This window comes from Martes martes, assembly GCF_963455335.1.
Source record: "Martes martes genome assembly, chromosome: 18".
NCBI classification, from domain to species: Eukaryota; Metazoa; Chordata; class Mammalia; order Carnivora; family Mustelidae; genus Martes; species Martes martes.
In genome coordinates, this window is record NC_137906.1 from 10,442,705 (window position 1) to 10,586,118 (window position 143,414).

Here is a 143,414-nt window from a genome sequence, read left to right on the forward strand (position 1 = left end):
TTTTCAGTGCATGGCTTACTCAGTATCTGGGGGCCTGCAGGAGGGATATTCATTCCTTTAATAAAAATCAAATACCTATTATGTGTTAGGCAATCACTAAGCCTCGGAAATTCAATAGGAGTAAGAAAGTCACTCCCTGGGGCACCTGGATGGCTCAGCTGGTTAAGCGTCTGCCTCTGGCTCAGGTCATGATCCTGGGGTCCTGGAACTGAGCCCAGGGCTCCCTGCTCAGCAGGAAGTCTGCTTCTCCCTCTGCCTCTCTCCCTGGCTTGTGCTCTCTCATTCTCTTTCTTTCAAATAAATAAATAAAATCTTTTAAAAAATCATGAAGTCACTCCCTCGAATATACTGCAGTGTGGCCAGGGATACAGATAGAAAAACAACTGTAAGACAGTATGTGGGGCGGGGGGCTAGAATCAAGAACATATAAAACATGAGGACAAAATATCCCACATCTGCTTTCCTTTGGGTTTAGTAAGAGCTGACCTTTGATCTGAGACTTAAGGCTGAATGAGAACGGATAGTGGAAGGAGGATGGTAGGGCATGTGGGACAGGAGGTGCTGTGTAGAAGAAGTTTAGAGGTCTGATAGGGCCGGGAGCACAGCAGCAAGTTCTGCCAAGGCTGGAGCTTAAAGGTTCACAGAAGCGGCCACAGAATTGAGGCTAACGTGGAAGGTAGACCTGGTGAGGAAGAGCCAGCCAGTTGGAAAGCCTGAGCTCTCTCCTGTAGCTGACGGGCAAGTGTTGGGGAAATCCGGACCGCTCAGCCTGTCATCTATCCAACTATTCCTCCCTGACCCAAATATGAGAGATGGATACAGTAATGTCCATCATCCTGAAAGCAGACCTCTATCAACCACTTGGAATGCTGCCGAACCCACTACTGCTTCTAAAACTCTTAAGACTTGATGCAAATGGCCAAGTGCCTTGTATCCAAATATGCAGAGACTATAGTAACAATACTAGTAATGTGTGAGTGCTTGTAAGAGCTTTATGTATGCTTTCTCACTTCGTCCTCCCTCCAATCCAAAGACAAAGGCGGTGGTGGTCCCATTTTACTGAAGAGGACACAGGCTCAGAGGTGAGTGACTTGTATAGTAAGCAATGGAGCTGGGATATGAACCTACTGTGTCTGGCCCAGAAGAGAAGTGGCAAGGAGGATAGACGAGAAACAAGCAATGAAGGTTAAAACAAAAGTGCAGAAATGGGAACAAGCTATGGTGAGGGCAGAAAAATGCAGGCCTCCTGACAACTGAAGGGAGTCATCAGCTCTGCAAAGACTGAAAGGACTGGGGGTGGCAGTGGTGGCAGGTGGAGGACTGTGGGTCCCCAGAAGTTCCACTGCGTCAAGGCTCTGAGTCTGACAGGGAAACTGATATTAAATTCCATCACAGCACAGGAGCTCTGCAAGGACCACGGAGCACCCCTAACTCAACACTTCTGTTAACGTGGACACTGAGGCCAGATAGGAGAAATGGCTACAAACTGTCACCGACAGAACAGTGTACAGGTCCCTCTACCTCCAGACTAATGCTTCTGCTGTCTGGCAGCCACTTGTCCTCCTGCTAATAAATATACCCTAATTTTCCTTCGGGGAACCAGCCCCCTTGTCTCACTGAACCCTCCTGCTGTAGGTCTTAAGTCAGCTGCGGCTGCTATAACAAAAACCCCACAGACTTGGGGGCTGAGACCACAAACACGGATCCCTCGAAGTTCTGGAAGCTGGAAGCCCAAGATCCAGGCACCAGCAGGTCTGGCGTCTGGTGACAGCCTGCTCCTGGTTGGTGGACAGTCACCCTCTCACTGTATCCTCACAAGGGGAGGGGGCGTGGGCCTTTCTATGTCTCTTCTCATAAGGGTGCTACCTTCTTAGGAGGCTCCCCCCCATGACCCAGTGACCACCCCCCTCCCAAGGCCTCTTCCCCAAACAGCATCCCACTGAGGATGAAGGTTTCCATGCATGAATTTCAGGGGGACACACACAGCGCATTGACAACCCACATCCCCAGACTAAGCCAGTCCACAAAAGTTACACTGAAGGCTACACACAAGACCACAAAACCATCCCGATGACTCAGAGGCTTTTCTGCCTCCCACCCCCGCCCCGCCCCGCCCCCGCCCGGTGGAGCTGGCCCATGGGGGGCTTCCGCGGCTGGTCTGCATCCTCAGAAAGGAGCGAGGGCGAGAACCAGAGCGGGAGGAAGGGGAACTAGGTCCAAGCCACACCGTTTCGGCCTCTAAGTCCGGCTGCACCGGGCCTGCCATCAGCCTCGCGTCCTGTTTGGTTTTTCCTCTCCTTCCTAACTGCGGGGGGAGTGGGAGGGGGTGAGAGGGGTGGGGTGGCCCCCTGGGGAGCAGGGCCTGAGGGACGGAATGAGCGCCGGCAGGCAGCAGAGCACTCACATCTGGGCTCGCACTGGGTCCGAGGCCGGCCACCTCCCGTCAGGGGTCCTGTCACTGGCACCAGCGGCGTCTGTGAGCGCCACACCGTGCCGTCCTCGCAGAAGCACAAGTTTGGAGGAATTCTCCCAAGAAGATTAAAGCTTTCGGTCTGTGCGCTCGAGGGCGACACGTCAGTTAGAAGGGGAACCACCTAGACATCTGTCCACCTGCGCCCGCCGGCTCGCCTCCTCCCGCCTCCGGTCACCACAGTGCCGCCCCCCGGGGCCCCTCCCGGCCGACTTCTCCTCGCCTTACGTCCTGAGAACCCAAGGCTTGCGGGCGGGTCCTGAAGGGACGACGGGCCGGGTTCTGAGGTACAACCGCCGGGTCCTGAAGGGACGACCGGCCGGGTTCTGAGGTACGACGGCCGGTCCTGAAGGGACGACTGGCCGGGTTCTGGGGGGCGGCAGGGGGTCTCTAGGATGTTCTGGAGGCGTCGGTGGAGTGCGAGCCCGCTGGGCTCCCGGCAGCGTGCGCAAACCATACCGCACCAGCCCGCCGCAGCGCCTACTCCACGGCGCCCCCGGAAGTGGGTGGGCGCGCGACCCCCGGGCGGGCCCGTGATGCGGTGCGCCGCAGCCAATCGCGTGCGCCCGGCCTTGCGTCACGGCGAGGCCGGCCAATGGGCGCGGGCCTCACGGCCGCTTCCTGCCCGCCCCCTAGCCCCGGCAGCCGGGGGAGGGCCGACCCGCTAGCCCGGCCGCGGAAGAGCGATCGCCGTGACCCCGCCCGCCGGGCGCCCTCCCAGGTGAGTGCGGTGGGATGGGCGCCCCGGCCTCTCGGGACAGGTTGGGGCGGCGGAGGGCAGGGGATGCTCCTCTCCCCGCCGCTGCGTTGGTGGGAAGAGGCTGTGCTCGTGCGATTTCCTGCACACCCTGCGGGGCGCTGTCGCGGTCCCTCAGAACGCCCGGTGACGCCCGCGCTCCAGCCTTGGCGCTGGAGTGACTTGGGGAGCGGGTTTTTGGAGCCTGCGGGTTTAGAGGATCGGGCAGCGAGGAGCCCGTTTGTCCCTCCCGTAGGCAGCGGTAGGAGCAAATCTGCTTGTGGGATTAGCACGGGCAGATGGTGAGGGCCGGGCGCTCCGACTATGCCACTGGTGGCCGGGCAGGGGCCCCACCTGTCGCCCAAGTGCACGGAACCGGAATGAAACCAGCCTGACCCGCCCGCGATGGTGCGGGGTGGGATGGGGTGGGGTTCATCCCCAGATTGCCGGCTCGGGGCATCTCCTGCCCAGTGCGGCCGGTGGACCCTGCTTCGGGAAGGACTCGACTACCCGGCATGTCCTGCCATTTTCTCCCGCGTCTTTGGACCCTGATGTCGCTTTCCAACAGCCCCCGCAGGTGGCAGACAGTAAGCGACCGTCAGAAGTCAGGGCTCTCTGTTTGCTCAAGGGGTGGGAGTGACAGGGTGTGATAGAAAAACTAACAGGAAACCTTTCAGGAAGGAGCCCTAAGGCAGACTCGGGGGATTAGATGCTTCGGGAGCGCCCTTGTGTCCCTCCCTCTGCCATACCCTGGTCCTACTCCCCCTACCGTCACCTTCTCTTGAGTACTTTTTGGTCTCTGAAGGGATCTGTTAGTAAACCCCTGCAGAAAGGCAGATGGCTCTGACAGTGGTGAACAGGTGACTTCTTCGTGGATCAACTGAAGCTCCAGCTGGAATTCATTGTACAGAAGTTCTCTGTGAACCCAAGATTGCTTCCTTGGGAAGTGTTCACTCCAGCTCTACAAAAAAAGGAAATCCCAGGATCCCGGAATCATGGGACTTAATGCTCAAACCTCCCTTTCAAGAGTCCTCTGACCTAGTGACCCCAGTGTCCCTGGACTGGTCACCTCACAGCCAGGAAGTGGCATATGGGGAGCTGGGGTGGCATCCTGGCAAGAAGAGGGGTGAGGCTGGCCTAGAATGTTCACCCCTGTCATTTTTAGCTGGGAAGCGATGGTGCGTTTCTGTCCACTCTAAAGTGAGTTTGCAGACATAACCCCCATCCTGTCCTTTCTCTGCAATTAGCTGCCTGAAAGATTCAATTATGTCTATATGGAAATTAGTGCTTAGTCATTTCTCTGAAGGGAAGTGTACCAAGTAAGCGAAAGTCGCTGTTCATTGAACTCAACCTAGAGATAGCCTGACTTCATTGGTTTCTTGTACGGTGAACTCTGACCTGAGAGATGGCTTTGAAGAGTAGATTTATAGTCACATGACATCACAGGAGCCAATTCCCTTCACCCCCAAATTCTTCCTTTTCCCCCCAACAGCTTATGATGAGGATATTCAAACACATGGCCAAGTTTAAAGAATTATAAGCCTACCATGTCGCCCAAGTGCACTTACGCCCACCACTTAAATTCTGCTGTGGATCTTTGTACTTGTTTTATCCCATACCTATCCACCTATCATGACCTGACTTTAAACCTAAAGTCATTGATGTCATTCAGCTTCCCTGGGGCAGTATTTCCATCTGAGCCCAAGGAGTTGGCTGTGCAGTGGATGGAGGCAGTAGTGATTATCCATCCACTCTGGGTGACCACCCACTACATGCAGAGTACTGTTAGGTGCTTTGGAAATGAAGAGGGTGAAGACTCGGGCTGAAGAGAAGGATTTGATTTTTTTTCTGTTTTCTAAGGGATAGGAGATCAGTGGTAGTCTGTTAAGAGCAGGTGCCAAGTAATAAAACAACCCCAATAACGCTCAGAGTTCTTGCTGCGTATTCAGGATTATCCTAGGCTCTATACCTGCATTACCTCACTTCATTCTTTTTTTTTTAAGATTTTATTTATTTATCAGAGAGAGAGATCATAAGTAGGCAGAGAGGCAGGCAGAGAGAGGGGGGGAAGCAGGCTCCCTGCTGAGCAGAGAGCCCGATGCGTGGCTCGATCCCAGGACCCTGGGATCATGACCGAAGGCAGAGGCTTTAACCCCCTGAGCCACCCAGGTGCCCCTACCTCACTTCATTCTTACAACTTCGTAAGTAGGTCCATATTCTTTTCCGCCTTTAACAAATTAAGAAATCGAGGTGTAGAGACGTTAGTTGGCGCCAGAAAGGGATGGAGGCCAGACCTAGATGCCAGCGGTCCACTGTGTAGATGCCACATGGGGAGAGCGGACCCCCCCCAGGCTTGGCCAGGCAGGAGCGGACTGGTGTCTTGGGGTCACCACACCAGCTCTTCCACCTGACTGCTGGTACCAGTTTTCAAATGGCTCCAGAAGGCCGGTGTTGTGACTTCCCGTGTGTTTGACCAGGCCTAGATGCCAGGCCGAGAGGTCAGGGTTCTGGGATGTCTCCCAAAGCCTGGCTCCTATTCCTTCTGCTTCCCTTCTTCCTCGTCTCTTTGGTCCTTCCTCCCCAGCCAGCACTCTTCTTGGTGTTTGGAAGACACGCTTTGTTCCAGAAGAGCCCATGTGCTTGTAGCAGTCCCTCTTGTTCTCCGCCACGTTGCCTCCATCCTGCTGTCCCAAGCGCCCACAGCCGTGCGTGGGCCGCAGGAGTTGAACAGCCTGGCCCAACAGCCTCGAGGCACCTGTTCTGCCACTGTCTCTCTCCTAGTAGCTCTTCCCTCCTTCCTGGCCCTGGGGCAGTGTCAGGCAGCGCTTCTCACTGCTCCCCACCCCCGGGCCGCTGTCATTCAGCTGTTCTGTTTTGCTGCTGACATTCTGAACATGTGGCCCTGCCTTGGTAGGAGGCTTGACCCTACCAGAAGCCAGGCTCCAGGAATCAGGCCCCGGGGAGCACCAAGCACAGTCAGCACTGGAGGTGTGGGTGTGGCCAGTAATAGAACAGAGCAGAAAGGAAGAGGACAGAAAAAGAAGCAGGAGTGGTGGATGGCAGGTGGGGAGGGGTAGCGAGGGAGGTGGTCACCCAAGGAGGTCGAAGACAGGAACCCCACACCCCTGCCATGCAGCTACAGGGCTCCCACAGGACCAGGCCGGGGTGCCAGACCCATATAGGATTGTCACCATGGGACCAGCGTAAATGAGGGGACTGCTCACGATGGGGCAGAGGCCTCCCAGGAAGGCAGCAATGGGCATAGGACTGAAATAAATCCAAGATGTTTCCTTTATTCTTTTGACAAAAAAGATAGGGAGGAAATGTTACCAAATAGTGATACCCATTAAATTTGGGGAGGTAGGTGCTTGGAACATTACAGTTTTTTTTTTTTCTCTGTACATTTTTGTGCATTTGAAAACAATGCCCATGATTAGAGGGAAGGCGAGAACAAAGAAGGAAACGTGCCCCAGACTCTGGACTCCAGGAGCTGGCCGCGGACACTGCCCCCCGGCCTCCTGCCTCTGGCTCTCTCTCGGCTGCCGCGGCCATGCCCAGCTCGGTGCTGTGGGCTGTGGATCTCTTCGGGAAGGTGTACACGCTTTCCACGGCTGGGCAGTACTGGGAGCTGTGCAAGGACAGCCAGCTGGAGTTCAAGCGTGTCAGCGCCACCACGCAGTGCTGCTGGGGCATCGCCTGCGACAACCAGGTCTACGTTTACGTGTGCGCCAGCGACGTTCCCATCCGCCGCCGGGAGGAGGCCTATGAGAATCAGGTGGGGTTGCGTGTGTTTGGGGGTGCTGCGTTGGGTCAGTTCTCTGGGAAGGAAATTGCCCCACCCCAGACGCTCATGTCCTTCATTCCGCTTGAGGTCCGGGTTGTATAGTGTTCAGGGTCTTTGGGGTCTTTATAAAGGCAGGCTGGCCGGGTCCGCACAAGGGTGGGCTGCCAGTGGTTTCCAGGAGCCTAGGGCAGGACCTTGACCTCTACTGCCTGCCCCTCAGGGCTCTGTGTCCTGCAGCAGGTTTTCTGCCCTTGGCAGCTGTGCCCAAGTCCTGGCTCTTGGTGACGAGCCTGTGGAGGCTCTGATCCCTGAGCTCTGGGCAGACCCTCTGCCCACTCTCCATCCTGGAGCCCAGCAGGAAGGCCCCCTAGTGGTGGGGTCCCACTCACCCCAGAGAGGTCCCCGGCACCCTGGGCTGGCCGCAGGCCTCAGGCCCATCTCGGCTTCCCGGTCCTCAGCGCTGGAACCCCGTGGGCGGCTTCTGTGAGAAGTTCCTGCCAAGCGACCGCTGGCAGTGGAGTGACGTGAGTGGGCTCCAGCACCGGCCGCTGGACGGGGTGGCGCTGCCCTCACGGCACTGGGAGTGGGAGTCGGACTGGTATGTGGATGAGAACTTCGGAGGGGAACCCACCGAGAAAGGGGTAGGTGAATCCGGTTCCCACTGGGGCTCCCTTGTGGGGAAGGAGTGCTCTGGGCTGGACCCGTCCCCCCCGTGCCGTCCCTAGCGCCCCAGCTCCGCCGGCACCCTGCATGCCCCCGCTTGCTGCTCGGGGCAGGTGACTCTGGGCGCTTCGGGCGGTACCACTGTCTCCCTGCCTGTCTTGCACCCTGCTCCCCGCCTGCCTCGGCTCTATCCTTCCCCAGGAGCCTTACAGAGCCCCCCTCCACCCCACCACCCACCCTCGCATGGTATTTCAGGGGTGGACGTATGCCATCGACTTCCCCGCCACCTACACAAGAGACAAGAAGTGGAATTCTTGCGTGCGGCGGCGCCGGTGGATTCGGTATAGGAGATACAGGTCCCGGGACGCCTGGGCCAAGGTCTGCGCCAGGGTGGGGCCCCCGGGTGGGGTAGCCATCCCGCTGCTGGGAGGGTCGCTTGGGACCCTGTCCCAAGAACACTGTGCAACTGTGTGTTACTTTACCTGGGAGCTGGTCACACAGGACCCAGACTAGGCTGTGGCCCAGGACAGCTTAGAACATGACCTGACTGGTCTCCAGGCTGTTCTGTCCCTGACAGAGCCACAGTCTGTGCACTTCCTCCTCCAACTCCCACAGGAGCCACTCTGACTCTCGTGTTGTTCTTGTGTTGTTCCTGTGACCCCTGCCCCCACCAAAAACATCCCAGCTTAGGGATAGGAGGCCTAGACTGGGGTCCTGTGTGGCCTTGCATGAGAGGCAGGCCTTGGACCCTCACCAGACCCCTCTGGAGGGTCCAAGTTGGTGAGGTGACTGCTAGGCCAGCCCGCCAGCCCCTTGCCCTGAGAGTAGCCCAGAAAGCACGGGTACAGCCAACATCATGGAGGCCCTACACGACAAGACCGGGTTCTGGGATCAGCCCCCTTCTAGAGGGGTCACAGCAGTCAGGCCACCGCAAGGCACAGAGCTGAGACCTGTGTACATCTGTCTTCCAGGCTGGAGCAACCGTGACCCCTCGGGGATAGCAGCCCAGGCCTGGTGGCCGACAGAGGGAGGACAGGACAAAGGGGACCCAGGGCTAGGAGCTCTTTGTCCTAATGTTGCCTGCTCTTTGTAGTCAGGCAGCTGTGGGCCCAGCTGGAGAACTGAAGGCAGTGTGCTGGGAGGTGGGAGGGAGGGGTAGCCTCTCAGGTGTCCACTGGGAGGGGAACAGTGCCATCTACTGGCCAGGTGCCCATAGGCACTGACGGCCTCTGCCACACACCTCATTTCAGATCCCTTCGAAGGATGACCCCGAGCAACTGCCTGACCCCTTCAATGACCTCTCTGTGGGGGGGTGGGAAATCACAGACGAGCCTGTGGGCCGCCTGTCCGTGTGGGCTGTGTCTCTTCAGGGAAAGGTAAGGCCCGTGTCCCCCTGTGCCTAGGATGGGAGGTGGCTGAGGGAGGCTGGCCACAGGCAGGCCAGGAGAGACTGGTCTTCAGGTGTCCTGCTGGAGGGGGAAGAGGGGTGGAGGGCTGCCCTCCTCACCTCCTGTCCTTACAACGGGTACTACCCTGGGCAGGCGAGGCGGCATGTTAGTGGGGTCCCCACAATAACCCCTCCTGTGAATTCTGCTGTCCTGTGGTCCTTCTCCTCCCAGAAGCCTCTGATATCCCACCCCATGCCTTGTCCTGGCCTGTCCCTTCTCTGAGCTCCCAGAGCATTGATCAGTGCCCACCCTGAGCTCAGATGCCATCAACAGTGTCTCCTCAGATTCTGAGATCCCTGCCTATTCCCTTCTCGTGGCTTCCACACAGCAGTTTCCAATGGTATTGTGGATGGGGGGAGGGATGTACATATGGCTAGGTGAATGGACAGGTGAACAGATGGGTGTTGGATGAGTAAGTGGTTGGGTGGGTAGATGGCTGGCTGGATGGGTGAGTAGGTAGATGGCTGGGCGATGGGTAGGTGGGTGGGTGATGGGTAGGTGGGTGGATGGATGGATGGGTGATGGGTAGATGGCTGGGTGATAGGTGGGTGGGTGATGGGTAGGTGGGTGGATGGATGGATGGGTGATGGGTAGATGGCTGGGTGATAGGTGGGTGGGTGATGGGTAGGTGGGTGGATGGATGGTTGGGTGATGGGTAGATGGCTGGGTGATAGGTGGGTGGGTGATGGGTAGGTGGGTGGGTAGATGGATGGGTGATGGGTAGATGGCTGGGTGATAGGTGGGTGGGTGATGGGTAGGTGGGTGGATGGATGGATGGGTGAGTGGGTAGATGGCTGGGTGATGGGTGGGGGGGAGGTCAGTGGGTGGGGGGGAGTGGATGGGCATGTGTGTGGCTGGATGGATATTTAGAGAGGGGAGGAGATTTTTCCATCAGGGAGTTCATGAACTAAGGAGTAAAGCCAGTCCCTGTTGGCAGGAACAACATAGGTGGTCCTGCCTGCTGGTGACTGAACGCTTTAGCTGTGGTTTTAGAGCAGATTTCATCTGTCCAATACATTTCAAATTCATCCAAATTCTCTGGTTGGCTTCAGAATAGACACAGTAGGTTTTGATCAGGCTTACCTCTGGGTCCTGTTTGGCGTGGGCTTAGGTCAAGCCATAGTTGTGGGTTTTCTCTGAGCCGTGTTGAAGGATGGTGGGGAGCTGGCCTGGAACAGAGCCTCCATGGAGGGGCTGGGACTACCCTGGATGCAGAAAGGGAAGAACAGGGCCGTGAGGCCGTGTGCGCGGTCATTGCATGCTGGCCGTTAGCCAGTGCCGTCCCCATGCCACTCCTGGGGACCTTGAGAGGTATGACTAGGACCCTGGGCTCCAGAAGGAGCGAGGGGGCCCCCAAACCACCAGAGGGAGGCTGCCCAGGTTCTGCAGTGTGGGCTGTAAGGGTGAGGTGAAGGAAGCCGTGATGCCCTGTGTGAAGACAGGCTGGGAGGGGGTCCCCCACCCTCCTGCACCAAGGTATAGCCCCCTCCAGATGACACAAGACAGTTTGGACAACATGTTCAGGTGGCTCAGTCTTAATATTTATTATATTCATTGCTTTCAGGTTAAGGGGGAACAGAAGTGGACGTTTTAAACATTTGTATGAAAGGGGTGTGGGGATTTCCCATCTAACCCCCAAGGACCCCACTTTCCCTGGAGACGGTGTACTGAGAGTATATCGCCACTAGGGGGCACAGGACACCAAGCTGGGGCCAGAGGTCTCATTGAGGCCGTCGGTGAACGAGAAAGGGGTTCTTGCAAGCGGTTGATCCAAAGGGGTTTGTCTCCCAGGATGGCTGAAATCCAGGGTTGTGTATTTTCAGCAGGGGCTGGGGGGCATCTAATCTGGCATGAGGCTCCTGATGGCAGTGAGGACAGGAAGAAGAAGTCTGGACAGTCTGGGCCCCCTGGCCCCTAAGACTCCACGCCTGGCTCAGGTGTCCACTAGCAAACATAGCCAGCCTCGGGCAGCTCTCCTGACCCGGAGCCCTGGCCGGACCCTGTCTGACCCTGCCGTGGGTTTCTTCACCACCCAGGTGTGGTACAGAGAGGACGTCAGCCACCCCAATCCTGAAGGCTCATCGTGGTCCCTCGTGGACACCCCAGGGGAGGCGGTGCAGATCAGCTGTGGGCCCCACGACCTCCTGTGGGTCACGCTCTGGGAGGGGCAGGCCTTGGTCCGGGAAGGAATCAACAGGAACAATCCCAAAGGTAGTCAGCCCTACGCCCCGTACAGGGAGAGGCAGGGGACGCCCAGCTTCTCCCCAGCGCTCCTGCTGATGGGGGCTGCCCGCTCTTTCTTCTGGGGCCGGGTAGGAAGTTCCTGGTCCATAGTGGAGCCTCCAGCCTCTGAAAACGGGATCGTACACGTCTCCGTGGGAGTCAGCGTGGTCTGGGCTATCACCAAGGACCGGAAAGTAAGATGGGGTCCCTGGGGGCTTGGGCCAAGGGCTTTGTTTAATTTCTTTACTTCCTTTGTTTCTTATTCTTTCTTTCTTTCTTTTTTTTTTTTTAAGATTTTATTTATTTATTTGACAGACAGAGATCACAAGTAGGCAGAGAGGCAGGCAGAGAGAGAGAGAGAGGAGGAAGCAGGCTCCCTGTTGAGCAGAGAGTCCGATGCAGGACTCGATCCCAGGACACCGGGATCATGACCTGAGCTGAAAGCAGTGGCTTTAACCCACTGAGCCACCCAGGTTCCCACCTTTGTTTCTTATTCTTGAAAGGAATCACTGGCCCTTATAAGAATCAGGCTCAGGGCTCAACGTTGGGGGCTGTGTGGTTTTTTTGTTCTTGCAAGTGTGGTTTCAACCCCGTAGGACAAATCCAGGCAAACACTGTCCATTTTCTGGGCTTGAAGGCCTTGGTGATCACCACATGCCCGCACCCCGTACCAAGTGCGAAACAACTCTATTTATCACTCAGTAGGCAGTGACATTTCAGAGTCAGATGCCAACTTTCTGAAACGCTCCCCTAACTGTATATGTCCATTTGCTGCTATCCAGTGCTTGTCATTTTTACATCAACAAAGAAAGTCCAATAAAATAAGCACATTTCAGGTTGTTTCCATGGTCTCTTTAACCTCACCTCTCGGGCATCCCATAGTATGCCCAGGGGATGGATTCCCCCACACATCTGAGTCTCTGTCCATGCAGAAGGTCCCTGAGCCCACAGTTCAGGTCACCTGAAGCCATCCACCTCCCACAAGTCCGTAGCCTCTCTCAGAGCAACACGTTCAGTGAGCAGAACGTCGTATTTACCTGAGCCGTTTGCTCAGTCTTCAGACAAATGTTTGTACAAACATTCTTTGGGTCAAGGAGACATTTTAGGCAGTCTAGAAATTGTTATAAAAGGGATTTGAGGGTTTCTCATTTAACTGGTCACCTCCTGCATCCCGCCTCAGGAACTGTGGTTAAACACGAGTGCTAAAAACGTGTGATCCTCTCAGTCTCAGAACTGCTGGGGTCTTGCTCACGTAGCCATCCAGAGTGGGTAAGGACAGTTGTGGGGAGCACAGCAGGGGCCGGGGTGGGGGAGTCAGCCACAGGGGCCACATGTGGGCTTGAGGGAAATTTGGTTGGATTGTGTGTATTTTTCTAAGTTAACATGAAAAATGTCAGGCCTTTTATCTTTTTTTTTTTTTTAAGTTATCTCTATACACAACACGGGGCTCAAACTCATGACCCCAAGATCAAGAATTGCATGCTCCAGTGCCCAGCCAGATGCCCCCAAAAGAAGGCTTGAAGAGACTATTTCATAAAGCTGTTTTCATATATAAAATATATCCCAAATAGGTTATTTATGTCATAAGTTTAGAAAAAATGGTTTTTCTAAATAATGTTAAGGCCATTATCTTTTTTTTTTTTTTTAAGATTTTATTTATTTATTTGACACAGAGAGAGATCACAAGTAGGCAGAGAGGCCGGCCGGGTTGGGGGGAAGCAGGCTCCCTGCTAAGCAGAGAGCCCCATGTGGGACTCGATCCCAGGACCCTGAGATCACGAGCTGAGCAGAAGGCAGGCTTAACCCACTGAGCCACCGAGGCGCCCCAAGGCCATATCTTACATAGAGACAAGCTTGAGTGAACCAAATGGCGTTTTCCAAGCATCAGGCTAGGATGGGGTCTGCATAGAGGACCGTGGGGGAGAGATGTCACTCGCCAAGCTCACAGGTCAGTGTCTGCATTGAAGATGCAGACATTGCCCAGGAGGCATTGCCCACCTCCTGGCTGTATGTGCAGTCAGACAGCTGATAACGTGCTGCTCCTGCCTGGTACCAAGAGGTGCTAAATTGGTAGAACATTCTAGAAAGATTCAGGCAACCTTGTCTCCTGGAGGGGCAGTGCCCTCTGCCAGAGAAGAGATAGGAAGCCCCGAGGATAGGTATGGCTGAGGGCAGGTGACCCTCAGCAGTGGAGGACAGTGCCAAGGCCAGAGGGAGGTGCAGCAGGAGTGTGGGGAAGAGGGACCTAGATCACATCTCCTTTCTCAGTGGTGTGCTGTGCTCCTTTGTGGCCTGAACCAAAGGACCAAATTACCCATTTGTTCTTCCAGAGCCTTTGAAAACCATCTTCTGTTTCAGTGACCCTCCACGGGGGCCTGTCGATTTCTGACTTTCCCAGGTGTGGTTCCGAAGAGGTGTCAACTCGCACAATCCCTGTGGCACCAGCTGGATCGAGATGGTCGGAGACATGATGATGGTGAACGTGGGGCTGAACGACCAGGTGTGCACGGGACTCTGAGCCGTGGACCTGACTGCCGGGGTCAGCAGCTCACCCCCAGTAGAGGTCTCAGAGTGGGGCCCTCCGCTGCCCCTGCCAGCCAGGCCCCACTCCAGCATGGGGTTGGGGGGGTGTCCCAGCTGCTCCTTGGGCTTCCAGCTTGCAAGGACTGGCTCGTCCCAGGCCCCTCCCCTCAGGATGCTCAGCACGGTGGTGGGGAGCTCAAACCGGGGTACACACCCGGGAGACCCGAAGGGTTTTGTTTAGCATTATTTGGACCAAATCAGCTCAGGAAGTAAAGAATGAAACTGATCTTCCCAGTATTATAGACACGGCATCTCTTGAACGTCACCCGTATATTTGTGCAGTGTGGCGGCCTCAGAGATGAGGTTTGGCTGCTTTTCAGACTGCCTGTGGGAAGGCGCCTCCTTTCCCAAGGCACTGCCCTAGAAACTCTTTCTGGGGGTGCTGGCCTTTCCTGTGCCCCCACATGGTCCCCCCACTCACCCGAGTTGGCAGGCTACACAGCAGCCAAGGGCAAGATGGGTGCTGGCTGGTGTGCCCCGGCACCGAGGACGGAGGCCAGCCTGCCACGGCCAAATGATGGAGACACCGCAGTCCTTCCTGCAAGGCCACCCGGGACCGCCCTGGGCAGACCGTGGCCCTTTAGGCACCCCCCACAGGCCAGGGCCCGTCAGCTGCGCGGCACACCTTCCTTCCTCAGCGCCCAAAGGCAGAGGGGAGGTGGCCCACCCAGCCACCTTTCTCACAGAAAATGAAGTCAGGATCAAGGATGCTATCTTGCATCTTTAAAAAGGTCCCGACCGTTCTCTGGGTTCCCTTGGGGAGCAGTTTTTTCCCACTGGAGGCTACACAGGAGATGGGGACATAGGCAGACTCTGTCCCAGCACAGTGCCCAATGGCCCTGCCACCTCCTCTGGGCTCTGTCAGCCCAAAAGGGTCTGCCTGAGGCCGGGGAGCCAGGACAGGGTCCCCACTTCTCCTGAGCTTGGTGCTGTGCCATCCCCCAGTCATCTCCAGTCTCTGTTCCCTGCATCTGACCCGTGCACTGCGTCCTGCCGCCCTCAGCCCCCCCAGCTGTAACACTCGTGGGTGCACACACACCCCCACTGCATGTGGTGGGGGGGACACCTGCCTACATCTACATACATGTCCTCCAGCCTAGGGGTACTCTCCCCCACACCCCCAAAGGGATGCCCGGGGATCCTTCAGGTCTGTGCTGGCCTCCGACCCAGCTGCGCCTCTCCGTGTGCTAGGTTTGGGGCATTGGCTGTGAGGACCGGGCCGTGTACTTCCGCCAGGGTGTCACCCAGAGCGAGCTCAGCGGGAAGACGTGGAAGACCATCGTCGCCAGCCGAGAGAGTGACCGATCCCACTCTGGTAGCTCTTCAAGTCTCCTCAGGTGATCCCAGGGGCACTAGGGCACAGAGGACACAGGTCGGGAAGGGCCATCGGTGGCCTCAGTGGGCAGCGTCTGGGGGAGGCTGCGAGTTGGCCTCGCAGTGGGGCACTGGGCCTTGTCCTAGGCTGGGAGAGACCAGGTTCGGCCCACAAGAGCCAGGCCCTATGAGGTCTCTTCTCCCTGTGCATGGTGCCAGGGCTTGGCCTGAGGGTGGCCTCTGGGAGCAGGCTGGGGGCAGGGAGGAGGTGGCAGGTGGGTGAAGGTGGGATGTCTGTCCATGTTGGAACCCGGGGTTGTCCCTGAACCGTGCTGGCGCACTGGTTCTGAGGTCTCAAGGTCTGGGAGAGAAAAGACTTCTCAGTGGGGTGGATACCAAGGCCCGTCTGTCAAACGAAAGCAGAGAAGAAGACAGAGAGTCTCTCTAGTCTAGAATAGGGACCTCAAACTTGGCCGTGCACCAGAAACACATCCACACAGATGTCCAGGCCCCGGCCCCAGAGCTGCTGTTTCTGTAGAATTTTGCATTCAGTAGATCTTGCGTTGTTTGCACGGACCCAGGTGTGCCCGCTGGTACAGCTCTGAGGACCACGCCTTGAGAGCCATGTGTGTCGAGAGTGTGGACGAGTCCCGGCTCTACCCACGGGTGTTAACTGCAGGCAGATGACTTAGCGTCTTGGCCGGGGGTGGGGGGGGAGGTGGTTGGCAAATGCCTGAGCTCTGTACCGCGAAAGCCCGCAGTGCTTACCTGCCCAGTCCAGTGGCTCAAGGGCCCTTGGGACAGCGCTCCACAGCAGCACGGCCCCCCCAGACCCCAGCATGGCAGTTTTCACTCTGTTGCACTGAACGCCCAGGGGGCTGGCCGGGCTGGCCTTTCCTCATTAACCTGAGGGTTTAGGCTCTCAGCTGGTAGTACTCAAATATTGGAATCAGCCGAGAAGCTTCCAAAATTACTGATGCCAAACCTTAGTCTCGGCAATGGCTTCTTAAATATATCAGAAGGACTGGACATGAAGGGAAAAATAGAGACTTTGGAATCTCATCAAAATTAAAACCTTTTTGCATCAAAGGACACCATCGGGAAAAAGACAAGACAATCCACAGAATGGGAGGAAGTATTTGTGAAACCCATATTTGACAAGGGTCCAGTACCTAGACTGTATAAAGAGCTCTTGGAGCTAGCACCAAGAAGACAACTCAGTTTAAAAAGGGCAAAGACTCCGTGACCCAGCACTCACCCCCCTAGATCTATACCCAGAAGAATGGAAAACCGATGTCGGAACAAAAATTCGTATATGAATGTTTGTAAAGACATTATGCGCAGTAGCCAAAAAGTACAAACAACTCAGATGTCCATCTGCAGATGAATAAATAAAACGTGGCATATCCGTACAGCAGAATATTCTTCGGCAACAAAAGGATGTACTGATCCCCGCTACACCGGGGGTGAACCTTGATCTCATCATACAAAGCAACTGAAGCCAGTCACAAGAGACTCGTATTCCGCGATGCCATTTATATGCAATGTCCCAAAGAGGCAAATCCATAGGGACGCAAAGCAGATTAGTAGGTGGGGAAATGGGGGTGGGAGGGTGGGTATGGAGGGCTGCTCCTTAATGGGGACAGGGTTTCCACTTTCCACGTGGGGGTGATGACAAAGTTCTGGAACGAGGTGGCGGTGGTCATTGTGTAACCTCATGGGTGTGTTTAATGCCACATAGTTTGAGATGGTTAAGATATTATATCACATGTATTATGCCACGTTAAGAAAATAATAATACCACCAGGTTTCCAGCCCCAGATAAATGACGTGATCGGCCTGGGCTGCGACCTGGGTGTTCCAGCTTCCTGGGAGGTAGCTGTCCCTGTGTGTGTGACATGACATGGCTGTGGGTTGTCCGGGGGTCACAATGGACGAGGCAGGCCTGCCCGCAGCAGCGCGTGTCCTTCCCTCGAGGGGTTACGGGTCTGCCCCTTTTGTCCCCAGTGCTGGCTGCTTCTTTGGCGACGAGGTAAGGGGCAGTGGTGAGTCCTGTGCACCGAGCGACACGGATGCCTCTTTGGAAGCCGACAGACCGGGGCCTGACCAGCCTGTTCCTGCAGAGTCTGTGGACGGTCCCAGGAACTCCAGGGATAGCTCGGCCTCAGGCCCAGGCACTGGCAGGACCACAGAGCATGCCGTGGAGGTCCCTGGCCCCGCCACTCAGACTTCTGGGCTTGAGCCTTGCCCTGGCCTGGCCTCCAGCCCAGCCGAACTGCCCTGGACCAGTATTGACCTGAAGGAGCCCAAGAGAGCACCCGGCCACTCAGCTGCTGGCTTCCCAGAGACCACCGGCCTCTCCTCACTGGGGCTCCTCCCGCTGGGTTTAGAGGAGCCCTACGGGGCCGATGACCACCCTCTGTGGGCCTGGGTTTCAGGAGGAGGCTGTGCCGTCGAGGCCCACACTGTACTCAAGTGGTTCACCGTCCAGTCGGGTAAGCGCAGGTGTCTGGGGGCCCAGCACCCCAGAGGGTGCTCCTTGTGGCGGGGGGAGCAGAGGAAAGAGCCCTGGCCTGCTGCCCACTTCTGGGTGGGCCGGGCACCTTGCCCTGAGGCTCTGCTGGCCTGCAGGCCTGTCCCCATCGGTGCAGACGCTCTCCTTGTCCATCATGCCGACCCAGACAGCCGCGTGGCGGAAGCAGATCTTCCAGCAGCTCACGGAAAGGACCAAGCGGGAGCTGGAGCACTTCCGGCACTACGAGCAGGCCGTAGAGCAGGTGGGCAGCTCCCGGAGGCAGCCGCCTTCAGTTAGCACCCACTGAGCGCCTATGGTATACTGTCCCAAAGGGGAGGTGGAAGAGACAGAGGTGCGTCCGTTCCTCTGTCCACCCAGCTCGGAGGTGAAGCTGTCCCTTCCAGGCCCTGTAGATTCAGGGATGAAGACATGAGTCTATCCGTCCTGAAGAACTCGGGCCCCATCATGCTCCAGGCACAGCCTCGGCCCTGGGGACCCAGATACCAGCCTCAGTGGGAGGCGTCGGGAGGGGAGTGCAGTCCTCCCCTTCTTGCTAGAAGGGGCCCCGAGAGCCAAGATGGTGTGGCGTTTGATTGAGATGAGTGAGAACAGGGTTGAGGGCTGGCCTGGAGCCCCTCAGGCAGAGCCCAGCCCCTGGATGCCCACAGTCAGGTTGGGAGTCCGAAGTTACACCAGAAACATGGCTCCCTGGGCCTTGGCTGCTGGTGCAGAAGCATCTCGGTGGCCCCAAAGTGTTGGGCCTTCAGACACATGCAGGCCAGGTGTGGCCCCCAGTTTTGGCACCGACTCCTTAGGTGACATTGGGTCAGGCACAGAAACCACCCCCCCCAATCCCCAAGCCTCAGATTCACCATCTAGAGCATGGGGTGGCAGTGCTGAGCCCACAGGTGTTTGAGAATTCGGAGGGTGTACAGAGACAGCGCTGACTCGGGGGCCTGGCACCTGTCGTGTGTGTGTATGTGTGTGTGTGTGCCACCTTGGTCATTAGGGGGAAGTTAGGGAGCTAGGTGCGCATGGGGCCGGAGTCTGGGGCCCCGCGGGCCTACCTGTGACTCTGTCCTGTGCTCTTGGGGCCTGTGCCGCAGTCGGTGTGGGTGAAGACGGGGGCCCTGCAGTGGTGGTGTGACTGGAAGCCCCACAAGTGGGTGGACGTCCGCGTGGCCCTGGAGCAGTTCACGGGGCTCGATGGGGCTCGGGACAGCATCCTCTTCATCTACTATGTGGTCCACGAGGAGAAGAAGGTGCGTGGGGGGCTCCCAGGGGAGGGGGACCCAGCACTAGCCCGTGGGGACAGCAGGTGCGGTTGGTGGCCCGCCGGTGCGTGGAGGCCCCTGCCGCAGCCTCAGCCGGCCCCCTCCTCACAGAGCCGGGGACAGTCGCTGGGCTGTCGGCTCGGGGAGTTAAAGCCCTTCTGCCCTTCCCGCTGGGGTTCAAACCTGGTCAGTTGGGTTCTCGAGTGGTCTTGTCAATGTCAAGAATGTCATTAAGGCACTTGCTCATGAACTAGGCTTCCCTACTGAGCACACTTGGTCCCGGAGCGTCTCAAACCCACAGGCCCTGTGGACCCCTAGGACTGGCTTTCGGGAACCAGGGGGACCCCAGGCCTTCCCTGTCCCTCTACTGCGATAGGGGCTCCACCCAGAGGCCCTCCGTGCCTCCGGCCCCACAGGTCCCCCTCTGGCCTGGTGACAACCTGCCTTCCGTCCTCTGTAAACAGTACCTCCATGTGTTCCTCAACGAGGTGACAGTGTTGGTCCCCGTGCTCAATGAGACTAAGCACTCCTTCGCCCTCTACACGCCTGAGAGGACCCGGCAGAGGTGGCCTGTGCGCCTGGCTGCTGCCACCGAGCAGGACATGAATGACTGGGTGAGCGCACATGACCAAGGGGCCGGGCTCCAAGGGCAGCGGTCCTGGGGCCACCTGGACTCGGCCTGCCACCGGCCCCCTTCCCAGCGCTGACCGGCCCTCTCCCCGAACCAGCTTGCCCTGCTCAACCTGTCCTGCTGTGAGAGCCGGAGGGTCCACGGCCGCCCCTCCCCGCAGGCCATCTGGTCCATCACCTGCAAGGGGGACATCTTTGTGAGCGAGCCTAGCCCAGACCTGGAGGCCTCTGAGCACAGGCTGCCCTGCGACCAGATGTGAGTCAGCTGTGCGCCGGACTAGCTCAGGACCGCCAGAGCTGTGCTTCTAGAAGGGATGTTCTAGAAGGTTCCCACAGGAATGGCCGGCTGGTTCCCAGGGCCTGAGCCTTCCCAGGCCTGGTGGAGGACCCCGGGGGGCCCAGAAGTCTGGCAGGGCTCAGGCCCATAGGTGCCCCTAAGCAGGTGCCGTGAATGGGGGGAGGTGGGAGGTGACTCTGTAGGTAGCAGGGGATAGAACGAGGTCGCGTGTAGCAGATGCTGGTAGTGCTGTTCTGGGGCATCTGGCATTCAGGGTGGGGAGGCAGATAGGGACCCAGGAGGGGACACAATGCTCCCAATTCGACCTAGGGTTTCCCCTATGTTCCTCTGAGCCCCCTGAGGATGAGGGGGGACGTAGGTGAGACTTGAGGCCCTGGGTGCCGAGCACCAGGATGGACAAGTCAGATGACCTCCGTGGACAGTGGGCAGGACCTGGGCACACGGGAAGGTGACCCAGGTGGCACCCTGCACCTGTCCCCCTGGGAGGCCATACTGTCACCCCGCAGGGTGCTGGCCCAAGTTGTGGTTCATCCAGATGGACAGCCCTGCTTTCTGCCTCCACGTGCCAGGCCCAGAATCCCAGAGGCCATGTGGAACGGGCTGCCGGCTCGGCGCCCCCGCCCGCCAACCCTGAGTCTCCTGCACCCACTCTGGGGCCGTATTAGATCCAATCACTGCCAGATGGGAAGCCAGGCAGGTGCCATCATCCTTAATAAAGCCCACCATTCGGAGGCCGAAGAGAAGTCCAAGTTGGATGTCCGAGGGAGGCCACGGAGCCGGAAGCAGGTGGAAGGAAGGCTGGCACAGTGTGCCGCATCTCCGTGACCTCTCTCCGCTCACTCCAGGTTCTGGCGGCAGGTGGGAGGCCACTTGCGGGTGGTGGAGGCCAACAGCCGGGGTGTGGTGTGGGGCATCGGCTACGACCACACGGCCTGGGTCTACACCGGCGGCTACGGCGGAGGCTGCTTCCAAGGTGAGAACGGCCTGGATGCAGAGGCTGGCAGGACCAGCTCCCCGAGCCCTGCCCACAGCCTTCTCAGGCCAGTCCCTTCTCTAATCCTGCCTGGCTTCCCTGCCCCACTCTGGAGCCACTGGCCCAGTGTTGACTCTTGGCTGACAGCAGGCTGACCAGTGACCTTCACCATAGCCAGCCTCTACAGAGGATGGTCCCAGAGCCAACCCTCGAGGTGTGAGAGCCCAGAGACCAGGCGTGGTCTCCAACGCACCTTCCTGGGCCCATACAGCTGAGCTGGGGGCCTTGCAGGTTCTAGAAAGGCAGCTGCCAGAGCCTCCACTGTGTCCAGCCCCTCATTTCACAGATGATGCCTCAGGGCACATTGGGATAGCCCCACGACCTGGTTGTCCTGATTCCCAGGCCTGAATTCTAGCCCCTGGGTCACACCTTCTGGGATGAGACCTTGCTGAAACCCTGTTGGCTCCCTAAGTTCTGGGAAGCAAGGTCCTGTGTCTCCTCCTGGGAAATGCAGGCAGAAACAGACTCTCGAGCGGAATGTTCCAAGCCACAGCCCACATGCCCTACAGTGAGGGACAGCCAGTCCTGGAGAACCAGCTGTGGTCCACTAAGACCACAGGAACTGCACATCTTCCTCATTTCCTCATGAGGCAGGAATTAAGTTTGTCCCCACTTTACAAATGAGAAGACCGGGGCTGGTGGACATTATGTGAGTGTTAATAAGGAAGGAGCTGGTGGGTCTTCAACCCCAGATAATCACACAGGGAGAACCCCAAGCTAGGCCCGTGAACGCATCTCTCCTGGCCCTCCCCACCTACCCTCTGTGGCCTTCAGGGCTTCGGACGGAAGCCTGAATCCCCAGCGGGCAGCCTCTTCTCCCCCCAGGCCTGGCCAGCAGCACCAGTAACATCTACACGCAGTCGGACGTGAAATGTGTCTACATCTACGAGAACCAGCGCTGGAACCCCGTCACGGGCTACTCCAGCAGGTGAGCGGCTCGGGCGCCGGCTGGGGGCCTGTGCAGCCCAGGCCACCAAGGTCTCGACAGGAACACAAAGATGCTCTGTGGTGGCCTCACGGTCGGGTCCTCGAGGGGGATCCAGCTCATCTGAGCTCTGCTCCATCTGGGATGGGGAGATCACTCGTGACCTTTCAGTGTCACCCCCGCGGCTTGAAGGATTTCCTGGTGTGTAAATATTTGTGGGTTTCTCTGTTCACCCCAGTAAGTCAGAGTTTGAGCTTTGCTGAGGCAGTTGGTACACGGTGCCAAAGTACATCCCGGAGACCTCGACGTGGGTTGTGTGTAGCTCCCCGCTTCCTCCTCAGGGAGGGAGAGACAGGGCCGCCACGTGCTCTCTGGTCCCCGCGGAGCGTGCACACCGAGGGCCACGGCTCCTGCCACCCGAGCCCCGTGGCCACCTGCCTGACACCACCGTGGGGGGCCTGTCGCTCTGTGAGTGTCCAGGTCGGCTGGGCTGCTGTGAGCAAGCACCACACACTAGGCAGACTAGACAGTGGATGTTCATTCTCTCCCCGTCCTGGAAGCTGGGGAGCCTGGAATCAAGGTGTGGGCGGGGCCACTTCTGTCCAGGGGCTATGAGGGACAGTCCGCTCCCAGCCTCTCTCCTGAAGACCTCAGCTGTCCCTTGGTTTGGGGCAATGTCTCTCCCATCTTCACATCACTCTTTCTCTCCGGGAAATTTGAACTCAGCAAGGACACTGTCGTATTGGTTTAGGGCACACCCTACGGACCCCGTTCTGACTTGATTACCTGCAAAGACCTTCCCAAGTAAGGTCACACTCACGGGTACCGGGGATAGGGCTTCAACATCTTCTGGGGGCACAGCAACCTGTAAGAGGGAAAGAGGCAGGCTCTCGGCTCTTGGGCGGGTGGCCTGGCCACAGGTGCCACCCGGGCTGCCATGTGACGGGAGGTCAGCAGGTTGCTGTCCCCACCGCGGGGCAGTTCCGGTTTTGCCCCTCACCCCCTTGGGGATGCAGGTGTCCTAGGTGCTCATGTCTTGTCCGTCGCCAGCTGGTGCTGGCCGGTCTCCTCTTCCAAGTCACCCACCACCCTCATTGTCCACCACAGGGGTCTGCCCACCGACCGGTACATGTGGAGTGATGCCTCGGGGCTGCACGAGTGCACCAAGGCCGGCACGAAGCCCCCGTCCCTGCAGTGGACCTGGGTGAGCTCCGGGCTGTGGGGCGGGGGCTGGCATTGGGGGCCACCCCGGCTGACCTTCCTCTCCTCCAGGTTTCTGACTGGTCTGTGGATTTCAGTGTTCCCGGGGGCACGGACCAGGAGGGGTGGCAGTATGCCAGTGACTTCCCTGCGTAAGTGTCTCTCCACGCGAGGAGGGGCCCCCACCTGCCCTGCCGTCCCGGGTCGCTCCGGCCCCTGCCAGTACCCGGGTGCGGCTGAGGAGCAGACCCCTGTACGCCCACCTCGGCTGCCAGCAGGGTTTGGAGCCAGCCCGAGAGATGAGCTCAGGTCAGCACACCTGCTACACCTAGAGCTCAGCGGCAGGCTTAGGGAGGACAGCGGCAGCTCCCTCAGTGACCCGCCGCATCCCTGTTGCCCTGGGGGAGGGCTCTGGGGGGCTCTGGGGAGCTTCAGGCCAGGCCCAGGGTGTTGGGCGTGGGTGGCTGGAGGGAGGTGTCAGGTGAAGAGGCAGCTGGAGTGAGGCCAGCGCCGTCCTGAGAAGCAAAGGGACAAGTGGGTGACAGGTCCACCAAGCCGGGAGGCCCTGGTGGGCAGTAGGCCCTTCACGGTGCACAAGTCATATCCACGTGGAAATCCCGAGCTGTGGGAGCCCGAGCCAGAGTCTCTGAGCAGGCCCAGGCCCGGGGATGAGGCAGGTGTCTGGGACGGGCGAGCCCATAGGCATCCCCTCCAGCCACAGCCAAGCCTCCCGCACTTGACCCTCCCCTTGTCTTGGCCTCAGCTCAGCTGTTCCCCAGAAGGGCTCTAATGGGCCCAGTGGTGGGGAGGGCTCAGAGCCTCCAGCTAGAACCCCTGGTCTGGCAGCCTCCACATCCTGGCCCCTGGAGACACTGACCCCGGAGAGACCTGTGCCTCAGAGACCCCGGCCAGGCAGACCTCGTGGCCTGTGATCCCTGCTGCCTGTGGAGCCCACTCTGGCTCACACGGAGGCTCTGCCCCTAATGAGTGGAAAAAATGTGTGTGCGGACAGGGTCCCTTTCTGGAAACTTCCACAAAGTGGTCTTGATTTCGGCTTCTTTCTCTTGCAGCTCGTATCATGGGTACAAAACCATGAAGGATTTTGTCAGGAGAAGGTGCTGGGCCAGGTAAAGACCGGAGGGACACGGTAACTGGGGCTTGTGGGCCTGCCCTTCCTACCGGGCCCTCCTGGGCCAGTCCCCATGGAAGAAAAGCAGAGAGAAAGAGAATCAAAGTAAATGTCAGCCCAGGAAATGCCCTTGGGCTCCCAACGCTCTCTGGTTTCTGAAGTTTGTTTGCAAGAACAAATAAGAGAAATGTCACTGGCAGGCTCTGCTCTGAGCAGGACAGGCAGGTCAGGATGGGAGGCCTGGCTGGGGGTGGGGCAGGGTGCGGCCTCCTCTCCAGGCCTCTCATTCCTGCCCATCGGAAAGGGGGGCCCACAGAGGCCATGTGGGCCAAAGGGTGGCCTCCTGCCCACCTGCACATCTCTAGCAGTGGCCTTGCTAAAGCAGGAGACCCCAGGGCTCTGCTCTCTTCTACTGTGCAGAAAATGTAAGCTGGTGACCAGTGGTCCCTGGCTGGAGGTGGCCCCTATTGCCCTTGGGGACGTGTCCATCATCCCAGAGAGCCCAGGTGCCGACAGGAGTGGGCACAACATCGCCCTCTGGGCCGTCAGCGACAAGGGGGACGTGCTGTGTCGCCTGGGCGTTACGGAGCTCAACCCCGCGGTGAGCACCCTGCCTCCGGGGGCCACTGGGCCCTCCCGCCTGTCAGGCCCCGGGCCCTCCTGAGGTTCTGGCAGATTCTTCCCGAAAGAAAACTCAGGACTGCGGTGCAGCTGGGCTCAGGCCTCTCGGGGCCTGCCCAGGACAGTCCCTGGGACCGGCGGACACTAGATGAGGCCTGAGGGGGTCACTAGGTTCTGTGGGCAGTTGGAGCTGAGGGTGAGGTTGGTGTGCGGAGCTGCCAGCTCCTGGGACCTTGGGCAGGGGGCGGGGCAGAGGCCGGGCCCCGGCAGCCCTCACTGTCCCCCTTGGCTCCCATCCCCAGGGCTCCTCCTGGCTGCACGTGGGCACCGATCAGCCCTTCACTTCCATCTCCATCGGGGGCTGCCACCAGGTGTGGGCCGTGGCCAGGGATGGCTCCGCCTTCTACCGGGGCTCTGTGTCCCCCACACAACCAGCTGGTGAGTGCCGCCCCTCCAGGAGGATCCCCGCCGGTTGCAAGTAGGGACGGGGGGGCCGGGGCTGGTCAGAGCGAGGTTGCATGGGCTTCTGCTTCCAGCGGGGAAGGAAGACAGGTCTCCTCGTGTTCAGTTCAGCTGGACAAGCTTGGAGTGAGTGCTGCCTGTGGACCAGGCCCTGGGGCCGAGCGAGGACTTCCCAGAGGCCTCACCCCGTCCTGCTGAGACTGACTGGGGGTGGTCATCCCGGCGATGGGGCGGTCCCTTGCAGCTGCCCTGCACCAGCCCCAGCCTCCAGCCCAGGGTATTGCTGCTTATGGGCACATTGCATGTCTTGCCCTTGGGGATGCCCTCTTGGGGTGGCCCCACCTAGCCTACTGCCCACTCAGGGAACCCTCCAGGGCTGCAGGCCATGCTGGCTTGTTCTTGGCACGGTGTCGGATGTTCAGACAGTGTCTGGCACCAGGGTGCTCGGATGGGTGCTGGCTTGCACAGTGCTGCCCTCAGCCTGGGGACAGGGAACTTATGCAGTGGTGGTGCCTGGTAGCCCCAAAATAGGCTGTCTACCCCATGCCAAGCTGAGCACCTTGGTGTTCCTGTTCCGAGATCGTGCTGCTGGACCCTACCGTCTCCCACCATGGCCTCTGAGGGCCCTGGGCGAAGTGGGGTGTTGGGGTTTTGTTGGGCTTGGCCCTCAGCTCACACCGGGCCCTGTCACACGCGTGTGGCCCGGCTGGCCTGGGAATAGAGGCCGGCCAAACCTGCCTTGTGCCTTCGAGCTGCAGGGGAGGCCACGCGGACCACGAGCACAGGGGGTGGCAGGTATGGTGTCGCCCAGCTGCACCCTAAGTCCCGCCTTGTGCCGCAGGGGACTGCTGGTACCACATCCCGTCTCCTCCCAAGCAGAGACTGAAGCAGGTGTCCGTGGGGCAGACGGCGGTGTACGCCTTGGACGAAAATGGCAAGTTGTCTCTGAGCCTCAGTGGCCACCAGGGGAGACGAGGGCTTCCCTGGGCACCCCAGTGGGACAAGACCCTCGCCGGCCCCAGGGCCCCGACACAAAAGCTTTGTAAGCCACTACGAGAGGCCGTCAGCCTCGGAACAAGTCCCTGTCCCGAGCTGTGCCGGGTGGGGGGTGCCAACTCGGCCTGGGGCCTGCAGTGTGGGAGCCCCCCAGGCAGTGTGGGACTGGCAGAAGTCACCTGCCCGTGCCTCAGGGCTGTCGCCAGTTCCCTTTCTTGCTTTGTGGCTGTCATCACCACGAGCAAAGCAAGGAAAAGGGCAGAGTTGGGACTGGAACCAGGGCTTTGAGTCCAGACCCTGTTCTCTGGATCTGTCTAAAGAATTCCTTGTGCTCCGTTTCTCATGCGTAGAGAGAGCCTGATGCCGCCAGCCCAGCACAGCGGGATGATTATGAGGCTCAGGCCGAGTCCAGTGTGGGGAAGGCAGAGTTGGCCCCGGCCCTGGCTTCTCTCTCTTCCTGGGCCGGCAGGAGCCCCAGGAAGTGTGGGGACAGCTTCCATTGTCTCCGTAGCCAGACCCCAAACGGGGTCCCAACACTCTGGGCCCTTCTCTCTGCAGGGAATCTGTGGTATCGCCAGGGGGTGACGCCCAGCTACCCGCAGGGCTCCAGCTGGGAGCATGTGTCTAACAACGTGTGCCGAGTATCCGTGGGGCCCTTGGACCAGGTCTGGGTGCTCAGGGTTGGGGGGCCGGGGGCCGAAGGTGGACGCTTGCTCTGGGGGTTTGGGGTGCTCAGGGTTCCTGCTCTGGTCTCCCCACGCCGTGCCCACAGTCCCACTGGAGATGGGGGGCTGGACCCTCACTGGGTCTGTGTTTCAGGTCTGGATTATCGCCAACAAGGTCCCGGGGAGCCACAGCATGAGCCGCGGGACTGTGTGCCATCGCACAGGCGTGCAGCCTCGAGAGCCCGTGGGGCAGGGCTGGGACTACGGCATTGGGGTGAGCAAGGCCTATGTGGGGTGGCTTACCTGGCCCGGGGTGGCGTGGTCACACTGCATGCTCTGGGACCTGCTGTCAGGGTGGGCGGGAGGCCCCAGACAGAGCCCATCAGGGGTCCTTGATCTCCTGCAGTCTGGAAGCATGGTCTCTCCCCTTAACCCCTGACAGCCATGGGTGACGAGGCTCTCTCCTTCCAGGGGGGCTGGGATCACATCACCATCCGGGCCAATGCCACCAGAGCCCTCAGGAGCAGGTCCCAGGAGACAAGCACTGACTGGAGTGGGGAGCCGGGCCTCCCCAGCACGCCCTCGAGGGTGGCCGGAGCCCCACACGAGGCCCGTGGCCCTGTCTGCTGCTAAGGCCACCTCCCCCCTCACCTGAAGCAGGTTTCACGCAGGTGTTAAGGATCAAGGTGGATACGTGAGCCTTCCCGTCTGAGCCATTCTTGAATGTGCATCCTGGAGGGAACCTGGCCAGAGGTCCCGGCCACCCCAGAGGCACTGGCTGAACCAGCCCAGAAATGTGAAGCTTTGTGGGTGCTCCTGCACGGGTCCCTGTCTGCAAGGAGGGCCCCGGAGTGGGCTGGGGGCCACTTCACTCCAGCCTTTGCCACCTATCCGTCCCCACTCTGCCTCCCGCCTTTCAAGAAAGGGAACCTAGAGCCCCCCAGGAATGCTGCTCCGGGGAAGCCCATGAAACCCCAGGGCACAGACCCCCCCTACCTCCCGACGAAAATGGCTGTGGGGCTCACTCCCGGCTGCTTTGCCCTGTTCTGGGATGCTTTTTCAGAGCCAGATGCGGAAATACGGTTTAATTTCAAAAGTTAAGAGTTGGCAGCTTGGAAGGAAAGGCTGGGGAGGGGTGTCTTTCTCCTGGCTGGGCACAAGCCCTTGGTGGTCCTGGCAGAAGCTGTCCGTGCAGAACTTGCTGACATCTGCCCCCAGCCAGCCGTCCCCACCCCGCCGTGGGATTGGGGGCTGCTCCCTCTGTGATCAGCCAGGAGGGGCTGTGGGGACATGGGGTGTGCCGGCCGCAGCCCCAAGCCCTACACGCCAGGGAGGAGCCCTCCCCACCTGGGACCGGTAGAAAAGCACCTCCCATCCTGCAGCTTCTCTTTTTTTTTTTTAAGATTTTATTTTTAAGTGATCTCTCCATCCAGCATGGGCCTCGAACCCACAACCCCGAGATCAATCAAGAGTCGCAGGCAGTACCAGCTGAGCCAGCCAGGCGCCCCTTCTCTGCTGCTGCTTATGTGATGACGGCCCCATCTGGGGAAGCCTCAAATGTGCCTCCTGCCACCAGACACGTTGCCTGGAGGCCATCAGAGCCCAAGTTGGCCTCTGCTCATTTGGGGACAAAAACGGACGGACTCCAGCCTTCCCGGGAACTCCCATCAGGAGGGGTCAGGTGTGCGTTTGACCCCGTCTTGCAGGGTGGGGCTTGTCAGCAGAGGCTAACTAGAAGGAGGTTTCCTGTGGGGTCCCCTCCTGCACTGGAGGGGGCTGACGGTCTCTGCGTTTGCCGGGAATGGTGGAGGTGCGACCGGGAGGTGTGAGCGCGGGTTGGGGACGCCGTCCTGGGTGTTCACACCTGTCAGGTGGTCTTCGGGTGGGCACTTCGGGTTTCTTCTGTAGCAGCGATCTGTCATCCTGCGGTGACTTGCTGTCCGTAGCTGGGTGACTGTGTCCTCGCTGCTGAGCGCGCACCGTCTACCTGCTCAGCATCACCGAACCGTCTTGATTCCTTGGCTGCTTTATTCAATAAAATCTCACAGTGGACATGCTATTTTTTTATTGCTACCTTGTGAAAACGCACAGTTCCCCACAGTAGCAGTCGTGGTAGAATCTTTTTATTTTTGTTTTATGACACAGCATTGGTTTCATTAGTATTCTGAAGGGACCATTAGGAGAAATCAAAGCAAATTTGGGTCACTTAAGAAACATTTTTACCACAATTACAGCAGGGGCACTGGCCGTTCAGTTCCAGGTAGGTTTTCCCACACAGAAAGGTCACAGTTCTGGTTCCTCAGCTCCAGTCCGTGGGGATCTCGGCCTCCGGAGCTCACACAGGTCTGGTCCACAGGTGGGTGCGGGCCCAGTGGCAGGGCTTGGGGCCAGTGGTTGGCCGGCTTTGGGCTTCCTTGCAGGGCAGAAGTCCCTAAGACAAGGGCCAAGGGAGCAGACCCAGCAGCAGGCCTCACTGGCCCATCACCAGACCCTCCCCCTCCCCTGCCACCCCCCTCGATTTAACACCCCAAAGCTTGACTGGGACCTTTAAGCATCCTCTGTGACATGGCCACAGGGTATGCAGAAGCCCTCTGGCCACGAGGGGAAAGAAGGACCGGACATCTGGGCCCAGGTCACCCTCTGGGAAGCAGAGTGGACGCAGGTGCCGGTTTGGGACAGAAGGAGCTCTGAAAGCTGTCATCTGCAAGGTGGGGACCCACAGACCCTCCCACCACCCCTGGTCGTCAGGCACAGTCTCCCGGACAGAGCCTCTGCTGGGTGCGCCTCCCACTGCTTTCAGCTCAGTCTGTGGGTTCCTTCAGCAAGTTCGGGGGGTACACTGAGCTCTGTGGGCCTTGTGTTGCGTCCCAGCTGGCCGGGCCACCCACAGCGAGCGTGAGCCCCATCAGTCCCGAGCTCCAAGCGGCCCTCAACCTCGGCTCCCATCGGCAGAATGTCCTGAGCATTGACCTTCCCGAGGGGCCACCTCCAAGGGGCAGGCCAGGAGCACCCGGTGGGGGGGCCCACCCGACCGTGCTGAAGGATGGCTAGGGCCAGACCACGCCTCCCGGGGCCGCCTTCCAGAGGGCCCGGCATGGGGCCTGGGGAGGGCCCAGCCAGCATCGGACCCGGAAAGTGAGGACCAACGTGGCTAATGGCTGCTCTGAGGGCTGCCGCCTGCTGTCCTTGATACTGATGCCAAGCCTGGCACTGGATGAAGCAGTTGGGGCCGGGACCCCTGGGGCTGGGAGGGTGGCAGCCCTGCTTCCATGTTGCTTGGCCCCCACCCAGGAGGGGGGCTTGGTCCCCGGGGGCTTCGGGGACATCTCTAACCTCATATGCCAGGCCAACTTGACCCTCGCCACAGCCTCTGTCACTGCCGTTCCTGCCTGAGGCTGCCAAGCTTGTCCTGTCCCCTCCCCATACTGACTGTGGGCACAGGGATGAGGGAGGAGAGATGCCAGGGGGCGTTGAGAGCAAAGTCGCCAAGCCTGTCGCTACAGAAGGAAGCTTGGCCTGAGGCGGCCAGGGACCTGCCAAACTGCCCAGGCCCGCCTTGAAGGAGCAGCCCAGGCTGGGGAGGGGAGCTCCTGCCACCCAGGCTCCTTCCCACAGAGAGCCCTGCAGGGACACCAACTCCAAGCAGGGCCCAAGAACACCCTGAATTTCTGTCAGACAGCCCTCTGCCACTGACATGTCCCCAGCAGTGACCAGTATGACAGCAAGCAGCAAACCTGTGTGACACGGAGGTAGGCTGCTCAGGGGAGGCAGTGGCTCCCAGCCTCCCTCCCAGACCTGTCCCCAGCCCCACAGTGCCAGGCCGCGTGCCCCTCCACAGTCAGGAGCCCCCACCCAGCAGGAGCGAGGACAAGGTCCCAGCCACTCTCCCTGTCAAGGTCCCTTTAGAATTAATTTGAGGTAATCGCATTAGTATTTCTAGGAGTTTTGGGGTTTCTACCTGACACACGCTGAATTACACGAGTCAGTCATCTTGGCTTAGCCACACTGTGTGGCCGAGGGCTTTGCTTGCTTGGTGCCTCAGTTTACCCCAAATGAGGAGGCTATATTGGAGGTGGGAGGAGGACCCTTCCAGGGCCTGGGCCTCTGCAGGAACTGGGGAAACTTACCAAAACTGACCTTTTCCTGGAATCTCCCCATGCTTCAGAAGGGAGTTGGGAGTGAAGAGAATTTAGTAACAAAGGCCTGTCCACTGTGGCCCTAGTCAATTAAAAAGCAGGTCCTGGGATCTCTGCGGAGGTTTGGGCTTTATGCTGCCCGGAGCCATGGCCCAGACCAGGCCACTCACTGGTTTCGTCCCCTGAAGGCCAGGATGTGCTCCAGGCAGGCAGCTGAGCGTTCAGGGAAATAGAGCCACTGGGGCCACATCCACACGGGCTGTCACCACCAATCTGGGGCTCTTGGCATGGAGGCAGCAGGGCTGGGGGGAGTGGGCCTGGCCGCTGCCCCCCAGGCCAGGCGCTAGGAGCCCTCTCGGAAGCTGTGGATCTGCGTGGAGTACCTGTGCAGGTGGCCCTCGGGCTGGGGCTCCGTGGCCCCCAGGGTGCCCCCAGCCGCCTGCTGCTGCTGGTAGTGCTGGTAGAGCTTGGGGCCCGGCCCATCCAGGCCTGGGAGGCGACCACTGGACATAGTCAGGATGGTAGAGGTCAGTGACTTGATGTAGTTCTTGGCCAGAGTGAGCGTCTCGATCTTGGAGAGCTTCTTGTCGGCCCGCACGTGCGGGATGACCTCCCGCAGTGCCTGGAAGGCGTTGTTCAGCTTGTGCATGCGCTGCCGCTCCCGCTCGTTGCTCTCCAGCCGCCGCTGGATGCTGCTCTCTCGCCGGCCACCAGCTCCCGAGGGCCCCGGCCGCCGGCGCCCGGCCTCCGCCCGCGCCCCCTGTGCCCGCGCCGTCCTGCTCCGCAGACCCTTGGCCAGCTCCGGCCCCGACCCCTGCTGGGGCCTGTCCGGGGACCGTTCCCCTGCGGTGGCCTCTGTGTCCTGCGATGGCACCCGGCGCCTGGGGGGCCTGTTCTTGGTCTTCATGGCTCCAGGCCGGTTGTCCCCGCAGGTGGTAGCTCTGAGGGAGGCCCTTGGAACTGAAATCCAGAACACAGGCCACTGTGTGGTCACACGGCAGGCTGGTGGACGCTTAGGACGCCCCGCAGACACTCGGGGCAGTCATGCCCGGCGGCCCCCTCACTGTCCAGTGGCAGCTGACCACGTGGTGCACAGTGGCCCCAGGCCCCTTCCCCCTCACGCATGGAGCCCTCACCCGAACCCCCTCGCCATTCCCGTCTGACCTCACAGCGACCCCCCACACTTCTCTTTGACCCGGTGTCCACTCTCCACTCCACATGCGCTGATTCCAGGCCCATTCTCTGGCCCCTGCCCCTCACTGCCCCCTGGGCTTAGGTGGCCTCCAGCACTTTTCTCAGACCACGCAGAGACGTGGCAGGACTCCAGCTCGGGGAGGAGGTCTGCCAGAGGTTGCAGTGCCTCCCCTCCGCCTAATCGACAGGTGCCCACTCCAGCCACCTCACTGACCGGCTGACGGTTGGATGTCACACATGCAGGGAAGACATTGTGGCCACAACCGCTGTGGACATGGGGCAGCTGTCCGCGGTCAGAGATCCACAGTGGCCAGTGCCTGCCACAGCCCCCAGTCCCACCACGTGGATGGCCCACCCCACTACGTTTCCGCCCCCTCCCCCACGCTGACCCCACCAGGTTCCGCCCCTCGGTCCTCGCCCCTCGGCCCCACCGGGATCCCCCACCCCCAGTTACCTGGAGATCCGCAGCTGCACGCGGCGGGGCTGCCCACGGGGGACAAGGACACGTCGCTTTAGCCGCCCCGGGCGGGGCCGCGGCCGCATGTAAATGAGCCCGCGGGGCGGGGCCGGGGCGGGGCCGGTGTGCGCGCGTCCCTGCCCGGCGGCGGGGGCGCACCTGCGGGCGGTGGGAGGGGGGCCCGGCGGCGCCCCCGCACTCCAGGCAGCCACCGTCTGCCCGCCGCGCGGAGTCCCGGCCTGGAGCCCATTCGGCGGAGTGGGAGACTGAGGCGTCTGCGAGCCCGCGGGCGCGGAGGGAAGCCCCGGGACCGCGTCCGGCCGCGGCACCTGGCCTTGAGGTGAAGGCTGGCATCGCGAGCCGAAGCCCGGAGAGTTGGCGGAAAAGCCATTTGGCAATAACAATGCTTTCTCAAAGGAGCAGCAGCCTTTGAAGCTCCGGGGGCTTCCCGAGCACCCCCCCTCCGCCCCCGACAGGGCTGCCGGCACTCCGCCGGGCGCAGGTCCAGGGGCGAGTGGGCGGAGCCCGGCCCCGCGGAGCGCCTGCTCGGCCGCTGCGTGCGGGTCACGGGGACATACGTGGTGGTCATCGGTCTCACGAGGTCTCCAGCGGGGCGAGAGGTGCGCTCAGCTTGGGCTCAAACCCGGCTTCCATCCACCTGCTTTACTTAATCGCTGGCCTGCCTACCTCGGTGTCCTTACCCCTCAAAGGAGCGTGAAAAGTTGTTTAAAGCAGCCTCTGGCTCAGGGGTTTTTCCAGGCTTGATGGGGCGCACCTGCAGGGCCTTGAGGTCCCGCGTGGGCCTGGCCTCCCGCCCCTCGTGACCAGCAGAATCAGGGCCAGCGCTGATCTGGCACTTCTCAGAGGGGCTCACGGGGGTGCTCCTGGTCTCCGTCTAGCCCTTAAGGGTCTCAGGGGAGTTAGTGTGACGGAAGAAGTCAGGGGCCAGACCTGCTTGGTAGAAGGCTGTTACTGTCCGCTGCTGGCGGCTGGGACAGGGGAGGGAGGGCCACAGGGGCACAGAAAGGCTGGTGCTGAGCTGATTAGCCTCTTGGCTTACAGCTTAGTACAGGTTGTGTATCAGAAATTGAAGTGCCTCTTTCTGAAACTCATCAGTAAAGCCTTCCAATTACAGATGCACTTTGAGGAAGCACAAGCATATTTGCAAGTTCCGTTTTCCAGTGATTATGCAGACTTCTGCCTTCTCGGGAGCATGGGGGGGATGTAGGCCATGGAAAAGGGCACACTTTCTCCAGGGACCGGGGCAGTGAGTGACCCAGGGCCACTGGCTGCTACTGCCCAGGACAGGGCAGTGCCAGGTCACCCGCCCTGGGCCTCACACAGCAGGGGGAAAACCCAGGGAAGAAACGCAGCAACAGAGTTTATAAATATATAACTATATTTATTTTGAATATTAAATAGTTTTTAAATTACAAGCAATTTATTGAATCACACTATGCATCAATATACAGTAAAAATCTTACAATTTAAAAATGTACACAATTTAAACTGAAAGTTCATTAGCGGTGATATTGCCGTGAACCTCTCACAACTGTGTCAAGCACAACAGGGAAGCCGCGTGGGTGTGACTGCCCCCCATGGGTCCTCACTTGGAGAAGGGATTCAACAGTGGAGGCACACACGGCCCATTGGTAAGGTCTGTCTGCACTTGTGTGAGCCCGAACAACCTAGGTCAAGCCATTCAGGTAACAGGTTGTTGGTAATTCAATACTGTATACACATCCTTCAGAATTTATCTGTGTACTGAAGAGGAGTTTCTTTGTTAATAGCCAAAACCGGAGCCAACCCCGCTATTAGGAATATCGTTCATGAGACTGCAGTCTGAGGTCAGTGAGTTCCCCATTCTTATTTTAAGGCTACTTCTCATAAGGCTACTCTTCTGAAGCCCCCATCACCGAAGCCCAATGTTTGGAGACTAACACTGGGTTCACTTCCGGAACTGGTGAACGATGGGCTGAGTAGGGTAAAACCAGAAGCTGCCTCCCTTGTGCCCCAGGCCCTCAGGACAGACATGCAGTGAGTCACTGACCCTACAGGTACCCTATGGAAAACATGAATACCAGGGAGAGGTTTTGAAAGGCGTTTTACGGCAGCAAGACATACAAAGACTTTTCTAAGATAAAACCCATTTCATTAGAAACAATCACCTGTACATTTAAAAATAGAACGAATGCTCTGTTTTCAATTCAGCTTCGTGGAGCTGCTTCACCCTTAAGATGAATGGCTTCTTACCCAGACGCACAGTCCAAGTTCCGGAAGGATTTGGGGAGCACTTTATAATTTTTTTTACATTTCTTTTTCTGGCTTATGACAGGATCATTTGATAACACAAATTAACATCTAGCTAGGAAGGAAATGAAGGTCAGATTATTTTTATTATAGGATTTAAAATATGTAAACTCCACCAGAGTAGCACTAATTAAAACCTGATAGATTCCAAAGGCAGCCAGGAAATACCACTGTGAACCAGGTAGTATCCATCTCACCCATATTATCTGGAGAATGACACTGATTCATTTCATTTTATAACTTTTTAGAACAAGTTCCGTGTGAAAACCCACTGTTGGTAACCAACGTAGTAAAAAACAAAAAACAAAACAAAAAAAAACCCACAAAAAACCTGACTCGAACAACAAAGCACATGCTGACACCTCAAAGATGGGCTGAAAATTCTAATCTACATAATTGGTTTCCCATGTATTGCTTGAGATTTCAAAAGAACATGTTGACTCACGTGTTTATTATAAATATAAAATCTTCCCCACCATGCAACACCACAGTAAGATTTACTACTCCAACCCACCCCCCCCAACTCAATGTATAAAATGCTTTCTTTTGGCAATTATTCATGACAGTAAGATAGACCTAAAATAAATTAAAATGGGAATTAGGTTGTTAAAATCTCCTTAATCATAGTGAAAAAGGTATAGCCCCTGAATAGCAATAAATTTATCCCGGGCTGATTATACAAGAAGACTATATATTCTATGGATCTGCTTGACTTTAGTCATTAAGTCTGAACTTGTTATAGTTTGAAAAAACTTGTATTAATTATCACCTCTCCTGTAGCTCTCAACAAAGACTGACAGTTAGATGTAAAAATTCAGGAAATTCAAGAAGTCTTCATAGCAAGAAATGCAGAGTTATGATAGTTTTGGCAAAATCACCTTCTAATGCCCTATTAACTTTTTCTTGTTCAGTCTGCACTTCCCAAGACCCCACTCTCCTGGCTGTGCTCCCCACTCACACCAAGTGGAGGGTAAGGGAGGCTCTTTCTCCATTCTGAGTTCTTGCTCTGGAAAGTTATTGCTAGTATAAAATGTTAGTGGAGTGAACAATAAAGGTCATAATTCACTTTGTAAACCCTAGCCAATATACACTTGCATCTCACACTAGGACCAGCATCGCTGGGATTTCTATCACGCAGCCCCAGTGGACCTGTGTTACACTGGAGTCGGGGAAGCAAATCAGCACCGGAAAACATTTGGGGTGAAGGCCAGCGTGTGGTGGACACAGATCCGACGCCCGACCCCGATATACACGGCTTCATGGCGGACATGCCAATCCTCCTTCAGCACATGCTGCTCTAGCCCCTGGAAACTTCCTTATGTCAAGGCAGAACTCAGACTGCAGAATGAGGTCAGCTTTTCATCGTGAACACCCCATTATTCCTGGCAACATTAGGAGGCAACGCTGGACACACTCGGTCCCTTTCAAGGCAAGGGGAGAACGTGGTGCTTAATGCGGAAGGGAAGGGTTGGTGCAGGTGAGTCCCAGGGCTGCGTCTGGGTGGGACAGCCACGTGTGGCTGCCCAAGGTCCCAAGCAGGAGGACGTGCTGGCTGCGCAGGCTCTGCCACTGTCCCTCGTCCCTCCTCCCGGCCACGGGATGTAGTGTATCTACTCGGTTATGGAGCCCAGCTGCAGCCGGCCATGACACAGAGTAGTTCTTCCAGGAAAATTCACCTCCGGACGTTATTTGAAAGCTCAACACCTAGTGTGCACAAACAGCATGAACTCAGACTGTCCTCGGCAAGCAGAGCCCCGTGTGGGCAGCTTCCTCTTCAGAGTTCGGCACCGTCTGCAGGAAGGAGCTACGAGGACACCGAAGCCACAGCTGCCTCTGCTTCCAAACACCAAGCAGATGAGCCGGCCTGGGGGGCAAGTGGCACAGGGGCCACAGCAGAGCACGGCGCAGAGGGAGGGCCTGCGGCTCCCCAGGGAGGGGGCAGGACACCGAAGCTGAGTTCCGGGGTGAGCCACCTGTCAAGTTTTACTGAAGGGTTTAAAAAAGTGGGGCAGTGGGGTGGGAGAATCACAAGAAGGGGCTCCAAGACCCCTCAGCTGCTCAGAGAAGCCTCACCTGCTACAAGGAACCTGCGTTATAGAAAGAGACAAATGTGTGTTTCATTCGGTCAAACAGAACGAAGCAGTCTTTTTGGACTCATCAAAAATATTTCCTATAAGAACAAAAAACACTAACATTCGGAATCATGTATCATTTACGAAAAAGTACCATATGTACAATTCCAACAATTCTAGACAGCAGAACACTCAAAATATTTAAACTTTACAAGTACCATGCAGAGCAAACAAACTATAAAACAGAGAAAGAAATCAAACTAGTGGGTAGCACCAGCTTGACCTGCCTTATTTTCCTTGAATAATTTAAGATTCTGTACAATATCAGGTACTCTTAGAACATTTATCCACAGTGCAATTACAGAAAGCAATTAGTGATTCTTTAAAAATAATAAATATGGCTCACTGGTGCCCATTCCCACCGTGCTCCTCCGGGCCTTCGCGCCCAGAAGGGATGCACAGATGTGCAGCGAGAGAACGCCCCACACGGAAACCAGAAACAACCCAGAGCCTACAGTTCCCCACACACCGGAGCAGGGCTGACGCTCCCCAAGGACGACCAGGGCGCGCGCACCTCTGGTGCGTGAGCGTGGCCACCGGGCCTCCCTGGCCGGGCTTCCTGCCGTGGGCACGGAGCCGACGTAGCTCCCTCCCGGCCGCCTGAGTCTCTCTCCCGGGCCGGGCCCGCTGCAGCCGACGTGGAGGGGATGTCACTGCTGGGCTCCGCGCAGGAATGCCGCCCTGGGGGAGCAGCCCGGGACCTGGGAGCGCATCCGCGTCCACCTAATCCTTTTCTCCGTCTTCGCTGCTTCCTATTTCAGGGAATACAAGCAAAGGTGGGTCTGTGAAGTGATCGGCACAGATAAAAATAGTGTGGACGGCCTCTGACCCGCGCTCCAGAAAGAGGAACTGAAGCTGGGAGTGGGGCCGCCCAGCACCTGCGCGAGCCGCGGAGCTTCCCGGGACAGCAGCACCTGCCACACTCCCGCGCACACATCTGCTCAGCTCGCACGCCGCTCGGGGTCCGTGCTTAGGGCACAGGAGAAAGTCAGCCCCGATCTCTGACAGATCCCTAGGTAATGGGCATTATCTAATCGGCACAATTAAACAGAGCACGAACACAAGTGAAAGCTCTTTCTATTTCATAGTTAGTATTTGAACTGCAAACTTCAAATCAAAAAAATGTACTTATTAACATTTATCTTCCAATCTGGTTATGGAGAACAAAGGATCCACATGTTCAGATAATACCACTTCAAATGCGCCCTTGCCCGTGACTTCCCACCCAGACCTCTGCTATCACACGAGACCAGGACTTAATGGCAAAATCAATACTCCCGGGGAAGAGCCAGAGCACATCTGGGCTCAATCCCAGTCTCTCGGGCCAAGTGTTTTTAAGAACGGCTTCTCTCTGGGGGAAAGCAGCAGAGATGGGCGGGGCGGTGGGGGGGGGGGGTTGTGGCAAAAGTGGAAAAAGGAGGAAAGAAGGTGGCAGACACGCTGGAGCCACGCTGCCACCCGGCCGCCTGGCCCGCAGGGGCTGGGAGGGAACAGCTCAAGTAGCAGTGAGCGTGCGGAGGGACAGAGGCCCACACACGGGGGACGTGGCCTCAAGGCTCATGCTCTCAAGGCTGTGAAGGCTTTAATAGAAGAATTTTCTTGCAATCTACTCTGCACTAGGAAGGCACCCAGCTAAAAAGCATGCGAGTCCAGCAGGGAAGGTCTCGCAGGCCGGCCCCCAGCCCTCCTCTCACCTCCCTGTTCGATGTCCGAGTCCGTCAGGTGTGTGAGAGAAAAGCTGGCGATGTTGGCGGGAGAGATGGAGAATCTGGAATACGGCGGTGTGTGAGGCCAGCTCTGCTCTGCGCTCCGGGGCGGCGGAGGCGGCGAGAAGTACTTGGATGTCTGAAGAGAAGGCTTGGAACTAAGAAGATTACTTGTTGTCTTCGACATAAAAGGGTCGGGGGAGAAGTCATCATCCCACTCAAAGCCTCCACCTAAAAGGAAAAAATAAAAACAGTTCTCCTTTTATGATTTCATGATAAAGAACGGAGAGTTGGGGCGGGACGGTGGGAGGGGGGTGGCGGTTGGGGGGGACAAGAACACAGGTGTGCTCTGCAGATCAACCAAAACCGACTTGGGCCTGACAGATTGCACAGCTGCTCCCGGGGGGGGGGGGGGTCGAAACAGAGCCATTTAAAACAATCCATGATGTTCTCCTCCGAAAAGTTGACCTTAATTCACACTGCACTGTTTTTTAGTTTCTTTTTAAGCCCATCAATGGAGTGACGTACCTTCTTCATCAGTTGAGCTTTCCGAATTTATGCACCTGCTCAGGTAGGGGGAGCCTGAAGAAGGTGCCGGGCTGTTCAACTCCGGGCCGTGTGCATCTCCTCCGCAGTGCCCCAGCTCTTTGGTTGGGGTCTCCTGAAACGTCAAAGAGAAACTGCCATCTGCGAAGGCCAGCTCGTGAGAGCGCCCCCCTCCGGAGTGCATGTGACAGGCCGGCACCATGTCTGACCCACAGGGTGGGTTCCGGGCCTGGGGAAGCCGCAATACAGACCCACAGCCCCGTCTCCCCCACCGAAGCGGCTCTGGCAGCCGGGCAGAGCGCACGCAACAGCTGCCGGAGGCCTCCGGAAAGTAAACAGTAGCAGGCCAGCTGGGAAAGCACGCCAGAACTCAAAGTACACCAAAGCAGCCACGGCGTGCCGTCCTCCCACCGCCCCTGCCTCAACGGCTCCGGGCCTGGACTCGGCACAGCTCGAGATCCAAAGTGGCCACTGGGGTGGACAGAGAGAGCTCCAGAAGCCCTTTGGTTCTGGTTCTGAAGCAGGCAGGGGGTCTTCTGACCCTCGGGGGCTGGCGAGGGGGGAATTCCAAATTTTTTCCCCTCCATTCTCTTGCTCCCTAGCCCTGAGCAATCCTGGGGTGACAGGCACCTATATCCTGAGGGAGGTGACCTCCCTCTCCAAAAAGAAGGAACTGGGATCCCAAGAGGGTGAGGAGAAACCCATTGCTTCTCAGCGGCATACACTGTGCAGTAGAGCATGCTAACGAAAGCCCCCGCTCTTTAGCTGGAGCACGGGGCAGTGGGGGGGGGGGTCCAGGGACATCATGGAGAGGGAGGAGCTCAGGAAAGAGACCCCATCAAATTTATGAGCTCCCGCTATAACTACCTCCGAGCTGCGCGTGGTAGAGCTGACTCAACTGCACACCAAAGCTCTAAGAACTGAACCACGGGCCAGACCACTGTCAAGACCCATCCTAGCCAGGGGGGACATGCAGAGGACAGATTCAAACAGTACAGCAAAAGCTCTGGAAGGGTGACCCCAATCCACAGGACAGTTAGAACTTGTGACCTGAATCCCAATGGGTAAATGCCTGCTAGAACAGAAATATCCGCAGTCTCCTTAGAGTCTAAACAAGACAGAGTCATGTAACACACTTAGGATACAATCTAAAATCAGTCAGGATACAAAGAATCAAGAAAACCTCAATTCACAGGGAGGAAGACGATCAACAGATGCCATGCCAAGATGACACAGATGTTGGGATTTTCTGAAAAGGTGTTATTTAACGTTCCTACAGGCAAGGGCAAATGTTCTTGAAGTGAACGTAATTAGATAAGAGTCTTGGCAAAAGAACAGATGATAAAAATCATCAAAAAATGCAAATTCCAAAACAAAAATACAGCAGCCGAAACCTAAAAACCCCACAGATGGACTTAATATCAGAACAGAGATGACAAAGAGTGGATGCGTTCGAAGGAGAGCAACAGAAATGAGCCAATATACACAGTGATGAAAACTGAAGAAAGAGCCAATGGGCCACACACAGCAGCCTGACATTGGCGTACCAGCAGGAGGGGACCCATTTGGGGAAACAATGGCTGAAAAGTTCTTGAATTTGGTGGGATGTAAGACTACAGATTTAAGATGCTCAGCAAATTTGAAATGGGGTAAATTCAAAGAAATCCATGGCCATAATCAAACTGCTAAGAAGAAAAAGAAATTTTCCAAAGAAAAAAGTCCTGACAGCAATCAGACATAATACCGAGAGAAGAGAACAGTCAATTCAGAATTCTATATTCAGAGAAAATATCCTTAAGGAATGAGGGAAACTAAGATAATCTGTTGTCAGTAGGTTTGATTAAAAAAAAAGGGAGGGGGGAAATGGCCAAACAAATTTCTTCAAACAGAAAGGAAAGAATCCTGGAACATCATAAATGAAAAGAGAACGGTAGGGATGGTCTGGTTAAACAGAACCCTATCAGTCTCCCCTTGAGTTTCTTTTTTTTTTTTTTTTTAAAGATTTTATTTATTTATTTGACAGAGCGAGATCACAAGTAGGCAGAGAGGCAGGCAGAGAGAGAGAGAAGGAAGCAGACTCCCCGCTGAGCAGAGAGCCCGGTGTGGGACTCAATCCCAGGACCCTGAGATCATGACCTGAGCCAAAGGCAGAGGCTTAACCCACTGAGCCACCCAGGCGCCCTCCCCTTGAGTTTCTTAAAACATGTTTGATCACTGGGAGTAAAATGTGGAGCACTGTGTGACGGGGCTTGTGAGTGGACTGTACCAGACAATGGTAATAAGGTTTCTGCCTCCCACCTGATATGGTGACTCGAAGTAGACTGTAAAAAGACCAAACCACTACAAAACTATACTGAGAGAAGATACACAGTAAAAAATGCAATAAATTCAAAGATTAATACTAAAAAATGCTTAAATTACCACAACGAAGGCAGCAAGAAGGAAGCAAGAACCAGAGAAACAAAGAGAAACAGTGAACAAAATGCTACACCAAAATTCAAATAAGACCAATTTGATTAAAAGTGGCTTAAAACCATCAATTAAGAGAATGTTTTCAGAGTAGACTTAAGAATCTCTTTGCTATTCACAAGAAACTAATGTCAAACATAATGATATAAGACTGAAAGTACGAGGGCAAAGAAAGATACCTCATGCAAATACCAATGGAGGGAAAACCGGAGAGGCTACCCGCGTATCAGACAAAGGAATACAGAAAGACGTCACAGAACAGCAAACAGGTCAATTCGACCTTTGCAGGATCTAGTGATCTTAAACGTGCATGCAGCTAACAACAGAGCCACAAAACAGAGAAAGCACAAATGAACAGAAATGAAGGACAGAGTCAAATTCACAACTGCAGCTGGAAACTTCAACACTTCTCTCTCTCTGGCCACAGATGGAACTCCGGGCACACAGGAAAATCAGCAGCAGTATAGAAGCAGCAAACACTACCAACCATCTACACCTGACGGGCACATTCTTTCTTTCTTTCTTTTTTTTTAAGATTTTTTTTCTTCTTTTAAGATTTTTTAAAAAATGTATTTATATGAAAGAGAGAGAGAGAGGAGAGAAAGAAAGAGCATGTGCAAATGCGCAAACAGGGGGAGGGTCAGAGGGAGAAGCTGGCTCCCCACTGAGCAGGAAGCCTGATGCCGGACTCCATCCTGGCACTCCAGAATCATGACCTGAGCTGAAGGCAGATGCTTAACCAACTGAGCCCCCCAGGCATCCCTTAGGCACATTCTTTCAAGTACACATGGGAACATTCACCAAGACAGACCCTGGCCTGGCTCTAAAACAAACCTCTCTAAGTTTAGAGGAACCGAAACCGTACCAAACATGCTCTCTGACTGTAACCGAATTCGCCTAGACATCAATTAACAGATACGAGAACATCTTCAGCCCTTCCTTTGCAGAGAGGCTGAAGTCTGAGCTCACAGAGCAGCGCTCAGCAGGCACAGGAGGGTGGGAGGGCCTCAGAATCTGCCGCTGCCTGGTACCGATCCACAGGGGCCGTGGGTGGCCAGCACCTCCGGAGCCACCTGTGAGCCACGTACTGTTCCAGCTTGCACCTGCGTGCTGGCTACTGCTGCCAACTGATGGATTATACAAACTTGGTCTGTAAAGAGTAGCTAATTTCAGTAGAACTCTGCCAACAAACCCAGAAAGGGCATCCAGGTCTCCTTCTCTTCACTTAACAGGAGTTCCTTGTCCAAACTGCATTTCTGCATATTCTCAGAACTGTGACCAACCCCAATTTCCTATTTTATTTATTTGAGAGCAAGGGAGAGAGAGCGCGAGTGCGCATGCACACGAGCAGGGGATGGGGGGAGGGAGGGAGAAGCAGTTCCCTATGAGCAGGGAGCTCAATGTGGGGCTCGATCTCAGAACCCTGAAATCATGACCTTAGCCGAGGACAGAAGCTTAACCCAGGCCCCCCAAATTCCTATTTTTGAGGAATCATAAAACAGTTGGTGGCCTCAAAACAGCAATCAGGAAAACAAAGCACACTCGATTTCCTAACACACCTTGGAATTTTTCTAATATAACAGTTTGGAGATTAACAGGTACCTGGTCAAACAGATAGACTGTGACATCGTCGAAAAATGTCACCGCCTTCTTTTCTTTTTTCCAGTCATCTGGGAGCTGATCAACCGCACCAGCGGCCGAGGGTTTCAACAGGCTCCGTAAGTGCCTCCCATCCTCGTTGCTGAGGATCACGGGCACGGGGTGCTCGGTCTCGTCCTCCGACTCGGAGCTGAGGCTGTGCAGGTTGAAGGCCCGCAGGTCCTCGTCAGAGTCGTCACTGTTTTCATCTTCCTCGTCTGCGTCAATGCCGTCCTCGGAGAGGTCGAGCATGCCTGACACACCGAGTTTCCCCAGGTATTTCCCTTCGATATCTGGCTCCTTCAGCTTGGGGCCCTCGGCATGGCCACACAAGGACTTCTCCACCGTCAGGTCTGATGTGCTGCCGTGGCAAAGAGTGGAATTTGCGAAGGCGAGGAGCTCGTTGGTGTTGGTTCCAGTGGAGGCGAGCGTGCAGGGGCGCTCCTCTTGTGCCTCAAAGTCCTCACCGCTGCTCAGCTCGGAGTTCAACAAACTCAAGGGACTGCCAGCCTCGTCTTCAGGAGGAGGAGGCGTCTGCTTGGAAACATCATTTGGTGCCGGTTCCGACGTTTCTCTCGACTCCAGGTGACTGGAATCCTGCGAGGCAGGTAGACAACTGGAGTCTGGCTGGCACTGTCCGGTTTCCAGGCAACCGTCCTTGGCGCCAGGACTTTGCTCTGGGATGACTGGCTCAGGCAGGGGTTGATCTGTTAACAATTCCAAGGCTGAGGCTGAGGGTCCTGGGACCCCCTCCAACTTCTTATCTGGCTCAGAGTCGTTATCTGAGAAGTAAGCAGAGTCTCGGTATGAGCTCTGAGAGCCAGCTGCGAAAGTCTGAGAGGTCACTTCTGTACCTCTGTGGCCATCGGCTGTGTCTGAGATGACAATGACCGGGTTGGGAGGCAAACTGCCATGACTGTCGTCGCCCGCTGTGGCCGCCTCTGAGGCTGAGGCGCCGTCAGCAGCAGGGTGCAGAGTCCATTCAGGGGACTCCAAGTTCTCTGTCTCGTAGCCACTGTCTGCAGGCTTATCAGGGGGCAAGAGTTTCTGAGGCGTGTGAGAGCCTAAAGAACCCAATAAAACTTCATGGACATCCACAGAATCCAGAGAGTCTGGGGTCTCCACAGACGGCTCTGAAGTCGGAATGGGTGTTGACAAGCTGTCTTCCAGAAGGCTGTCTTGACTGGTTGAGTCTGAGGAGAAGGCAGACACCAAGCCCCCCTCTTTTGTAGCATCTTTACAATGCAGCTGACTCAAAGTCTCCACAGCTTCCGAGTGTTTCTCCAACAGACTATTGCTGTGATGGTCTTCTGAAAGGGGCTGGTTTTGTAAGTTCTGTCTCAATTCTGGAAGACTACTTCCTATACTCACCTTATTGGCCAAAACGTCATCAACGAGAACTGAGTCACTTTTGGTCAGTCTCAAGGCCTCTTGACCTGGATGGGTCAAGTCATGGGACCTGTCGCCAGTGCCGTGTGCTTTGGCATCAGCTGAGGGAACTACAACTGTGATGGCCACAGAGTCTGGACTGATTTCTTGGCAGAGACAGTCTTCATGGACACTGACGTCGGAACATGTGGGTTCTCCCTGCTTTAGGAACGTATCTGGAGGTACATGGTGAGGCGTTCCTTCTGTTTCGAGAGAGGTAGGAGGTACCTGCACTTCCGGGGACGACGGTGATGAGGTGTTCAACGTGTTGTCCTTCAACACAACACCTGTATCTTTACCCTTTGCACTTAGGTTTTCCTGCAACAAAGAAAAGTCTGGTTTATTTTCAGCAAGCTTAACTTCAGGATCTGAAGAATTTCTATGTGGAGTTTCTAATATTGTTTCAGCGAAACCAGCATTTTTAAGTTCTGTTTGAAGATCGTTTACGTGTTCTTTGCTAGACAATGAGTCTTTTAGTAAGTTTTTCTCTTGAAGAAATAAAAAGTTTTCTGACAATTCTTGAACAGTCAGTGGATCAAAATTATCCTGGTGCAAAAGGTTTTCTGATAAGCAAAGAGGCTCGCAGTCAAAAAGCTTACGGGGCTTTTCTTTCTCCAAGTGGCACGTTGTTACTGACTCTCTGGAGGGATCCAGACTTGAACTTAAAGCGGTCGGCTTCAAGTCCGTTTGAACTCCGTTTAATTCCATTAAGTCAAATATTTTTTGGTGACTGGGCAGATCCTCTGATTTGTCCAGATCATTAAATATACTGTTGAATGGGCTCTCAGGACCCCTGGGAACATGTACGTCCTCGGGGATGCTGGAATCTTTGGGGTCTGCACTGCTTTGGAAGAAATCCTCATCTGTACTGGACTCCTCAAATTCAAGATTCTTGAGTGTCAGAAACTGGGACGTCTCATCACTGGTCTTCTCTGGGTTATCCATCTCCGTTGTGAGCAGTGCGGGCGGGTAATCGAGCTCTAAATTGCTACCACTTTTTTCTTCCAGCTGGATGTAATAGTCACTTCCAACGGAAAGGTTGTGGGCATCAAATACAGGAACCACTCCGGGGGCCCCACGGGGGACATCCTGGCCACTGTCGTCCTGTTTCCCTGGCCCAGGATCTGAAAGTGAACTCTCAAACACTTCCACTGGGAAGAAGATGCTTGTGTAGGACAAAGCTTCGTCTGGGGCGCCCCGACCGCGCTCGTCAAAGTGGTCGTGCTTAGCTGCCTCCCAGACATACTCGAAGCTCAGGCCCTGGCTGGTCTCAGTCACGGTGAGGACCTCCTCCATCTCTCGGCCTAGCCGATCCCTGGCGAAATGGTCAAGAATTGGGAACGCGGCATTACTTGAAGTGTCTCTGCTATTTGTATTTGGTTTAAGAGCATTCCACTGTTGTTCGAAGTCGACTTCCGAGTCCCTTTGGCTTTGCATCCGCAGGTACGTGAGCAATCTATGCACGTCCTCAGCCGCTGGCCTCTTGTCTGGCGACAGCCAACAGAACTGTAAAACTTCATACCTGAGCGATAATTGAGAAGTAATTAATGGACGGACAATAAATTGCTTTAAAATAAGAAAGGACTTCACAAGGATTTCTAAGCCAACTCAACACCTCAGAAGTTTCTATGCTATGATCACTGTTGACCACATCAGTTCATGGGGAAAGAGGAAACAAAGAAATATAAAAATCTCTCCACCTAGTTTTTTGTGTTCCCAGGACACTTCACGGTATCCGTGTCTGTCACTTGTTTTTCTGGTGTGTATCCAGTGACTTAGTCCCAGAATTTAGAAACAGTTGTTTGTTTGTTTTTGAAGATTTTATTTATTGGGGCACCTGGGTGGCTCAGTGGGTTTAAGTAAGCCTCAGCCTGTGGCTCGGGTCATGATCTCAGGGTCCTGGGATCAAGACCCGCATCAGGCTCTCTGCTCAGTGGGGAGCCTGCTTCCCCCTCTCCCTCTGCTTGCCTCTCTGCCTACTTATGATCTCTCTCTGTCAAATAAATAAATAAAATCTTTAAAAAAAAAAAAAGGTTTTATTTCCTTATTTGAGAGAGAGACAGTGAGAGAGAGCATGAGAGGGAAGAAGGTCAAAGTAGAAGCAGACTCCCCATGGAGCTGGGAGCCCGATGCGGAACTCGATCCCGGAACTCCGGGATCATGACCTGAGCCAAAGGCAGCAGATTTACCAACTGCGCTACCTAGGCACCCTAGGAACAGTTTTAACATGATCTCTTCTTTCAGAAATTATCACAGGTATCCTGTGTAGTCAAGAATGGACTTGTCTCACATTTTTAGATTTACTCACTTTATTTTGCAAGCATTCTCGGAGACAAATTCTGTCATAACTCATCTGTAACTATTCCACCCAGTAAAAAAGTAATACGATGTTATGTAGCACATGGTTTCCTTAGATCAGAAAAGTAGCTGAAAGTGGAGGGAACGAGGAGAATATGAAGTCCAGAGAAGCCAGCGACCAGGAGCTGGGTCTTCGAAGGGTTGACTGGATACAGCCGACATCTTAAGCCGGTGAAATGAACAGAAGGGAAGACAAAGAGGACTTCGAAGTATTAAATGTCTAGAGTCTGGGTCCAGTTACCCTGCGTGAAACGGTTCCAGCAGCGTGGGGAGCTGAGCGATGCCTAAACGCAGGGGGTGGCCTCGCCTCAGAGGCCGTGTGCACAGGGCACCTGGTGGTGCAGAGGCTTAGGAAGAGGTAAACCTGATCTGAACTGTCCATGTGGTAAGAACTGGTCCGAAGACTCGTAAGAAGTAAATCTGTTTTGCAAATGTCAACATACATTATGCAAATTAGCTTCCGCTTCCTATTTAAATATTATCCTTTCTATGCTCTTTTCTCCCATTATTAGGTATCACTTACAAAAAGAGTCTCATTTGAAAGCAATTCCACAAGAGGAAACTTCCCTTAATATTGACTTTTCTAAATTAGTTCAGACTTCATTGCATGTAATTCATAAACCCCTACTTGTTCTACACATTTAAAAAAAAACACATTAAATTTTAGAAATAGGTGTTAAATCTATAGTCAGTTGTGAATAATATACTAATGTCTGCTTTTCATAACATTTATTGTTTAAAAATAGGGAATATGCAACTAATACCCCAAGAAAGAGATAAGAAAACGTAAAATGGAGTCACCCACCATCTATCAGAGTAAGGCTGCTCCAGCTGGGGTTTAGGGAGCTTTGTCTCTCTCTCTCGAATCACTTGATTGAGAACATCTAAGTTGGAAAGGTTGGAATAAGGCTGAGCAGCATTATCAAAAAGCTCCCAAAGTGTCACCCCCAGGGACCTGTGGAAAAAAGAAAACAGTTATTTCTTCCCTTCAGAAGATGTCGAACTTTCCACAACATTTTCTTTTGTACGCTCATTAGTGACTTTACGGACAAAGCGTGTACTGAAAAGGTTATTAACGATAGCTCTTTAACGTGATTCTTCAACAAGAGGCATTTTCAATAAAATGAGGACAAGTACACCTCCTCATATTTACATATTTACTACTAAGTACTCTAGAAGTTTTGGCCAATGCAAAAAAACCCCCCAAATTAAACAGGTAACAGGCACAGTTACAGAGAAGAGCTAAACTGTCAACTTTAAAATTCAAGAAATTTTTTGAAAGATCGTTAGGATTATTTCAGAGATCAGTGAAACAGTGAGATACAAGATAAATATCCTGAAGTGGACCCCCCCCAAAAAAACCTCAAAACTACCATTCACAACAGCAGTAAACACCAGAAAATAGAGAAACCTTTATATTAACAAATCATCTCTTCTTTGATGGACCCACACATTTCCTAACGGTGTGAGTTTGGCTGCTATTATGAAGGGACTTCTTGCTGTCATTCTGCCCCCTATTTGTGTGTCTGCCACCTGCCCGAGCCTCTTGATGCCTCCAGGTTCACGGCTGCTACACAGGAAGGAGGGGACGCCCCATGGTACTCAACCCATTCTCTCAGGCCAAATGCTCTGTCACCATGGAAACGGCCTCTGCAGCTCAGTCAGATGTACACTTACTCTCCACCTCCACTATGCAGTCCCTGGGTTTCTATCCCAGCACGAGGCTTTGGTCGTGCAGCAGCATCTCCTAGTCACTGCAGTGGCCCCTAACCCTGGCTGACCACCTGTGTCCTCTGGGGATACAGAAGTATTTAGGCCCTACCCCCAAAGACTCTCAGCTGGTAGATGCAGGTGTGGCCTAGGAAACTGTATTTAAGAAGTTCCCTAGGGGCGCCTGGGTAGCTCAGTGCGTTAAGCCTCTGCCTTTGGCTCAGGTCGCGATATCAGGGTCCTAAGATGGAGCCCCGAGTCGGGCCCTCTGCTCAGCAGGGAGCCTGCACCGCCCCCCCAACCCCGCCGCCTGCCTCTCTGCCTACTTGTGATCTCTCTGTCAAATAAATAAATAAAATTTTTGAAAAATAAAAAATAAAATAAAATTAAATTAAAAGTTCCCTAGTGGTTCTGACATCCAGCCAGGTTTGGGTTATTGATGGTTTACATGACTTGGATTGACACCTCCAGATGCTTGTCTGAATAATAAACTGCACTGAACAAATGTTTATTATGTGACTCTGTGCAGTAACATATACCTTATGAGTTAATTTCTCTACGCCAGCTTCGCAAGTCAGTGAAAAAAATCAGCACGTTCAGTATCTAAGTGGAGAAATCACTTCTACCGGAGGAGATAAATGGACCCAAATTTCACAACTCAATTCAAGAAATAAAATACTTCTTTTCCCTGGCACAGACTTGCCAGAGGCAGAGGGCCGTTATGGATACAAAAGAAGTTGAAGACACTATTGATGACTTCAGGGAGTTTACGATTTAACTGAGGAAAATAAGAAATTCAAAGAAACACTAAAGACCACAGAGATAGTATATAATTAATGGCATCCTGGCTCCTGGGCCCTTGAGGACCACTGGTCTCACCCCTCTGGGAAGAAAAGCGTCCTGCAGTTCTCACCTTCTCTTCCACAAACTCTCTGACAGGCCCCTGTTTCCCCCCCCCCCCCAGTGCAGGGCAGCAAGGGCCCTGCCTTGGGCTGCAGCCGGCACTACTGTCGGCCCTACCACCAGAGATGATTCTCGAAGTGTCAGCAACGGGGGGCGGGCTCTGTCTCTGGGAACACAGGCTAAGTCTGCAGGTTCAACACGTCGCTAGGAGCAGTAAAAATATGGACGAAGCATACAAAGCAGCTTTTTAAAGGCACCAAAGACAGGCTGCCAGGGAACTGCCAGGAAAAACTCTAGAACTTGAAGAACTAAGGAGAACACTAAAACCACCTTTGAGCCGGTGCCTTTGCTGAAGCACAGAACTCGGGCTTTGGGGGTCTTGGTTTATAAGGCACTGCAGGTGGTGGTGAAGAGGCCAAAGCCCTGGGCCTGCCCAAGCTCAGGGGAATCACAGACCTCCTCACAGTGAGATATACCTGCCCCCTGCCTCCTCACAGGAGCCTGAAAGGCAAGCTGACTCGGCACTGAGGTGCTGTGAGTGTACGTGTATATGAGTGTGAGTGTGTGAGTGTGTGTGTAAGTGTGTGTGTAAGGGAGGTGTGGTCCCTAACAAGCTGTAACCACAGCGCTGGCCCCTGACTGGATTTGCAGCCCAAATTCACATCACCTGAGTGTTTAAAAAAAAACCCTATGGCTGAATGTGTGAGGCTCCCTCACGTGGCAGGGCTCCTGGGACCCAACACAAGCAAGGAAGTGTGCGTCCTCTCTGGAGGAATGCTGCCCAGTTCTAGGTCTCCCAGCTCCTCACCCCAAGGAAACAAGGCACCATCGAGAATCAGCAAGATCAAATCCACCAAGACTTCAGCGACCGGAATTACCTGATACAGATCCTAATCCAATTGTTTTAAAAATGCTGGGACATGTTTTAAAAAAAACAACAACAAACAGAGTTCCTAAAACTGAAAAGTCAACAGCTCAACTATAGAAAACTTAACAGAGAGATTGAACAGAAGAACAGACACAGCTGAAGAGAGAATTTTTAAAAAGAGGAAGAATCAGTGGCTGGAGCACAGGTCTCAAAATTATCTAGAGTGTGGCCCAGAGAGTCAAAGAGATAGAATGAAAGGAGAGATGAGACAGAAGGCAGAGCAGGAGGGCATCACACACATCTAAATGGACTTCCCAAAGAGAGAAATGGAGCAGAGGCAGTATTTGCAGGGTAGGGCTGAGAACAACACCAACCTATAGATCTGAAAAGCCAAATAAATCCCAAGCAGAAAAACATAAGAAATCCACACCCATACACATCATAGTGAAACTACAAAAAAACAAAAGACAAAGAGAAGAGTTTAAAAGCAGCCAGAGAGAAAAGGTCACATTACCTTCAAAGAGCTTAGGTAGACTTACGGCTGACTTCTCAATAGCAACAATGGAAGCCAGAAGACAGTAGAATGATCTCTTCAATATGCTGAGAGAAAGTAACTGTCACCAAGTAAAAATATATTTCAAAAATGAGGACAAAATAAAGGTATGTTCAGACCTACAAAAAACTGAGAGTCTGTTACCAGCAGGCCCTCGCTATAGGAAATTCTGAAGGACATACTTCAGACAAAGGGAGAATGATCCCAGATGGAATGTCTGAGATTAAAAAAAAAAAAAAGAAAGAAAGAAAGAAAAAAAAAAAGAATGAAGAGGAAAGTGATTTAATTATGTGGATAAACCTAAACAAAAAAGTGCTAAAAAACCAATCATAACATCTTGTGAGGATAAAAGAAAAAAAAATACCCAACAATAAGATAATACTGTGCACGCGTGTATCCACGTACACAGGTGCGTGTGTGTGTCCATGCAGGTGTGTGGTGTACAGTTAGACCAAGTTAAAGTATGTTAAAGTATCCTGAGGTCCTTGTATTGTTCAGAGGGAGGGTCAAAATATGAACTAATAGTGCACTAAAATAAGTGGAATATACATGTCATAACTTCGAGGGTAACATTTAATAAAAGTATAGGGCTAGCACATACTGCTCCCAAACTAACAGGAAAAAGCAGTTAAAAAAATCAATCCAAAAGAAGGCAAGAAGAGAAAAAGAAAATAGAAAAAGCAGGATAATAGCACGAAAAAATGTATATATAAATTAAGAAAGCTGTAACAAAAATTGTTAGTCAAAGACATAAACACATTTTTTTCAACTTCCATTAAACTGATGTCCTATAAATCACAATATTACATATCGGTCCAAACCTCTTTCTCTTTTTTCAGTCATTTTAATAAATATTTTAAATGTCTATTATACTGTAGGTCCTACAGTAGGCAAGAAAATAGACCGGGTTCCTGCTTTTATGGCCCTTATTACTGTTGAATGGATGAGAGAAAAGTTAATTATATCACCACAATTGTGATAATTACTATCATGTCAATAAGCTGTCTTTACCTCACCATCAGCCTTGGCTGTGTTCCTACATCTTGTTCAATTATTTTTAAGTACTCAGGGGGAAAGAAGTTAGGATTCTGCTACTCAAAAGTCTAACAGAACGGTAAATCAATACATACCAGATATTACTATACTTAGTTTGATCTGCAGTTAGTAGTCTGTCTTGAAAGCTGGTTACTAATTCTGGAGCAGTCCATCGCAGAGGGAAAATTTTTTTATCATCCGTTTCAATATAATCCTCCTGTTTTGTCAGAAAGCATAGAGAATTTTACATTCTATCATACCTTTTAGTGAACTCAATGATTGAATACCAGGTTATTCTCAGAAAACACATACTGAACCCAAAAGACATATCAGAAAAATAAGTGGGCATGGAGAGAGATTTTCTGGGCAGAAGGTAGGTGAGGTTTTTCTCTGAAGCCTCCTGGGCTTCATGAGCTACTCTCTGAGCCACGAACGCTTGCTCAGTCAGCCTTCCTGGAAAAGGAAGGTACGCCGCGTTTGACACACAGAACACAGACTCTGAGCAAAACATCTTTTAAAACATGCCAGGGGGTGCCTGGGTGGCTCAGTGGGTTAAGCTTCTGCCTTCAGCTCAGGTCATGACCTCAGGGTCCTGGGATCGAGTCCCGCATCAGGCTCTCTGCTAGGCAGGGAGCCTGCTTCCCCCTCTCTCTCTGCCTACTTGTGACCTCTCTCTGTCAAATAAATAAAATCTTTAAAAAAAAAAAACAAACATGCCGGGCCTTATGCCCTGAGTAGGGCAGCAGTGCCCAAGGTTAAAGAGTAAGGGCACGGACTGGGTTCTAAGTCCATGCTCAACCACTCAAAGCTAGCTACCCGACTCTGGGCAAGCACCAAGTATGCTAAACAAGCCTTTTCCTTGATCTATAAAATGAGGATGATATAAACCCACCTCCCTTCACGGTGAGGATTAAAACTGAAACTATGGGCAACTACTTCATGGCGCCTGGTACACAGCAAGGGCTCAAGATGCTAGAGCAACTACGTAGACAAATTACCAACTCATATTCGTGTAATATATGTTAGTTACAGGGTACTATGAAAACATGACCCCTGTGGTCCTCACGCGCACCCCAGCAGACAGACCTGATCCTCGTGTGCTCTGCGGCTGGCATGAAGCCGGGACAGTCACATTCTATGCCCCGTATCATGCTGCCTCATTCAGCTGGGCTACAAAAAAATACATGAAAACCTCACCTACTTCTTATTTTATTTGGGGATATATTTACAGCAGAGTTTAAAAAATCTAAATTCCAAGCTTACTATAATTTGAGCCAGAATTTTACTGGAAAAATATTGATATGACATGTACAGTGTCATAATAATCATAACCATGATTATTACCCACGTGTTCATACTAAAATATATGAGGCACCATCAAGCTATATCAATTACATTGTGTAAAAGTCTTATTTTTAACCAGAGCCTTTGGAAAGCTGTCACAAAACCTCAGCAGAGAGCCACCGATGTAGACAAACCACACGTCAGAAGCCAACTCTGCTGTTAAAATGACTAGAACAAACCACTCTCCAAAAAGGCACCGTAACCAAGATTCTTAAACCCACCCTCTTCCAAAACCGGGGTGGCCTTTGGTGATATGACCACCTCATGTCTACAAAGTTAAATCAGCTTCAGTAGAGAATCTTTAAACACTGACTTACCTTGTACCTGCTGAATCCTATTCCATAATCTCCTACTTTCACATTCAGGTCCGAGGTAAGAAAACAGTTCCGCAAGGCTAAGTCACTGAAAGCAGAAAGAGGGAAGTGAACATAAGGACAAGGGGAACCCGCAAGCAGGACAACATCACCCCCAACTGCTATGAACAAGGCCTTCTCTATGAAGCAGAGCGGTATGTTGAGCTTCCTGCTCAGTAATGTTTTGAAATTCTTTTTTAGGGGCACCTGGGTGACTCAGTCAGGTAAGCCTCTGCGTTTGGCTCATGTCATGATCTCAGGATCCTGGGATCGTGCTCTGCATCAGGCTCCCTGCTCGGCAGGGAGTCTGCTTCTCCCTCTGAACCTCCCTCTTCTCATGCTTTCTCTCTCTCTGTCCCTCTCTCAAATAAATAAATAAAAATCTTTGAAAAAACAATATTCTTATTTATTTGTTTATGTGAGAGAGAGACAGAGACAGCGAGAGAAAGCAAAGGTGGGGAGGAGAGGAAGAAGCAGGCTCTCGGCCAAGTTGGGAGTGGATCCCAGGACCCTGGGATCATGACCTGAGCAGAAGGCAGCTGCTTAACCGAATGAGCCACACAGGCACCCCTAAATTTTTTAAATGGAAAAAGGATTATATATCATATTTTTCATTACTAAAATCCATGGAGATGATCAGATTTCTTTTTCTTACAAGTAACTGCTAAGGCGGGGAACCTGGGTGGCTCAGTTGGTTAAAGCCTGACTTGTGATTTCAGCTCATGGGTTGTGAGACTGAGCCCAGCACTGGGCTCCCTGCTCTCGGTGGGAAGTCTGCTTGAGATTCTCTCCCTCTGCCCCTCCCCATTGCTCACTCACACTCTCTAATAATTAAATAAATCTTTCTTTTTTTAAAAAAGTAACTGCTGAGGTTAAATACCGACCACATCTGTACTTTGTGCTGCATCAATGCCATATTTCCTGGTATCTTAAGAGTGACCAAGAGGGGCAACCGGGTGGCGCAGTTGGTTAAGTGTCTGCTTTGGGCTCAGGTCATCATCTCAGGGTTCTGGGATCGAGCCCTGCATGGGGCTCCCCGCTCAGCGCAGAGTCTACTTCTCCCTCTGCCTCTCTCTGCCCCTCCATCCTGCCTGTGCTCGCTCTCTCTCTCACTCTATTTCAAATAAATAAAATCTTAAAAAAAAAAAAAAGAGTGACCAAGAATTTTAAAATACTATGAGCTAAAGTGTCTGAGTAATTTTTTTACAGTAACTTGTATTACTTGAGTAATAGTCTAACGGTAGTCTACTTACTATAAGATGAATAAAATTACAGCTTCAAGCACCCAAAACTAATCAACATTACAAATGCTAATTTTTTAGCTTCTTTTTCAAAGACACGTGAGCATTACAAGGAGGCCCTTTCCAAATTACTTCGCTTTCTTGCAAACCCCACCTCTCCACAGGGAGGTGGAGAGCACATTTTCAGGACTTATTGGAAACAAATTACATAGGTTATTTAAGAACAGGTTAATTCTCAAAAACATACACGTTGCAAAGTAAAAACTACTTTTTCTGAAGGAACCTTCCATATAGACAACAGAGTAAACACTTTGGATTTCGGTATAAGCCGCTTTTTATCTTTCAATCTTCTTATCTTTCTGATCATCCATTGGCATAGGAATTCAAGAGTCCACTAAACTAATGTAGAAAAGCAGACCCCATTTATAGTTTCAAATCATAAAGGTATCAAAAACTTTCTGCAGTCCAAAACTCAAAATGTTTGGACAGGATTTTAGAAGACAAAAGCTTACATTAACGATTAAATCCTTCATTTTCCAAGATTTTAATTTCCGAAGTTTACATGCCCGACACAGGACCATGATGAGGCTGACGTAACTCCGGGGCAGCCTGCCTGCGACGTAAGGGCACTGATCCCATCATACATTAATGGCTGAGATTTATAAAGCACTTACTCTACACTGGGTATTGCTCTAAGCTCCACACACGTATTAACTCATTTAATCTTCACAAGGAACCTTGTAAGTGGATGCTCTTATCTTCCCCATTCAGAGCTGAAGAAATAGACAATCATAGTAACTTCGCCAGGGCTGCAAAGCCAGCAAGACGCCGCCCCCCTCAGGAACCATCAGTGACAATGCACCAGCAATCGGAGCGCTGTCCTGGTCCCCGGAGAACACGTGCTCATCTAGACGGCCAGCTCGTGCTACTCAGCCGGCTCCACGCTGGGTTTACTAGCGGTAATTTTCACGGTGTTCCCCTCAGAAGTCTTCAGGCCTGTGGTGTCTGGGAGCAAGAGAGAAACTTCCAATCTCAAGAAGAAAATCAGTCTCTCTGTTTTGGAATGAAGGGAGGCAGGAGAGAGAGAGAAGCAATACACCCACGGAGGGTGGAAAAATGGAAATGCCCTCCGTCGGGCGGCACTGTCCACTGGACCGACAGCGGCAACAGGACAGTGCCGCAGGTTCTGCCGACAGAGGCTCTGTCACCGAGCACCACTGACGGGCATTTCCAGAGTCTCTAGATACAGAGCCTTCTCAACCTTTCCCACATCTCTCTCCCAAGGCCAGAATTCAAAGCTGGCTGGCCCGGCACTCCAACGGGGCCCTGTGTGTGTCCCCTGCAGGCGGGCAGCGGCTTCAGCCCTTGGCTCCTTCCCCGCGGGCCATCGGAGCAACTGACCCCTGGGCGACAACTGGGCCGCCCTGCTCCTCCCTCCTCTCCCCTCTCCTTCCACATGTTCAGTGCAGGTCTTTAGACAGAGCTAATGTGAAGGTTACGGAAAAGATGAAAAGCCACCTAAGTCACATTAAGTAAAAGGCCACTGGCTTTGAGTGTAAAAGGCATCCTAAAACTAACATAATCCAACTGATGCTCTCAGGGGAAGGAGAAATCCTTCTCCTCGCCTGAAATCTGAAGGAATGAGGACCCAAACCGGGAGAGGCTGGACGAGCTTCCTCTAAACCTGCCCCCTGCTTCCCCTCCAAGCGTGGGAGCATCACACACAGCACAGCGGGGCTGGGGGTGGGGAGTGCGGGAGCAACCAGGGCGATCTGGAAGCTCTTTAGGAGCACTTAGGAGCAGTGTGACTTGGGGCAAGTCATTTAACATACCGGAGCCTCAGTTTTCTCACAAACAGGGATGCGCTGTAGGAGCTAACTCACAAGGTTTCGTGAGGATAAAATAAAGCAATATATGAAATGTTCTCAAAATGTTAAGGTGCTATCCAGTTCTAAGATAATGATATAATTCAATTCAGAACTGGAAAAAGCAAATGTTCTCTGAAGCCTAACATGCAAAGCTAGAGAAGAGAAAAACACAAAGGTGTAACTTAACAACACAGTCAATTCTTGACGTCAATGGCTGCTTTTGGTCAGGAAACACAAACATACCCAGTATATTCTTCCTTTGAGTTGAAAAACAGGTCTAGTAGTGAGGCTGCCACATGATCTGACAGCCTCTGGCTCTGTCCCCTTGGCTGGCAGCAAGGCCGTGGCCTCCGCTGTCAGCGATGGCCTGGGCCGCGTGAGCGCTGCGGAGAGCTGCGGGAAGTGCGGATCTGCAGATCTGAAGAGCTCCCCATCCTGACTCCCAAGGAAGCATCCCTACATGTTCTCAGCTCAGCCAGAGCTGGAGTTAACCCGGCCCCTGAAGGACCACTGGACTGGAAACAGCTCAGTGAGGCTGCAGCCATTTTCAAAATCACCCACGCCTCTGTTCGTGTTATTTGTGCTTTTCCAAGCAAGCGGAATTCCTGGTACACAGAGGCACACACAAGAAGCAAAGTCGCTGAAACTGACTGCTAAGTATTCTTCTAGGGCATGGCACACGTTATCTTAAGTCCTCTTGACCACAGCGCTTTAGGATAAAATCATCCCCATCTCATAGAAGAAACGGGTTCAGAAAGACTAAGTAATGTGGCTTATCTTGGTACAGCTGACGAGAGGTGAATTAGCAACCTGAACCCCTCACTGCTGCTTTGCTCACCAGACCACTCTGCTCTTGGCGGTCCCTGAAGTTTAAAAAAAAAAAAAAAATCACTAAGGGTTTTGAAGAAACTGCCACTTATCACTCGAAGATGGGACGTAGCTCAAAGCAGTACAAGCTCAAGAGGAAAGCCAGAGGACTGTGATACGGCACAAAGGACGCAGGTTTGACCGCTTTCACCCCTTGCACCCGCTTTCAGTCCTTGCTAGCTGAACAAGACTCCATTTACTGAGCTCCTCCTGCAGGTCAGGCCCCTGCTAGGCTCCGGGTGTATAAGAGGACACCTGTGCTGTGAAATTCTGGCTGGACGCCAAGGAGAAGGTCTGCGGCTAGAATGTGGGCCACCACTGCTGGCCTGGGTTTTGAGAAATGGTGATAAAATGGGGACAAAGCCTTCAGTTCTCAGTTTTCTCCAGGGTTGGGCCAGAGCTGACACTGAGCCGGACACTCAGGCTTCTATGGGTCTCAACCTCTGGTTACAGCTTATCTCCTCCCTGGACATGATTACGAGACTCGACGAAATACATAAGGAAGTAGTTTTCAGGTTCTGGACGGTGAACAGCCCAGGTTCTCATCCTGATGAGAAACCAAATAGCAGAGGTGAGCTCCACAGGGCCTCCAGCTCTCTGTTTAGGGTCACTTTCCACACCACGGCACAGAGATATGGAGCCCATATGGAGCAACAGCTTCCCTGGATGGCAGAAACAGAGGCTGCCAAAGAGGCTGAACCGTAGGGGAGGGAGTAAGTTCAGAGAGCGGGCCAGCACCCCAGAAATCTGCATGAGGGTCCCTCTGAGTCTTTGTCTGCGGTCGACTCCTGACTTGCGTACGTGTGTGCCCTGGGAGAGAATGAGGCTGACAGGACACTCACAGAGCTGGGTACTGGTCAGAGGGGAGAAACTTCCCTCAATAGCCTGGTTCCGTCCCTCCAAGTCCTTAAGAAGAAGGTTACTCTGACATCAGGCAGGGGATCCTCTAGAACGTCCTAAAGGTGTCTCGTCAGGAGGGAGCTGAGCTGCCAATCAACGGTTCTTCAGAGTGGTAGTTCTCACACTGGGTGTGCACTGGAGTCACTGGGAGGTGAGTGGAAGCGCACTAGGCCTGCAGTGGGGCTGGCAGTACCCCTCAGACAACCCCCAGAATCCAAGCCCGGCCTAGAAGGCCACATCCGATCAGGGTCAGGGAAGGCCAGCGTGGTTCACAAGTGACAAACCAGCTGGCTTCAGAACACGGCGAGCACTCCGCCGGGGATCCCCGAACAATAATTTTCCCATAAGGCCTAGGGTCATCTAGAAAACTGGAACATTTAGTACTTTACTTACACCTAAGGATTTTAAGTTGAGGGCGAGGGTCCCGAGGCAAAGGCCCACCACCCGAAGACCCCTGCTTTCACGTCCCCCTGCTTCGCACACGGGCACTCAGCCGGCAGCGGGCGTTCCTTCCCCGAGGGCAGAGCACAGCCCGCCAGAGCCTCGAGCTAGTCCTCTACAACAGCCGTGTGGTACTCCACAGTGCTGATGGCCTGGAACTGGTTCTCTCATTTAATAAAGCCAATTAGATCTTCAAAAATAAAATAATCAGAAGAATTAAAGCAACCATATTTATTGCCATATAAAATTTTTTTCCTTGAAGACGAATCTTTAAAAGAGGAAATATGAGAAGGAGTTTAGAAAGATACAATCTGAAGACTTGGCAGGCACACAAATTAATGAGATACCCTAATATTCCACCAGCTGAAAGAAACGCTCAGCTAGAGGCGCAGCACAAGCCGATTAGGAACCAGATTTCCACATCTCTACCACTGTGGTCACAACACACAGTACAGGTTAAGGAAAAATCATGTAAAATGCACCTAACCCTAGTGTTCATGTATCATGCTCCTGCAACACTGGATGGCTGCACTCTGAGAGCCGGAGAACTTCAGGGCTTCTCAGCAGAAAATTACCTGAGCTTTAAAACCAGGAAAATCCTAAGGAGGCTCTCTGGTGAACAGTGGTGACCTGTGTACTCCTCAAGGCCATGGCCACACAGGTCTTTGGCTACCTGAGCCACCATAAGGCCCACACCACCAGCTAGAACCTCTGTGTACTTAGCTCACTGTGGTGACCTGTGGCATCTCACTGCAAACGCTAAGGAAGGCTGACAGGGACAGCAAGTCCCAGGCTCTAGGCCAGAAAGGCAGAATGCTGTGGAACGTAGCATACTGGCAGCTTCTGCTATTTACATGGCCTTCATGGATGTCACACGTAAACTTCAGAGATGCAGGCTACCCAAGACCCAGGCATACGTCTCCTCTTAAATAATAAGCAACAATAAAATTTAACTGGGGGTGCTTTACTAGATCAGTTTTCAAAACAACCAACAGCTTTTAGTTGGACGTGTGGGCTATTCTATTTTCAACCAACACCAAAAGCCTGACTTTGAGTCAGCCAATAAATATTCTGAATTCCGATTTAAAAATATGCAATCTGGTTTGTTATCATAAAAAAATAATTTAAAGCACAAATTTTGCCCCAAGTGGGAATTTTACATAAAATATAGCTACTTAAGAGAGAGAGTGAGAGAGAGAGAGGGACACCTGGGTGGCTCAGTCAGTTAAGCACCTGCCTTCCGCTCAGGTCATGATCCCAGGGTCCTGGGATTGAGCCCCACATTGGGCTCCCTGCTCATGCTCAGTGGACAGCCTGCTTCTCCCTCTTCCTGCCACTCCCCCTGCTTGTGCATGCACACTCTCTGAGAAATAAATAAAATTTTTAAAACGAGAGAGAGGGAGGGAGGGAAGGGGACAGTTGCCAACTGTTTAAAGAATATTCTTTACCTTGAGTTTTTGTACCTGGATAACATCCAAATCATGTAATTTAATTTATCATCTTTATATGTTCTAAAGCACACACAATTCTAAATTAAATAGAACTTTAACCTATAGAAACTCACAGGAAAAGAACATTTACTCTGATGTCTTTGCCAATTTTTAAAATACAGTAGCAGGAACACACCTGAACTTTAAATGCAATTTCTAGCTGCCTCTGAGGCCTTCGTGCTGATGTCTGATATGACACTCTCTCTAAACGCCTCAGCCTCCAAGATCTAAAACTCCTAAAACACCTTTAAGAGATTAATCCGCCGTGTCTTACAAAAGAGGAACAATACAAATATGCTGGGTATTAACCTGTTAGAAGAGATTAAAAAATGAAATCCAAGATTTCTCCATTATAAAGCAAATAGATATTTACATTTTGAAGTTTCATGTAAGGGATTCTGCCCCGTGCTTGAAGAAATCCATAATCTTTGGGGTATTTTATAAAGCCCTTAATCAGAATGACTTGCTCACTACGCATGTCAAGTGAGATACAGATGTATGGAAAAATGTTAATGGTTTTCTTTCTTCCCTACCTGGAAACAACGCTGACAATTTGATAGGGTACTTTTCCATGTCTGCTCTCACATACACAGGTACACACACTCATACCTCTACAAATACAAGCAGGTGTTTTCTTACTTAAAAAAAAGGAGTCACACTATAAATATATTCCTGTGCAATCTACCTTTTAAAAAATAGAATACTCTAAAAAAAAAAAAAAAGAATACTTTATAGCCCTTAAAGTCAACACACACACACACACACACACACACACACACACAGGTGCCCCTTTTCAGCTCTTTGGATCACTAAGAGTTAAATTATTTAGTTAAAGTCAACTAAAGAGAAGCTGGTTTCCCTGGAGACCTGGGAAATAATTTCAAACATATTTTAAACATAAATCAGAGCACAGAAGGCTAAGAGGAGAGTCAGCAGAAATCTCCTTCTGGGTTCACAGAACCATTACTTCAGACAGGACTCAAGCCCTTTGTTGTTTTAATTACAAAAATTACATCAATGGTCTGAGCAAAATATAATGTGCTCCAAAGAGCTGTGGCTATTCAAATCGGACCAGAAAGGTTTCTATACAAATGTGTTACACTGACCGGCGTGCTGCTCACACACGACGCCAGACCACCTACAAGCGGCCCGGGGACGGGGCAGGCCGGGGGAGGGGAAGCAGGCCTCTCCGAGCCCCGACCCTCCGCAAAAAGATGATGCCAGCCTATCAGATCCTCTCTTCCTCACCCAGGAACCTCGAAGTCAGAACCACAGCCTGAAGCTGACACGAACGGGACGCACAGGGAGATGTCAGCACGGCGACTGGCACCGTCTGCTCTCAGCTCTGAGCCAATGGTTTCATGTTCTCTGAAATTCCGGAAATGGCTTCTAGACCTCAGGCTGTATGAAGACATTCTGTTCCCCAGTTTTGGTTTAACCGAAGCCCAACTCTGCCCTCATGCCAATACCAGGATGGACAGGACAGCTTCTGCTCATCCGCCCTCTGAAGTCCTCTGCAGAACCTCGACAACCGGCGCCGCCAGACAGACCCACCTGCACCGCCGGCCGGACCCACCTGTGCAGGAAGTGCAGCTTGTGCATGGCGGCCAGGCCCGCTGCGATCTCGCAGGCCATCCGCTGCAGCAGCATGGTCTGCGAGTCCCCCCTCACGTGCTCTTGCTCGTTGCGCAGGTAAGCTTTCAGGTCCCCCTGCAAAAGGGAGTCCAGGTCAGCTTCCAAAGGGGCCGAGGTGAACGCACTGGCAACTCAACAGGTGCCTTAGCTAATGTTAACTACTAAGATTACTTACTAAAAATCACTTAAATTTGACCTTGATAAAGAATCTAATTCGAACAAGTCCCAAATTACAAAGAGTAATTCCACCCAAAAACTTTAAAGTACAGAAAACACTATTATCTTTAAGGATCATACTTAGCTAAATATTGGTTTATCTTTAAATAAACTAAATATTAGTTTATATGAAAACATGTAAAACAAAGAAGTAAAAATAAGGTAATTTTTTAATGATGCACAATATAAACTAAGTGCAGACATAGAGAAGTTTCCAGGTAACTGAGATTATATGCTGCCATGTGCACTGCCTTTACGGATTTCTAGGAGACACACGGTCAGGGAACATTACATCACAAAGGCTATTATCAAGCACTTGCGAGCAACAGAGAGGGAAAGAACCCAAGAAAACTGGATGGGAGAGGAAGCGGAGAAAGCATGCTGAGTGCTGGCCAAGTCTCTGCCAGCCTCCCCCCTCCCCAGGGCCCTGTGCTGCCCAGCCACTCTGAAAAAGAACATTCCAGGCCCTCCAGAAAAATTCATAAATTTACAAAGCCTATTCAAAGGGAGGCAGCATGAGCAGGAAAATGAACAAATTCATACCTGGACACTCGACATGCAAACACTGAAATGCCGAGCTCTCCAGGTGCTCCTGCCAGACTTCCCCATGTTACTCTGCCTCTCTGCAGAGACTTTAATCTAGGAATGTATGTTTTGGGGAAATACATATTTAAGGAAATAAAATCTTCCACGTTCTCCTTATCACGTGTAAATATTTATTGATCAGACTCAATTCCAAATTAAGTGTTACATAAATGGTTAATACAATTTAAAAAGCAACTCAACAGCTTTCAGTGTGCATTATACCTGAGTCGAGGAAAGATGCCTATGCGGGGGGACCAACTAAGGAGCAGAATGTATTTCCTACCACTGTAAGGAAAAACAGCCAATTTATCAAATTCCCGGAGTAAAAACCTTAAAGCACAAATATTTGGTTACAGACATCTGCCGACTTTTAATGCTAAGCATATTACAATATAAATTCCAGGTCCACTCCAGGAATCTTTCATTCCCAGTTTCAAGGATTTTTGTATGAATGACAATGCTGAGATTAATAATCACTGCCATCGGAACTTTTGAGCAGTGTGCCAAGCACTGTGCTAGGAGCTTCTACACTCACTGCCTCAAATAATTCTTGCAATTTGAAACATTTTCTGGATGTGGAAATGAGGCCCAGGGTGGAGGCAAAGAACTGTACACACAGCCACAGCCGATAAACTGGGGGTTGCACTCCTACTTCTCGGTTTTACCAACCTGTCAAGATCCTACTTAGGGATGCAGATCAAATCAATTTATTTTATAAGAATGAATGTAAAACAACGCTAACCCTATGGATTTGTCAGATTCTCCCAAACTTAATGGAAATGAGGTGGGGCAATGGTGAGGGGTTTGGGGTGGGGATTTCGTGCCCTCAGAACCCATGTCTCTGACCTCTTATTTCCTCCCAGACATGATGCTGGAATTGCAAGCTGCTCCAGAGCAGAAGCAGAGCCTTTCCTGCCTTTTACAAACAGTTTCCCTACCCGCCCCTACCCAAACCTCCCCCAGGCTAGCCTCTACCCAGCGGTGGGAATGGTGGAATAAAGGCGATTCTCACATTACATTAACCCAGACAAACACCATCAAAAAGCTCCAGGCCTATGGGCTAATGGGATTTTCAAAAGGTGGCCCATGCAGAAACTAAATATGAAAATAAATAGTTTAAGTTTATTTACATTACCAATGAAATGGCAACTTAAATCCCATTTGTCTAACCCCTCTCCTGCAATATCCATCTAAGGAAAAAATCACCCTCACACAAAAGTAGCATTATGCTGTGCCGTGTCTGGCCAATTCTCAAAGCAAACAGAAGCTTCTGGCAAACACTGAACACTTCACAAGTGACTTTGGCCATGAAGGCAGAATGGCAGAGTGGGTGTAGGTATTTTTCAAGGTTATCTAAAGTACAGTTTACCCTTGGTCAATGCAGGGGTTAGGGGCACCGAGCCCTGAGCGGTCGAACATTCACATATAACTCTAGACTCTACAAAAACGGAACGAGTAACAGCATGTTTTTGACCAGAAGCCTTACTGTGTAATATGAAGGGTCACTTAACACACATTTTGTACGTTACATATATACTATATTCTTAGAATAAGGTAAGAAAGAAAAAAGAAAATGTTTAAAAAATCATAAGGAAGAGAAAATACACTTACAGCGCTGTCTTGCACTTATTGGGAAAAATCGGCGTCTAAGTGGACCTGCGTGGTTCAAACCCATGTTGTTCATGGGGCAACTGTATACTCATTACCACTTGCTGTGTTAAGAGGTCTTATCTCCACAACAATTCACTCTCCAAATTTCACCAGAAGGTAAAATAACAAGCAGAAGGAGATGTTGCTTAGGAATGTTCATGCTACTAATGTTTCTGGCTGGGCAAAAACTAAAAGGCTCTCCCCACCCCCCGTGCCGGAGGTGAAGTTAGCAGTTAGCACAAGCCAGGCAAACACCTCTAACCTGGGTGAGGAGCTAACATCAATGAGTGAGGAGGAGCCTGGTCACTGTTTCTCCTGGATGGGATCGGTGGCAGTTTGTGCAGGACCCAGGGTTAGTTCTATCACCTAGAGAGATCCTCAGAGCTCTCCCAGCACCAGTGTTTAAATCTTTTTTTTTTTTTTTTAGGTTTTATTTATTTGAGAGAGAAAGAGAACGAGTGGGAGGGGCAGAGGGAGACAGAAAGAGAGAGAGAGAGAGAGAATCTCAAACAGACTCCACACTGAGTGCAGCAGAACCTGACGTGGGGCTCGACCTCACGAACCTGAGATCATGACTTGAACTAAAATCAAGAGTTGCACGCTTAACAGAGTGAACCACCCAAGTGCCACTGGTACCACTATTAAAAAAAAAAAAAATCAGGGGCGTCTGGGTGGCTCACTGGGTTAAGCCTCTGCCTTCAGCTCAGGTCATGATCCCGGCGTCCTGGGAAGGCACCCCGCATCGGGCTCTCTGCTCAGCAGGGAGCCTGCTTTCTCCTCTCTCTCTACCTGCCTCTCTGCCTACTTGTGATCTCTCTGTCAAATAAATAAATAAATTTTTTTTAAAAATCAGCATATAGGCTTTAATTAAAGTAAAAAATATTTATAATAAATAAACGCTAAAAATTGATTCATTCTGTCCAAAACACACAAAACCATATTGAGATATCTGGTTTACTTAGGTTTCAGTGGTACTTAATGAGTAGAGGATTTTTTGGTCCCTTATTTAAAGGGGGGGAAAAAAAAAACCATGAAGAACAGCAATGTATTCTGAATTAAAATACACTTTTCCTTTATCCAAGTCTTAAAAATGTCTCAGAGCCTCCTCAAAACCTCCCAAAAAGACTCGAAAAGAAACATGCATGACACTAGATGGCAGCAAAGCGCTGTACCAAGAACTCCAAGGGACAGGGACAGAGAATGGCCTCCTGCACTGAGTCACACAGAGACCTTCACAGGGACCCTCACACGTGTCCTCTTGACTTCCAACCCAAACCGAGATGAGGGCTCTAGCCGGCTTTCTGCAGGACACTGAGAGCAATAAATAAATTTCATCATAATGTAAAAACTCCACAAGTCAACAGTTCAATCACTGGAAAATGAGAGCCATTTACAGGCTTAATAGGATGACTTGGTGCGGGGGGAATTTATGATTTATAAACAAAAATTTGAATGAAAGGACGCAAGACGGGCAGGAACAGCCACAACCTCAGCCCCCGCCAATGAACGAAAACATCCACGTCAAAGTGAAGGCCCTGAGCACCTGTCCGGTGACCCTCCTGCCCACCCCGGGCTGCTTCCTCCGCAGGCAAGTCCCCACCTGCCAACATCCACACTCTCTTCTGCTCTTACGGATTATTCACCCGGTGCCCAAACACCACTCAAATCAGTTGAACCAAGAACCAAACAAGCCTCCCTCTGCCTCCACCTGCCTCTCGCACTACCATCGCATTTCCCTTCCCCCTTCCCAGATGAGCTCTGTTCTGGCTGGCTCACCTCCTGCGCTGCCACTCTCTCAAGACCACCCCCTCAACACCCCACCCCCTCAGCAGCAGCTGCTCCCACCACGCCCTCCCACTGCGTCTCCCCAGCACAGCCAAGGTGAGGCCCTCCCTTATCTCTCCACCTGTCTCCAGGTCTCCTCCTATCTCACTGTGCTGGTCGATCTTCCTCCTCTCGCTGATCTGTAAGTGCCGGCACAGCCCAGGGCTCCATCCTGGTTCTCGTCACTGCGGACACTCATTTCTAGGTCACCCTATCTACCCCGTGGCTTTAAAAATCATCTCCAGGGGCACCTGGGTGGCTCAGTGGGTTAAAGCCTCTGCCTTTGGCTTGGGTCATGATCCCAGGGTCCTGGGATTGAGCCCCGCATCAGGCTCGCTGCTCGGTGGGGAGCCTGCTTCCCCCTCTCTCTTTGCCTGCCTCTCTGCCTACTTGTGATCTCTGTCAAATAAATAAATAAAATCTTTTTTAAAAATTAAGAAATAAAAAATAAAAAATAAAAATCACCTCCAACACATTTTTCAGGCTCAAAGCCTTCCGTCCCCTGAGCTCCAGACTCTTCCTCCCAACTGCTGACTTAATGCCCTCCCCTGGATGCCCTAAGAAGCACCTCAAATCTAATAGGCCTGATATGTAACTTGGACAATCTGCTCCATCTCAGGAAAAGGCATCCCTGTTTTCCCAGTAGATCAGATCAAAACCGAAGACCTCATTCTTGGGTGTGCTGTCTCTAGATTCCCACACCCAGCCCATCATCAAGCCTGGATCTATTTTCAGTGAGAACCAGGGCCTCAGGGCCCAGGGCCACAGCCAGACACGAGAAGGGAGAGACCACAAGCAGGGCCCAGGGACACCCTCTCCACGCAGGTGTCCATCCCCTGTGTCAAGCCTGATTGTGGTGTGTCATCCTGTAGCACTAGCATGCCCTCTGCTGCCCCTGGGTTAGGGACACTGTCCACAGGCACCTCCATTCCACTGTAACTCCACGTCCTCTCTTCTACACGAGCTCTGTGGGGGCAGGGACATGTCATTCATCTTCATATGCCCAGCACCTAGAAGGTTCCCTGGTGCGTGAGCTTCCTTAATAAATATGTTTATAAATAAGACATACCCATTAATTAGGCATCTTCTGTACAAAAGAACAATTCTACAACAGAGGCTCCCCACTGGTGGAAAAAATATATATAAGCATTAAACCACCTGGTATAAAAACACACAGAATAAAATTAAGCCACCAATTAAAATCTCCACTTTGCCACTGGTAATTACGTGACCTCAGGCAAGTCGATTAGCGCGACAAATAAGGAACAGAAAGCATGGCGCTGAAGCCAGACAGACCCGGGTTACGCTCTTCAGTGAGTGCCTCATCTCTCTCAGGCTGTTCTCCAATTGTAAAATGAAGCTACTGCCACCGTCTCACGGGGCTCTCCGCGAAGGGAGTGACGGACATTCCCCAGGCCCAGCACGAGGTCTGGCACAGAGAAGCTAGAGCCCTCCCTTCCTCGGGGCTCTTGGCGGGCAGTGACCAAGGTTCCTTCAGCTCTAAGCGCCCACGATTCCCAGTGTTACCGACTCTTGATGAGAGACGGAATAAAGCAAACCCCACAGAGGCATATGCCACGCATCAAGAATCCCAAATGGACTTCTTTCCCATTCTCATGTGGCCACTGCTAATTCCTCTCAGAAATTCACTCCCTGCTTTATCAGCTGATTATCATAAAGGAACCCCGACATCAAGAACGCCCCCTTGCAAAGAAAATACCATCTCTTGCTTCGGGTCAGGCCACAAGATCAAAGAAACTGGTGACTCTCGAGAAAGATTAAGACGGAGCAACGTTGTCTGTCACCTCAGCCTGCAGCCTGGGCTCCAGAAGTCTGTCTCTGCTCTTCATGCTTCCAACTGACCTCTCCCAGCAGACGCCAACCTGCTTCTCCAGCCTCCGCGCCCTGCGGAGCACTGCGGGCTTCTCCGCCCGGCTCAGGCCGTCTCTGCTAACACGGGTCTATCCAGCCACTCTGCACATTCCAAGCAAACACCTTCTCCAGTGATCCTAGTTAGAACTGCTATACTTTTTTTCCCCTGAGGTCAGGAGTCACATGCACTACAGACTGAGCTGCCAGGTGCCCAGAACCACTAATATTTCTATACACATTACTCAAACCTCTAATCATTAATTATGATCACTTAGTATAACTAACTAAAAATGAATAAAAATAACTACCATGTCCTAAGCACTTACTAATGTGCTCCGAAGTTTATATTTATCATCTTACTAATGGTCAGGGTTGTCTATCCGGTAGGTGGTATTATCCCCATTTGACAGATGTCTACACTGAGGCTTAGAGAGGTCAAGGAACTTTCCAGGGCAATACACAAGTGGCAGGAGGAGCACCCGAAGGCAGACCAGCATGGCGCTAGAGGCAGGAAACACAGGGGTCCCAGTGAATTGCATGTGTTCCCGAGGGGACCACACGGGAGCACAGTGACTCACCTCTGTGCTCCCCAGGGTGCTGGGCACAGCCCCATGTACTTCATGGGTGCCTGGCACACTTCTGCTGAATGAGTAATCCTTACCCCCGAAACAATCTCCTCGCCTGGGTATTCACGTGAGAGCACTGTGTACCTGCCATGGCAACAAGTTACAGACAACACCCTATCGTCATCTCTCCGCCCACGAACGCTGCACCAGAGCATTATAAACCGCTGGCTGCTGTCTCGCTACCGAACTCGCTCAGAAGAGTTTTCATTTTCTTTCATAAAAATCCAAGATAAAGTACTTCTCAACAACAGCCTGGTAATTCCATCTCGCAAGAATTACTTAAGTGCAAAAATATTCTCTCCTTCCTACTTAAGTGATGTTATCGCTGAGTATGATCACTGCTCGATGACGACTGAAAAGGCCAATGTTCATTCAATAGCTCTTGACCTACTAAGAACATGTGAAGATAGTGGCTCCATTCACTGTGGCTGCAGCTGCTTATTACCGAGCCTGAGCTATTACCCTCTGTCCTCTGGACCCCCGCCAGTGGGCGGCTTTGCCTTGGATGACGCCCCTCTGCTCGGAATGGCCTATTTCTGGGAGGGTTGTGGGGCGCCCAGGCTGGGAGCAGGGCTCAGTGTTGAAGCAAGGCTTTGGTGTGTCAGGGGGACGTCTCTGCTGGTGGGGGTCCCTCTTTGGTTCACTGGGATGACGCTACCTGACGCTTCCTGCCACACAGCCACTGCACAGACTGAGCCCGGACAACTGGACTTTAGAGCTGGTGACCCTGCCGAGACCCCGGGGCTTGCTGCTGCTGCGCCTGCTCCCTCCGAAGCTCCCTAGTGCCCAGAGGTGATGAGCACGGAACTGTCCGCACAAACATGACCCCTCGCTGCTGGGCAAGGTGGAGTTCCCTGGGTCAACAGCCTCTATTTGGATGGGAGAGCGGCCACTCCAAGCACTGCCAGATTTCCCAAAGGCATAGAAGCATCCTGCTAGTACAGGTGACACCTGGGACAGCGCCTTGACCAACAGCAGGTGTGTGCGTGCGGTAAAAAATATTGGGTTACAACTTTTTTACCATCTTAGCCATTTCTAAGTGTCCAGTTCAGGGGCATTAAGCACCTTCGCACTGTTACGCAGCTGTCCCCACCACCTGTCTCTTCCCAGAGACTCCGCCCCCTTACATTCTCACTCCCCATCCCTCCTACCCAGGCCCCGGCACTCACCATCCCACTCTCTCTGTGAGTCTGACTCCTTGAGATGCCTCACGCAGATGGAATCATGCAGTCTTTGTCTTTTTGTGGTTTGGCTTATCTCGCTGAGCGTAAGGCCCTCAAAGTTAATCCCTGTTGAAGCAGGTGCCAGAATGTCCTTTCTTTTCAAGGCTCAGCAATACTCCACTGTAGGGAGGGACTCTATTTCCTTTATTTGTTCATGCACTGATGGGACGCTCTAGTTGCTTCTACCTCTGGGCTGTTGTGAATTATGCGGCTATGAACACGGGTGTCCAAATATCTCTTTTGAGGTGCTTTCAGTGATTTTGGATAATATGTATACTTAGAAGTGAAATCACTGGGTCAGATGGTAATTCTATTTTAACTTTTTCAGAAACAATTATTGTTTTTAAAGTTTTACTGTTGATCAATGTACCACTATCGAATTAAAGATAGCGATGAACTCTGCACTGCTAATGAAAGCTGCCGGTGAGGGGGAGGGCTCCTTCTACACGCCTAGCCCTCAGGAGTGGACACGTCCCCATTATGACTTAGAAAGTTCACAGAAAATATGTTTCGAGAAGTCGTAACTCTTAAACCTGGAGAGCTGTTTGCATAATCTTCACCATAAAATACGAAAGCCAGTACAACATAGGTAAGTTAATATTCTCTGAATACTCAAAGTACTTGGAGAATACGTATTTCAATGTGAAAGCTAAAAGTACTGGGGAAAAATTTTTTTAAAAAGATGTTAACAGGGGCCCCTGGGGGGCTTAGATGATTAAGTGTCTGCCTTCGGCTCAGGTCATGATCCCATGGTCGTGGGATCAAGCCCCGCATCGGGCTCTCAGCTCAGCAGGGAGCCTCCTTGTCCCTCTCTCCTTGCCTCTCCCCCGGCTCTCTGTCTCTCGAATAAATAAAATCTTTAAAAAAATGTTAACAAAAAGCACGTATTTATTATATTTATATAAAAACAATGTATAATGATAAAGATAAAGATAATACTCAAGAATCTTACTGTGGGTATTTATGAGAATTATAAAGGTGCTGTTTGTGTATTTTGTTATGTCTCAGAGTTTCTTTATAAAGCTGGTTAAACTCTTCCTCCCAAAAAGAACAGGTAACTTTGTGAAAAAATAAAATAGCACAAAAACTAAACCCGTTGTCTGAACCACTCAGAGGAAAACATCAAGCTGAGCACCCAGTGGCTTTTCCCATTCCAGGAACAACAACAACCTCTAACAAACTTCCAGGAACAGTCAGGGAGGGTGAGGAATAGGAATACCGATATGTATGAGAGAGATTAACCCAGAAACCTGGTATTTCAAGTAGATACACTTCTTGCCGCATTTCTATTATGTTCACTCACAAAGACTGTCGTGACTTTTACTTAGGAAAAACATCAAGAGCTTAGGGATCCAGAAAAGCCACCAGAGAGTGTCTCAGAAAATGAGAACTCCGACAGCACACTTGTCTTGTCACAAAAAGCTGCATCTTTATGTTTTTTTCTCAAGTGCTGGCAGCACAGTAATCACCCATCACACTGGTCACCCTGAGGCCATTAAAATAAGCAGTTCTCATATTGTAATAACTGAGGACCATAAATATTATAACTGATAATATCGAGATAATCCAAACAAAATATACATGCAATAAAATGATCAGAAACATCACTGAGAACTCCTCCATCTTAGTTCTCATGCCTCCATTCAATAATTTATCAGGCTAAATAACAATGATCACATGTCTACTCCCTCTACGGAGAAGCTCTAGAGGACAAGGACCTCACTTTCCCTCTGTATCCCCCTGTCTTTCCACAGCAACTGTTCAACAAACAAGCATCCAGGGCTCTCTGACGTCCCAGTTTCCTTGGAGGAGAGTTAAAATATTAATTTTAGACTTAGTCAAATTACATATGCACATTATAACTTCCAGTGTAATCATACAAAAAACTAAGAATGGTATCTAGTGGGGAAGCTTGGATGGCTCAGTAGGCTAAGCATCTGCCTTTGGCTCAGGTCATGGTCTCAGGATCCTGGGATCGAGCCCCACATCAGGTTCCCTGCTCAGCGGGGTGTCTGCTTCTCTCTCTACTCCCCTCCCCTGGCTTGTGCTCTCTTTCTCCCTTAAACTCTCTCTCTCAAATAAATAAAATCTTAAAAAAAAAAAATCAAGAATCTGAAAGAAGGCTAGCAAAAAAGCAAGACAGAAAAACTGAAACAGGTAGGTAGGAAAAATAATATAAAACAGGTACATAAAATTCCTAGTATCTCACAGATACAATAAACATAAATGGAGTACGTGTTCATGTTAAATGACCATGACTGACAAATTAACAGAATTTTAACAATATGCTATTTAGAGTGATATAAACCAGAGAAAAGGACTGAGAAAGATAACCAGGCAAACTCCAACCAAAAGAAAGCTGGGATAACTATATTAATATCCGTAAAAACAGACTTAATCCTTAGTAACGCTTAAAAAGAGACCCTTCATAATTACAAAAGCTTAAAATTACAAGATATTATGTATCAAGTCTAAATGGTATCCCTGACTCAACACTCAAAGCAAATAAAATTAGAATTATAAGGAAAATCCATAACCAAAGCAGATTATCATCTGTCTCTCAAAAATGGACAGAAAATAAACTCAGACTCCTCCATCAATGCCCTCCCCAATCAGAAGGATAGAGGAGACACTGAGATACACCTGTATAGAATAACAGAATATGCATTCTCCACACCCCACCTCCCACAGGACCCTACAGATACTAAAAAAATACACTGATCCCAGGGTGGGGAAGATTCTAGCCTGGGAGGGAGATGCCGCTGCCCCCGAGCTGACGCATAAGATGAGTGAGAACCACTCTGCTCTTATCAGTCACTAAGGTTTGGGGGTTACTCTGATATAACCCAATGAAAGCTAACAGACCAAGATTATTAATATTTCTTTGGAATTAACCACCTTTGCCAATGAGCGTAATATTCGAATCACATTTAGAAATTAAAACAAAAATCCACAATGGTTGCTGCTCTCTTTCCATTTTACCAGTTGAAAATATTGTCTGAACTAACCAGGGACTTATCCTGATGTACTCCCACTTTTCTGTGGATAGTCTTAATGTTTTACTGTTCAGAAAACTGAGACAATGCAAGGAAGTCGATTAAAACCCAGCTTTCAAAAACAGATGATTACAGGAAATTTTCACGTAAGAGTTGTTATTCATAAAAACTGCATAAAAACAGTTTTTCCAACTATAAATCTCAGTAAGTAATACTATCGTGCTAAGAAATGAGGCTATTAATTATCGGTTAAAAAAATCAACTCTTTAGGGGCACCTGGGTGGCTCAGTTGGTTAAGCAACTGCCTTCGGCTCAGCTCATGATCCTCAGCTCATGATCCGGGATCGAGTCCTGCATTGGACTCCCTGCTTGGCAGGGAGTCTGCTTCTCCCACTGACCTTTCTTCACTCACGCTTGCACACACTCTCTCTCTCTCTCTATTAAATAAATAAAATTTTTAAACAATCGTCCTTTAATTAAAAATATAAATGGCACACACATTCACTATTCTAAAAACATGACAGGTCGGGAAACCTGGGTGGCTCAGTCAGTCAAGCATCTCGCTTTGGCTGAGGTCATGATCTCAGGGTCTTGGGATTGAGCCCTGAGTTGGGCTCCCTGTGGAGCAGGGAGTCTGCTTCTCCCTCTCCCTCTGCTCTACCCCCACCCCCTTCTCTACTTGCTCGCTCGCTCTCGTGCTCTCTCTCTCAAATAAATAAATAAAATCTTAAAAAAATATAAATAAAAAAATAAAAACCTGACAGGTCACGAGTACTCTGTAAGATTACGTTAATGGGGAAAAGTGTTTCAGAGTGCCTAGCTGAGTCAAGACCTCAAGCTCAGAATGGTGATCCTGAATCCACGCGCTGGCCCTGCCATGTACTCGATAAACAACGTTCTCTTCATCTCTGTGAACCTTACTTTAATCATATATACATAAATAAAGTGTAGACAAATATGATTAAATGTAATGCATGCAAACAGCTTAGCATAGGGATGGAATATAAAACACGTAAGTGTCAGTTGATAGTATTTTCAAAGGCAATGATGTAGTACATCACGAAGTTTTAAAAATGGGGGGCAGAAGTTAAAGCAGTCCCTCATCCACCACTTCTACGTGTCAAAATCACTTGGATATAACCTTTTAAATGCCTGACCTTGAATTCCCATTAAAAACTCACCAAGTCACAGAACTCGAACACCAGGAGATAGGGAATTGCTTCTACACACTGTCCAACACACTGAAGAACATTCGGATGCTGAAGAATGCTGGAAAATAAAAGTCACGGTGTTGTTCACTAGGGAGCATGCTAGCAGAACTGCTCAAATAGTGAACTAAATTTTAAATTCATGAGGACTAAAATATGCTAAATAGCAAAGTCATTTTAAAGACCTGATTTCCAACAGACTATAGGCCATGTTTACAGAACGCATATTAAGGTTTACTTACTAGTAAGGTTCTCCATTTTTCAAAAAAGTATCTTGTTCCTTTGGGCTTGCACTTGCTTTTAACTCCTTCACTATTACTCTTGCTACGCTAGTGCCCGTGTAAATCTCTCCAAGGAGGACCTAAAACCAAAGAACAGTTTTTTTGGTTTTTTTTTTTTAAAGATTTTATTTATTTATTTGACAGACAGAGATCACAAGTAGGCAGAGAGGCAGGCAGAGAGAGAGGAAGGGAAGCAGGCTCCCTGCTGAGCAGAGAGCCTGATGCGGGGCTCGATCCCAGGACCCTGAGATCATGACCTGAGCCGAAGGCAGAGGCTTTAACCCACTGAGCCACCCAGGCGCCTCCCAAAGAACAGTTTTTTCTTCACTTCCTTCGAAACAGTAAAGAAGTATGTCTTATTGTCAGGAACAGAGTACGGGAAAATAAATTAAGCAACAATTAGGCCTTCTACTATGAAAATACTACCTCAGAAAAAAACTTGAAAAATGAAACCATTCTCTTTCAGTATGAAACTGTTCATTGGGTACTGAAGCACTCATATACGTATCTGTATTTCTTTTTTATTTATTATAAAATTGTACCATACTTTCACGGATATGACCAATGACATCACAGAAGAGTAATTTATAAGTTCAGTTCAAACATAACTCAAATGTTTCCCAAAACACTTCAACTGGGTTTTGTTATTTTGTCTCCTTCACATAAGAGAAAGTAAACTGCACACAGGCAATGTACAAATACACTCTCATTGCATTATAACTTTAAAAATCTATGGCATTCCAATTATTCCAGACCTTTATCTTATACTAAAACTTCAGTCAAAACACAAGAACAAAATATGACACTGAAGTGAACAGAATACAAAATGAATGAAAATAATGGGGTGCCTGGATGGCTCAGTAAGTTGCGCAACTGACTCCTGATTTCGGCCCAGGTCACGATCTCAGGGTGGTAGGATCGAGCCCTGCATTGGGCTCCACGCTCAGCATGGAGTCTGCTTGGGATTCCCTCCCCTCCCTATGCCCCTCCTGCTTGTGCTCTCACTCTCTTTCTCTCTCTCTAGAATAGATAAATCTTTTTTAAAAAATGAATGAAAGGGACACCTGGGTGGCTCAGTTGTTAAGCATCTGCCTTCAGCTCAGGTCATGATCTCAGGGTCCTAGGATCGAGTCCCACATCGGGCTCCCTGCTCAGTGGGGAGCCTGCCTCTCCCTCTGCCCTCCCCCCTGCTTGTGTGCATTCTCTCTGTCTCTCTCAAATAAATAAATAAAATCTTTTAAAAAAATGAATAAAAATAAGAGCACACTACAAGCAAAGCAACAAATAATACTGGACAATACAAAGGCATTTCAAAACATAATATTTAAGATGAAAATAATGAGGTAAAACTTTTAATTTAAATTTAGAATGATCAAAACTAAAAGCCTTCTTTTTAAAAGAGTTTTTAATAGTTTTATCAATTAGATTAATTTTAATGCCCTGGAAATGGACAATAAGGCTTTGAACAGAATATAACATGTTTACTAAGAATGTAAAGGCAGAACAATAAACAGAACAAGGAATTCTGATAATTAACCAAGTCATCTACTATTCACTGAATAAAATATCCAGAAGTGAACATCCTCATTTTAACACCAAATCTGCCTGCACCTATATCCACATGCTGTTTTTATCCCCTTTTCAAGAGTAATCTTAAAGGAATCCCTTCCTCTCTCCTGCATTAGCAGTTTCCCCACTCTAACGTAAAGAGGCTAAAATAGCTGCATATCCTATAAAAACCAAAGCAAAGCAAAGCAAAAACAAAACAAAAACCTAACACCTTCCCTTGGCCCTCGGATGGTCCAAACAGCTTGTACTCCATTTCTCTGCTCCCTTTTACAGTACGACTCCTCGACAGGGTTGTCTAAATGTGCTGCCTCCACTTTCTCCCTTGTGCCCACCGCACGTGAGCACGTGACCTCTTTACAGCCTCTTACGACAACCCCACGGCCCTCACGTGCTGGGCCCTACCTCTCCCAGTCCTCATCTTAGTTTGCCAGCACCATTTACTACCATGCATCTTCGTGGCACTCCGTTTTCACGGACTCTCAGAACACCCCACTCTTCTGCACCCCCTCCTACTCACTGGCTGTCACCTCAGCTTCCATCACGGACCTGCGCTGACCTCTCCTCGCCGCAGACCCTCAGGGCTTGGTCCTTGTGCTTCTCCCTCTTCTTAATGTTCACAGTCTTGGTGATTCCACCCAGTCTCATACCTCTGAATACCAGCTATAGACAGAGCTCTCCCAAATGCGTATCTTTGGCCTGGAACCTCTCCCTTGAGCTCCAGATGTATACCCCAACTGCCCACTCCGTACTTCCATCTGGATGCCTAACAGCCATCCCATCTAACCTAACCAAAAGCGACCTCCTGACTTCCTCCTCCATGCCTGCTTTTCCTTAATCTTTCCCATTTCACTTGCCAGCAATTCTGTTCTTCCCACCAATCAGACCATAAGCAGCCATCCTTGATCCCCCTCCTGCAGACTCCACAGCTGATCGATCTCCAGTCCCGCATGCTCATATCTGAAAATCCACACTGACACACACCACTTCTCCCGGCTCCATGCTATCATTCAAGTCCAAGCCTGCCTGCATCTCCCCCTGTGTGACTGCTGCAGCCTTCTGACCAATTTTCCCACCTTCCCCTTCGTCTTCCATCACATAACCGCCCAAGTGATCCCTTTACCAGAAAGCCAGATTGCGGCGGTCCTCTCTCAGACGCTGGAGTACTTTCCCAGCTCACTCTGAGTACAAGTCCCTAAATGCATATACTCTATCTCACATCACCTGGTTCCCCCACGCCCCTCTGAGCCCGTCTCCCACTCCTGATTGTCTGCGGTCTGATCACTGGCCACCACACCCCGACAACACCCTGCCACAGAGCAAGAGGTCTCGGCTTCATCAGGGCAAGGGTTCTCGCTGGCTTGCTGCCACACAGGCCAGGACTTCACCTACCCTCCTCCACACTGAACCCTCGGCACCAGAAACAACGCGTGATGCACAACGGGTTTTGCTAAATGGCTTAGAAGATTTGGTCACTAATAAAGGTTGGATGACATCAAAGACACAGGACTGACAAACAACTCTGATGGAAAGCCAAGATGCATGAGATGGCTGACCACTGAACAAACACCTCTTCTTGTCTTGACCACCCTGCTTATGAGGCAATCGCCACTCAGGAACCTTTAAAACACAGAACGACTGCTAGTTACATCACAGAAAATAGCTGCGATAATAAGATTATTCCTTCTGGATATCCCTCAACAAGCCACTGTTTCTATTTGTCCTTTGACAGCCTATGAGAGATAGAGAACAGTTCTTTGCCATGGTTTCCATTATAATAATACTATGTATCTACGATTCTAAAGTGGTTTAAGTATTATAAGGAAGAGCGGGGAGAAAGGGAGAAGAATTAAAAAACAAATAATTTGCCCTGAGGAGGATAAAGAGCTTCTAAAATTCCAGTCTCTCATCCCTTCTTACTGTTCTATGCCAACAATTAGAAAAGTATCTGATATGTAAATAAAAGACCTTCTTGGAAAAAGGCATACACCTAGAAACCCTGAAGTTCAAATTCCTGTGTGGTTTCAGGGTGCAGAGTAGACTTAACTGGTACCATAGCAACTAAGAGAATATGGAATGTCCTACAATACAACTCTTCATTAGCTTTAGATTCTAAACATTATAACTAGGAGGGGAAAAAAAAAGATGTAAACAACATTTTACCTTTCCAAACCAGCCATTTCCAATTTCCTGAATATAGTTTAGACTGTGGCGGGCAACTTGAGACTTCAAACCTTCTGTAGGAAAAAGAATATAAAAAGTAAATACGGGCATTTAACTGAAATAAAATAAATATTAAATATATAATCTAAAGAATAAACAGAAACATAAATTTAAAGCTTGTGCTAATTAAGGTAGAAATAAATTCAAAAAAACATACCATCATTTTCAAACTGATATGGCCAAAATCGTTTCAAGTTTTAAAACTGACAATATTTTTCTGAATGCGTCTCCTACCTGATTATCTTTAACACTTCGCACTCTGTTTTCTCATCTAACCCCTCTCCTATAGCCACTAATCACCATTTCAATGACTTTTACTTAGTCCTTAGTTTCACGATGGAGGTGAAAATCTTGTCAAAATCTGTCAGTGTCAACCTTATCAGATCTTTGGAAGACAGTCAATGATTTCTGGAAACCAAATCAAACCAGGAGAAAGGCCACTGAAACAGGGTAGAAATTCTCTGGGTCTTTGAATTTATCAAGGCCCCACCCATCCCAGCCCCCTGCGCAGCAGTTAATCTTAATGATGGTACATATTCTAGTGTGAATCCCAGTTCCAGACACAGCGCAGTGAACCTTATTATTCCCAAGGAACTGTGTTTCCTTGTTCTGGAAGTTTCCCTGAGGGACTGCCACATTCCCTTGGTTTCACCAAACTCCGAACTCTATCAGGACAGAGGGTTCCTCAAAAACATATTCCTCAGAGCTCCTAGGTGGCTCAGTTGTTAAGCATCTGCCTTTGGCTCAGGGCATGATCCCAGGGTCCTGGGATCAAGCCCCAGTCTTCAGGCTCCCAGCTGGGCAGGAAGCCTGCTTCTCCTCTCTCACTCCCCTTGCTTGTGTTCCCTCTCTCGCTGTGTCTCTGTCAAATAAATAGATAAAATCTTTAAAAAAAAAAAAAGTTCCTCAAAAACAGTGAAAGCCAAATGGACGAGACACTTCCATCTGGGGCAAAATGTAACAGTAGAGGCAAACAGTAGACATGCTGAAAGCTTTAGCAGAAAAGCTGGGCAATGAGATTTGGGAGATGAACAAGGGCTCTGAAAAGCTATTGCAATATACAGAGGAACCTTGAGAGCCACCTGCATGCTCAGGGAAGGACACACACTCACGGAAGACTTGAGAAGAAGTAAACTGTCACCTCTAGCTAGGTCATGCCCAGCAAAAGCAGGAGGTGAGGACTAAGGCAGAGCTGTAAGTAGCTTGGGTGAGGAGCTCCCAACATGGAGCTAAACTGCAAAGACCCAAAGAATGCTTTTTTTGTTGTTTTCTTTCTTTCTCTAAGTATATCGTATTATTCAAAAAGGTCCAATTTTCAACAAAAAAGTACAAAACATGCAAAGAAATAAGAAGGCATGGTCTACTCACAGGTACAAAGGAAATGTAAAAGAAAGTGTCCCTGAGAAAAGACAGACAGTGGCCTTACCAGGTAAGAATTTTTTTTTTTTTAAGATTTTATTTATTTGATAGACAGCGATCACAAGTAGGCAGAGAGGGAGGTAGAGAGAGAGGAGGAAGCAGGCTCCCTGCTGAGCAGAGAGACCGATGCGGGGCTCGATCCCAGGACCCTGGGATCATGACCTGAGCCGAAGGCAGAGGCTTTAACCCACTGAGTCACCCAGGCACCCCCAGATAAGACTTTAAATCAACTGTCTTAAACACGCTCAAACAGCAAAAGGAAATCATGGACAAAGAACTAAAGGGCACCAGGAGAATGATGTCCTGATAAGTAGAGAAGATCAATAAGTAGATTCAGATTAGTAAAAGGAGCCAAATGCCAATTTGGAGCCAAAAGTATAACTGAAACAAAAAAATTCACTAGAGGGGTTCAACCAAAGACGGGAGCAGACAGAAGGAGCAGTGAACTTGAAGAGAGTTCAAATACAATTATCCAGGCTGAGCAGAAGAAAAAAAAATGAGAAAAAAAAAATCAATGAGCGAAGGCTAAGGGACTTGTGAGACACCACCAAAGGAACCATATACACATAAGAGCCCCAGAAAAAGAGGGGAAAAGGGGGCAGAAAGAATATTTGAATACATAATGGTAAAAAAAGGTCTGAATCTGATAAAAGGTATAAATCTACACATCCAAGACGTTCAACAAATTCCAAGCATGATAAACTCAAAGAAATGCATACTGAGACACATCATAATCAGACTGTCAAAAACCAAAGATGGAGAATCTTGAAAGCACCAAAAGGGACCCACTCGTACATATAAGGGATCTTTGATAAGATTAACAACTGATTTCTCACCAGAAACCATGGAGGCCAGAAGGAAGCAGGATGGCACCTGTAACGTGCTGAAGGAAAAGAACCATTAACCAAGAGTTCCATATCTAACAAAACTGTCTTCCAAAAAACTAAGGAGAAATTAAGACACCTCCAGATAAACACAAGTTTAGGGAGATCACTGCCACTACGCCTGCCCTACAAGAAATGTTAGAAGGAGTCCTTCAGGCTAAAGTAAAGGGACACTAAACAGTAACTGGAAGTCATATGAACAAATAAAGATCACTGTTAAAACTAGAGGTAAATATCAAAGCCAGCATTATTGTATTTTTGGTGTGCAGCTCTTCTTTAATTTTCCTATGTGATTTAAAAGACACATAAATTATAAATCTGGGACGCCTGGGTGGCTTGGTCAGTTAAGCAGTTGCCTTCGGCTTGGGTTGTGATCCCAGGGTACTGGGATCGAGTCCCACACTGGGCTCCTGGATCAGTAGGGAGCCTGCTTCTCCCTCTGCCTGCTGCTCTCCCTGCTTGTACTCACTCGCTCTTTCTCTTTCTCTGACAAATAAATAAACTCTTTAAAGAAAAAAAACTTAAAAAAATGAAAAATCTTATGTTAATGGCTACATAAGATATGAGGATGTAATTTGTGATAACATAAAAGGACTGAATTGCAGAGTTTTTATATGGTACTGATGCTAAAAGTTGGTATCAATTAAAACACAACTGTTATAAATTGAAGGTAGTTGTGATCCCCAAGAAAATATCTAAAAAATTATAAACAAAAGGGAATGAGAAGGGACTCAAAATGGTAAACACACAAATCCCAGTGGCCTATTTTGCAGAAATGGAAAAACTGATCCTAAAATTCATACGTGAGGTAGCTCTGTCAGTTGGGCGTTTGCCTTCAGTTAGGGTCATGGTCCTGGGGTTCTGGGATTAATCCCCATGTCTCAGACCTCTGCTCAGCGGGGAGTCTGCTTCTCCCTCTCCCTCTGCCTGCTGCTCCCCCATTTATGTGTGCATTCTCTCTCTCTCTTTCAAATAAAAAAAAAAAAATCTTTTAAAAAAATAAATAAAATAAAAATCATATAAAATTTCAAGGGACTGAATAGCCAAAACATTCTTAAAAAACGAAGTTGGAAGATTCATAAACGTCTCAATTCCAAAGCTATAATCTCCAAAACACTGTGATACTGGCATGAGGCTAGATACAGATCACTGGGATTGAGAGTCCCGAAATAAACACAAACAGATATGATCAACTGATTTTCAACAAGGTGCCAAGACAAGTCAATGGAGGAAGAACAGTCTTTTCACAAATAGTTGCTGGGGCAACAAGCTACCCACCTGTAAAAGAATGAACCTGGAACCTTACTTCACACCATATACAAATATTAATGGGTCAAAGACCCAAATTTCAAAGATAAAACTACAGAAGTAACAGAAGACAATATTGGTGAAAATTTTCATGACCTTGAGTTTGACAAAGGTTTCTTAAGTATGACACTAAAAGCACAAGCAACAAAGGAAAAAAATAAATAGGACTTCATCAAAATTTAAAACTTTTGCATATCAAAGGACACTATCCAAAGAGTGAAAACACACACACACACACACACACACACAAAAAGAGTGAAAACACAACCCAAAGAATGGGAGAAAAACTTGCAAATGAGATCATTATTGTGAAGCTATTAAATAACTAAGACAGTGTGGTACTGGAATAATTACTGAAATAGAACAGAAAGCCTGCAACAGACACATATACATACGGTGGGGTTTGTTTTGTTTTTATTTGGGAGAGAGAGAGTAAGAGAGAGGGGCAGAGAGAGAAGCAGATGCCCCACTGAGCAGGGGCCCGATATGGGGCTTGATTCCAGGACTCCAGGACCATGACATGAGCCAAAGACAGGCATTTAACTGACTAAGCAACCCAGGCGCCCCTACGTATGGAACTAAAAAGCAGAGAAGAATGAAAGGACCAATCAGTGAAGAAAGCTGAGAAAAACACAGTAATCTACCAAAAAAGATTCATGGATTCCCTAACACCATACTCAAAAATTAACTCAAGGTGGGTTATGGATTTAAATTAATTTAAATGTTAAAGCAAAACCTTAAAACACTGTAGGAAAAAAAAAGGAGTTAAGTATCATTTTGACCACAGAAGAGGAAAGATTTCTTTAAGACATAAAAAGCTCTAATTTTTTTTAAAAAAATTAATTTTAAAAATTATTTTAAAAAGAGAGAGATTGCATTTCTAGCTTAAGAGGCTGTTAAATTTGGCTATATTAAAATCAGGAAACATCAAAAAATTCTTTTTTCATGTATATTTGACTAATTTTTTTTCTTTAGTGTACATTTTGATTTCTTCTTCATTTTCTGTTTCCATATTTACTAGTTATTTTCTTAGTGGTTGCCATGGAGATTACAGTTATCACTCTAAATTTATAACAATCTAATTTGAACTGATACCAACTTAGCTTCAATAGTAATAGCATATACCATTTGACACCCAAATAGCAGGAACATAAATTAGCACAACTCCTTTGGAGGTTTTAAGCTGGCAATATCCCCCCAAATTACGTACCTTTTGACCACCTCTGAAAATTTATTCTACAAATATACCAGCCCAACATCAATGTACAAACCAACACAGGTACGAGCTTTATTTTTAATAGCATAAGATTAGAAATAATAGCATAAGATTAGAAACAACCCAAATATCCATTAACAGGTTGAATAAATTGTGCTAAATCCATACAATTTAAATAGCAGAAGCTTGTAAGCAGGAATAAATAAGCTCTCTTTATGCATATGGAAAAATCCCTAATTTACCAAGCCCCATGAGTAAAAAAGTATGTGTTTTGGTGGTGGCGGGGGGGGAAGGGATGTTGGGGGGCAAGTAAATGGGAATATTTATATCAACAAAGTCTGGAAAGATGTATAAGAAACAAAGAAGAGTGGTTATGTAGAGAGTGAGGGTAGGAGCTGAGGTCAGATTCAAAGATTAGAGGCTTTTCACTATACATACCTTTTTATGTTTTGATTTTTCAACTGTATGACTATATTATGTATTTGTAAAATAAAATACATTTTAAAAAGAAAATAAAGGAAAAACATGCAGAGTTTCTTCTAGATTTGCTCTTGAATATACGGTGTACTTTTTTTCACTTTATCACAAATACCTTTCCTCCTCTTACAGGACTACATAATACTCCATTGGATGGATTTACAATAACTTAACAAGTTATTACCGACACACATTTAACCTGATGCTGCAATAAATTCCTTTGCAGGTATTTATTTGCATACTGATCTAAACTACTGACAGCGGAACTGTGGGATCAAGGGTAAACACATTTGGATACATATTATCACAGACTACCCTTGGGAAAGAATGTCTCTATCAATTTACAGTCCTGCTAGCAGGGAGTGTCCAAGGGCCTTTTGCCCACACACACCCCTCACCCATCATCACCTAGCTTCCTTTCTTCTCATCTTTGTTTAGCTGTTATCATCTTACTTTATGTTTGTATTTCTTTAATTAATAGAATTCCTATTTTTTTATTGGCCATTTGAATTTCTTCTCATGAATTTCTCCTTTCACATCCTTGACTTATTCTTTCCTATTGAAGTGCTATTCTTCTACATTTGTTTGTAAACTTAGTATATATTAATAGTATGAGGGGTGGATTTTTTTTTTACGTTCTATGTTATTTACAAATATTTTTACTACTTGGTCAAATTTATTTAGTGTCTTTTTCCATATAGAATATTTCATTTTATGAATCAAATTTGGCAATATTTTCCTTTATGTTTCTGCATTTGGTGTCAAGCTTATAAAGCCCTTTTCTATCCCAAGATCATAAAAATATTCTGTGACTATTCTATGCAGAGAAATTGAAAAGAATTTCTTCCTACTAAGAAGGAATTTAGAATAGAGGGTTCAATGAAACGCAAAAAAGTGTAGGAATGTAATGAGGATGGCTCTCCAGGTCACTGCCATTTCTTTTGTGCCCATGACTGTACTCTGGTTCATCCCCACTATGTCTTGGACAGAAGTCATCAGGCTCTTCTCTGTCACGCCTTCCTGTCCACTGTAAGGGGTCAACACTGCCAGACTCAGGGGAAGCCAATCAGAATGGCTCTCCAAGAGTTTCCTTTCTGGTCGAGGAGAGAGAAGTTCCTTTCCTCCGGCAGTAAAGCTACAAGGATCTGAACCTGGAGTTGGCAGCAGCCATGCTCCGAGCTGAAGAAAGAAGCTGGTGTGCCGGATTTAAGCCGACACACAAAGAGGAGAGAAACAAGGAGTACACGAAGAAAAGCACGACGGTGTCCAAGTGCTCAGCTCCAGTTGCCTCTAAGGTCTGCCTAACCCCTACTCTTCCCATCGCCTGGTTCCAGCATCAAAAAAGGTCCCCTTTCTGTGTATGCTGATCTGAGTTAGGATTCTATTACTTGAAATGAATTCACTAGTGTTAAGACTCCAAGATGACAAAAGCCCTAGAGAAGTCTCTCAGGGCCTCTCTTAAGTACAAAGGAAAGACTATGATCAAGAAAGTGAAGAGAAGGGACGCCTGGGTGGTTCAGTCAGTTAAGCAGCTGCCTTCGGCTCAAGTCATGATCCCAGGGTCCTGGGATCGAGTCCTGCACTGGGCCTCTTGCTCAGTGGGGAGCCGCCTTCTCCCTCTGCCTGCCTCTCCCCCTGCTTGTGTTGTTCCTTTGTCTCTCTCTCTCTGACAAATAAATAAAATCTTAAAAAGAAAAAAAGGCGAAGAGAAATTAACTTCCACCTAGAGAGGAGTATACCAGGTTACTTAAGTGACCCCAAGGGTATGTTAGACTCCTGTTAAATTTCACTATTTTGGTTGAAGGAAGGATATTGTTATTTACTAAAATTAAAGGTAAATACTACATGTTAGTTTTTTAATGTTGCAAAACCTACGAATATTAAATATACCTAACCGTACAGATATTTTATAGGAAATGCATCAGCTGTTTCGTATTTTATCTTGTATCTTCTCTTAGTCACGCAGGCCTACAGCAGTGCAATCAACTGGGGGTTTCCACTGCCCTCAACTTACACCACTGTACGCAGAACCACGAGAGGCAGGAATGGCACGCAGATCCCACAGCTTTCTCTTAGAAGTCTCAGAGATCCCTGATTCTCGAACTGCCAGTCATATTCTATTTTACAACAATAAATCGATCAACATCTAATCAAACCTCTACCTCAGGATGAAAAGTCAATCCAACTAACATATCCAAATATACCCCTCCTCCCCAAACACAGGACATCCCGGGGAAAGACGGCAGTGTCCTACTCAGCAAGACGAGCAGTGACGAGAACTACCCAAGCAAAGGCCAGGAGCTCTGTGTTCCATTTCAATGAACAGGGGAGACCAGTTTATTCTGATATCAGACTCAGGGGCCAAAAGCAAAGGATTCAGCTTTTGCAGGCAGGCACTGGACCAGACCACTACAATTCAGCTTCCTCGGGGGGCAAGAGGAAGGAAATAAGCAAGCAGAAGAGAGAGGCAATCCGAGCATTTTATGGTTAGCATCAAGGTTCCCACTCTCACCTCTTGAGAAACGATTCACGAAACCATGATGCTGGGACGTAAGGCCTTACCTACAGAAGGCTGGAGCTGGGACGGAGCTGGTAGTGAGATATTTGGTACTGAAAGTGTGAAAACTTCTGCCGGGGACTGAACAGAGGGAGTATCTTCTGCTGGTGGTGTGAAATCTATCTCATCATCAAAATTATCTTCAAATTCCTAAAATAAAAGAGGAGCAATGTTATATCTGATATAAACCAGCCTGAGAGCAAATATTAAAAACACATGCTAACATCGGAGACATGAGCATTTACTCACTCATCTGAAACATACGGTCTTAAATTTTTCCCCCGGTTTGTACCTACTTAAGTAAAAAGCATATATAATTGTGTTCTCCAATGCCAAATAGCAGAATCAACAAGATTTAAAAATAAATTATACATACTTGATGCAACTCCTTCAACTGAGAGCTTGAAGTTAAATGCACACTTTTCTAAAATGACCATGGAACTTCAAATGGAAATACTCTTTTAGGTTGGAAATTTTAAGTTACTAGAACTTTAGCTATGCTTTTTTTATTATTCACTTTCACAAATCTCTTTGCATATGGAATCCAAACAGATTCATTTTATTTTAAAACTATATATGAACTTCTTTTTTTTTTTTTTTTAAGATTTTCTTTATTTATTTGTCAGAGAGAGAGAGGGAGAGAGAGTGAGCGAGCACAGGCAGAGGCAGAGAGAAGCAGGCTCCCTGCCAAGCAAGGAGCCCGATGTGGGACTCGATCCCAGGACGCTGGGATCATGACCTGAGCCGAAGGCAGCTGCTTAACCAACTGAGCCACCCAGGTGTCCCTATATATGAACTTCTAAGTGACGTAGGATTTCAACCAAGATAAGGATAGTTAAAAGACTCAGAGAAGATATTTTCTTTCTTTTTTTTTTTTTTTCAGAGAAGACATTTTCAAGGAAGTCCTGTTTCTCTGGGAAGAGTAACACCGGAAAAATTACTAAACTGGGTAGAAAACTCATCAGTGTCTGAACGAAGGTCTAAAGCTGTGTAGCATGTATGTACTATTAACACAGAGAGAATGTCTGGTTTTCTTTAACTTTAAAACTCCCCTGGCTGCACCTCCAACCCCTACAAGGGAAAAGCCAGAAGTTGTAAGGGTAGATTTCTCTGGTATAGTATGTATGTTCTCACATGCATGTGGGACATTATTCTCATATCTGTCATCTATGTTGTCAAATGCATTAGGACATTTATTGCTATCTGTAATAGGGGAGAGGGCAGGATGAACAAGTACCATAACTTCAATCCGTGAAGCACCTCTGAATGGAAGAGCTTTGCTCGATTCCCCTTTGGACATTCCTAAAGCTTCTCTCATTAAAAAAAGACTCGGGGCGCCTGCGTGGCACAGTCGGTTGAGCATCTGACTCTTGGTTTCGATTCAGGTCTGATCTTGGGGTCGTGAGATCGAGCCCTGTGTTGGGCTGCACGCTGAGCACGGAGTTTGCTTGGGTTTCTCTCTCTCTCTCCCTTTGCCCCTCCCGCCTGCTCTCTCCTTCCCTCTCCCTCTCTCTCTAAAATAAATAAATCTTATGGGGTGGCTGAGTGATGGACATTGGGGAGGGTATGTGTTGTGGTGAGTGCTGGGGGTTGTGTAAGACTGAGGAATCGCAGGCCTGTACCCCTGAAACAAATTATACCTTCTACAGTAATTAAAAATAAATAAATCTTAAAACAAAATAAAACAAAACCCACTTTATCCATCACTCCTACCTTAAAAACAATGCCACTCGAAACCCTGGCAGCAGCATGACATACCATTGGGCAGCCAATGATTCTGAGAATTCAGAGAAGTAAAGCAGTGTGATAATAAACATGGGGCTAGAAGAAGACCGGGTCGCTATTCTAGTTATACCGTGGCTACCCGGATACACTCCGGCAAGTCGCTTGCTCTGCGAGGCAGCAGCTTCCTGGTCTGTAAGACGACTTCCAAGGGACCAAGTCTCTAACACTGCCCAGTTCTAAATCTAAAGGAATGGACGCTCGCCTTCAGTCATGGCTTAGACAGCTGGAGAGGATGCTCTCTACAGTGTGCTCCTGGGGCCACATGCACCAGAACCATCTGGGTACGCTTGACAGAAACACTGATCACAATAAACTCCCTCGGTCAATACTGAGACCTAGTCGGGTCAGAACAATCGAAGGCAAGAATGAGGCATCATGACATTTGAGAGAGCCTGGCTTTCAGTTTCAGCAACACTGATCACACTTGATCTTTGTCCCCAGAAGACAAGGTATCTGTACACAGTCCCTCAGCAAGACTGAGGGTCAAGGGACAAAGGTGCTCTGCCTACCACTGTGTCCCCACGCAGTCATTAAGTTCCCACAGACGTGTCTGTAGTGATTCTAGGGCCTGGGGGCTGAAGTTGTGAATAAAACCCTATGTATGTTTGAGGTAGAATCTTCTAAGGAAAATGGCCTGTGCTAGTAAGTCTTTTCCTCCAGCCTCCCTCTGCTCTCATCTTTCCACGTGTGTAATGTTCGTGTTGAGCCAAAAGGACAACACATCTTATCTCTCGGAGCTGCTGTCACACTCAAGGCAGAGAAAACACAGAAACAGTGTGAGGTCTACAAAGAAGGTTCATGCGTCCACTAGAAAGAGGGTTGTAGCTAGAAGACAGCTTTTTCCTTCAATTTGAACCAGTGGCCCTCAGGGCCCCAGGACAACTGGCAGGGCTGGACATTAACGATCTCATTTTCTCTGCATGCATTCCTACTTTCTCTTCAAGTATTCCTCTTTAACGAGTATTTGCTGAGCCCTAACGCACACCAGCAGGCATATGGTTAAGTTCTACAGCGGGATATCCCACTTGGCTTCCAGCAGATTCCACCCATCTGCAGCTCAAACATCAGCCCTTCTATAGTATTCCCTGCCACCCCCTACCCTCACCAGAATTTACAACTGATACCATTCTCTCTCCCCCTCCGAGAACTCAAGGGTTCAGGTAAAATGGAAGATGCTCTTTCTCATACGCAAAACACACTGGGGATCCCTTGGCCTCGATAATCTTCACAACCACAATGCACCAGCATATAAAAGTTGGAGGGAAAAAAAAAATCAGCCTGCTTTTCCTTACAGGCCTCACAGCAAGTGAATTCAATCACTCTATATTCCTCACTTGGCGAAAATTAAAATAGGCAAGTGGTTACTGTCGATAATGCTCTGAAGCAAGGTCAGCGAACTACAGCTGGTGGCCCAATCCAAGCCACGTATGTTTGTAAAAGGAGCCCAGTGCAGGACTCTTCTACTGGCACACTACCACAACCTGGGGCTTCATGTCTCCTGCCTATGTTGAGGAAGCGTGACGATGGCGGGGTTGAAGCAGAGGGGTCGTGACAGAGAATGTCCAGCCCCCAGGACTGCCTACTTACAATGGCAGAATATATTTACTGTCTGGCCCTTCCAGAAAAATTCTGTCCGCCCCTGCTCCTGAGGCCCTGGGTGTTACGCAGCCCATCTATCTATTGGATGGATGATTTTTTTTTTTAAGATTTTATTTATTTATTTGACAGAGAGAAACACAGCAAGATAGGGAACACAAGCAGGGGGAGTAGGAGAGGGAGAAGCAGGCTTTCCACTGAGCAGGGAGCCCGATGCGGGGCTCTATCCCAGGACCCTGGGATCATGGACCTGAGCCGAAGGGTTCCCACCATCTGCACTCACCTTGAAGTCTATTTCCGGGTCCTTACAGCAGGATACACAGTTTGCAATTAACACTATTAATACCAGTAAACTGCACACAGACAGGATCACAAAAGATGAGACTTCTGCAGCAGGTGCCTCCCCTAGAAAGAGAAAGAACTATCAATGTATAAAGCACATTAACAACATGGACATTCCAGAATCAACTTTAATATGCAAATCAAATCAATAGATTTCCCACCCAAGAATTAAGAAAATAATGCCTAGATGCTCAAGAGGAAGTAGATGACCAATCCAGGTTAAGAAGTCAGGGTTTTAAAAAAAAACTTTGAATATGGGAACAATTTTTGATTTACAGAGGTGCTGCAGGGACACTCCGAGCACCCCCATACACCCTTCACCGGGCTTCCAAATCTTACGTCCTCACAGCAAAGTGATCAAAACTAAGACCACAAAACGGTACCACACTATTAAATGAACTTCCAACTTTACTCGGGCTTCCCCCAGTTTTCCCACATCCCTTTTCTTTTCCAGGATCCAACCCAGGCTACCAGCGCTGCACTCACTCCTCCTGTTCCACTGACTCCTCCAGGCCCTGACCTTCCTCACTCTTCCCTCGAGTGTCGTCACTTGGACACTTTTGAAGAGTGCCAGTCAGCATTTTGTAGAATGTTCCTCGGTTTGGGCTGCCTAATGTCTGCCTGATGACTGAGGTTACAGATAGGTAGGAAGAATCTAGAATACCAGAGCAAACTACTCTTCTCATCACATCAGGAGCACATAGCGCTGGCATGACTTAGTCCAAGTGATGTGAACCCCCCAACTCTTGGCCCAGGTGTTACCACTGAGAAGTTACCAATTTTCCCCTTCATGTATTCCTTAAAAGTGGGTAACGAAATCCAGGCACTCACAGGGAAAAGGATTTTTAAGCTGCACTCCTTGGAAGGAGGAATACTACAGAAGTTGCAGATATATGTTAAAACTGCCACAGTAAATCGTATTTGGGAGACACTCTGAGGCTGTGCAAACACCCTGCGTCTCCCTAAAGCTTGGCACACTTTTTTCCACTTTGTCTCTGTGCTTCACCTGCCGTAATTAGCACTATAACATTCTAACGGTGATCTTCTATTCCCTCATTCCTTCTACACTTATTACTTGGAGTTCTTCCATAAGGAAGAGTTGTCCCCTCTCCTTCAATTATTTATCTGGTCATTTATTTAGTTATGGACTCACAGACATTTATTTTATACTCTTTAGGTTATAATCCACTATTAAAATTATTTTGTAGCTCAAATTATTCCAGCGTTGGCCCCTGGCAGCTCTTTCAAGTTGACTACTGGGTTTTGGGACATCTTTCCCTTTCTCCAACACTGTCTCATTTTCTGGTCCTACCAGAAGCTCCAGACTTTTCTATTGTTCCCACTCCAGTTTTAGAGCCAGCCACTTCTTCAGGGAACCTTAGTCATAACAAGCAGCCTCCTACCAGAGCAGGGGTCTGCAAACTGCGACTTGTGGCCTGTGTTTCGCATGCAAGTGGGACTCCAGCTTAGAACGAAAGAGTGTTTTTCAAAACAAAACAAAATGCAACTTTACTTTCAGTAAAAGTTATGTGGAAAACATCATTTTCGGTGCGCCTGGGTGGCTCACTGGGTTAAGGCCTCTGCCTTTAGTTCAGGTCATGATCTCAGGGTTCTGGGATCGAGCCCCGCGTCGGGCTCTCTGCTCAGCGGGGAGCCTGCTTCCCCCTCTCTCTCTGCCTGCCTCTCTGCCTACTTGTGATCTCTCTGTCAAATAAATAAATAAAATCTTAAAAAAAAAAAAGAAAAGAAAACATCATTTTCAACTAGGGCTATTCTGAAGCTTTTCTTTGTTAGGGTGAATTGTGATGTCTCACCTAGTGGTGTTTGATTAAGAAATAAACTACCCCACCCTGCTTGCTTTTTTGTGATATACATGTAAGCTCAATGTTCCAGCGCACCAAGAGGAAGCATGGAGACAAGTAAAGGAATGATGTCACCGTTTTCCTGAAGTGAAACTATACCACCTGAAGAAAGAAAGAACTAACCCAAACTCCTTTGTGGTCAAAACACTTCCTTTTTTTTTTTTTTTAAGATTTATTTATTTATTTGAGAGACAAAAAGAGAAAGAGAATCTCAAGCAGACTCCACGTAGAGCATGAAGCCCGATGCAGGGGTTGATCCCACAACCCCGAGATCAAAACCTGAGCTGAAACCAACAGCTGGATGCTTAACTAACTGTGCCAGGCAGGTGCCCCGCAAAACACGTTTCTGTATATAACATGACCTTAGTGAAGAGCAGAGAAGTCTAAAATCAACAGTAAACAGGACTAAATTGCTTTCCAATAACAAGAGGTCCCTCTGGGAAACGACAATGCTGAAACCCATGCTGTTGCAAGCAGGGCTCAGGCTGGCTGAAGCCTTGCTCAAGTCTGTACTAAAAAAATAACAGTTAACCAAGGCTTGCCAAGAATCTGCACGCTCCAGAGGCGCCTGGGTGGTGTCTGACTCTTGATTTCAGCTTAGGTCCTGATCTCAGGATCGTGAGATCGACCCCCGCCATCGGGCTCCAAGCTCGGCAGGGAGTCCGCTGGAGATCCTCTCTCTCCCTTGGCGCCTCCCTCGACTTGCACGCATGCTTTCTCTCTCTAAAATAAATAAAATCCTAAAAAAAAAAAGAAGAAGAAGAAGAAGAATCTCAAGTTCTAAACCAAAAAATCTAAAACAGAGGAAAATCCATACATTGAACAGAGAAAATAACTTGGTGATTCCTCTCAAAGTCGGCTGCCCCTAAGAGCAAGGACTCCCAAATCAGACACCCATGTGCAACGTGGAAAGCCAAGTGTGGAGCAGAGAGCCACTAAGAAGCACCTCTCTGTGAACGGAGGCCCAGACAGACAGCACTTCCTCTCCTCCTTCTGGCAGCTCCCTGCTCTCTCATCCTGCAGGGCCTCCGCTTCCCACCGGTATTTATTCTGACAACTTTGTTTCACTCCCTTGACTCATATAATGACGATTAAATAGGACTCCTGAGGCTTAGGCAGCAAAGCACTTTTATAATACACTGTATTTTATTGATTTTTAAGATGCCGTTTTGTCCAACCTCACTTTCAACCTAACTTTCCTAAATGTCAGGGGCATCTTACACTCCAAAGAAAGCTGGTTTAACTGGCAGCATTTCTTCTTTCTTAATGGCAAAAAAATAAGGGTGTGTCATAATCAATCATATCTGAGGTCTGATAAAATACAGTACTACTCCATTTGATGGTCACAACACCTCTGACGGGATGTGACCAGCTCCACATCACAGACGAGGACAATGATAAGCCCAAACACACAAAGCGGGAAAGTGGCAGGGCCAGACTCTGGATCCAGGGGTGCTGAGAATAAATCCCCCTCACTTCCCTTGATACCACATGGTTTTGCCTCAAGGAGGTTAACTTTTAATACTTAAAAACAGCTTAACCTAAGTCCTTTGAACCAAAGTCCATTGCTATTAATTAAAAGCTCATACTTCTAGGGCTCTCCTCCAAACTCCACAAAGTGGATATTAAATTACCTTTTCCCTTCTTTGCACCCATAATTTTTTATCATCACATACTATCTATTTATTGTAAAATTTGATGAGCACTGCCTGTGGGCCAGCTCAATTATCTGGTTCATAAAACTGTCTTCTGTGAGTCATTAGGTAGGCATGAAAAGTCAGACTCGTGTTAAAAATAACTAGTTACGAGGCGTTTTGCCCCACCTTGATAATGTACTTATTTCTGTTAAGACACTGCAGGGGCATCTGCTCTCCCATACTCAAGATTTCTTCCCTCCCGTCCTCCAGCGCCACTGAAAGGCCTCTACAAATTACCACCTAAGAAGAAATTCACCAGGTAGGCTCAAGAGGAAATTTTGACACCTGTGCCACTTTTAAAAGAGTATTTTATTTACTGTAATTTTTCTTTTGATGAGTCCAAAGCACTGTGCTTTAAAAAATTCAACGTACCAGTGAAGGGAAAACTTCCATAACATGAAGAAATCAAACCCATCTGTGAATAGGCTGGCAGGTAGGATGGGTTTGCACAAACCACAGAGAGGAAGCAAATTCTAGATGTGAGGAACGACAACGAAAATCCCCAGGCCCCAGCGGTTCAAACTACAAACTGGGCCCCTGGAAGGTTCCTGATTGCAACAGTTAGGAAACTATGAAGAAAGACAGCTTTCCTTCCACATTCTCAGCCTACAGCGTTCAGAAATGCATAAAGTGAACCAATCGCCTACTAAAGAAAAACATCAATGACCACAGGAGTTGTCTCCACTCTTTTAGGCAGCTTTACAGATTACAACCGAGAACAAGGATAATTAGAGGTTTGGAGTAGTTAGTAAGTTTCCCCAAGACACTGATTAAAAAATACTTGGCATCTCTAAAGCCCATTCTGTGAGTTTTCATTTTACAGTTTCAAGCCATTTTAATAGATATCTAGCACTTGATTTAATAAGCAGAAAACTTGAGAAACTCTAAGAGGTGGGTATATATTACCTGTTTTATAGACCGGTAATTTGGAGAATGCAATTTCACGGCAATGACTCAGAGTAAGTCAGGAGTACTACCTGATTATTAATTCAACCATTATAAATCCCTGCCTAGAACCTCCATCAGAACTTGAACACCTATGTAATTAACTAAAGAGTTACTTGTGAATCTGTTTTTGGATTAAATGAAATTTTCATAAGGTCCACAGATTAAAAACAAGTGATGGTTTGTGCAAGCCCGTTAGGGACTAAAAATGCTATATTCTAATTTTGTTATTCCTTCCTCGGTTAGTAGATGACACACTTTTATAGAGAAGTTTCCTCATATTTACTATTTGGCTATCCAGTGGTAAATTCAAACACTCTAATCCCCTGATTTGTTCCTCTGACCACCACTCCCCATCCTGAAGCTCTTTAGAAGGAACACCGAGTCACCTCATTAGCATAAACTCAAGTGTGGTTGAAAGGGCCTTGTTATTAATAACTAGAGATGCTCCTACCACTTCATCACTTGGGAAATTACAAGCGTTTTAGGAGTTCTGTGGCAGGAAAGGGGACAAATGCCAAATATATATTTCCTATTACATCATAGATATGTATATACGTTGGAACATGGATCGGGAGACTCTATGACCTGCCTACTGTTGGCTTGGGTATGGCCTGCAACCCAAGAACGGTGTTTACATTTTTTAAATAGTTGTTTAGAAAAGAACAAAAACAGGAGAATAATATTGCTGAATGTGACATTTATATCAAGTTAATAATGCAAAAAGAGACAACCGGACATTATGTGCGTCCTGATAGACAAACACCACCACCTGCTAAACCGGAGACTGAAAGCAAACAACAATAACGAAATACCAAGCCTGTATCTGACGAGCCCTCTAGATCTAAATGCCAATTCACAGGAAATAAAGAGAATTGTGGAACATATCAAATACCAGCACAACAATGTGATTGGCAAAGCAGAGGCTGCGAGGAACACTAAGGAGAAAGACGTGCATTATGAGAGATGGAGGAGAGACTGAAAGATTTGAGAAGACATATGTATGTATGGGCATCATCTGAATCATGATTCGAACTCAAAAGATCATGACATCTGAGACAACTGGAGATCTGAATGAACACTGGTAACTGACCATATTAAGGAAGTATGACTCACTGCTCCTAGGAGTGATAATAATAACGTGGTTATGTTTTTAAAAGTAGTCCTTACCTTCTTACAGATAGTGACCTATTTAAAGTTATCTGGAATTTGCTTCAAACAGTATGGGGGCAGTGAAGTGATGGGGTGGCATGAAAAAGGACAGCCACGAGCTGACAAAGGCTGAGTGAAAGCCACAGGGGAGGTCAGAATAGTCGTGTCTGTCCGGTCTTGCACAGATTTGTATGTTTGAAGTTTTCCATTTATTAAAGAATTTCTTCACATCCATTAAATAAAAAGTTTAAATGGGGGGGGGAATAGATGTAACAATTTACAGTCTATACTCTTGCCTCCTCTAGGACCGTGTATCAGTTTGAGCTGCTGTAACGAAGTACCACAAACTGGGGGCTTCCCCAGTCCTGGGGGCCACAAGGCCAACGTGGCGGTGCTGGCAGGTCTGACCCTTTCTGAGAGCTGTGTGGAAGGATGCACTTGGGGCCTCTCTCCCACCTTCTGGGAGATGCCCATCTTCTCCCTGCGTCCCCTCTCCTGGTCTTCCCTCCGGATCTGTCTCCACATCCAAATTTCCCCTTTTTATAAGGACAAAGTCATGCTGGATTAGGGCCTAAAGATGTAATTTTAACTTATTACCTCAGCAAAGACCTGATCTCCAAACAGGGTCACACTCTGAGGTCACAGGGGTTAGGACTTCAACATATGACTTTGGGGGAGCAGGGATACAAGTCAAACCATCTCTATGATATATGTTTAAAAGAAAACAAGAAAAAACAAGAATAGATCAGAACAGTGTGTGCGTGCACAGTGCTATACTCCTGGCCAACAGTGGTCACCAACAAGGAGGGAAACCAGGTGGCTGGGGGATGAGGAGAGGCTGTTATATCCTTTTATAGCTCTTGAATTTTGTCCTGGGGCTTCCCACAGTCTTTAGCCTTACGTCCACACTCTGTAACAAGTCCCGATGTCGGCTGTCATCAGCTGCCATTTGCTCTCTGCCTTGGGCTCTCATCACTCCTAACTCCCTACTGCATCTAGTTTCGTCTACCATGAACCACTCTCAGTCCTTCCAGGCAGATCCTCTGCCCCTCCAGAGTCTGCAAGTTTACATCCCCTACCAGGAACCTCCCCCACTGACACACCCCCTCCACTAATTCAGCCTCACCACTCAGATCTCAACTTGGAAAGCGTCCCCGAAGTTCCACGGGTCAGAGTCCCCGCCTCTGGAGCCCCACTGCGCCTGTATTGTCCACCACAGAGTTTATCGCACTGAGTGTTTCAAAAGCCCAAGTGTCCTCCCCACAAGACTGCAAGTTAAATGGGGTCAGCAACCGGGTCTGTATACTCCAGCAATGACTCCAGGGCCCAGGACAGAGCCTGGCATTCGGTCAGAAGGGGGGTGGATGGAATCAGAGAGACAGCAACTAAGAGGCTTGAGAAAGGGAGGGAAGATAAGCAAGAGAGAGAAAGAGAGAGAGAGAGAGAGACAAATCCATAAATCTTCCACTGGTTATGAGAAGAAACTTTTATTTCCAGGGTCAAATAAGATTATAAAAGTAGCATTCCTTCAGTGATTTTATGCTCTTATCTGGCGAAGATTTTCCTCCCATTACTAATCACACCCCAATAGGCACTATATTGGGATGGTTCTGACTTTTCCCACTATTAATAGTTTACCATTTATTCCCTAGGTCACAGACAACTTCCACATTCTTTGTTTACCCATTTTGCAATTCATGTTTAGTAATGTAACTATTCAGTTGCTTTCTTTAAAAAATAAGTTTTTTCCAAAAGCAGACGTCCCCCAACTTGTGTTCTCCTGTGATAATGAGTATTTATTCACACCTGTGTTCTCCACACAGCTGCATTTCACTGGAAGCTGTCAGAGCAGGTTCGCTCTGCCCACAAGGGAGGAATGCAAAGGGGCCTTCTCCCCTGCAGGAGCCCCGGGGACATGCTGGGCTGAGGGGAAAGCCCAGAGCACAAGGGGGGCTCCACTGGGACACTGGTAAGAGGAGGAAGAAAAAAGGAATCTTAACAGATGCCTTCTAAGATGTGACTCTGAATTTGCTTTAGTCTGAACACTGTGTACTCATCTGCTCAGGCCGCCCGAACCGTTCCCCACACACCAGTGACTTGAACAACAGAAATCCAATGTCTCACAGTTCTGGAGGCTGGACATCCAACATCAAGGTGTGGCAGGGTTGGTCCCTCTTGAGGCCTTTCTCCTTGGCTTGCAGAGGACAGCTGTGTTCACGCTATGTCTTCACATGGTCTTTCTGCACATCCATAATATCTCTTTGTATGTTGCATATTAGATTAGCAACTAAGGAGTTAATGGCCTTATATTAACATATTCACTTCTTTAAAGACCTCATCTCCAAATACCGTCACCTTCTGGGGGGTTGGGGGGGTCGGTATGGACAGGGACGCAGGTCCGTAACACCGTACATCCAATAATTCAGGGACACCCCCCGACCCCGGCAGGAGACTCATCTTGGGCAGCACCAGGACACGTATATGCTGCCTTCCTCTTTAGCTTCCCAGGAAGCAGCAGGTTGGGAATGGAAAGGATCAGGGAGACAAGTGTCAGAGGCAGATGTCACCCTCCGGTGTTCTCTCTTCTCTGCCCTCTGGCCTCCGGAAATTCACAAGAGATTTATGTGTCTACTTAACAGTTAAAACCGGTGGCCACTGGGCTGACTAGACAAAGGGAACTCTACAACTCAGGGAAGTTGGGGACCAGAGATCTTCCAAACTGGTCCTGACAGAAAGTCCGCTTCTAAATACAAAGTTCTGGCTTTTTCTTTTTCTTTTTTTCTGTAAAGTTAGGACTAATAATTGGATCTTTTCCAATATCCTGACAAGTAGCTTCACATCCTGGAGACCGAGTAAAGTGAATCATCAGCATACTACTTGGGGGAAAAAATTTAGACAATCATCGCAGATCACACACTTTGACTTAAAACCTCGAAACGACACACCCATCTATCATAAAGCTTTCTCGTGCACAGAATCTTAAGTCACTAAATGTTTTCCTTGCCTCTTAGTGTAACATATTTATAATAACATTAAATAATCTAGAACACCCTAATATATTCTAATATTAGAGAGAGAAAATGAAGCCTAGCACTAAATATGTCCAAGGACAGACAGTAAACAGTGGATTGATGATCGAGCCGATGAATCAGAGACTCCACAAAGACCCCTAAGCCAGAATATCAACAGCCTAGAAAAACAAACCGCACTGTGTGCTAATCACAGTGAAGTGTTCTTTTTGTTCGAAAATGACTTTCAAGGTCAGCCAACCCAACTGTTCTCTCATACTTGCAGAAAGGTTATATAATTTGAGCGCTGACTGAATACCTGTGAGTGAGATCATCCTGTATGAGGCTGCTGCTGTTTCTCTCAGCCTATTCCACTGAACTGTTACTAAAGTTTCATTTTATTCCAATTTAAAAAACACCAAGGATGAAGACTACCACAAAGGACTTTGTCTAACGTGACAACAGTTCCGCCAAAGGAATGTTAGGCTCACAGGACTCCTGTGAGATGACTCTACCCCGACCCCAGGGAAAACCATGGCAGGGATATTTTATGAACCAGAATCTTAATGAAGTCGATGGCATAGTCAGGCTGTGGAGTCATCGACAGTGCTCAGATGTCTGTCACGGCTCTGAATCAGGGTCTTCCTGCAGTCCAGGAAGCCAGCTCAGGAACAGGCAGCATCGGGTCCCGGAAGTAGAAACTCATGGCTAGTTTCCCAGGGCTTCTTCCCCTCTAACTGGCCACTTCAGTGCCTGGCTAATATCTAAGGGAAAGGGGGCACCTGGGTGGCTCAGTGGGTTAAAGCCTCTGCCTTCGGCTCAGGTCATGATCTCAGGGTCCTGGGATCGAGCCCCACATCGGGCTCTCTGCTCAGCGGGGAGCCTGCTTCTTCCTCTCTGCCAACTTGTGATCTCTGTCTGTCAAATAAATAAATAAAATCTTTAAAAAAAAAATAAGGGAAAGGACATTCTGTCTTTCTATATGACTTCCTGTTGAAATCTGGAGAAATGTACAGGTAGATCAATGGTAGTACAGGAGTCACAACACTTAGCCAACACAATTTCTGTACAATAGGACCCAAAGGATGGGAGAAATGACCTAAATGTGTGCTCCTTACCTCCCAGGTAGGGCAGCCATTAAATACCCTAGAAAAACATGTCAGCTTTTCCTTAAATTTTCCTATAAGACTGTGATATAGAGTCTATGGTCTCAGAAACTTTCTAGCTTCCTAAGATCTCATTTAAACTCCTGCTAATACAATCGTAATGTATTCTTAGGCTGTATGTCTTTGAAAGTTCTCTCTTCAGAGAGGAAGCAGATTGTGACGGATGCAGCCCAACTGGCCACAGGGATGGCTGGGACTTAAGGACGGATACAGAGAATTCATTATACTCTTCCGTGTATGCTCAAAATTCCCCACAATAAAGTTTTATTTTTTAAGTACTATCTTTGTAACGAAGCCAGAAACTGCATATGACACTGACCTTGACAAGATTCTATAGTACATGCAGGCAAGATTACCTAGGGTCTCCTCTCTGATAATGCTTCACTGATATGTCTTTATCTTTAAAAAATAGACCCAATGACAATTTAACCCAATATAACCAGGTGCCTCCAGACACTCAAGTGTCCAGCCCAAGAGAGAAGATCTATAGATAATTAAAAGAGCCAAGGAGGTGGGGTGTCTCCTAACCACACACCTGCTCCATCACCCTACTATGAAGTCCACAGGTCAGCAAGTCCCGCCCAACACATCCTTCATGCAACAAATGTATACTAAGCATCTTCTACAGAACAGGCATTGCTATAGGTTCTGGGAATCTAGAAGACCCCACACTCACAGTTTACATTCTTGTGCAGGGAGACAGACTAAATATATAGCAGGTAAAAATACACAGCACCTCAGACGGTGATGAGCAATACGGAAAAACTAAGCAGCAGACTGGGGGAGATTCATTATTTTACGTAAAGTGACTGGGGAACACATTTCTGATATTACAATGAACCCAAGAAATGACAGCAGTTTGGCCCCAAGTGGTTATATAATTCATGCTGATACTTAAATGGTGCTTACTACATGCCAGGCACCATTCCAAACTCACCCAATCCCACAACAAGCCTTTGAGGTAGGTACTACTATTTGCCTCATTTTAAAATGGAGAAACTGAGTGACACAGAGGTGAAGGTGCTTCTCCAAGGTCACAGCACCTGTGTGACACTGTTATACCAATAAAGCTATCCAAACTAAAGCTCTGCAGAAAATCACACATGTTGAGTTGTTCTCTTATGTATTATGTGTTAACTGAGAGAAAGGGCCCAGGAGAAAACACGGATGACAAAGAAGGATGTCCCTGATGACTAAGCCTGGAAGGAAGCCAGCGCTGGAAAAGGATGGGATTTAGGGCATAAATCAAGAAGGTAGTCTTAAAGAGCTGAGAAAAAGAAAAGTGACATTCGTCTAGGACTCTGTGTTTCTCAATACCTATCTGTGAATCTTAAAAGTATACACAAAATATTTGCTCAATGAGCGTTATTCTTGGGATCCGCAGCACTCAGCAGATTCTAAAAGGGGTCCATTCCTCCACAAAAGCATATAAATTGATGGTATTTCTCATGTTTACAAGTTTATGATTACATTTTCTAAAAGAAGTATTTTTATCACCTTTAATTAAACAGTGCAACTTCATTTCACAGGCGGAAACTAAAATTAATTTTTTAAAAGATTTTATTTGAGAGAGAGTGAGCGAGCGAGCGTGAGCGAGCACAAGCAAGGGAGGGGCAAAGGGAGAGGCAGAGTCCCCGCTGAGAGCTGAGCCCAATGCGGGGCTCAATCCCAGGAACCCAGGATCATGACCTAAGCTAAAGGCAGATGCTTAACCCACTGAGCCACCCAGGCGCCCCTAAACTTATTCTTATAATTTTTTTTAAAAAGTTAAACATGAATGTGGGTTTTGGGCCTCTTAATAGAAGTCTGCACTTCAGCTTCCTAATTTTCAATAAACAATTACCTTTAGTAGTTCAAGAATCAATTATATGACAACTACAGTTAAATTTCATCTCTGGGGGTGCCTGGGTGGCTCAGCCACCTGAGCGACCAACTCTTGATTTCTCAACTCTTGATTCTGGCTGAGGTTATGATCTCAGGGTCATGGGATCGAGCACTGGGTCAGGCTCATTCTCAGTGTAGAGTCTGCTTGGGAATCTCTATCCCTCTAAGTCTGCCCCCAGACCCTGGTCACAAGCTCTCTCAAACAGATAAATAAAAATCTTTAAAAAAATTCATCTCTGGGGGCGCCTGGGTGGCAGTGGGTTAAAGCCTCTGCCATCACCTCAGGTCATGATCCCAGGGTCCTGGGATCGAGGCCTGAATTGGGCTCTCTGCTCAGCAGGGAGCCTGCTTCCCTTCCTCTCTCTGTCTGCCTCTCTGCCTGCTTGTGAACTGTCGAATAAATCAATGAAATCTTTAAAAAAAAAATTCATCTCTGTACTTTCAGATAGTAAATAGAAATAAACAGGGACCCCTGGGTGGCTCAGTCGGTTGAGCAACTGACTCTTGATCTCCGCATAGGGTCATGATCTCAGGGTGGTGGGATCCAGCCCTAAGTCGTGCTCTGCACTCAGCGTGGAGTCTGCTTGACATTCTCTCTCCTTCTCCCTCTGCTCCTCCTGCCTGTGCTCTCTCTCTCAAATAAATTAAGAAAGGAAGGAAGGGAGGGAGGAAGGAAGGAAGGAAGGGAAAAGAAAAGGAAGAAATATCCAGAGGAGAAGTGATTGCAATTAGTCTGTGTGCATGTGTGCATCACACAAATGAAAGCACTCTGAAAGTACTAAGCAGTGCACTTGGTGAATTGGGGGGGGGGGGGGTCTGGCTGTTAAGGGCCCTGCTTCTGGATTCTGTCTGCCACTGACTAGCAGAATGGACTCAAACTCACTACTGAACTTCTCTGGGCCTCAGGGCCTTCACCTGTAAGCTGGCACATCAGCTTTAAGATTCTCTATACAAGGATTCATAATTCCAAAATTTTATTAGTCTACCAAGTACCTGTATGGTTAATACCAGAAATCAGATCTTTTATTAAAGTTAATTTTAAAGAAAACGAAGATAAACAACAGATTTCTGGAGTGCACCCGGGCCCCAGGCCTCCAGTAGAGCACTCCCAGGGGACTATTTTGGTAAGTTTGTTATTTTTCTGTGCCTCACTAGCAATCAGTGTCCTGGTGTTGCCTTTTAATAATAGTCTGAAGTCAGAGTCAAGTGGGGCTCTGCGCTGTGACTGGCAGGCCGGATCCTTGGAAAGTAACCATTGCCGCTGACACAGAGAACCATCCTACACAGGCACACTGCCAGGTGGAACCAGGAAGAGGATTTTTTTTTTCCCTTGTGGAAGGAGCACAGGCTGAATTTATCGGGGGTTTGGGGAAGAAACAGCAATGTGAAAAATACTTTCGACTGAAAATTCAGCAGCTCATCTGAGAGGCCACCAATAGACCACAAGGGTCTGGTTTCGCAATTTAAAAAAAGCTGAAACTACACAATTTCACAATTACTAACTGGTTAAAGGAGCTACTACAAATGTGCAAAATGATTGCACACTCATCCTCTTTGACCTTCTAAATCTAAGACGCCTTAGAGATTTACTTCCTATAATTAAAGGTTGTGATGTCATCATGTCAAACTAGAGTCTCCTGGGCAGTAGAACAAACAAGGCAAAAAGACATTCTCGGGATGGACTTTGAACATGGGCCTCAAGGAGGAAAAAAAAAACATAAGCTTTAAAAATATTAAATAACAGCGTTTTCACTTTGGATAAAAGCAACTTCCCTCTCAAAAATCACTATCATAGATGGTTGTAACTCAGTTTTTTTTCTCCCATCCAAGGCATACAGATGTTTGCCAAAAACAACAGTCCTGAAATATCCGTACTAGTATGTGAGCCCAGGATGTGTTCTTAATGGAACTGGACTGATTATACAATCATCACAACGTAGCAGTTTCAGAGATTAAATTGTGTACTTTCTTTAGCTCATCACAAGGCTATTTTGTACATACCAATACATCCACAGCAAATATACAAAAATGTATCAACTGGCTATAAAAAAAAAAAAGGAACTTGTTGAAAATATGAAATAGGGGCATCTGGGTGGCTCAGTCGGTTAAACACCTGCCTTCAGCTCAGGTCATGGTCCCAGGGTACTGGGATTAGGTCCCTCATCCTTGGCTCCCTACTCAGTGGGGAGCCTGCTTCTTCCTCTCCCTCTGCTCTCTCTCTTTCAAATAAGTAAATAAAATCTTTTTAAAAGAAAGAAAGATACGAAATGGGTTACAAATCCCAGGCTAATCTAAAATAAACTAGCTTAGAAAAATAAACTTTTTGAAAGCAAGACGTTAATGACACGATATTATCCCAGAAAGAAACAACCCTGAAAGTTACTGAACAGGTCACGAATCCAGGGCTCTCACACTCTCATGCGCACATCTCACCTGGGGAATCGGGAATGTCCCTGAGTTACGCCTGCTCTAGCTTAATTTCCTTGCTGAGCTGAGCTCCAGCAGGCAAAACCCTGGTCAGTCCAGGGCTGAGACCACGAGGCTCTCAGCTCACAGCTCTGGCATTTGACCGTCAGGCTACCAGCTCACAGTTTCTACCGATTATTTATACAGGATATTTATAAAACATAAAGAGGTCATTATTCATACTGACCTCCAGAGAAGGGGCTGAAATTTAAAAAAATTTAAAAAAGAGGGGGGGCATTTAGAGCTGTAACTATTCTGCCCTGCAGTGTTTAAATTCCTTCGCAGTTACCACATACCTACTTATCACAGGAGATTCCTCAGGATGATATTCACATACCATGGTCAGGAGCAGAAGTCTCTCCAGAACTTAGATGTTGACATTAATTTTTAAAATCTAAATTGTTCTTCCTCCCTTGAGTCTCACTAGTTACCCAAGCCAACGGATTTCCATCAAATAACTGATTTTATCTTATCGCTAGTACAAGATAAAATATTTATGTTGTGAGGGCAGAGAAATCATCACAAAAAGTACTACAAATGCAGATTTCCAGGCCAACCTCCAGAATTCTGATACCGTTGATTTGTTTGCTGTTCAAAAATCTGCATTTCTACAAATGCCTTGGTGATTCTCATGCAAGTCCTGTTTTATAAAAAATATCGTCACTTTTTCCTGAAACACTTTCAGCTCATCGGGTATCGTGGCATTTACATCAAAGCAAGGGGGAGGCCGAGCTAGTAGGAAGCATACAGGTGAACAAGATTCACCACAAATAAAAATTGTTGGTGCTGGGTTAAGGGTACCTGAAAATCCACTATATTATTTACTCTACTTTTGAATATGTTTGAAATTATCCAGAACAAAAAGTGAAAAGAAATGAAAAACTCTGCAAACAGATCAAAACAAGTCTACAGCTCCTTGTAAACTTTTACCAATTAAAAAGTTACCAATTAGGAGTTACTTACAATCCTTTTCAACAATTGCCAAAGCTGACAGACCCGTGCTAAAATAATTCGCTCTAATTAAATTCTTAAGAGATTAGGCTGCTTTTTGAGACAGTAAATCACATCTATCTTTCAAATATCTATTGCTCTAAAAATAAAAATAACATCCTGCCAATATCATTATATCACAAACATGGGATATAGAGTGCTTAGAGTAATGCTGACAGTTGGTTAATCAGTGGTCAAGGGACAGGAAGAACCCACGGGCAGGGCCCTTCCAAGTCATTTGTTCCTAAGAGGTCCATTGACCTTCCAAAATCTCTTTCTCTCTTCTTCCCAACACACAGGATTAGCTATATGAAGGAGAGGATCAAAACCCCACTACACAAGGGTGCCTGGGTGGCTCAGTGGGTTAAAGCCTCTGCCTTCGGCTCAGGTCATGATCTCGGGGTCCCGGGATCGAGCCCCGCATCGGGCTCTCTGCCCAGGAGGGAGCCTGCTTCCTCCTCTCTCTCTCCGCCTGCCTCTCTGCCTGCTTGTGATCTCTGTCTGTCAAATAAATAAAATCTTTTTAAAAACAACAACAACAAAAAAACCATTACACATGCCCCAGCAGCAGCGAGCAAACTCAGGACCCAGATCTTGTTTCTAATATCATTCTCCAAAAAAAGGTACCAGCCTGAAGATATGGCTAATGCTAGGGCTGGACAGGGAGAGATACAAGATGAGCCTACAGCTTCTTCAGTGCCAGAAAGTAAGAAACTGCTTTAAAAAAAAAAAAAAAAAGTGGAGGTGGTGATACCAGAGCCAACCGAAGGAGCTCCCAATGGCCAAAGCTGGCACAATTGAAGCAGCAAAATCAATAACCTGGTATTGGATTATAACCCCAAATGTAAAATCAATATCAACTCTGATATAAATAATTGAGTAAGAAAATTAATGGGGAAGAAAGTTGAATCTCCCATACTGGAGAATTCCAGATAATGTGTGTAGGTACTTGTCCAGGAAGTGGAGCCTAACTCACCACCCTTCAAATGTGGGCTGTACATGTATGCACCATGGAGAAGGGAAGGAAAAGAAACTTTGCCACGGAGAAAGCTGACAAACCGGTGATCACAGTCAGGTGATCACATGACCAGTCTGTTGAAAGCATGTACTCTTGACACGATGTGATTAGAACAGCACTTTATCTCTGTGGTCTTCCTCCCAAAAACATATGACCCCAGCCTAATAATGAGAAAAACATCAAACTCCTCAAGAACAGTCAAGATCATCAAAAAAGAGGAACATGGCAAAGGAGCCGAAGGAGACACTGACACCTAGATGTAATGTGGTATCCTGGGACAGAAAAGGACATGAGGGAAACACTGAAGAAATACGAAGTACTGACTTCAGTTAATAATCACATATTCGGGGGTGCCTGGTTGGCTCAGTGGGTTAAGCTTCTGCCTTCGAGTAAGGTCATGATCTCAGGGTCCTGGGATCGAGCCCCACATCGGGCTCTCTGCTTAGCAGTGATCCTGCTCCCCCCCCCCCCGTCCGCCTCTCTGCCTACTTGTGATCTCTCTCCCTCTCTCTGGCAAATAAATAAATAATTTTTTTTTTAAGTCACATATTCGTATTGGCTCCTTATCATACAAATGTAAGACGTTAAGAGGGAAAACTGGGCAAAGGATATGCAGGAACTCTCTGTACTGTCTTTGCAACTTTTCTCTAAATCTAAAATTGTTCTGAAAGAGGTTTATTATTTAAAATAAGACAACTACAAATGGCCTCATTCCAGGCAGTGGGCTGTGGACGGATGAAAAGCAAAGTCTGCAGGAGAATGAGAGGCTAGAAACGCACATCCTTTCCTTTTGGCTCACACGCTCTCCAGAGGACTGGCCTGTGAACTTCGGTCTCCGGCCCCAACCTCACCCACAAACTGCTGAGCATCCACACCCCGTGAGAGACCATGCAAACACCAGAAACACCGAGGAGACAGGACACAGTCCTTGCAGTCCGGGTCAAGAGACAAGGCTTAAAGAAGTGAGCGGCATTTGCTAAATGCAAATGGTAGACTGGTAGAGCTGATCCGAACTTTTTTTTGATCAAAGCCCATCGGTAAAGTTTCTTCACGTTCCTTTCATTTCACACACACTGATTTACAGAGCATTAAAAACATGTTAGTGTACCAATATATTCTGTACCTTAAAAAGTCACATAAGTCAAAATTTTTAAAGAATGAAATGCCGAAGCTCCAATGTTTTCATCCCGCACCCAACAGAACATCTTGTTCCATCAGTGAACACTCTGGTAGGAGTTCATTGCGGGAGGCAATCTCTCGGAGCTGGGCAAGAAGAAAGGTCTTGGTAGGGAGATTGGGGCAGCAAAGAACTGAAAAGACCAGAAAGAAAAAAACAGCAGAGAGGTGCTGGAAGAGCCAAACAGCAGAGAGAATGTAAGGAGAGCTGGGAATAATTTACGAATGAGAGGAAGATTAACTTTGCTCTTGAAGAGCCACAAAAGGTGGACAGTGGAGGCAGGGACCACAGATGCCCTATAGCGGAAATCTGGTTGCACTGACTTTTCCTGACCAAGGCTTCCCAAACTGGGGTTCGATGCCAGAGGCCAGGGGCTACTCTAGCCACGGCACACGGGTCTTGGCGCACCTATCTGACTCGATGGTAATTTAGGCCTTTTAAAAAGACACATGTTATACAGTAAAATGCAAAATCTACCAAACTGTTCAAAATAAAAGCTGTGCCACCACTATCCCTGCAAGCCCCAGGAGGGCAGAAGAGTACAGGGGCTGCGCACTGGCTTAGACCAAGATGGGCCATAGAGAATGAGAGGTACTCCCCATGCTGTGGTTTGGGGCACCTGAGGCATCTGGTATCAACAATCCTCATGTTTCCCATTTGACTCACAATAAAGTTAAATGAAATTTGGAATCTCTGCATTGTGCTAACCTTTGAGGGGAGAAAAATACCCTTTTTTAACACTGAGGTTATTTTTCTGATACGCCTGTTCTTTGTGGCACATAACTGTAATGCCAAGGCACGGTTCCAAATTAGTCACTTGCTAACAATTTAAAAATACTTCACTCCAATATTTTGCTCTGACACACCGATTTTACCATATTTCCTCCATTTTTTCCTACGGGGTCTTCACCTGATGATTTACAGAAAAGTTGAGAAATGAAACTAAAAACAACCCTAGATAGGAGTGCTTTAGACCAGGATCATTTGTACAACTTCTCCTCTTTCTAATATTCCTTTCCTCGTGCCTGAGTAATAAATAAACCCCTTAAGGAAAGCCTGGCTGGCTTAGACAGGGGAGCATGTGCTCTTGATACTGGTATCAACTCATGTTGGTATCAACTTAATTCATCAACTCAACATGGTATCAACTCATGTTGAGTGTGGTGATTACTTAAATAAGCTTTAAAAAGATAATAAAGTAAGATAAATAGACCTTTTAAGAAAAGTAAGACACAAAAGACTACAAAAACACATGACTTCTTAAAAGAGAGGGAGGAAGAAACTCAGTCATAGTCATCTCTCCAAATGACACCTTCTAAGGGCCCAGCTTAGCAGGCTGTTTTCAGGGATGTTTCATTCAAATATACATTCTGTTTGGGATCAGCGAGACCTGCATTGCTCATGGTTCCTTTAGGTACATTAAAACCAGAAACTGTTCACATGCAAGAGCTTTAATAATCTTGACATTTGAAAACAGGTTTATTACATAAAAGTGGACTAATCCAGATCATCCTAAAAATTTCTAGCGCAATTCCCCAACATTATGAGTTTCAAGAAGTAACAATACCAGCCTATGTATTATCCTTAAATAAGCCAGATTTCTCTGTGAAAGATCTCTTCTTTACCCATCATACAAGTTATTTTAAGTAACAAAGGTTTTTAAATCCAGTAAACTCTAGGCATGCCATGATAAGCAGCTACCAACTTTGAGTTCATTCTCTGAACCATACCACTCACCACTGGTCGATTCCATGGTAACCCCTCAATTTTACAAGGAAATCTGAAGCAATGAAGAAGCCTAATGTAGCAGGCATGGCACGACACCATGATGTGACCTCCCACAACTCTTAGGGTAAATATCATTATCCGTTTTCTGGGTTGAGTTCTGAGAAGCTTGGAAGGTCAAGGAGCTGGACCAAGGTCTCAACACTATTGAAGTGGCAAGGGAAGGCCTCCCATCCAGACCAACTCCAAAGTCCAAGCTCTGTCCTTCCACAACATCCGCTCTTCCTGTGATTGGTTCATGACTTTCACTCTTAACAGGACTCAAAGGTTGGCTTAGTATGTCCACCTACAAGGACTCTTTTGAAGACTCATTTGTTGCAGAACCCCTTACGGTACATTTCATTTACATTACAAAGTCTTTTTTGTGACGTGTTACAGCTGCTAAGTGACACAGCAAGCCTGAGGACTCCCTAAATTTCAAGAGAATTGCATGAACAGTCAACACGTTGATATCAGCAAAACTGTAGGGATTTGATAACTTCAATGCTGATCAGCTACAAAACTGTTGGACAGACTTCCTAATTACTGTGCAAATGAGCATATTTAGTTAACCCCAAAATACCACCAACTGAGAGCAACTACAACACTCCCAACCGAAATCAAATCTCAAGCCCTACAGCCATAAATCCTGAAAATATCTGCATTGAAAGCCTGTTGAAAATCATTTTTATTTCTCAGAAGCTATTGAAATAAACACAAAAATTCACACTTTTAGAAAGCACTTCCTTTACTGCAGAATCTTTTTCAAGATCCAAGTCTGTTTATTTAATCTAAAATGAGAGCCCCGGTTTCACAAGCCGCTGTTTAATAAGTAGCCGAGTCCCACCGGCTTCACAGACTTCCGTGAGCTCCTTTATCTGGAACTGCTAAAAGCTTCCTCTGTACTCGGTGACCTAATATGCCACAGAACAATAGAAGTGGGTTTCCTTGTCTAACCACTATCCTAATATTAATAACAAACTGCGGACTTAGAGGAATGCCTTCACAAATACAAACAAGAGATCTTTATGATGTGAATCCCGAGAATCTTACAATAGGTACATAAATGTTTTCTAGGAGAAGAATGATCTGATAACTATGACCAGGAGAAAAGAATTTCTCAACTTTAACCTTAGTTCGATAATTTCACTATGTGTGAAAACAGTGGACTCTCTCCCTTTATGGAAGCTTCCTAGTGAAGACCAAGGGGATCTCCATCTGCCTAACAAGGGCCCTTGCAGAAATAGACATTCTCAGGAAGAGGCCCCCAAAGAGGGCGTAAGCAACTCCCAGAGCAATAAAGAGAGGCCCAAAATAAAGTTCAAGCAAGAAATGTCTTCCTTGTACACCTGAAACTAATATAACACTGTATGTTACCTAACTGGAATTAAAATAAAAACTTAAAAACAAACAAATGAAATGCCTTTTTGCCTGATGGGCAAAGGCAATCCACATAACTTACAAAGCTTAATTATGACTGAATGGGTAAGTATCCTTTTCAACTTCCAAACCTAGAAATGCATTTTGGCTTAATTTTAGTTAACTGACTCATTTCTTTCTGCATGCAAAGGTTAAATTCAAGCGTTTTTCCCAACCTATTTTTTATATGCATGCTTTCTTCAAGGCATTATTAACCAGTTTGAAATTCAAGGAGAAAGAATAATGCCAAGGAGACAAAAGACACTATGCGATGGCTCTATCCTTAATATGAAAATGGCCAGCCCCCTCCAGATAATCAAAGGCTTGAGAGTTACTAAGTTTTTAACACTTAACTGCTCTTTTATCTAGCATATATGTTCAAGAGGGGTTTGTCTTTCTTAACCAGTGAGATCACTTCCCAGGATTAGCTCAAAGGTTTCTTTATTCTTCTTGGCCTAATACATCTTCATCAAGAATCCATCTCTGTTACCGGGATTAATAATCTCTTTTGGATAGAAATACAAACCTCCAAATCTATGTATGATTATGCATCTTTTCCACAGAATTTAACCTTAGGAAACTGTCATTCATATGCCATATGTCTAATCATATACCTTCTGATCAACAGAATAGGAAGGGAAAATCTGCAAAAGCTGCTACAAGTCAGCAAATATTTATGCTTTGTTTATGTCAAAATCTGGTATTTCTACTTATGGATTAATTTTCCTGATTGTTTTGTTTTACAACGCTCCCCAAAAACCTCAGATTTTATGATTCACACCTCCACAGAAGAATGGAAGAATGGAATAAAAGTCCTGTTAAGAGGTTTATAGGCAGACACTCACATAGAACCTGTCTTTCAAAAAATATAAAAATTTAAGTGCAAAGTCATCTGGAAACTTCTTGAATCCCTCTCACGAAATACTCTCTGTCCACTATCCTACTCTAGTGCTAATTTTCAATTTCACCATCGGTTTCTTTCAATATCAACATCAACATCTTTCTATTTGGCATTTTATAACTTCCCAGGTATTTTCTGTGACTCTTACCTGAGCAACATACACTTTGAATAAGATTTATTTTTCTTATCTATCAGATCAAAAAACAGAATTCACCTAACAAATATTTGATCTAAGGCAGTGGCAAAAATTTAGCGATACATTACATGGTACAATGATAACAGTTAATACTCAACTAAAGGACACTCAATGACATAACCGGGTATAGCTCTGGAAACAATTATACACAACTTTCATCGTAGATGTGTTTGTCTTTACTGGGGAAGGTAACTTCCACATTGTGTACCCAGTGAACATCATTTAAAAATAACTCTTAACCTCAGGAGTATGCCTAAACATTTACAAGGCTTGAAGTGGGGAAGTGGAAATATCACACAACTAGGGGAATCCAAGACCTGGGTATTAGATGTGGCTCGGCCGACAATTTAGCTGTGTCACCTTGGCTAGGTCATTTGACCCCCAGGGCCTCAGTATCTTCAACTGCAAAACAAAGATATCCAACTCAATTTTCTTTAAGGCCTCTTCCAATACTAAAATTTCACGAATCTACGAAGTTTCAGTCTCTCCTTAAAGATAAACACTAGATCTTACCCCAGATTTTTCTTTCCTTTAAGGAAAAAAACAAAAACAAACAAACAAACAAAAAAACCAACTTGGGACGCTTTCCTGGGGTAAAGTTTTATCTGGGAGAATAAACCACAACTGAAAACGATGTTGAGAAAATGGGGAGAAAAAAAGAAAATCACACCCTGACGTAGCTAAAATAGAAACTTCAATCACCCTTGGGTCATTCTGTCAATAGCCATTCAAAGGCTGCTACTCTAATCACTGGCTTCCTAAAATAGAAATATTTACAGAGTTGTTTCCTTCTCATCCCCAGAAACTCAATCCGAATAAAAAGCACAGCATCTAAAATCAATTTACAACTTCAGAACAAGTTGCAGGGAGCGAAGGAAACTCCGCACATCTCACCAAGTCATTTGCATTTAAGTAGGATTAGGGCTAAGAAACGGTTCTTATTATAAGATGTGAGAAACGCACAGGAGGCAGGTGACATCTGAAAAGGAAGCAGAACTGCCAGAAAGGGATGTAGGCTGAGAACCTTCGGGCAACAGGTTCAGAGCTGGTACCGCAGCCTACCCCGGGAGGGATCGATCGGCAGCCCGCTCGCCGCCCTCCCCAGCCCCAACCGCATCGCCTCGCCCCCGCTTCGGCCCTGGAGAGGCTGCCCGCTCCCCCACCCCACGCCCCTGCGGCAGAAACCTCCCTAATCGCGCGCTTCCCCGGGCCTCCCTCCCCGGCAGTCTCTCCGATTCCTCGGCGCCGACGCCGGACCGGGCCCGCAGCCACCCACGGCCACCCCCGTCGCAGTGGCCCCGCAGCCTGGGTTCCCGCAGCCCCGTCCCCGCAGCTGGCCCGCTCACCTGCACCTGTTTGCGGAAGTGGCGCGGCCCCGGCACTGCCGGCAGCCAGGAGCAAGAGCAGCAGCAGCAACGCCGGCGGCCCCGGCATCTCGCCCACGGCGCGGCCCCGGGGCCGGCTCTCGGGTCGCCTTCCGTCGGTCTCTCCGTCAGTCGGTCCTGCCTGCCTCAGCGGCACCCGCGCCGGCTGCTCCTGAGCACACGTCGCTTCGGCCAAACCTCAGCCTGACTCCTAGTCCGCACCCGCCGCCCGGGCCACAGAAACACCATCCTTCCCGCCCGCCCGCCTGTGCCGCCGCCGCCGCCACCTCTCAAAAGCAGCAACGGCAGCAGCCCTGCGGAGCCGCGGGCCAGGGTAGCCGCGCTCCCGCCGCCATGATGGGCTGCGTCATGTGACGTAGGGCGGGGGCGGGACGCCGTGACGAACGGCCCATCCAGCCAATGGTCAGTACCACACCGGCCCGAGAGGCCCCGCCCATCAGCCTGAAAGAGAGAGGGTGGCAGCCGGTGCGCCCCCTGCAGACGGAGGAGTGCGTGGGCAGCAGGTAATGCCGACAATTATTTTAATGTTTTAAATACAAGGAAGTATAAAGGAGACAATAAAAAGCATCAGAATCCATCTGAATTTTTTCAGTATTTTTAAATGAGCAAAAATAGACCTGTTTTTGTCTTCTGCCTTTTTTGTCATAGCCGTTTTAGGCCATTCTTCTTAGGTTGACCTATACATCCTACGGGCCATCAAAGACACCCGGGCTTTCATTTCAGTGCAACAAGAATGTAATGGCTCTCCCCTCACAGCCACTGCTCAGCTCCTGAGCTTAAGATGTTTCCTTTGCCAAGAGTGCCCTTCCTGTCCTCTCTTGGCCACCTGGCACAGCTCTTTCCACTGTCAAGAGTCACCTAAAAGCTGATGTCACCTATAAAGGCCCCGCCCAGCTCCCGGAGAAATGACTGGCATCTCCTAGTGCCCCGCCCTGTCCCTAGACAGACTGCTATCCCAGCCGTCATATTTCATAGTTCCTGTGACTGTAAGCTCTCTGAGGACAGGCACTGTGCCCACGTCAATGGGAGTCCCCCAGGGGCTGGCACAGGGCCTGACTCCGGTAGTTGTTTTCTAAAAGAATAGTGCCCTGTCCTGGTGCTGGGCACTCCCAGCTGCCAACTTTTCCCTGCCAAGAGACAAGGTCCAGCCAACAGGTGAGGAGAGACCATAGTCCTGCTGAAAACGTACGGAAAGTTCCAGGCAGAAGTAACAAAATACTTAGAAGCCTAGAGGTTGGGAAAATGCTGGGCTTTTCTGAAGAATGTACTTGTACCAGTTTGTGCATGAGAGGAACTGATTTGGATCTTATCAGATGGAGCTCTATAAACTGCCAACAGGGGAGCCCAGTTCTTGGAACTCCTCAAATGTCCATCCTAAATGTCAGCTCTTGGCAGTGCTAAGCCAGCACTGGACACACAGACCATGCCCCAGGGAATATTTGTTGAATGATTAAGGCAAGCCAATAAACACCTAAATTAACAAATGGCTGGAATGTGAAGAAGTACTGCTTTAAAGCATCCCTGCCTGCTGACCTCTGTTTGGGATAGGGGAGGTAGGGAAAGGTCTAGAAAAGAGATGCAATCACTCTGTTGTGCTTCTACTTCTATGAGGAAGCTCTAGACTTTGAGTTTGAGGAAGCCAGGGAGTGCTCATGCTGGGTGTTGGGAGGAGTCACAGCTGGACTTGTTGGCAGCCATGTTGGCCCAAGCAAGGCCCTGCCTCATAAACCCTGTGGTTAGTAATCATAATTAAAGTGTACCCCAACAGCACCATGTTAGACCACAATCCCAAAGCGGGTTTCATTATTATTTGAGCAAAACCCAAAGTTTAAAAAAAAAAAAAACAGAAAAAATTTTTTTTTCACTTCACAGAGCAGGAGTTAAGGTACACATTCCTCAGAGAGCATCTAATGGAAACATTTACCCTACCATCCACCTCACCCTGGCAACTTTTGCCAGTGCTTCTCTCAAAGATTTCCAGTTAGAGAATGTATAAAACAATTGAAAACTTGTTTGCTTTGTTCAGTTTCACCTAGGAATCAGAAAACAGCCTTCGGCACAATTTGGGATTAGATCCCTAAACTGAGAAACAGTACCTCGCAGTGTGTTCCTATAGCTGTTCTTACCTGTGCTCAGCCTTTTCCAATTTGCCAGGCCATCACTTGGGCAACCCTACTGGCATTCTTGTCTTACCAGCAAGCTCGTACTGAGGCCTGGATGCTGAGGGATATGGAGTCAGTTTAGTACTGGGTGAGCAGGCATCTCTGGGGGTCTGGTGTCCAGCAGATACCGTAAATGCTGAGGGCTGAGCTGGGTGCATGCATGAGAGTTCTGTCGGTGGTATACGGAAACCAGCTGGTATCAGCTCATGAGAGCCAATTGTTAAATCTCTGGGAATTTTGCATGCTAGTTGTTAGACACAGTCATTATTAAAAGTTAAATTATGTACTTTTACAATTAAATAAATCATTAAAAACAAAGACAATAGGGCACCTGGTTGGCCCAGTCATTTATGCTGTGGACTCTTGATTTCAATTCAGGTCATGATCTTAGGGTCCTGGGATTGAGCCTCAAGTCAGATTCCATGCTCAGCAAGGAATCTACTTGAGGGTTCTCTCTCTCCTTCTCTCTCTACTCTTTGCCCTCTCTAAAATAAATAAATCTTAAAAAAAAACAACAACAGTAACAACAACAACAACAAAAAGGCAAAAAGGACAAGCATTTGCTGGATGAAGCGCATCGAGAACACTGGCAAAAATTGTCAAAATCAACTTCTTCAAAACTAGAAATTACCCAAAGGTTTGCAACAACACAAGGAGGATTTAATAAAGAAAAACGGCTGAATGTCACTAAAAACTTTGAGTTTTGTGGCGTTTTCACTTGCTGTATTCCTATTCTTCTCCCCCCCACCTCCATGGTAGCCTTAAAAAAAAAAAAAATAGCCTCAGGGTGCCTGGGTGGCTCAGTCCATTAAGTGACTGCCTTCAGCTCAGGTCTTGATCCCAGCATCCTGGGATCAAGCCCTTCATCAGGCTCCTTACCCAGTGGGGAGCCTGCTCCTCCCTCTGCCTGTCACCCCCCCCCCCCCGCTTGTGTTCTCTCTCTCTCTTTTTGACAAATAAATAAAATAAAATCTTTTTTAAAAAGGAAAAGAAAAAATTAGGGAATGAAGTATCAATGGGGACTTTGAAAAGGAAAACCCAACATATTCCTGGAAATCTAGAAAGCTATGTGCACATGGAAGGCTGTGCATATGCCAAGGAAAGACATGAGAAGCCCTAAATCACCCATCCCTGGCTGACCTTGAGACTCTGGGCAAGCAAGATGTGAAGGCTAGGGCAAAATGTTAAGCTGCAGAGCACAGAAGGCATGCCTTAACACACATAGAGAGGCCCTTAACAAAACTGAGGAGATATAGTGATCCAAGGCATTTAAGAAAATCTTCATATAATCATTAACTAAGCATTAAGCTAGCTGAACAGAGACTTCAGTGGCAACACCTAATAAAAAATACAGACTTTACAGAATTAGTCCAGGAGAGTCACTAAACAAAGAAATGGTGACAGCAGCAGTTGTTGCAACAACAACAAACAGCAACCACAAAACCCAGCTCTGGGGAGGGAAATACTAGACAAAACTGGTTTCCAGAGTTACCCTATTATGTGATTTTAAATGCCCAGTTTAAAATAAAATTGCAAGTTGGGGCGCCTCGGTAGCTCAGTGGGTTAAAGCCTCTGCCTTCGGCTCAGGTCATGATCCCAGGGTCATGGGATCGAGCCCCGCATCGGGCTCTCTGCTCAGCAGGGAGCCTGCCTCCCCCTCTCTCTGTGCCTGTCTCTCTGCCTACTTGTGATTTCTGTCTGTCAAATAAATAAATAAAATCTTAAAAAAATTGCAAGACACAAAAAGAAACATGAAACAATATACACAGGATAAAAAAACAGTAGGGAAAAACTTACGGTGAAGAAGCTGAGAAGATGGACTTAAAAAACAAAACTTTAAATAAATAAAAAAAACCTACCAAAATCCATTGAAAAATAAATAAACAAGGAGCTAAAGGAAACCATGTATAAATAATTAAACATTCATTGAAAAATAAATAAACAAGGAGCTAAAGGAAACCATGTATAAATAATTAAACATTCATTGAAAGACAGTAAAGAAGGCCTGGCTAAATGGAAGACATCCCATGTTCATGGATCAGAAGATTTAATATTAAGAAGGCAATACTCCCCAGTTGATCTATAGATTCAATTCAATCCCTATCAAATGCCAGCTGGCTTCTTTGCCAAAACTGAGAAGCTGATCTTAATATTCATATTGAAATTCAAGGGATCCAGAATAGTTGTAACAATCTTGAAAAAAAAGAACAAAGTTGGAGGACTCACCCTTCCTGATTACAAAGCTAGAGTAATCAAAATAATGTGATATTGGCATAAGAATAGACATACAGAGAAATAATATAACTGAGAATAAACCTGAATATTTGTTGTCAATTGATATTCAAGAAGGGTACCAATAAAATTCCTTAGTTTCTCAACAAACTTTACTGAAGCAATCCATATGAAAAGCATGAAGGCAAACCCCTTCCTCGTGCCATATACAAAAAGTAACTCAAAAAGGATCAAAGACCTACATAAGGGGCACCTGGGTGGCTCAGTGGGTTAAAGCCTCTGCCTTCGGCTCGGGTCATGATCCCAGGGTCCTGGGATCGAGCCCCACATCGGGCTCTCTGCTCAGCAGGGAGCCTGCTTCTCCCTCTCTCTCTGCCTGCCTCTCTGCCTACTTGTGATCTCTGTCTGTCAAATAAATAAATAAAATCTTTAAAAAAAAAAAAAAAAAAAAAAAAAAAAAAAAAAAAGACCTACATAAAAGAACTAAAACCATAAAACTCTCAGAAGAAAACATAAACATAAATCTTCATGTTCTTGGCAATGGTTTCATAGCTATGAACACCACTAGCACAAGTAACAACAACAAAATGATAAATTGAGCTGCATCAAAATTAAAAACTTTTTAAAAAAAGATTTTATTTATTTATTTGACAGACAGAGATCACAAGTAGGCAGAGGCAGGCAGGGGCGGGTTGAGGGGGAACAGACTCCCCACTGAGCAGAGAGCCCAATGTGGGGCTTGATCCCTGAACTGTGGGATCATGACTTGAGCCGAAGGCAGAGGCTTTAACCCACTGAGCCAGCCAGGTGCCCCCAAATTAAAAACTTTTGTGCTTCAAAGAACATCATCAAAAAAGTGAAAAGATAATTCTCAGAATAGGAGAAAGTATTTGTGAAGCATGTACTTGTATTTCAAACATATAAAGAATACCTGAAATTCAATGATAAAAAGAGGGAAAATCCAATTAAAAGTGGGCAAAGGATATAAATAGACATTGTTCTGGAGATGTACGAGATGTACAATAAAATAAATGAAGGGGCGCCTGGGTGGCTCAGTGGGTTAAAGCCTCTGCCTTCGGCTCATGGCATGATCCTAGGGTCCTGGGATGGAGCCCTGCATCGGGCTCTCTGCTCAGCAGGGAGCCTGCTTCCTGCTCTCTCTCTGTCTGCCTCCCTGCCTACTTGTCATCTCTGTCTGTCAAATAAATAAATAAAATCTAAAAAAAAAAAAATGAAAAGATGCTCGAAATCATTTGACATCAGGGAAATGCAGATGAACACCAATTCACACATTAGATGGCTCCAATCAGAAAGACAGGTAATCATAGGTGTTAGGGAGAATGTACAGAAACTGGAACCCCCTACATTGCTGATGGGAATATAAAATGGTGCAGCCGCTTTGGAAAATAGTTTGAGAGTTCCTTAAAATGTTAAACATAGAGTTATCATATGATCCAATAGTTATGCTTCTAGATATAGATCTAATACAGTTGAAGACATATGTTTACAAAAAGCCCTGTTCATCAATGTTCACAGCAGCACTATTCACAATAGCCAAAAAATGGAAATGACCCTACTGCCCATGAACCGATGAATGGACCGACAGAATATGGTATGTCTTTATAATGGAATATTATTCAGCAATAAAGGACAGAAATACTAGGGTACCTGGGTGGCTCAGGCAGTTAAGCGTCTGACTCTTGATCTCAGCTCAGGTCGTGATCTCAAGATCATGAGTTCAAGCCCCATGTTGGGCTCCATGCTGGGTGGGGAGCCTACTTGAAAAAAATAAATAAATAAAGGAGGGAACTACTGAGACAGCTACAACATGGATGTAATTGAAAATACAATGCTGGGGCGCCTGGGTGGCTCAGTGGGTTAAAGCCTCTGCTTTCGGCTCAGGTCATGGTCTCGGGGTCCTGGGATCGAGCCCCACATCGGGCTCTCTGCTCAGCAGGGAGTTCCTCCTCTCTCTCTGTCTGCCTCTCTGCCTACTTGTGATCTCTGTCTGTCAAATAAATAAATAAAATCTTTAAAGAAAAAAAAAAGAAAATACAATGCTAAGTGAAAGAAGCCAGTCGTAAAAGGTCATATATTATACAACTCCATTTTTATGAAATATCCAGAAGAAAATCGATGGGGACGGAAACGAGGTTAGTGGTTGCCTAGGGCCAAGGGGTGGTGGGAAGAAATGGAGAGTGACCGCTATCAATTCTCATTATTTTACTACATTTTACTGTTATCTATGCTTTGAGCTTATTTACATATATCATAGTTGTATAGTAAAAATACTATATGGTAATATACTAGTGGACACCTCGTCCCAACTCCAACTTCAGAGATACCATGTTTGTAGCTTGAAATAAGCCATGGAGTAAGTATTTACACCATGGAAACTGGCATATGATACTGATCAGGGCTGTTTCCCTCCCCAACAGTTGCCTGTTACACACACTAGTGGTCTTGCCGTTGGGGACCCTCTATAGGGTCTTTACCATTGTCCCTCGCTGGCTTGAATCCCTTTTGTGATTACATTACTTTAATCCAGCCTTAGGCAAATGAGGAGACCATGCAGATTGTAGGTCGGAGTCTTCCTAGTTCTCTGCCGATCAACAAAGGCCACATACCTCATCTCTGACTGTCCTTGTAAATGCCTTTGTGGGAAGTCCTCACCTTTCTTTGCCTTCTAGATCCTGTGTCCAAAGCTGTCTGAGTCAAGGACAGCTCACCAGCCGTAACCGCCTTTCAGAGCTCTGAGCCACCTCCCATTTTAGGAGAGTGCACACTAAAATCAATCAATCAATCAATCAATCAAAATAAGAAATGCTGAGGGAAAGCTCAAATATATGCTTAAGTTTACATCTAACAAATTAACCTTTCTAATATACATAATGTATAATGTAATATGACAGTGCTATCTGCAAGGTAATTACAGGATTTATAGAAAGTACACAATAGACTGTGAAATTCAGGAATGGGATAGCACTTTAAGATCATATTATGAACATTTTTTCCAAGCTCATCAGTGTATATGTTTCTATTTCGAGATGAGTTTTATTCAACCACAAGTTACAAATCACTTTTTATGTGTCAGGCACTACTCTAAGCACTTTATAAGTAATAAGGCTTTAAACATTATCAGATTTTAGAATATCTTCACCATTTTGGAATATTTTCAGCATCCATGAAAGAAAGCAGCACCCATGAGCAGTCACTCCCCTTTCTTCCCCTCCTCCAGCCCCTGACAACCACTAAACTCCTTTTTCTCTCTATGGATTTACATAATGTGGACACTTCCTTAATTTTCCTTTATTTTGTTTTAATTTTCTTTGTTTTGTTTTATTTCTATCTTATCTTACTTTATTTTTCTTTATTTTTAGGGGGGGCAGAGGGAGAGGGAGAGAATCCCAAGCAGACTCCACACTAAGTGTGGAGCCCGATGTGGGGCTTAATATCATAACCCTGAGATCACAACCTGAGCCAAAATCAACTTACCAACTGAGCCACCCAGGCACCCCTGGACATTTCCTTTAAACGGAATCATACAGTCTGTGGCTTTCTGTGACTGGAGTACACTATTGTTCCCATTTTACAGATGAGGAACCTGAAAAACAAGAGAAGTCAAGTACTTTGGCCAAGGTCATGTGGCAGAGGCAGGATCCTAACCCAGGCAGCCTGGCCCCAGAGTCCTTGTTAATCCTCAAAATCAAAACCAAATAATGTCAAGAGCATACCTGGGGGGCCTTTTCTGAACCAGGTGTGGGCCAAATTACCCAGGTGTGCCTCTCGGGTGAGAGACCCCGGTGGGGAAAGAAATGGGGGTACGGGGAGAGTTGGAGGTGGGGAACCAAATCCTGCCCTGAAAGCAGTAGTTGCTTAAAAAAACAAATCTGTCCAATGAGAAAGACAGTCTCTCCTCCTGGGATGGACATTTGCATTTTTCTCTCTTAGCCTGCCCAGCAGCTGAATCCCTTCCTGTGTTGAGAAATAAGAAAGGGCCATAATCTGAATCTTGGTAGGAGGAAGGTCACCTTCCATCCTGAAGACCAGGGGCGAGACATCCTTCCGGGTGCGGGCTGCTTCATCGTCCCAGCACACAGTTCCCAAGGCAGGGCCTGGTGACTGCCGACTGCATAGCCCCCTTGGCGGCTGCCTATGTCCTGGGTTCAAGTCCGGAGGCCAGACCCAGCACCTCTGCGGCTGTTTGCTGCTCTCCTGTCACTTCCTGGTCCCGTACAGGCTCTAGGGGGATCAGAAGAGCCTTGCAACCAACTTTCAGCTGGCTACTTCAAGCTTCTGCAAAGACCCTTGACCTCGCCTTAGGGGTGCAGCCGGTGCCTGGGAGCTGCTCCCGAGCCGGGCCCTCACGTACTCATGGGGCATCACAGGTGTGTCAGTCACTGCGTTGAGCACTGGAGATACCATGACGGGCAAGACCAATGCTGTCCTTGCACCTTGGCACCTGTGCTCTGCTGGGGACAGAAATCGCACAGCCGGTCACACAAGTAGTGGTCAGTGCAGTGTGGCAATAGTGAGAGGTGGTGCAATGTAGGTAGGCAAGGCGGTCTGATCCAGTCCTGGGACTCAAGGAAGGCTTCTCCGAGGAGGTGTTACTTGAGCGGCAATCCCCAGGATGAACAGAAGGTAGTTTATTACGGGAGGAGGGAGATAGGGCTCCAGATGGAGGAAGGAGCGTGGGTTTTAGTGTTTCATCTCTCCTGCGTCAGAGGGGAGACCGTCACTATCTGGTAGAAGGGCAGGTGAGTTTTGACGAGGAAAGGGAAAAGCCCAGTGTAGACCCCGGGGATTGTGGGACTGGCTTAGGAAAAGGGCAGGGTCAGGCTGGAAAGCCCCTTCCCAATGTCTCTGCTCGTTGGCTCCCAAATATCCTCAGAGGGGCCTCCCTGGCCACCCATCCCTGTCACTGTCTGACCCCCCAGCTCAAGGTCATTACTCCTCACAGTCCTGTTCACCCTCTGACTCTTTCCCGTATATATGCTCATGGTGTATCACCTGTCACCCCCCATCAGGATGGAAGTCCCCGGAGGGGAACCCTGGCTGTTGAGTTCCCTTCTGTGTCCCCACTGCTGGAAGACCACTGAGTGGCTGAGGGTCCGGGCGTGGCATGCTGGAACCCAAGCGTGTCCAAGATGCCCCCTCTCAGTCTGTCCGCAGAGCAAGCCAGCCAGAGGCAGGGCCCCGGTGGCCACATCCACTCCTGCTGGCAGTTTTTGCAGGGAAATCTGGCACAGGCTTCTCTTTCTTCCCCTCCCCCAGCTACACACAGAGCTTGTGGTGGACTCCCCTGTGTCCCTCCCACGTCCACTCTACCCCCATCTGGCACCACCACTGCCCAGCTGGGTCCCCACGCTGCTCTCCAGAGATGTAACACGTGGTTTCTCCAGCTGCCCTTGGGGTCATTGCTGGTCTCTCTTTCCCAACCCCTCCTCCCACCACGTCCACCTTGCCCAATGCCATCTTCCTAGACAAAGGTCCAAGGATCACTCTTCTCCTTAAAGGTACCAAGCAGGGTCCTTGTCCACCAAGGCCTCCCAGTGGCCTGGCCAGGAGCCATCCCACAACCTCCCTCCTCACACCAAACGTCTCACCTGGGAACTTTCACATCTGTTCCCTTTATCCAGAAGGCTCTTCCTTCTTGCAATGTCCTCTGTCCATTTTCAAGACCCCTCTCCCAATTCCTCCCCAGCTCTCTCCCCTCACCTCCCATAGCCCCCAGCTCTGGCACAGCGCTGTGTCGGATGTCATAATGGTTGGCCTGTGTCCACCCCGAGCTTCTCTGGGGCAGGCCACACGTTCTGGTCACATCTGCTCCTCACTGATCATTCCTCAGTGATTTTGACAAATACAGGAGGTGACTGTGATGTGTTGGGTCATGTCCCGAGCACAGGAATAAAGAAGAAAATGAGGTCCACATTCTCGGGGAGGTGGTGTTCTAGGACAAGGAGAGCCAAGACTGCTTTGGGAAGCCCCGCCGGGCTCAGCTTCGCCATCAGTCTCGGGACCCTTGCCCCATCAGTCTCGGGACCCTTGCCCCAAGCCTATAAAACGGAGGCTGACGTACAAGGGTAGCTTCCTGCACCAGCTTCCGCCAGGCCAGCTGGGACAGGTCAGGAAGCAGGTATCTGGAGGCCAGCCTGGGCACTGGGGATTTTCACCAGGGTAGAGCTGGCACGTGGGTCTGGAGTGGCTGGGCAGGCCAGGCGGAGGCCTGTTGGCTTGCCCGGACCGATCAGCCCAGACAACACCATCCTCTGGCCCTTCTTCAGCCCTGAGCCACAAAGAAAGTTCAGGAAGCAGGGCCTGGGAACTCTGAGGCAAAGGGAATCCTAGAGGAGGCTCCTCCCACAATGCCACCCTATCCCACGTTAGGTGCCTGGAGTGTGTCCCAGCAAGGGACAGCCAGAAGGAGGAATTTTCTTTTTTTTTCTCTCTGTCTCCAAATGCCAGGGAAATAAATGCTGATTGGGACCCCACAGACAACAGGTAAGGAATTGACTCCTCTGGAACCCCCCTGCCCAGAACCCAGGGTCAAAGCCACCTAGATAATAAAGTATAGACCCCTGTGTGCGGTTGGTGCCTGATTCTTCCTGTGGCTCCTTTTCAGGCTCAGTGCCCAGCAGGAAGCTGGACTCACAAGCGGAGGGAGGGAGGCAACTCCACCCCAGTTGCTGGGGCCCAAGTCAGGGAGGCCCAGGTGACTTCCTGCCCCTCCCTTGGCCCCACCTGTTTGTGCTTGAAGCTGTTCAGGGTGGTTCTGCCACCTGCCAACAAGCTCGGCCAGAATGTGTGGTTCCTTCTCTAAACCTCAATGGATTTATTATTTAATAGCAGAGGGAGGTGTGGCTATTTCTTTAATTGTAGGGTTCTATTAGAAATAGGCCTTTTCACTGTTCCTTGCGTACCTGGTTACAGCCATGAACCACAGCTCTTTGAGGATAGCACATGTGTGTCCCTCTCTGGGATTTTCAGGGACAAGCCACACACAATTCCACACTCCGCCCAGGATGCTCAGACATGTGTCGAGTGACACACAAGGCATTTCCAGTGTGATTTCTCATTATGCCCCAGAGTAACCCTCTGGGGTTGGATCTGTGCCCATTTTCTAGATGTGGGAATTGGGGGCATCTTTGTTGTCCCCGAGGATGGTAAGGTGTGGGATGGTATTTGAGCATCAACAGGATGAAAGGGCTCATAGGGAGGCTGGCTTGCCACCATGCATTTCACCTGTGCCCATGGCCACAGTCTCCTTCCTCATGCCTGTTTCCTGTTGGAGAAGACTACTCCTGTCCCACCTGCTCAGGAAAGGCTCAACCCAGCTTGGGGGGGTGGGCGGGTAGTGGAGATCCCAAGGAAGGATGGGGCAGAGGGGGTCTAGGTGGCAGGTCTGTCATAGGTCTTGAGCAGACAAACCTCAACTACCTCGTTAGCCGGAGAATGGGGACTTTCTGGCCCCCCGGGAGGTATCAGGCACAGGTGTGTGTGACATCTCTGGGTATCCCTGAGAACAGCCCCTGAACTCCTCTGTTTGTGGTATGTTTGCTTGGGTCTTGCTTGATGACACCCAAGTCCTTTGCAGACAACCTTCTGTGACTTTCTTCTTATTGACAAGGCTAGGGAATATAAACCATGGAAGCGACTGATTCTTATGGGGAAAACCCATTGCCAACTTCTTTACACTTCAAAAAAGCATTTCTAGGAAAGGACATGGGGCCTCATGAGCCATTTAAATGGAGGCTGGGTGGGAGAGGTGGAGGAGAGTGGCAGCTGTCTGCGGAGTGTGTCGTGGCTGTCAAAAGAGGTCTGGCGGGGGATCCAGGGTCTGGTGGGGCTGGCTGCTGGGTGTCTAGAAGAGCCTGGTGGCCCTGCACAGGCCCAGAGCTAAAAAACTCCAACAGAGAGGCCTGAACTGTGGGGGATTATACTGCAGGGAGGCTGGATGATAAAAGGAAGCACAAGGCAGGAGAGATATTCAGCCTGAAGACAGAGGCCAAAAGGCCTTAAAAGGCAGGAAAGGGGATGATGCAAATGTGACCAGACCTAGGAGTGACCATGTTAACAAGGGAAAATGTCATGTTGCCATGTTAAGGAAAAGGAGACAACATGATCTCATATTCCTCTGCATATTCAAATTTGTATTCATGCATATTCATAAGGACTAGAAGGAAATCACCCAAACATTAGAATACTAACGTGGTTATCTCTGAATGGTAGGACTATGGGTGTTTCTTCTCTTCTTCTCTTCTTTCTCTTTCTTCCTTTTTTTCTTTTTCTTTCTTTTTTTTTTTTTTTTTGGTATTTTCTCACCTTTCTGTAATGAGCCTGAATTATTTTATAGGGAAAAGGGAGGTTTTTTTTTTTTTTCCTTTGTGTGGTTATTTTTGTTTTTAAGCTGGTGGATTTTGCAGACTCAGTCAGAGCAATACCATGTCAAGGACAGAGACTGTGTCACCCGCCTAGCACCCACACTGTCATCACAATTAGAGCATCATGAAGAATTTTTTTTTAATATGCTTTACATCACGGAAAATATTCCAGATGGCACTAAAATAATAATATCCATTCCTAAACATTTATATTCGCCGGGCTCTGGCGCCGCCGCTCCTGGCCGAGCCAGTCCGTGTTTTATTTTACACCTTGGGCCCTGGTTGCTTCATTATGCACTGTTATCCCCACCAACTCTGAATCTGCTGCCTGCTGGGAGGTGTTAAAAAAAGCCCTTTTTTAGAGAGATAATTGAATCGGCTGAGGGAAGTGGAGTGTTTTATTTTTGGTGGGGACGGTTGGCTATGTTCCATGTATTTCTTTAAATTTTACTTGAAAGATTGTTGCCGGGTGGGGATGGTGGATAGCTTTTCGATTCGCTCTTCTGCATTGTTTCTGAGCAAGGGATAGATGCACGGAGATGATATGCTATCTGCTGTGTCTTTATTCAAATCTGGCTGTTTTGTGTCTGTGCTCCGAAGGGAGCTGGAGCCTGTAGCTAGCTTCTTAGGGGACGAGACATCCTATGCGATTCTGGAATATATCTATGTCGAGTCTTCACCTTTCCACAAGTCACTAGGGGTCCGGGTCACCATGTGCCGGCTCCTTTGTATAAGAATGGGGAAGGCCTGGATGGCTGGTTGTTTCTCTCTGTATTGATTACAATGATCAATGAACCCAGTGAGCTAATGGTCTGTTCGGACCATAGGTAACTTGGCTTTAGTCCTGCTGATAGGATCCAGCCAAGAGAGTCTTTGAAGACACTGAGCTCTGAGCAAGAAAACATTTTCAAATGATTATTATGGTAAAATATGCGTTACATAAAAATGTGCCACTTTAACCATTTTTAAGTGTACAGCTCAGGGTCATTAAATACACCCACACTGCTGTGTAACCATCGCCACAATCCATCTCCAGAAACTTCACCTTCCCAAACTGAAACTCTATATCCTCATTAAAGAATAACACCTCATCCCCGCCCCACCCCCAGCCCCTGCAACCACCATTTTACTTTCTGTCTGAATTTGACTGCTCTAGGTACCTTACACGAGTGGAATCATGTAACGGTTGTCCTTTCGTGAATGGCTTCTTTCATCTAGCACAATGTGTCAGAGTTTCGTTCCTTTTTAAGGCTGAGTAATATTCCATGGTGTGGATAAACCATATCTTGTTTATCCATTCATTCATTGATGAGCCCTTGGCTGGTTGGTTCCCACCCTTCGGCTATGTGAATAACGCTGCTAGGAACATGGGTGTACAGGTACACGCTCGTGTCCCTACTTGCAAATCTTGTGGGTATAGATCCAGAAGTGGAATTGCTAAGCAAGCACACATTTTAATAGAAACAGAAATGAGGCCAATTGGAAAAGCCCTCAGGCTCCTGATGCTTGGTGTCAGCAGCACCCGCCTCCTGGAGGGACCCTAGGAAGTTTAGAAAAATGCAGCAGCACCAATACGGAGAAAACGGGGTTTGAGCTGGAAGGGTCTTGAGAAGTCCGAAGCCCAAAGCTCTCTCTTTGTGGGTAAAGAATCTGCCTTGAGTCCACATCTTGCAGAGACATGTTTCCTCTGTCCGGCTCATGGCGCTTGGACCCTTGTCCTGTTGGGGATAAAGAAGAAGGAAGGCAGAGCTCTGGGGTACAAGTTGCAGGGGGAGTTTTCTGCTTGGGTCAGGAACCACTTGCTGCCCATGACAAGCTCACTGCATAGGCATAGGCTTCTTCTCAGAACAAGCAGGGGATTTCAAGAGGCGACACCCAGACTCCTATATTCACAGGGACAGACAATAGAAAGCATGAAAAGGTGCTGTTGATTAAGTTCTGGAGATAAGCCGTTGTCCGTCAGAGATTTCCTTCACATGGACAGACAGCAGAGGCTCTCTTCATTGAACAACAGTCTGAGATTCTGAGAGATGCCGGAGAGGGTTGTAGTGGCCATTTATCATTCTTCCTAGCCACCCAGCATGGCTGTGGGACGCTGGCGATCATTTTCCCAGCCTCCTTTGAGGCTGGGGACCTGCCACGTGACCATATCCCACCAATCAGGTGCACGGGTGTCTTGCTAGAGGCTAGAAACTGCAGCAAATACCAGGTATATTCACTTTGAAGGAGAGTGGCCAAATGTAATGCCTACACAGACAGAATCAAAGGGATTGCCCTTTGTTCCTAGCAGTGATGTCTCCATTAAACCTGTCTTGTAGTGTGCTTGGGGCTTGGCCTCTGACGGTGTAGACTCCAGTCCCGGTTCTCCAGCCTCCCTGGAGATTCTGAGTTATCCACTATCCTTTAATACATCCCTTTTGGGTTCAAGCCAATTAAAGTTGGTTTCTGTGGTTACGACTAAGAACCCAGACTGATTCATCAGATTACTGGTTACCAGTTAGAATTAGGTTCAGCTGTGAATAATGGTGACTGTCTCTTCCCCCAGCCTCCAAGTAAGAGAACCTTAGACAAGTCAAAAGTTTATTCCTTTCTCATTTAAAAGTCTGAGTGAGCAGTCCTGACAGCACAAAGACCTCAGGGTCCTGGCTCCTAGCTTCCTACACTCTAGGGTGCGGCCCCATCCTCATGCCCCAAGAGGGTGGCTGGAAATTCCAGCCACCGCATTTTCTCCAGTTTGCAAAATGGAAGAAAAGATGAAGAAGAAGCAGCAAAGAGTTTATAACAGCTAATCTTGTAAGGAAAGTTCCTGGAATCTTAAAACTCATTCACCCTTCTAGAACTCTACATTGATGGTGCTTGCACAACTTTGTGAATTATATTGAAACTCACCAAAGTTGCCTTTAAAAGGGTGAGTTTTATGGTATGTGAATTATATCTCAATTAGGAAAAAAAAAAAAACCCTAATTGGACAGAACTTAAACGCATTGCCCTACCTAGCTGCAAGAGAGGCTGGGAAATATAGGCTTCTTTCTAGCTGGCTATGTGGTCAGCTAAGAATTGCAGCTTTCACTTACTGAGGAGACCAGTCCCGGCTGTAGTGAGAGAACACAGAAGAGGATACCCAGACACTTAGCAGGTTTAAATCTTATCCATCAACACTCCCGTGCAACACAGAGTCCTGGTTTGTGCCTTTGTTTTCATAAAGGGACATCTCCTGGCTTCTTATGACCAAGGTCCAGTTAACTAAGAGTGGGGATTTTTAGCATCCAGAGCCTTGGCTGGAGAACACAGTCCCAGATGACCTACAAAAGTCAAGGAGAAGATGTATTACGGAGAGAGGATTTACAGGATCTGCTCATTTCAAGAGGGTTTCTGTGAGCCACTCTTAGGATTTAGGCATCAGAAGTCAGTGTGATTCTGCAGAGCAGAAGCATGAACATCACCTGGGAATGTGTTAGAAGTGTACATTTTTAGGCCACCGAGGCCTGAAGCTCCTGAAACAGAAACTGGGGGTGGTGTCAGCTATCTGTGTCTCATGCAGCCTTCCAGGGGCATCAGATGCTAAAGTTTGAGAGCCACCACTCAAAAGCGCACCTACTGGGACACAGTAGCTCAGCCTCTCACAGAGCTGTCTTCACTGTGTTGTGTTTTATCCCAGTAGTGCAGTCCTCAGCACCTAGGACAGTACCGGGCACACAGTAGGAGCTTAATAATTATTTGCTGGATGAATGAATGAGATGTTCTTGGTTCTCATGAAGGAAACAATTCACTGAAACTCATTGTCACGTCTGCCTTTGCTATGGGGTCGTGGCTCGTCACTCCCCAATCCCTATCCCCTGGTATGCACTCCACGCGAGACATTTATTTTCAAACTTAGGGCAAAAAGAGCTTGCTTCCCATGAGAAATGGATATTGTTTCAGTTGGGGTCCCATCACGTTCCAGAGGGCAGATTCAAAATAGGATGATCTTAGGAGGGTTTGTTTACAACGGAGCTATTTACAAAGGTGTGGATAACAGCAGCCAAGTTGTTATCATCCCTGGCTGGAAGGAGTGGGGGGAAGGAGGGGTTACCAGAACCCAGGAGAGAAGAGAGAGGTACAGAAGGATGACTCAGTTGAGGGAACAGCCAGCCCAAGGTAACTTGACCTTGAAGGGGTAAGGGCACTGGGGGTGGCAGGGGAGATAAACACAGTATTTGCCTTTCTTCACTCAGCATGGCATCCTCCAGGTTGATCCGTGTCGGAGCAGATCCCAGAACCTCCTTCCTCTTTAAGCTTGAACAATATCCCATTGTATGGATAGACCACGTTTTGCTTATCCTTTCATCGGTCAGAGGACACCTGGGGAAAAGGGAACCGATGGACACTTTTGTTGGGATATAAATTGGTGTAGCCGCTGTGGAAAACAATATGGAGGCTCCTCGAAAACCAAAAAAAAAAAAAAGAATGACCATATGACCCAGAATTCCACTTCTGGGTATTTTTCCAGAGGAGGTGAAATCACTATCTGGAAAAGATACGTGGGCAGAGTAAAGAGCTGGGAGGAAGAGTACTGTAGTCCCTCAGGCAGAAAGTGATAGACTGAGACGGTGAGGATAGAGAGGAGGAGAAATGAGAGGATTGGAGAAAGACCCTCCCCCACCCCACCCCTCCCCCCAGGGACAACTCACAGAACATGGTTGAACATGGGATGGAGGATAGCAAAAGGGAGAGACACAGGGTGGCCTCTGAGTTTCTGGCCTATGCAGCTGGATAGACTGAATAGTTGCATAGACGCTTTGCCATGGCGCAGCCCCCGGTCTACACTATCAACTCATTTAAGCCACCGCAACAACCCAGCAAGGTAGGTACTGCTCCTATCTTGATTTTTCAGACCAGGAAACAGAGGCACAGAGAACTTCAGTCATTTGCCCTAGGTCACACAGCACGCAAGGGGTTGGGATGCACATTCCAGCGGTCTGGTTTCACAGTCTTTAAGTTAACCCACTATGCCACACTGACTGCAGTAAAAATCCGGCTAAGAGAAAGTAAAAAAAAATCTGTACCTGTTAATGACAACCATATACAAACCCAAGGCCCCAAGAGAGATCCAAAGATCATCCGAAGAGATTGTGGGGTTTAATGTTGCATCGGGTTTGTCCCCGTGGAATTCACCTGAGTTCATAGTTTTTTGAAAAGAATAGGCCTGGAATCGTAAAGCATCTGAGGCCGGCAGTATCCAGAGGTTTTATGTCCCACATGGACAGAGTTTGCTGTGGTGTCTGCAGGATTCTCCTTTATTGCTTCAAGATTGGCTGCCCCCTTGGGGCTTCCGATTCTCTGCCAGAGCTGCTCAGAGAGAGGGAACAGATGACCCCGATCTGGGACATTTAGAGAGACGATTTTGCCTCGATTCCCAGTGAGGCTCAACATGCCGTCGCTGGTTTGACCGAAGGAAAGTTTTGGACACTTGAAGCATCTACCTCTGAGCTCATTCCCTCACAGGCAAACAATGCTCATCACGTGCCTCCTTATTCCTATCGTCCAGATTTCTGTGAGCCGCCGAGGGAGCCCAGGTTACTCTGTCCCTCCGGGCTGTGACAGACAGACCCTGGGCTGGGTTCAACAGATGCCATCCCCGCTATGCCCCCAGTGGCTGGGTTAATGCTCCTCGGTAAATGGCTAACAAAAGCTGATTGGCTGATTGAATGAACAAATGAATTAATGAAGGAGAGAGAGAAGGAAACATGTATTAGAAATACAGCACGAGGTGTGCCTGGGTGGCTCAGTGGGTTAAGCCTCTGCCTTCGGCTCAGGTCATGATCCCAGGGTCCTGGGATCGAGCCCCGCTTCGGGCTCTCTGCTTAGCGGGGAGGCTGCTTCCCTCTCCCTCTCTGCCTGCCTCTCTGCCTACTTGTGATTTCTCTCTCTGTCAAATAAATAAATAAAATTTAAAAAAGAAATACAGTACGATTCAGCTAGATGGGAGGTACCAAGCCAGCCCAGGCGGGTGAGGCAAAGAAGATTAGTTTGATTCTGGGCTGTGTCCCGAGAACAGAGCCACGTTCTCTTGAAAGGGGTAGCACGGGTGAGGGGTGTTAGAGGCTGGTGTGGGGCGTGCTCGAGGGCACATGTTGGTACCCGGAGAGGGCAGGTGGGGACCGGAGAGGAGAGCAGGGGTCCGGACATGAGGTTAGGGAAAGTTGGGTCCAGGCTTTGGACTCTGCCCTATTGCTATCAAGGACCCTTGAAGAGTTGTGGGTTTTGGGTTTGTTTGGTGTATTTTTTTTTTTTTTTTTTTTTTTGCTGAACTTTTTTGCCGGGGACGATTCAAACACAGAAACATGGCGCAGGATCACAGCAGCCCCCATACCTGTCACCCGCTTTCGCAAACCTTCAGGTCTTACCTCCACCCGCTCCTTTCCCCTCCTATATTCTTATGAAGCAAATTCCAGACATCCCACCTGTTCATTCACAAATACTTCATTCTGCCTCTCCAGAAGATAAAGGGACACGCTTTATTTTTTTTAAAAATCTGCAGGACCACCGTCACCAAAGCAGTCAACAATCCCTTAGCATCTTCAAATACCCAGTTCCACCAAAGGTTGACTTTTCGTTTTTTTGTTTTTTTAAGTAGCATTTTCTTTTCTTTCTTTCTTTCTTTTTTTTTAAGTAGACTCCATGCCCAACATGACCCCGAGATCGAGAGGCGTGCATTCTATTGACCGAGCCAGCAGGGCGCCCCACCATCAAAGGTTTTGGGCACAGAAATAACGTGGTCAGACGAGATCTTAGGAAGATAGCGGAGGGTGGATGAGCCGAGGAAGGGACACCAGCTCAGAGGCTGTTGTGGCCATCACAGCGCCCAACCCCCTCCCCGGGGAGGGAGGGGAGCTGAAGTGGCCTGGACTGGGCTGAGCTGCGGTGGGCGGGGGGGGGGGGGAGGGGGGGAGATGGAAACATGCAGATGTGAGAGGCGTTGTGGGGTACAGTTCCCCCTCCATGATGGGGAAACTGATAGGAAGCAGAAGGGTTGGCATGGAAAGGAAGACAAAAGCCCGGGACCATCTGACTTTCCAGGCCTTTCTAGAGCCGCACAGCACCTACGCCTGCCCCTTCCTGCCTCCTTGCCTCTGTTCACATGGGTTCCTCTGCTCAGAAACGCCTTCCCGCTCCCCTTCTCAGCCTGATGAAATCCTGCTCATCTCTCATGGTCCAGAGTTTACCTGTGGTCAAATCTCTTGTATGGTGCATCAGCCTTTATTGCCTTTTATTTCCTGTGTTCTGACCCTTTCACATCTGGGGACTTGCTGACCCTGGAGGGACTGCCCATCCCAGGGCTGGCTAATTCCTAGACATAACATACCCCTCACCGCTGAGCACACCTTTCAAATGATAACCAACCACCCCACAGCCCATACTCCAACCCCCTCCTCTATGGGGCTCTCACACTCTGGGCCACCATCCCTGTGCCCTAATCCCCCAGGGCCAGGGAGCAGGCAGCTAGGAACAGCCTGCATGCCCCAGAGCCCACTGGAATTATGCAAACTAGCTAGTCTTAAACCTGCGGAGCTTGCCTACCCTGCTTTCCCTGCCTTGCCCATTCCTTCCCACAAAAACCACAATAAAGGGTGTCTGGGTGGCTCAGTTGGTTAAGCATCTGCCTTTGGCTCAGGGCATGATCCTGGGGTCCTGGGATCGAGCCCTGTGTTGGGCTCCTTGCTCAGCGAGGAGACTGCTTCTCCCTCTCCCTCTGCCTGCGGCTCCCCCTGCTTGTGCTCTCTCTTTCTTTCTCAAATAAATAAATAAAATCTTAAAAAAACACATCATAAAGGCCCTTGCCCATGTCTCCCCCTTGCTCCCTCCGCCTCCTGACCGACCCCAGTGCTTCCTCGGGGGACCCTGTGTGGCATGCACGTAGGTAACACACTATTTTTACATGACAATCATCTCTTGATCTGCTGGCCTTAAGATACCTCAGATGTTCTATTCATATATAAAGCACACGGTTTTGAGCTGGGGTGTGCAGCACGTGGCATGCTCACAGGTTTTAGGAAAATTCCTTGGCCCGCCTGCAGAGCCCTCCCGTTGGGTGCACGGTTTTCTACCTTGGCATTACAGTGACGACATCATTATGTATCTATCATGCATAAAATGTTGGTAATTAAAACTTGGGTTTGGGGGAATTTCAACTGCCCCAAACTTCGTTCGGAGCAGACCCAGCTTTGTGAAACCTGGATCTGTCTCTTGACTTCTGAGAAACTCAGCTTCCTCATCTGTGAACAGGGACCTAGGTCTTCGGATTATTGTAAGGACTCAATGCAATGATGTTTGAACCGTGCTCGCATAGCTGGGTGTTCGCGGAATGGTGAGAACCACAATTGCTGGCATTCTGGGTGCCTGTGTTTCAACACTCAGACATCCAGAGCCTCGGATAGGGAGTCCCAGACAGCTGACACATGTGGAGATGGTGGCTTCCCTCCAAGGAGGAGCCAGCAGGGCCGTGGGCTTGAGTCCCCCCGGCAGGGCTAGCTGCTTAGCCCTGCCTTTTGGTGTGAACACAGCAGTTACTGACATGATTGCACTAGAATTTTCACCTAATTACAGCAAAAATGAACTTCCACCCCCTGGAGAGAAAACCCACAATTAACTGGGGAGGGGTGCCCATAGCCAGTCCAGCACTGGCCGTTCTGTAAGAACAGTTGGACCTGGAGACGAGATTCCCCCTTACCCCTAAATTTCTTCCCTTGGACGGTCCCTCTAATCAAGAAGCCCAGGAAGTCACCGATGACCTAGCTTCAAGGAAAGATGGTAAGACGACCGTGAACATGGCCCCCACCAGTCCCCCTGATGTTCTGGAGGATTCGCTTTGGGCTTTTCAGACCTGCCTTCCCTTACCCCTTCTTGGCTGCCCTGAAAGCCGGTAATGATTTCAGAGCCTCTAACCAGAGCTCTTGGCTAACTAGTCTGTGCTAGTAAAAGTCCTGACATGACCCCAAAGAGAGTCTGGCCTTTGCCTTCAGCTCCTGGGAGGTTATCTCTAAGCCTTGGAATGTCCTCCTGGCTGATAAGAGTGTCTGTTTACCTGGGGGCCTTGGGTCCTGCCAGAGAGCTAACAAGGTGATTTATGGTGGAGGCTTGGGGCCACGCAGCTCTATGGGGAGTCAACCACGTCTTTGTGATGGAGCCCGAATTAAAATTCTGAACGCCAAGACTTGGGGGCTTCCCTGGTCGGTGGTCCTCCACTCACGATGTTATGTGTCATAGCTGGGACATATCAGCACCTCCTGGACCTCCCCTGGTGGCGGACGACAGAAAGTTCTGAAGTGGAAACTTCCTGAACTCTACCTTCTGGAGCTCTTCCTTTGCAGTCTGTATCCTTTGCTGTCATGAGATAAAATATAAAATAATAAAATAAAATCAGAATAATTGTGAGTACGATGGCTCCCTGTGAGTCTGTGAATCCTGGCAAATTGCCAGACCTGAGGGTGGTCTTGGGAACGGCCTCACCTTGCGGTGAGGTCTCGGGGGCTTCAGAGTGTTGGAGTTGATACCAGAAGTGAAAATGGTCTTGGGGACCGCTGGACGTCGCATCCTGCCTTCCCAGGGAGGTCAGGTAGTGAGAAGTTGGGTGAGGCTCTCCCCTGTGATCCGTAACCTGAGGAAAAACCAGGCCCATGGGGGGATCATCCCTGTCCGCAGCCAATGGGGGCCCATCCAAGCACCTTCTTTTACTGAAGGATCTGAGACAAACACTGCCCAGGTGTGACAGGAACTTCTCAACATCCTTCCCCACCCTCCTCCTCCTTCCTGGCAGACCTCACTTTTTATTCAGATGTTGATGTGATTTCCTGAGGACCGAGGGGAAGATGGGAGGGGAGCCCAACCCCAGCCACAACTCCGTGGCCGGACCTGATTGGTGTCCGCCAGTTTTACTAATTCTAGTTCCTCAGCCTTTGTGTGGCTCACGAGGGACTGTGTGTCTCGCTTCGGAGGGACACTCAGAAGAGAAAACAGACTATCCTGGAAGTTACGTGTCTGGATGTGTACGCCCAAAGAGCGTCGGCCATCTTGCAATCACTCAGCTGGGTTTCCTGAGGGCTCCGGGGGTCCGGCCAACCCACCCATCCCTCCAGATGCCTTTCTATGGGAGAGAACAAATGTCCTTATGGTTTAACCCAATCTGGGTTCAGGTTTTCATTTCCTTCCAGGGGAAATCATCTGCTATGCCAGGTACCAAGGCCTCTGGGGACCAGTCTGTGAAGTGGGCACCATTATTCCTCCTTTGTTGTGGGGGAGGCTGAGGGGAGTTTGGCGGAGTCTGGTTGACTAGAAGCGGGCGTCCTGTGGGATTGGTTAGGGGAGCTCATCTGGCTTCTCTGGTTGGTCCTGAGCCGGAAAGGGGAAGTAGGGAAGCTGGTAGTTATTGATAGAGTCCTAATGCTACAGGGCGGGGGAGATGTGGGTCAGAGTTCTGTTTTGCTGCATGATCTGGACATTGTTGGTCCATAGTTATTATACTCAGGGGTGATTCATACCAGCTTTAATATTGGCTTGATTTGGGGGCTTGGCATTTCTTTCTATTCCCTCTCCCCTGTGGAGTAGAGGGTCCCTCGATATACATAAAGACAACCCACAAGCACCAAGGCTGTGGGTTTCCTCCCCATGTCCAGTGAGGGGCTGAGGAGGCGCTTCTGGGAGTCTTTCTCCCAGAAGCCCCCACCCAGTGGGCCAGGCAGGAGGAGCAGACCTCCCCGAGTACAGGTAATAAGGACGTGCCTTTTCAGTTGAGGATTGAAAATTGTAAACTCAGCCCGACACCTGCATGTTTTTATTACCATTCAGTGTCCATCATTCTAAACACCAGTGATAAAATACTCTTCTGGGGTGGGGGGAGGTACCGTGCTTTAAGTTTTATACTTGTAGTTGCAATTAGTGCTGGCTTTTAATCATGCACGTACAAGTTCAAGTACACACATTTCTATTTCTCAAGCTTTACCAGGCATTGCATTTAACACGGCAGGTAATTCAGAGAGCTCGAAGTTAGGCACCCAGCCCCGTCATGCACGGACCCACCTTGTTAATGGCTCCGTGTTGCTGAAACTGACTTTGGGCGCAGTTAACGGCACGCTCCTGAGATAGTGACTATGAAAATGAGACTCAGAACTTGAGTTTCTTGAGTTCTGTCCTTTCCTACGACCGCCTGAACAGGTTTCATCGGCATTTAAGATTTATTCTTTTTTTTTTTTTAAGATTTTATTTATTTATTTGACAGACAGAGATCACAAGTAGGCAGAGAAGCAGGCAGAGAGAGAGGAAGGGACGCAGGCTCCCTGCTGAGCAGAGAGCCCCGATGCGGGGCTCGATCCTAGGACCCTGGGATCATGACCTGAGCCGAAGGCAGAGGCTTTAACCCACTGAGCCACCCAGGCGCCCCGGCATTTAAAATTTAAAACAGTGGAAGGAAGCACAAGCAGCAAGGGGTGATGGTTTGATTAAGTATAACTTTTAATTCCCACGGGCATTAGCCTACTGAATTTAAGTAATATCTTTAAAAACAGAGATGTATCCTTCTTGCCTGAAGTTTCCGTTGTTTTAAAACTGAAGAGCAAATCCAGGCAATAATCATTTTTTGCAGGTGTTCCCGAACACAATTGTGATAGGTGAGTGTTAAAAAACGATCTAATTGGGGTCATACATGCGGGGGGGCCCACCGCGCCCCAGAAGCAATGACCAGAGGCTGGATTTACTCTTTCTCAGCTTTTAGTTTTCACCTGAGCCAGCAAGAGGCAGAGGAAGAAGGAACATCCCTCAAAACACACAGGCCAACTGGTGCAAACCAGAGGCTGGGGGAGGGGGCTTGGGGAGGGACTGCTTAATGGGTATGGGGTCTCCTTTGGGGTGATGGAAACGTTTTGAAAGTAGACAGAAGTGGTCGTATCATGACACCGTGAATGAACTAAAGGCCACTGAATTGTCCGCAGTGACGTGATTGACTTTTCACAAACACAGCCATTCCAGGCCATGGGAAACAAGCCGGTCCTCCTGCCCCAGCCCTGTCCTGACTCCCACATCTTCACCCCCAGGCCTGCCCGCGTGCCCCCCCCCACCCACCACAAGCCCTAATTACCACCCCGAGAGGGTGAGAGCTGGACTTCCTGCGGGTGGAAACTTCCTGAGGCCCCACTCCCAGGGTGTGGGGGGAGGGGTGTGCCAAGAACACGTGGGCCTATGGGTCCGCGCAACGCCCCGTACCCCGCAACAGGGCAGGGGATCCAAGTGTCTGGTTATGTTTCTGTAGAGAACAAAAGTGCTCCATTGACTGAAACCTGAAAAACAAGCCCAACCCCAGGCCGAGGAGGGTGGCCCCACGGAGGAAAGCCAGGGACATTCTTCTATTTTGCCCTTGGCCCAGAGATAAAGGCTCCTAATCTCCGTTCTCGGAGAAAAATGTTCACGGGAGAGCTTTAGGAGGAAGGCAGGAGCCAGGGACTAAATTGTGCTTTCTCAGAACCTTCTGAACTCAGGAGGATACCAGCAGAGTGGAGGAGTGGAGGGGCCCCCAAGGGCCCCCAAGCCAGCGCCAGGTGCCAGAAAGGGAAGACGGGTGGCCACGGCGCTGGGGAAGGCTAGATGCTGGCCCTGTCTGGCCTGACTCCTTCCTGCACTGGGGAGATGCTGGGGGACCAGCCCTGGGACCTACGTGCCAAATATGGGCCCAGAGGGTCAGAGTGAGCCACCCCGCCTACCCCAGAAACTCCATGTCCCTGGAGCCCCCATGGCCCAGTCCCCACCAGTCCTTGCCTGGTGACGGCCACAGCCCACTCTGCCTCTTCCTTGCTTACTGTGGTGGGTTCCGTAGTGTCCCCCCAAATTCACATCCACCCAGGACCTCAGACTCTGTCCTTATTTGGAAATGGGGTCTTTGCAAATGTTCTTAGTTAAGGATCTTGTGCTGAAATCATCTACGATTGAGGGCAGACCCTAAATCCAATGACTGACGACCTTGGAAGAAGAGGAAAGAAGGGCGCCTGGGTGGCTCAGTGGGTTAAACGTCTGCCTTCAGCTCAAGTCATGATCTCAGGGTCCTGGGATCAAGCCCCATACCGGGCTCCCTAACCAACCGGGAGTCTGCTTCTCCTTCTCCCTCACTCTCTCAAATAAATACATGAAAATCTTCAAAATAAAATTAAAAAAGAGACACAGGGCAGAGGCCACAGGAAGACAGAGGCAGAGAATAGAAAGCCGAGGAACGCCTCAGTCCTCCAGAAGCTGGAGGGTGCAAGGAAGGGTCCCCCCCCCCCCCACCGAGTCCTCACGGGGAACATGGCCCTGCTGACTTTGGACTTCTGGTCTCCAGAATAAGAAAATAGATTTCTGCTGTTTTAAGACACCAAGTTCACAGTTTGTTACAGTAGCCGCAGGAAATAACACATTTGCCATCCTGTCCTGATCTGTGGTCCCCACCCCTACCCCAGCCGCTGGAGGGAAGTTCTAGGTCAGACTGTGTTCCTCCCCCCTGCCCATAGCATCAGGCTCCCCGTGGTCCTGCCCCTACCTACCTCCCCACTCTCCTCTCTCCCTGGACTCCGCCCACGAACCGCCCCATCCTTGAAAACTTTCATTTCTGGAAACTCCCGTGCCCAGGAAACCTGCCTGAGCCTGTTGCCACCTCAGCACCTTTGTGTTTATCATTCCCTCTCCCTTAAACGCCCTTAAACACCCATGGGGTGACTCTGCCTCCCAGGGGATGGTTGGGGGGTGTCTGGAGACGTTTTTGGCTTTCGCAGCTTGTGGGGGGGTGGGGACGGTACATCTCCCCCCACCCAGCCCCCCTGCACAAGGCATCCCCCTACAGCAAGGAATTATCGCACCCCAAATGCCCACAGTGCCAACATGGAGAAACCCGGTTCTTGATCTTTCCATAGCCCAACCCGTCTTGTTTCTCAGGCTTCCGCTCAAATGCCATTTCCTCAAAGAGGCCGTCCCCAACCATCCTTTGTAAAGGGGGACCTCCCGTCACCCCCCTTATCACTTCACACGGTTTCGCCTTCTTCATGGCCTCTGTCATCATTCGAAACCATCTTGCTTGTTAATTTGTACGTATTGTCCGTCTCCTCCCGCCAGGACATCCCCGAGGATTTCCACAGCCACCACAGATGGAAATTTTTACAGACTAGCCGCCTCCCACCTCTTCTCACCCCACAACCCCCAGGGAGTTGTTAATGGAAGGTTCGTTCTTTTCCATTTAGCCCACAGATATTTTTTTCCCCCTCTCCTGGGTCTCTGTGTGGAGGTGAGCACTGCCAGCCTGGGCCTGTCCGGACCATCCTCGCTCCACACACACAGCTTGACTGGCACTTTCTAGTCTTGCCAAGGCTGTGAGGCCTGCTGTGGTGTCTGTCAGCCTTGCCCGCTGTGGGACAGGCTGCTCTCCCCGAACACTGACGGTGTGTCTCCTCTCGGACCGGACACGTAGCCCTCCACCCAGGAGATGCGGGGGTCAAGGTCCCAGCACAGACCTTGACCTCCCCTTGTTCCAAAATAACAGGAAGGGAGCTGCCGTGGGCTGAACGGTGTCCCCTCCCCACCCCCCAAATCTGTGTAGGGGAGTCCCCAAACCTACTATCTCAGAATGAGGCTGTTTGGAGAAATAGGATCTTTACAGTAGTGATTAAGTTAAAGAAAGTCATATGTGTGGGTCCCAATCCATTATGATTCATGTCCTTATAAGAAGAGGGGATAAGAGGGGCCCCTGGGTGGCTCCGTTGGGTAAGTGTCTGCCTTCAGCTCAGGGCATGATCCCGGAGTCCTGGGACCGAGTCCCACATCAGGCCCCCTGCTCAGCGGGGAGCGCGTTTCTCCCTCTCTCTCTGCCTGCCCCTCCCCCTGCATGTGCGCTCGCTCTCTCTCTCTCTCTCTCTCTCTCAAATACACATAAAATCCTTAAAAAAGAAGAAAAGGAGGAGATAGGACACACACAGAGGGAGGCCCACATAAGCACACAGGGAGAAGACAGCATCTACAAGCCGAGGACAGAGGCCTAGAAGGACCCAAACATGGGGCCACCTTGAGCTCTGACGTCTGACTCCTAACAACCTGAACGATGAGAAAATTCCTCTCTGTGCTGGTTGTGGTATCCTGAGCAAGCAATGCAGGGGCCAACCCAGGCTCTTGTCTTCCTAGGCGGAGGGCCTCGCTTTCCGAAGTTTCTTTCCCCCTCAGTAAAATGCAGGTAAGTCTGTACATGTGTTACTGTGCTGACGTGAGGAGGCGGATGAATCAGAGCCGACATTTCTCAAGCACTAAATGTGTGCCTAATGTTTGCTTGTGATTTATTGTGCCTTCCTCGTGTTCAAACCGCAGACGTTCTCTGAAATCAGTTCCCCCGTACCTGCCTAATGGTTCAGGAAACGGAGCCCCAGTGAGATCAGGTAACTTGCCCCAGACCACACTGTTGGACAGTATTGGGTACGATTTGAACCCACATTTGCCCGACTCCAGAACCAGGGGACATCACCAGAATGGATACGACGTGCCCGGTACAAGGGTCTCCAGTAAGGATGAGTTCAGTCTTTCTTTACAATAGACTGAGTCTTGTCATGCCTCTGATAGCGGTTGTGACTTTAAGCCCTGTTGAAGAATTGAAGATCACATTTGTAGCTTAGAGCATTCAATGCCAATCTATAAACATTTTCTGAGCACCTACTGTGTTCTGAGCAGAATTTTAGGTACTCTGGGGAGAGGCTCTGCCCTGAAAACTTATAATCTTTTTTTAAAAAGATTTTATTTATTTATTTAGAGAGAAAGAGAGAGAGAGAGTGAGAGCAAGCAGGGGGACGGATACAGAGAGAGGGAAAGAGAGAATCCCAAGCAGACTATGCTGAGCTTGGAGCCCCACGTGGGGCTTGATCTCACGACCCTGAGATCATGACCTGAGCCAAAATCAAGAGTCAGACGCGTAACCACCTGAGTCACCCAGGAGACCCTGAAAGCTTATCATTTATTTCTGAAAAGGCACATAGTTTCCCCCCAGGGTTTCCTGCAAGGCTGGGGGAGCATGTGTGTATTAGTTAGCTGTTGCTGCATAACAAATTACCTCGAAACTTACTTTTGGGGTTGATTTCTGTGGCTCAGGGATTGAAAGAGGGAAAAGCAGGGATGGCTTGTCTTCGCTTTCCGGATTTTCTTTTCTTTGGTATTTTTTTTTATTATGGTAAAATAGAGTAATGTTTATCATTTCAACCATTTTAAGTATACTGTTCAGTGGCATCAAAGACCTTCACAGGGTTGTGCGGCCATCCCCGCTCTCCAGTTCCAGAACTTTCTTTTATCATCCCAAAGAGAAACTTTGGACCCATAAACAGTAATTTCCTGTCTTCCCCTTACTCTGTTATCTTATCTTTGCTTCTTTTTTTTTTTAAATTTTTTTATTTTTATTTATTTGACAGACAGAGATTGCAAGTAGGTAGAGAGAGGTGGGGGGGAGGGGAAGCAGGCTCCCTGCTGAGCAGAGAGCCCAATGCGGGGCTCGATCCCAGGACCCTGAGATCACGACCCAACCTGAAGGCAGAGGCTTTAACCCACTGAGCTACCCAGGCGCCCCTTATCTTTGCTTCTTAATGTCTGAGTCCTTCAGCTAGAATTCTGGAAGGCTGAAAGGCTTGAGTCTAGAATCGTATTATTCATTCCCATGTCAGGCCGTGGAGAGGGGCTGGAACACCCGAAATCTTAGCTAGAACACCTTCATGTGGCCTGGGCTTTCTCAAAGATGGTGGCTGGATTCCAAAGGCAAGGACTGAGAGAGAGAGAGAGAGAATGTGCACGAGCAAGCCAGGAAGAAGCTATATCCTTTCTATGACCTCATCCCAGAGATCACATAGCGAGATCCCATAGCGTCACTCTGGCTGTGCTCCATTGAATGGGGCAGCTAGAAGGTCCAGATTCACGGGAGAGCACACAGATTCCACTTCTCAGGAGGAGGCTGATCAGTCAACCTCTTTAACAAGAGTACGTAGGATGGACAACTTTATGGGTGAGGCCGTCTTTGGAAAACACAATCTGCCGTGGACAAAGAGGCTGAATACGTAAGTGCTAAGAGATATCCAAGTACAGATGTGACCATGGAGGGGAGTGGCTGAGCACAAGGGAGGTGAGCTTGGGGCTTGACAGTCACATAGGATTGATCGTGGTGGGGAAGAGATGGCAGAGACAGGACAGGC

The 143,414-nt window shown here is 48.9% G+C and overlaps 3 protein-coding genes across 3 annotated transcripts; 1 reads left to right on the forward strand and 2 right to left on the reverse strand.

Annotated features, from left to right (window-relative positions):
* Nucleotides 1–6,729: 6,729 nt before the first annotated feature.
* TECPR1 (tectonin beta-propeller repeat containing 1) lies at nt 6,730–29,028 on the forward strand. The gene is made up of 24 exons (XM_080830130.1): nt 6,730–6,981; nt 7,449–7,631; nt 7,909–8,031; nt 8,904–9,029; nt 11,138–11,312; nt 11,418–11,518; nt 13,723–13,824; nt 15,099–15,244; nt 17,229–17,716; nt 17,853–17,998; nt 18,843–18,998; nt 19,475–19,624; nt 19,739–19,896; nt 20,784–20,911; nt 21,797–21,899; nt 23,004–23,100; nt 23,169–23,248; nt 24,167–24,223; nt 24,646–24,826; nt 25,149–25,284; nt 26,150–26,242; nt 26,863–26,969; nt 27,124–27,243; nt 27,441–29,028. Exons 1-24 carry the CDS (start codon nt 6,757–6,759, stop codon nt 27,600–27,602), a joined length of 3,543 nt encoding a protein of 1,180 aa, XP_080686256.1. The 5' UTR covers nt 6,730–6,756; the 3' UTR covers nt 27,603–29,028.
* Nucleotides 29,029–31,333: 2,305 nt separating this feature from the next.
* Nucleotides 31,334–32,012, reverse strand: BHLHA15 (basic helix-loop-helix family member a15; the record flags this gene model as incomplete). Its single annotated transcript, XM_080830131.1, has 1 exon — nt 31,334–32,012. The coding sequence occupies one exon, from the start codon at nt 32,010–32,012 to the stop codon at nt 31,449–31,451; it is 564 nt and encodes a 187-aa protein (XP_080686257.1). The 3' UTR covers nt 31,334–31,448.
* A 2,135-nt stretch (nt 32,013–34,147) lies between these two features.
* LMTK2 (lemur tyrosine kinase 2) lies at nt 34,148–113,484 on the reverse strand (the record flags this gene model as incomplete). The annotated part of the gene is made up of 14 exons (XM_080829792.1): nt 34,148–37,950; nt 38,893–39,135; nt 39,433–39,565; nt 43,522–46,507; nt 48,149–48,298; nt 52,508–52,629; nt 54,074–54,158; nt 62,493–62,626; nt 74,725–74,812; nt 74,994–75,112; nt 78,762–78,835; nt 86,688–86,832; nt 90,347–90,468; nt 113,397–113,484. 14 exons carry the CDS (start codon nt 113,482–113,484, stop codon nt 37,922–37,924), a joined length of 4,518 nt encoding a protein of 1,505 aa, XP_080685918.1. The 3' UTR covers nt 34,148–37,921.
* Between the last annotated feature and the right edge of the window lie 29,930 nt (nt 113,485–143,414).

Coding starts and splice junctions, on each gene's coding strand:
- TECPR1 (XM_080830130.1), top strand. CDS start 6,757: ATGCCCAGCTCGGTGCTGTGGGCTGTGGATCTCTTCGGGAAGGTGTAC. Junction 11,519..13,722: donor CTATCACCAAGGACCGGAAA/GTAAGATGGGGT, acceptor TGACTTTCCCAG/GTGTGGTTCCGAAGAGGTGT. Junction 19,897..20,783: donor AGGCTGCCCTGCGACCAGAT/GTGAGTCAGCTG, acceptor CGCTCACTCCAG/GTTCTGGCGGCAGGTGGGAG.